Raw genomic sequence first — 142,665 nt, 5'->3', positions numbered from 1 at the left:
AAAGATGGAGATATTAATTCATCTCAGTGAGTATTTGGGTAACTTTTCATGCACTTTAAGTATATATTTAAGTGTATATAAGTGTGCTTTTATGTTGAAATGTCTCCTCTATGTGTGTGTGCAGCAATATTTCAGTGGATTTATCATCTCCGGATCGTTTTACCAGCATTCAAGAAGGCTTCAGTCCAACATCTGTAAGCTTTTTTTTTTTTTTTTTCTTTTCCTTTATTATTTCCTCTTTAAGCTGTTTTTGTTTAATACACCTGAAATCCCACGTCTTGTGACTGCCAGCGTCACCAAAGCGTGGGCCTTCTCTCTCCTTCACACAACCAGACAAACATGTGTCTCACTCATTCAAACCACGAAATGTTATCAGCCTGTTTCCTGGTTGTGGACAAAAAAGCTAGATATACGTCCTCATTTCCTGTAACTTGTTGAAGATGTTAGTGAAGGGGTTTAATGCGGAGGGGAGGAGGAGGATGAGGAGGAAGAAGAGTAGGGTGTATGAGTGCTTCTGGTAAAGGGAAATGGAGCAAGGTGCAGGTGGGGATTCCCCACCCTAAATATGTGAAGCAAGGGTGAACCAGACTCTAACAAAAAAATGTGCAGCTGACCAGAGAATGGTTTCAAACATGATATTAAAGAATCTGGTATTTGAGTTTTTGTGCATGCTAGAAAACAAAGTAGCAGGATATCAAGCCGGCAATACTTACTGTAGTAGAGACCGATTTCAGTTCCCATCAGCCTCTAATGTACGAACAAGCGTGAAAAACAAATTGCTGCTAGTGATGACATCACCTGTGGTTGTCAAAATGTAGGCTAACCATTGTGTCAGCAGCACTGTCACAGTTTGTTTATGAATTTGAACGCAGCAGTGTGTGAGAGAGAGGACTTTTTCTTTTTTTAGGACAGTTGACGGCAATTTTTGAAAGGGAAAAAATTTAGAGAAGTGGGGATATTTTTGGTATTTGATGACCCCCTTTTTTTTTTTTTTTTTTAAAGGGAACAAATTTATGGAAGGAGACATTATAGTAAATGAGGACATTAAAGGAAAGGGACGATGTTTTGCCAGTATGAGGACATTTTAAGGGAAGTGATATTTTTGAGAAGAGGTCAAAGTTCATTAAAATGAGGATCTTTCAATGAAAGTGATGAGATTATAAGAAATTGATGATATTTTGTGTAGTTGAGGCCAGAGAAGACGTTTAAGGAAGGAGGTCATGCGGTAACTTTTGGAGCAAGGCATGACCTTTAACTGAAAGGAGGACTTTTAAGGCTTTTAAGGAAAGTGGCAACATTTTGCAAAGGGGGGGTATTTAAGGGAAGAGAAGAGGTTTAAGGACGGTAAAGATGTTTTAAAATAGTCAGGACATTTTCAGTAATTCTGGACACTTTTGCAGAGTCAGGCCATTTTTGGGAATTAAGGACTTGTTCAGAAAGCGGTAACTTTTTGAAAAGTGAGGACTCTTTCTGAAACACTTTCTGATATTTCATTAAAATGAGAATCTTTTAAGGAAAGTGGCAACATTTTGCAAAGGGAGAGTATTTAAGGGACGAGAAGACATTTAAGGAAGGTGAAGACATTTTAAAAAGTCAGGACATTTTCAGTAATTTAGGAAAGTGAGTACATTTTTGGGAATTGAGGACAACTTTAGAAAAGCGGTAACTTTTTGAAAAGTGAGGACGCTTTGAGAAACACGAGGACATTTTTGAAAAGAGGTGATATTTCATCAAAATGAGGATCTTTTAAGGAAAGTGATGAGATTTTTAGAAAGTCAGGACATTTTCAGTAATTCTGGACACTTTTGCAGAGTCAGGCCATTTTTGGGAATTAAGGACTTCTTCAGAAAGCGGTAACTTATTGAAAAGTGAGGACTCTTTCTGAAACACTTTCTGATATTTCATTAAAATGAAGATCTTTTAAGGAAAAGTGGCAACATTTTGCAAAGGGAGGGTATTTAAGGGATGAGAAGACATTTAAGGAAGGTGAAGACATTTTTGGGAACAGAGGACATCTTTAGAAAATGGAAACTTTTGGAGCAAGACATGACCTTTAATTAAAATGAGGACTTTTAAAGCTTTTTAGGAAAGTGGCAACATTTTGCAAAGGGAGGGTATTTAAGGGAAGAGAAGAGGTTTAAGGAAGGTGAAGACATTTTAAAAAAGTCAGGACATTTTCAGTCATTTAGGACATTTTTAGGGAAGACAATGTGGCATGATAGATACTTAGATCTAATGTTTTATGCCAAATCCAGTCCTCACATGTATAGATATATAAACTTGTGCTTGTTTCTGCAGGAGCAACGTCTGCTGATCATCCTCAGTAACTGCCAGTATCTGGAGCGACGTACCTTCTTGAACCTGGCTCATTACTTTGAGAAACACGGCCTCACAGGAACCGAGAAGATCACACGGGTCAGTGAAGTGATCAGCGTCTCCGTCACACACTCATTCTTATTAAATCTGTTGCTCAGCTTTCAGATAACTGTCTGATATCTTCACATAAATAAATGAGTCCTCAGGTTTTTTTTTTTTATCTTGTTGCTCATACAATTGATGAGAAAAGGTTGCGATTAACAACAAAGCTAATGAGAGTTGGTAAAGATCCGGCCCTCTTCTGAGCAGAGATATGACTTATCTTTTTTTTTTTTAAGTAAAGGTCATCATTTTGGAAGCAGAGTCCTTTTCTCATCTTCACACAGACACAAAGACACACTCACACACATCTGCACACAATGACTAATGGCTGAATCACAAAGCAAAGCAAGAGTTTGGTTGACTTTCCAGTGAAAGAGCTCAACATCACTTTCTTTGAAAGACCAATTTAGACTTTAACTTCTACTCCCTCTTTAATAATTTGAAAGCGAGAGAGGAGTGTGTTTGTCTAGATTTTCATGTCTTCTAATAAACCGCTTTGAACAGGACTCTCTCATCGTGCAGACAAACAGACATACAGTTGTCTCCTCTTCCTCCTATCTCTGCAAAAAGTTAAGATAAGATAAGAGAGAACTTTATTAATCCTGAAGGAAAGTCTTTATGTTAGAGATCACACAAAAAATACAAGATAAGAATACAAACAATTAGTATTTAATGTAAAGTGTATAAGGAGTAAATACTAACACCAGTGTTTAATAGAATAAAACTATAAAAGTAAGATAAACTTTGTGAAATAAGTCAACTAAAATAGAAAAGTCATATTATTTTATATTAAAGTAATGTTACCTATCATATTATACATGATACTGAATTCATATGAAGTTATAATACAGCAAATTTGCAGCATTAAAACAGTGAAATGTTATAATGTGGATGTGCAGTTAAAGCCTCTCTCATGCTACAGATGTATGCAGGACTCAATAAAGCATTTAGTGACAGTCAGTGGAAATGAATCATAATGTAGTAAAATGATGATGTAAATAAATTCCTTATTAAAAGCTAGATGGATTAAAAACAAACAGAAACAATTCGTCAGTCACATTGAGTCAGATGATGTTTTTTTACATGTGCATTTGCAGTTTGGTCATGACTTCAGATGAATAGAAGAAAAAGAAGAAGAAGAAACTTTGTCAGTCACATCCACAAGTCCATTTCAATAAAATCAACATAAGACATGATAGAAAAAGAAAATAGTTAGAAGAGTTACTGAATCACCAAAGATGAATATAGTAGTATATAAACATACAGTATCTTCATATACACATGAAATAAGTGCTGAAATTATGCTCTGGTTGGTATATATGAATACATTCACAATATACTGAAATATATATATAAACTATTGGATGCACTGATGTGAATTTTTGTACAGACATTAATGATGCATGTTAACAGACTCGGCCTGTCTCATGGTCTCTGGCTGTTCCAGAGCCGAGGGGCCGCTACACAAAAGGTCCCTTTTTTGTTTTTTCAATGAGTGGGGCTCATGCTAACATGCTAACATGCTAACGTGGGAGGATCTGAGGAGTCTGTTGTTGTTGTAATGGGTGACAAGTTCTCTCAGATACACATGTGGGGGGCTCTGTGAGGCTGAATGTTGATGTCGGTGAGCTAAAATGATGATGCTAAGCTAAGTTTAGCATATTCTCCATCTCAGTATTTTATTGACTTCGGTTGATATTTGAGGTTGATTGCCATGAAATTAGCTGCTTACATTCTTGTCCTCCTTCAGATGAAATGTAATCACTTATCTCTCTTAACTTTCATCAAACACCATCAGGTCAAAAGTTCAATTTGACCAAAAAATACAAAACTACTAACATTCCCTTCAGCCTCATCTGTACTTTGTGTTTTGTGCTAATTAGCTAATATTATCCTGCTAAGACGCTAAACTAAGATGGAGAATATGCTAAACTTAGCTTAGCGTCTTCATTTAAGCTCACCGACATTAACATTCAGCCTCACAGAGCCCCCACATATGTATCTGAGAGAACTTGTTTCCCTTTACAACACCGACAGACTCCTCAGATCCTCCCACGTTAGCGCGCTAGCATGTTAGCATGAGCCCCACTCATGGAAAAAACTAAAAGTGTAGCGGCCCCTCGGCTCTGGAACAGCCTGCCAGAGACCATGAGACAGGCTGAGTCTGTTAAGATGCATCTAGAGACTCACTTTAAATGATCAGGCTTTTAAACTGTGTTTTATTTGTTATGTGATTTCTTTGGGTTTTAACTTTGTGCTTAAATTTAGTTCTATTTTATATTTTAGCTCCTTTTTTAAGCTTGCATGTGCACACACACGTCTACCTTTGTGAAGCACTTTGGTTGAGTTGAGTTTAGTTTAGTTTAGTTAGATCATTTTTAAATGCATGCAACTCAAATACAAATGTCCTTGTTTTCATCTCCTTTAGAAACAGTGACAACTTAAAAAAAGAGGTAGTTTCTGACTGAAAAGATGTCGGCTGAAGCATTATCTTCTAACACCGAGCCTTTTTAACCTTTTTACATTAGTCTTTTTAACAGATCTTTACATGCATAACATACACAACACATTTATAATGATATATAGAGAATGCACAGCCAATAATACACTGAAAATATGCACATGTATCTATATATATATATGCAGGTGAGTATGGACGCTGTACGGGAGCTGGACAGGAAACTATTTGAGGCCTACATTGAGAGGCGGGCCGATCCCATCGCTGGTTCTCTGGAGCCGGGAATCTACGCTGGATACTTTGACTGGAGAGACTGCCAAACACCTTCAGGTACTGTGAGCTGCAGCAGGGCCTCGCTGGAAGTCAGTAAAAAAGCTGTTAGCCTGCGTGTCATAGTGGTAAATAAACGCTTGTATGTGAGGCGGAGGCGACCTAGAGAGGGGAGGGGAGGCAGAGGGGGGGGAAACCACCCCGAAAAACCACTAACTGACCTCGGTAATATCAGAAAAATTGAGTTTCCTAACAGTCCTGTGGGATGAGAACTCAACATGTCTGGTGTCTTTGTGGTCCACGTGTGTGTCATGTGTAAAGTACGGCTTTGATGTCTTACTGTAAGCACCACTCAGATGATTTCAGGCGGCCCCCCTCGTGGCCTTTTGCGTTTTTAAACTGTGGGTGTGTAGCAATGCTCGTGTGTGTGTGTGTGTGTGCATGTGTGTGTGATTGTTTATGAGTTATGTTTGACTTTTCGCCCCAGGTGAAACTTATATGTGTATATGTGGTTTACCTTTAGCACAGGATGTGAAGCAACGTTTTCTATGTGTGTGTGTGTGCGTGCTCGTGTGTGTGTGTGTGTGTGTGTGTGTGTGTGTGTTAGAGAGCGCTCTGAGTGGATTTTCAGATGGGCAGCAGCTTATTACACAGTTTTTGAAAAAGGCGGCATGGATCGAAAGTTGGGCCTTGCTCTGGTTTGTTCCTGCCGGTCTGTGTTTGTGTGGTGAGGCCTGCATGTGAAAGAGGAACATTTTGGACACTAAACCACAGTTCTAGGATATGATACTTTCACTTGTTGCACTTTTTTCGTGTGCGACTGTGGGCGCTGAAAGGCATTAGAAATCCAGTTTCAGGTGCTCTCGGTCTGTTGTCTTCTCTCGCTCGTCGTTTCGCTTTTAAAGTTTACTAAATGTTATTTACTTCCAGGCAACATGGTGACTGTGCTCCGCTCACACAGCAGAGAGAGTGACACACACACACCAACCGATGATGATGATGATGATGATATGATTAGTTTGTGTTGGAAAGAAAGATGTCACACAGCTCAAGCCTATCTATCTATCATCCATTCTGTTGTTTATAGGAAACAATGTGTATTAATCAGCATTATTTTTTCCCCCTTTTGTTTTGTGTAAAGATGATTTTTGGGGTTTTTTGACTTTATTTAATAGTACTGTACATGGCATTAAGGCCAACAGGAAATAGAGAGAGAGAGACAGAGGGGGAGAGGGGGGAATAACCTGCAGCAAAGGTCCCCTGCCTTTATGTGGCTCCAGCATTGACATTTTAACACCATTGGCACATTTGTACCCATCATCCCGAAATTGATAAATGGATACATCTCGTCATTCAGGGCAGAATTACAATGATAATTAGGGCTGGGTGTCGGTACTTGATATCTTTTTAAAGTATCGACTGATATAAATCGATACCAAGTAGTATCGAAACAAACAATACCTGCAATCGAGACTTTTTGCACCTAGAGCTAGAAAATATGACTATATGCACGGAGCAAATCAACAGCAAGACTTTCAAAATGCAAATAATTTAGATGTGGAGGAGTGGCGGCATGTTATGCAATTTAATGCTTCTATCCACATGATGGGTGTCAGGTGTACTCAGGTGGGACCGGAGACAACTCAGGGCTTCTCGAGGCCTGGCGCACCTTTGCCACACATGTCCAAGAACTACTCCACACAACGCCATGTGATACCTCCAAGGCTGCCTGGGTCAAGGCAAGATGGAGGCACCAGTGGAAATCAGCAGAACCATTAAATTGAAATGTATTTATTTGGATAAACCCCTTGAGATAGTCTGAGATAGCGTCATCTCATTTTCGAGGGGGTCCATTAAGGCTCCTGGCCAGCACCTGCCCCCAAAAGCAGTGGACAACCCTCAACTGCCTGAGGACAGGTGCAGGACACTTTGGGCAGAAATGTAAAAAATGGGGAACACATTATATAACCAGCGGCTCCAAACACCGGCCACCGAATGCCGATCATGGTCTAATTCAGTGGTTGTCAAATGTTTTCACATCAAAGACGCCTAATTGACACAAATTACACCACGGACCAGGTGCTTTATTACAGAAAGTGTATGAAACCCATGTCCAATTAATGATGATTGGAATTACAACAATAAACAATAAATGAGTCCCGTTTTTGCTGGATACACCCTGGAACCCACCTAAAGAACCGCTGGGAGTCCCTGGACCCCACTTTGAGAATCATTGGTCTAATTGACCTGGACGAGGAAACACTGGACTGGCTCGCCTCTGTGGAGCTGAAGGTCTAAGGACAAACACCAGAAGAAGAAGGTTTTACTTTAAGGATACTTGGATTGGTGGTGGTGGTGATAGTGTAATCTTTTAAATGATACTCAGCTCTGATGAAAGAAAGGAAATAATCTGAAACAGACAATATAATAATAAAAGTCCATCCACACACTGCTGCTTCCAGTGCAGGTATTTATTTGGATATCAGCAGCGTGACGTTTCGAGCTCAGTGTTCTTCTTCAGACCTTTTTTTTTTTCCATTTTCTTGCCTGTTTTATTCACCTGTCTGGGTGTGAGCGTCCTCCACAAACCTTAAAGATATAAAACACTACAAATATGTTAGTTAAGACGACATTCAGACCTTCTAGCTTCATTGTTGATTTTCATTGTGCTTCTCTCTTATATCCTTCCTTTCTCTCCTCTATCCTTCCTCTCTCTCCTCTATCCTTCCTTTCTCTCCTCTATCCTTCCTCTCTCTCCTCTATCCTTCCTCTCTCTCCTCTATCCTTCCTTTCTCTCCTCTATCCTTCCTCTCTCTCCTCTATCCTTCCTTTCTCTCCTCTATCCTTCCTCTCTCTCCTCTATCCTTCCTCTCTCTCCTCTATCCTTCCTCTCTCTCCTCTCTACCCCACCCGGTGGAGGCAGATGTTCTCCCACTCTGAGTCTGGTTCTGAGGGTTCTTCCTGTTAAAAGGGAGTTTTTTCTCTCCACTGTTGCTCATGTGGGAATGTTGGGTCTCTTTAAAGTTAAAACCTGAAGAGTTCGGTTTAGAAGCTGCTCTATGTTTTAAAGTGCCTTGAGATAACTTTGTTGTGATTTGGTGCTATACAAATAAAGATTGATTGATTGACAATCATGAACACGAGTTGATTTTAACAATATTTTCTCAGTCGGTTGAGTATTTGCATGAAAAGATGATTGTAAATTGCACCGTTCATCTTTAAAATGCATGTTTTTACTCTTTTTAGCATCAAATCTCTCATATTAATGAATTAATAATGACAAATAAAGAAAGATTAAGTCATTTCTCGTGACCGCTTCTTCAGCACCAATGATGGGGAATCTGGAGAATCGTTTATTAACACGACAAAATTAAACTATTGTTGGTTAATTGATTTAAAGAAACAGTTGGTTAGCTATTGAAACAGAATATGACGATAGCAGTATGTCTATTATCTTATCACTTCATTACTAAGCACATCTCGAGTTAGAAATAAGCCCTGAACGCCTCTTTGTGCACGATACAGATTAAAAGTGCCAGACTCTCTCTTCCCTTTTATCAACTGGAAACTCGAGTGGGTTTTTATTTTCTCGTGTCTTTTTTTTAAATTTTTCTCATTCAAGTCACACTAACTCGTTTAGAGATCGATCGTAGACGACCGCAAAGCCGCTTCCCGCTGACTCTGCTTCTTTTTCACCAGGGAATCGAGCCTGCACCTTGGTTTACGGACTTTTGCGTAAAAAGTTGCACCTTTTTTAAACATCTATACTTTACACAAATTGGAGCCTTTTTGAGTCTTGAGTCGGGTTGGGAGGCACCGGGATGTTACGTCAATCTTTGGGCTGTAAAAGCTGTAAATCTTCTAATAGATCAGTCTGGTTTAATGAGCGCTCATCTGGAGTCAAAATGTTGTGTGTACTGTATTTAAATTACTCATATACTTAATTTACCCACTCAAAATACTCCAAAACCATTTATGAAGCTTTCAGTGGCCTCGTGGGAGAATATGACCTAAAGGTGCATGACGTAAGGAATGACAATCTGTTTTCTAGTTAGCTCTCTATCTCTTTCTCTCTCTCTCTCTGTTTCTCTGTCTCAGCATCTTTTCATCACGCTGTGTCTGTACTTTTGATTGGAGTCGTGTCTTCTTCTCCCTCAGGTGTCAGGAACTACCTAAAGGAAGCGCTGGTCAACATCATCACAGTTCACGCTGAGGTGAGACCAAACCAGCACACCCTCCTCCTACACACTGAGCACTGTCATCGAGCTGTGGATTTACAAGGTGTCTTCTTTTCTTTCTTTGTGTGTGTGTGTGTGTGTGTGTGTGTGTGTGTGTGTGTGTGTGTGTGTCTTTATCATCACCTCTCTCTCTCTCAGGTGTTTACAGTCTCTAAGGATCTGGTTCCTCGGGTTTTGTCTAAAATTGTCGAGTCAGTAGCGGACGAGATGTGCCGCCTTATGCAGTGCGTCTCCTCCTTCAGCAAAAACGGAGCCCTGCAGGTACACACACACACACACACACACACACACACACCGACACACAACATTCATATCACTCATAGTAAAAGATCTTGACTCATAAATGGACCCTCAGATTCATCGGGGATTTACCTGCCGTTTCTGATAACATATTTCAGTTCATGCTATCAACTGCTGACAGTTTGTGATGTGATATTATCGCCTCTTGTTGCCCTCCCCCCCTCCCCCTTTTTTTGTGTGTGTGTGTTCTTTGTTGACCCCTTCCTTTTCACACTTTCCTCAGGCACGACTTGAACTCTGTGCTCTGAGAGATGCCATAGCCACATACCTTAACGCTGAAAGCAAGTGAGTGCAGCACACACACACACACACATACACACATGCACATTTCACATGGTGTGGTGCCACAGATGGGAACTCGCATATTGTTGCCCCAGTGATTTATGGCCTTGAATGTCACAGACATAAATCTTAGCAGTCGCACATCCCTCATTACAATCCCTATTTATGTTACTTGGTGGGTTATAGAAAGGAAGTGAAAGTAATCTGGTTCTGCTGTGTGCATGCACTGCGGTGTTTGTGTGTGTGTGTGCTTGTGTGTGTGTGTGTGTTCATGTGGGTAGGTCAGTATGTGCATGCCTAGATACATACACACACACTTATTTTAAACAGTATTTTCTTGGTTGCTGCATTTAATAAAACGTGCTTTTTGTTTCCCAGTGCCAGCTTCAAACTGGCTTTAGACGCCTTGCCTCAGTTGCACAACGGAGCGGATAAGAAGTGAGTCTGATTCTGGCACATGTTGCTAATAAATACACCTTCTGCTTTAAAAATGAATTTCATATGGGTTTTTTTTTTTTTTTTTTTTTTGCCTACCAGGTTGCTGGAGGAGCAGCTGAATAAGTTTAAGAGCAGCATGCAGCTACAGCTCACCTGCTTCCAGCCTTCCTCTGTCCAGCCAGTGAAGAGATAAACTCCCCCCTTTTCTGCGCTGTCATACTTCCTTATCCGTCTACGAATCGACTCCTATCTTTTTCAGTTATCACTTTATTGTTTACTCATCGCTATATTCGGCGTCACTTTCAATTTCTGCTTCACTAAGGTTCAACATGCATGTCTGATCGTCTAATCTTGTAACACACTAAATGAGTCGATTTCATTGTTACTGTGCAGGGCAGTCCCATTCATTTTGGTTATGCTAATTCACACACGAGGCAATTGTTAAAACAGAGAGCATGCAAGTTTAGGTGGATTTGAGGACGCTGAAGGGTCACCATTGATTTTGTAAGACCATTACCAGTTACAAGCTACAATCTCCACTGTCTCTACTCACACTAAGCTATGTGTCTGGATCACGCCTTGTACTGTGCCATCTTAATCACTCAATAAAATAAGATTAATTACCCTTAAATTAAATATGATGTTTTCATTTGAGGTCAACTTTACTCGCTTGTTGCTTGTTTCCCAAGCTATCAAATGTACCACATTGCAAATTAGCCTCTTTTTTTTTTCTTTTTTTTAAAAAATACTCACATTTTTATTGAGATTTTGTACATTTAAACAGAGAGATATACATATTTGAATTATATATTTCCATTGCAGTCCCAGATTTGAACAAAAACATAACAGACATGGTTACCAGGCATCCATTATCAAAATACATAGTACTTCTGAATCAGTTAGCATCCATTTCTTCCACTTAGTCACAAAGATACTTTCCCTCATTGTCTCCATGGTGCAAATCTCTCTCATGATTTCTAGCCACTGAGTTATACTGGGTGGTTTAGTCTTGCACCAGTTTCTTATTATTGCCTTTTTGCATGTGATCAATAATATTTTGGTTAAATATCTATCTTTTTCCAGTACATAGTCATAGTCAAACTTCCAAGATACATAACTCTACATTCCCTATAGGTATTACATATCCCAGAATGTCTTTAATTATGTTATGAGCATTTCCCCAAAAACATAAATGTTGAGAACCAGTTTGTGCAAATTAGCTTTTTATTATTCCAAGGACTTTTAATTGATGTTGCCTTTATTATACTGAGCTTGACAATTTGGTATATGTCAACATTTTTTTGGCAAATTGCTTCAGTTGCTTCAAAGAAAAGTTGCCCCACCTTCAATAGCCTCTTCAAGGACGATCGTGTGCATGATTGTGTGCATGCAACAAAAAGGTGAAAACAGTATATCAGCATGAATGTCACGTTGACTCACTGGTGGCTGTTGTGGTTTTTGCGTTTTTAGAGTCAAAGTCCTTAAAACAAAAACCCCAGCAAACAGCACATGGTGGAGTGAGTTACCCACCCTAAAAACAAAGCACTCATTTATTGGCCTATATAACCTAACTGTCCACCCAATTTCACTGAACTTTAAGTAGCTTTTCAGATAAAAAGGTGGGGCCCAAACATCCTTTACACTTTTTTTTCCAAATGAATGAAGAAGTAATCAAGACCCTGAACTACTTCTGAACTGTACTTGTGTGTGCTGCGCCTCTGTATTCATAGTTACTTCTCAAATATGGTTTCCAAAACTCAACTGTCAGGTGTCCATATGAAAGTGAAAGAGGTTGCTGCAATCACTCCTCCTGTTCACACCCCTTTTCCACCGAGCTGGAGCCTGACTAAGCACCGGTTCTTTGCTTTTCCAGCCCGGAGCCTCAGAACGGGAGCCAGAGCAAGCACCAACTCTTTGCTGGGCTAAAGCAAGAAGCGATTACGTCAGCGGACTGGGGGCGGGGCTAACGTTTATTAGCAGACTAGCGGGATTAACGTTCATTAGCTGACTAGCGTGGCATTTACAGAGGGTTAAAGATTTGTTGATTAAAAGTACTATTTTTATCATTTTTTTGCCAGAGCTGTCGTCTTCTTCTGCTTTTCTTCTTCTTCTTCTTCTTCTTTTTCGGCAGGCTAGATGCCTTGCACCATGTTGCTGCCTCTCACTGGTGAATCATGGAAGTGCTTCAAAGGCACGCGCGGTGGAAAAGGGGTAACTGACTATTTTTCATTTTGTTTTGAATTTAATAGGTGTTTTATTTTATCAGCTTAACAATTTAATTTAAAGGTTGACTCTTTGCAAAAATGCACATGAATTTCAGAATATCTTAATATTTGGTATGAATGACAGCATGCATTCACACTACCAATACATGCTTGTGCTAAACCTGATGACCCACGTTAACCCAGCAGGATCTGACAATGTGCCAAAGACCTTCTGGGATGTCACGGCATGCCTGGCTTTCTCAGACCTCCAAGTGCCCCCATAAAAATTCAATGGGGTGGAGGTCATTGAATGTGACAGTGGAGGAGTCAGTCAGGACTCGTTGGTCTTCTTTTAGTCTTCATGTAGTTCTTGTAAAGCTTTGAGGTGTGTTTTAGGGGTGGGTTTTTTGGACACAACTAATCCAGTTTCTGTGAAGGAGTTTAGACTTCCCTTCACTGCCCCTCTTAGAAACCTGTAGCCTAGCCGTGATCTGACGCAGAGAAAGCCCCTCTCTGCAGTTTTTCTTTTGACACTTTCAGTTGTTTTTGACACCATCTTTCTCACCATCACGATGCTACTTAGTAAGCAATGATACGCAGGAAACTTGAGACAGATATATTTTTAACACTGAACACATGAACACTGGCTGGCAACGAGCCTCTGATAAGTAGATGAACGCTTCGATGGAAATGACACAACTCAAGGAAATCTGACCTTTTGTAGAAATGGTTGAAGTTGATCTGTGCTGCATATATGCTCACCTGGAAATAGTTCACAATCTTAAATATCTCTTCTTCATTTTGCATCTCATTGCTTCTTGTGTTTTTAAACATTTCTGAATCCTCAATTTTTCTGATTATTTCCAGGTTTAAGATTTTCAGTGTGGTCTCGGACTTGTGAACACCCCTTGTATATTTAGCTTAATCTTCTTGGTGGAAACAATTACACTGTTACTTAGATCTCTTGTAGTAATAAGAGTGTGACTTTTACTCGTTTGTTTATCACACGTTCTATATTGTGTCCACGTGTGAAACTCAAAGATACTAATGCAAGCTCTAACATTTCTCATAGTAGTAGCACTGGGACTTTTATTTCAGTACAGTTTGGTTATCACTATAAGTTCTATATTATTAAAGATACTATGAGTAGAATCGCAAGAGTATCATTGTTACTGTATTGGAATAAAAGTCATAGGTCCTAATTTACTAAGATCCCAAATAGTGGGTACTAAATAGCGTGCACAGTGAAATGGATTGAGTGAGTTTTGCAGATGATCTACTGGGAATAACTGTGTAAATGAAAACAGGAGCAACAGGTGCAGACAGCAGTATTTAAATGAGGGTTTTGTGTCTGAATGGAGAGTTTGGACGAGCAGAAAGCTGCAAGCGCAAAATGAAATGTGATCAGGTTCTAGTGGAAGAGGTTAACAAATATATTGAGTTATTAAAAAAACTAATATTACCAGAAAAAAAAACACATATGGGAGATTATTAGTGACGAAGTTAGAAAAACGAAAAATATTCCACTCCAAAATTATTAATACAGGTGGAAAAACTCCATCCTGTGCGTATTCTGTCATTGTGCCTCCGTCTCCTCGTCTCCATAGTAACAGCCGGTTAATACCTGCCCTTCAAACGTATTAGTTATAGACACAGTTTCCTTCAGGTTTGGTAAATCACAATGCGTGTGCTAAATAATAACATATTTGCATTTTCTCCTCCCTGTGTTTTACAGACTGGAGTAAAAATGCCTCATATTACATTCATTACGGTAAACTACTAATATTACATTCATTACGGTAAACGTACTAAATGGACAGCATTATCTTGCACATTTGCAAGATGCAAACCTCAGTGCGTTGCGTTAGTAGATCAACTTGCACATTTTTTGCAGGTGATGTCAAGTTTGCACACGCAGACCTTTAGTAAATCAGACCCATAGTCTTACCACAGTACAAGAGATCTAAATAAGAGATTAAGAGCATTAATGTGATTATTCCCACTAAGAAGATGCTGCATCATGGTTTGTTACTTGTCATCCACTGCTCTTATTGTTGATTGCATTCAGTAGTAGTAGTTGTAGTAGTATTTGTAGTAGTAGTATTGTAGTGTGATGTGTAACAACTACTCATTTAAATACAGTAAAGCAAAATTGACCTTTCGGGGGCGAAGGTGCAAAACAGAAATCTTAACCTGCACGTCACAATACACACAAATAAATGAATGAAGAGTCATGTGACAGACGTTTTCCTCGTTGTAATCATTCCTCCTGTTTATACTGACTATTGAAATATCTCCTTCAAATGTGCTTTCAATGTAAAGTGATGGAGGACTAAATCCAGTCATTTCCTGCAAAAATGCATTTAAAGGTTGATGTTAAGCTTCTATTGAGCTTCATCAGTGTGAGTTAGTCATATCAAGTAGATATCTGTTACATTTACAGTCTTTTTAGCATCAAATTCCCTCTTTGTGTTTCCTCTGTTGAGCTGTGGTGGAACTTTGGCACTAAAAATAAGCTTCATATTAGCTTCAGATCAACTTTTAAATAAAATTTTTTCACACAGAAGGAGCACTGTGGATTTTGTCCTCCATCCTTTACATTATAAGAGCATTATTTAGGGATATTCTCACGGTCAGTATGAACAGGAGGAATAATTACAGCAACATTTTGGTTCCTGACTGTTGCTTTTAAACTGATTTGAACCCGTCCTTTAAAATATCACACTGTTCTGATATCGGCACCACAAGGTTCAACATTAGGGTCTACTTATTTCAAGTGGAAATAAGTGTTGTTTTAACCCTTTAAATGTGAAAATGATTCTTTTTATTAACTTTGATGTTGCTAGTTATCTCATTGTATATCCATCAGGATTCATTTCCCCTATTAAGGCATAAAAACTGTATATATGTTTTAGGGCTGTCAGCGTTAACACGTTAATCGCGATTAGATTAATGCAATCCATAACGCATTCATTTTTTAAAATCGCATTTTAATTTTGCAAGCCTTTTTGTCCCTTCTACTCACCCGTAGACGGCTCCTCTAGCTGTAGCGCTATGCTTTGAAGTGGCCTCCTGCAGTAAACCTACCGCGCTGATGGAAAGTAAGAGAGCTACTGGACTTTTGAACGGCTTGTTTAACTTTAAAACACTTGGAGACAGTTCAGTTGACAAGTCAAAAGTAAAATGCAACCTGTGTCAAACGGAGTTTAACTACCACTGGAGTACGTGGAGTTTGAGTTAGCACCTCCACGCTAAACACCCAGGTGCAGCCAAGCCAGCCTCAGCTCCACCAAAGGACCATTTTGGAGTGTGGGAGTCGCAGCAGAGCCGTGATTGATTCCCAGTTAAGACACTCTGGTAAGAAATGCTTTACATTATGGGCTTAAAACTGCCTTGAAATGGAAAATAACAGGATTTTAAACATGCAATTCAAAACGCGATTAATCGTGATCAACTATGGAAATTATTTTGACAGCCCTAATATGTTTGTATCTCCTCGTGCACTTTGCCTGTTTAAGTGTTAAATCAGTTCAGAGCTAAAATGTGTTGGTGCTGTTTCCAACCCTTTGAATTTAGTGTGAAATAATCAGTTTGAGTGGTTTCCATAGAAGTCCTTTTCTAACTTATCTAGATGTGTCACACACAGTTCACCTTTTTTTTGCAGGCAGGCAGGCAGTTGGTTTGTGTGCTTTTTTTGCGGATTTAGCCATTCATCTCTGAAGCTCTAGCTCAGTCAGTTCACTCATGCCGTCTAGCCCGTCATGTCTAGCACTTTGGGAGGAGAGCTGAATGAGCGCAGGGCGTTTTTTTGCAGGGCGTGGAGGGCGTGGGCCGTTATTCAGAGCAGCAAACAGAGGTGGTTTTTAATTGTATCCTAGGGGATGACGGTGTCAACAGAAAGTGTGATTATGGTCGTGGGTGTAGGAACCTACAAACCGAGCTTTGTTACGGTTGTGGTAGGTCTCCTCACACAAGCAGAGGAGACAGACAGCGACACTCCCACAAGCTCACATGAGAAAGAGAGAGGGGGGAGAAGGGGGGGGGTTAACTGAGGCCAACGTGGACGTGCCGCTGTGTTTGTAGGAAGCGGTTTGACCCCCTTAAAAAGTTCAACCCCTGAGATGAAATCTGTCACATTTACACGCTGCCCCAGCAGTACGTGCCAGTTACAGTTAGTGACAGCTTTCTGTTTTGTCTACGCTCATGCATGCACCTCAGATTCTTTTTCTTCTTGTCTTGGTTTCCCATGTAGGGGAAAGCCATGCAGGGCAGGCAAGAGTTGTTTTGATTCTCTGTGTGCTAAACTTAGCTCTCTGTCCTCCCACGGATTCATTCACAAAATAGGTTCAAAGCCTCTAAAGCCTTATCCGTTCTCTGTTTACAGTAACAGAGGTGAGAAAGGGAGTTTTTGTTGTTTTTTTTTCTTTTCTTCTTCTTCTTCTTCTTTCATTATATTTGCCAGTACTCTGTTCCATTCAGGAGAGTAAAAATGACAAAACCTGCATACAATAAAAAAAAAACCAACAACAACATTATATAGACTTTGATGTGTGGGGTAATTTTTAAAAGGATGGAGAAATTTGACGCATCATAGAAATTGAATGTAAAATGAAATCACCTTGAATGTAGAGCAGAATAAGTGACGCTGTTTTCTGTAAAAAGAGGCTTTATGATTTCACCAAAAAAACACGTATTTGATAAGCTTGTCCTATTTTTTTTACTATGAGGCAAAAGTCATTGAAATAATGCATGTTACCAGTAACTTATGAATTTTTATGTGTAGGTATATTTTCTGTATAAATAGATACTGTATCAATTCTGAATGGTTAAACTTAGTCATAATTGAGCTGTCACACTATCAGACTTTCACTACACAATTATCGTGGCCCATAAGAACTCACAATAACGATATTATCGGTTATGTCTATTGGAAATTTGAAGAAAGGGAAAAAACGTTATCTGTCAAATCATGTTTAACTTTTGTCTGCTGTGCGTTTCGTTTCTTTTCTCTGTCAAAGTTCAGGTGTGAGGAGGTGAAGAGATGATGGAAACAAAGCAACGAGACGAACTCAGAAACAAAAGATCCACCAGGGAAATTAATTATTTACACCATGTATTCAAATTATGATGTCATTTTTTTTTTTTTTTTTTAACCTTTGTGTCGTCCTCCTGGGTCAAATTGACCCCGTCTGTTCCTTCTTTCCTTCCTTCTTTCCTTCTTTCCTTCCTTCCTTCCGTCTGTCCTCCCTCCCTCCTTCTCTTTCTTTCCTCCCTCCCTCCCTTCTACCTTCCTTCTTTCCTCCGTCCTTCCTTCCTTCCTCCCTCCCTCCTTCTTTCCTTCCCTCCCTCCTTACTTCCTTCCTTCTTTTCCCTCCCTCCTTCTCTCTTTCTTTCCTCTGTCCTTCTTTCCTTAATCCCTTCCTCTTTTCCTTTCTCCCTCCCTCCTATCTTCCTTCTTTCCTCTGTCCTTCTTTCCTTCCTTCCTCCCTTCCTCTTTTCCTTTCTCCCTCCCTCCTACCTCCCTTCCTTCATTCCTTCCTTCTTTCTTTCCCTCCCTCCCTCCTTCCTTCCTTCTTTCCTCCGTCCTTCCTTCCTCCCTTCTTTCCTCCCCTCCTTCCTTCCCTCCTTCCTTCCTCCCCTCCATTCCTTCCTTCCTTCTTCCTCCTTTCCTTCCTTGACTCGAGGACAACAGGAGGGTTAAATATCAGAGTTATTTTCATTACTGGTATATTGTGTATATAACGCCTCTATGTCATGTGTGACCTTTGCATTTCTTAGATGACTGAATGGAACAGATTTTCCACTTTTCAGAAATTTGCCAAAACATGTTTGTTCTTGAGGTGACAGGTGAGTTTTTCTACCACATGTTTTCATCTCATTCAGTAAATACAGGTTCTTTAACCTCCTGAGACCCTGCTGCGTTCCTCATAGGGGGGGATATTACATTTTTGGGGTTGGCTTAATTTAGTAACTTCACTTTACAACAGGTAATATGGTGTTTTTTAATCCATTGTTTTATTCAAGAAAGGTTGAATAATACAGGTTATGCATTTAGATACAGCGTCTTGTATTTTTACACCCACATAAATAAAAATAGTAATAAAAATAATAAATAATAAATAGGAGGGAAGAAAACCAGGGGAGGGGGGCAGTTCACACTCTATACAGGACTCTCATTAGTTGTTATACATATTTGACAGAACCTTCAGGGCCTTATCTTATGATAAATGGTAAATGGACTGTAGTTATATAGCGCTTTTCTAGTCTTTTTGATCACTCAAAGCACTTTTACACTACATGTCTCATTCAAATATTCACACACTGATGGCTTCAAATGGTGCCAACCTGCTCATCAGATGGAAACTAACCGTTCAGGTTATGCATTTAGATACAACATCTTGTTTTTTTTTACACCCACGTAAATAAAAATAGTAATAAGAAGAAGAAGAAATAAATAGGGGGGAAGACAACAGGGGGAGGGGGGCAGTTCATACTCTATACAGGGCTCACATTAGTTGCATCAGGGCCTTATCTTATGATAAATAGTAAATGGACTGTACTTATATAGCGCTTTTCTTGTCTTTTTGAGCATTTGTTAGGGACTATTTCCACTTTCCACCAGCAGATTAATCCACATTTAGTGCTCTAGTGAGTATTTCCAGCAGCAGGACGGAGTCAGAATAAACAATAGTGAGTGTGCTTTCATGTTAATTAAGCAATATGTCATTCAGTGTAACAATATAGCTCACTGATGTGTTTTTAATAGTATTTTAGACAATAATGATGATCCATGGGTTTTGGATACACACATAATAGGGGAGACTGGGGACAGTTGCAACAGGGGACAGTTGCAACAAGTCTTATTTCTCCAATCAGAAGCATGCTAGAGTGATGTTAGTTAGACCCTCTGCCCACCAAGAAGAGAGGCGGCCATATTGAGCATCTGGTCCTGCTTTTATCAAGAAAAGTTGTTTTGGAGGTATGAAAGTAGCTTTTTTCATGAGCTGTATTTCTGTCATACTGTCCTGACCTTTTGTATGAGTGAATCCAAACTTACCTAGTTTGAATCATTGTTTTGTTGAGTATTCAGTGGTTAGCATGCGTCAATGTCAGTGTGGCTAGCTAGCACATGATGTTCTGTCATGACTGATACCATAGCAACTGTCCCCATGGTAACTTGGCTAGTCATATCAAAACAGTATTTCTGAAGATTTTAAGTTCAAAATAGGCACAATTCGTGTATTTTATTGTGAAAACAGGATTTATTTGTTGTCCTATAGTGAATAAATCATCTAAAAGTATAAATTGTATTGTGTTTGTTTTCAGTATGCCAAGAGTGAGGAAGAGAGTCACTAACAGAGGGGTTCCCCTCAATATTTTGGAACAAGTCTCAGATATTGTAAGAGATGGGGGCAAATCAGTCAGGGCAGTAGCCAAGGCCTTCGACATATGCCACACCACATTATTCAGGTTCCACAAAAAAGACTTGTAAGCAGGACATCACATAAGATACTGCTTGCAGGGTACTGGACCAGCAAAAAAGTATTCTCAGAGGACCAAGCAAATTAAATATTGAGTTTTAATAGCTTCAGTAACATCTGCACATTGACACAAGGTAGGCCTATGATAAATATTAATAAATAAATAATAATGAATTAGTTAAATTGAATGTGTTTTTAATATGTTGCAACTGTCCCTGATCCGTGTTGCAACCGTCCCCATGTTTGGGGTCTATTCAAATCAATATTGTGATTGATATGTTATATGTAACCATCTTTAAATGGTTAATGGATAATTAGCAGACATGTGTAAGTTTAATATGTAAAGGTTTGGTGGGCGGAGTCCAAATAGTCTCTGAGTAACTGAGAGTAATGTAAAAAGTGTTGCAACTGTCCCCAGTCTCCCCTACTTGTTAGTAGATTTGATTTGTTGACAATAAAAAACTATATATAGAATAAAGCCAGATTTACCCTTTAATTTACATTTGTTAAATTTAATTTGCTGAAACTGTTTGATTGATGTAAGATTAATTGGCAACTATTTCAATAATCAGTGGTTTCAATCAACATCTGCATGCAACAAACATTCACTAGCTCCAGATGTTAATCTATGTGGATGTGCTGCTGCTCTGTGGTTTGTACTGTAATACATATTAATATCTTTGGGGTTTTCTGCAATTTGATGGCATCATTTTAAGTACTAAGGAAGCTGTAATAATAACTTTTCACTTTTTTTCTTATACTTCATGGATACAATGATTAATTTGTTTCTTAAAATCATAACCAACACATTAAGTTATGATTAAAAATGATGAATTGTTGCTCTGATGTGCTGTTTACAAAGTCCTGCAGCTGTGTGGGGTTTTATATTTCAATGTTCAAAAGGTATTGGTGGTGGTTTTCAGAGTAAATTGGATTGTTTTTCACAAGCAATCGTGACGACATCTTCCTTGTTGTTCTTGTAAATTATTTCGTAGCAGTGAGAAATGTTATTTGTGGGGTTTTGTGATTGTTTTCCATGGAAGTGGAAACAGACTCTAATCTGTGAGTTAGAAGCCAGGAAGGCCTTTCCTCCACACAGCACAGCGCGGAAAGCGTGGCCAACCTCTTCCTTTTTCTCCTCCCCTCGTGATGTCATCACATTGTTTGTGATAACGAAGTGTTTGATTAACCAGCCTCATCCTGCATCTGAACCACACTTCCTGTTCAGACACTCACTCGCACATACACACACACGCTCGCACACACAATACTAACTCTACCAGAAGAGCTCACACAGTTATGAAAAGAGGCCGTCACTTTTTTACACTTCAGCCATTTATTGTTTTTGGGGGTTTAGTTTTTTTTACAGAACAGTGCACTTCCACACACACATACACACAAAAATAAGCTTGTAACAGTCACTTCAACTCTTCTCAGATTTGACGTATGACACTTACTTACAGTTACATGATATATTTCTATGTGATACAAAAATTGAGTAGAAGAAGCTTATCGAAAAATCAAATCCCTGAGTTTTTCTCAAACATCCAGCCGGGCCCGAGACGTCTGTTCATTCATAATTTACTAAATGGTGATGATAGTGTCTCCTAGTAACAGAAAAGTCTAAATTATGTACAGTTAAAAAAAAAAAAGAAAAAAAATCTACATACAGTAAAAGAATAGTTCAACATTTTTGAGAAATAGCTTTTCTTTACTTTAGTTCAGATTAGATTGATACCAGCAGTTTGGTAATGTTCATGTACTCGAGTGCATTTCCCAAAATGTCAAATTATTCCTTTAAGGCACTAAAAATCACCTCACAGTTCTCGAGAGTACAATCAACCGAAGCTGTCAGTTTTGTTCACATAAGCTGAATGAAAAATAGTCCCTGTGCTCTGAAAATACAGTAAGAGAAAGAAAAAACAAAGAAAATAATACTGCAACTTTGGTTCTGGACACACACTCACACACACACACACACAATCATATAAAAACACACACACACACACACACACACACACACACACATTCATAGTTAACTGGCATTAAAGGTCCATTTGAGATGCATATCGGCGTCCGCTCTTCGTAGGCTCGTCGCGTGAAATTTGAAGTCCCGCGTTTTTAAACAGTCACTTGAACTCACTCCGATCCCTCCGATCACTCCTGCAGGCTGCTGCTGTGATGGTGCGTGATGGCTCTCTGGTAGTCCTCGGTGGTGTTTATGTGATCCGTGACTCCCGGGTGCTCGTAGCTGCGATAGTAGCCGCCTGTCTGCTGGGCGTAGTACAGGAGCTGCCTGGCAAACAGCGGCTCCACCTGCAAGAGACGAGGAAGAAGTTAGCGATAAGTTAGCGAAAAAAGGGCTCGAAACGGTCGCTGTTTGACACCAAAGCAGAAAAAAAAAAATCTATACTCATATTTGAAAAGTTGGATATAGGTTTCTAAAAGTATGACAAGTGCAAAATTAGGATTTGAAAGTGTTTTAAAAAAAGAACATTTGAAAGTCTGTAAGAATGGTTTCATGCACATAACGTTAGCAGTGTTTCGCTTGCTAGCTTTTTCCAGATCTTGCTCATTTTGTCATCATGTGACTTTAGATTTGGTCTAACTCAAGATTAATACTGACAACTGTGCAAACTCCATGTGTTGAGAAAAGCTAGTAAGTGAACTTTTGGAGTAACTAAAGTTTTCTGGGGTTTTTTTGACCTATAACGACATTTCCACGGTCAAGTGTCAAACCAGACTAGCAGAGACTCAACACTCTCATTTCAGTGATTCAAAAGATTTATTTGTGACATTAAAGCTTTGAAATTAGTGATTTCTGGAGCTGAACTATTGGTGGTTAACCAGCTTAAACACCAACAGTCTGGATCTTCACCTCCTGAATAGTTGCACACATCTCTGATTCTTCACATAGATTCAAATGTGTCTGATGGTGTGCTCGCTGGTGTCTGTTTCCCTGGTCTGTTAAACAACCGGGTCTATCAAACCGCCGAAGGGCATGATTAAGAATGTGGGTGTGGACTTCCTGTGCCACGACTAAAAAAAATGCTATGAAAATGGCCATAAAAAGATGCTCCTTGCAGCCACTGCGCCTCTCACGTTAGGATATAATAATAGTCGCTACCAACCAGAAACTGAGAACTTGAACATTATGTCAAACTGTAATGGAGTGAAAACTAAATGACAAATCAACCTGATAATTAATAGACTGTAACAGTAACAGTAAAGGCCTACAAATGCTGGTTAAGTCTCCATTTGGGTTGGGTTGTTTCTGTGTTGTTGCTATAGTAACCCTAGACCTGAGCCAGCAGATGTTTGATAGACTCAACCTGATGATCTGACTGAATTTTATGTTTTAAAACCTTGCAAACATTGTGACAATGAAGAAACTCGTACAGACTTAAGGAGAAATGACAGATTTCCCACTAGCATTACATTACAATGACTTCAAACACCTCATCATTCAGGCTTCGGGGCATTAAAAAGGTGAATGCCAGAGATCGAAGTTCTCAATAGAAGATATCTATATTGGATATTTCATTTGCAAACTTAATCCCCCAAAAGGACTGAATGATGAGATGTTATAGCATGTCTCTAAGGAGCTTTAGGATCAGATAGACCTGTTTATGATGCAGTATTTCACATCCAACGCTGTATATCTGTAAATATTCTTATGTGTGTGATGTGACGTTGAGTTGCACTTAATCCTGTTTGCATGGACTCTTAATTTGACAGATTGCACACGTCACCAGAGAGTCACCAGCCCACACCTCTGCACACAGGATGGGTAATGGTAATTGTTTAAAATAGCACATATAATCAATTGAAACACACATCATGCATCTGAGGTCATTGGATGTGTGAATATGTCCTATTAAAAAAAAAACAACAACTTTCAAATCCTATTTTTCACTTTTGAAACCATACCTCAAACTTTCCAGCTTTCGAACCTTCTTTTTGATTGTTTGAACTGTGATAGTTAGTTAATGTCAGACCCTCAAAGTCATTGTCATTGTGTTTCATGTTGAATCAGCAATCTGAATGTGCATGTATCTCATTGAGGACTCATGTGTTGATTGTGAGGAGATACTGAGGCAGACATAATCAAGCAGCAGTCAAACACATGTGAACAGCTAGAAGCTAATTGTCACCTGGACAGTGAGGGTCCTTCTTTGTCTCTGTGGGTCCAGACACTCATCTCCGAAATTCAGCAGGACCTGGAAATGAGGCAGTGGCCGACCGTGGAGCCCGTAACTCTGGATCTCTGATAACCAGGAAGGAGATAAGATCATGTTATTAATGTTTTTGATATCAGAAATACATCTGAACTGGCAGATTCAAATGAATTCATCAGAATTTCATTTGAAGAAGCGTGACCTTTGGGGGGTGATTCGAATGGAAAGTCCTGGTCACACCATGCATGCAAATACAATTAGGTGTCAGAGCTTTACACAGCTGGGGCTGTCTTAGCATGTGGGTGGGGATGATGTGGCTGTGTTGAAGTCATGTGACTCACCTCACCATGAAATGCTACTTTGAAAAGTTTGTTCATAAAAAGGCTTTTCTTTTTTTTTGGGGGGGGGGGGGGGGTTGTTTAATTTTGGTTTTGTTCTTATAAGTGCTTTACAGTAAATGAGGTGCAGTTGGAGTTTTCTCAGAGATAGTTTAACTGAAAGACAGTAAGTTGATTTTTGCAGAAGTAAAAACTGTCCGGTTGATTTACAGTAAACTAAGCCTTTCACTCTGTTTCAGTGTGACCCTGTTAACCCTAACCCTAACCCTAACCCACACCATTAGTCAGATCATCAGGTATTTGGTTGTCTGGCTCTGAATTTAACCGTAATGCTTTTTTTGGGTAACCAAGTGAAATTTGTCCATAACACCAAATATCAAACTGTTACTTACTATTTGATCAGATTTAAATAAGAATGGTAAATATTTAGGTGGTGAAGACACAGCTATCTTGACTCTTAGTGCTTTGAAGGGGTCAACTTCTAAAAATACTGGATCACACACTTCCTGTAACACAGCTTGGTCGCACCTTTCATTAGACACCCACTCTCTATGTCTTTCATATTTCACATACCTCCAGTTTGTAATGCTGGCTCTCTGTTATCAATTTCAAAATTCAGAGCATCCGAAATCCAAAATAACCCCAAATGACATCACTATGATTTCACCTGGGTTATCTTTTTCTTTCGGTTTTGCACAGACAGTATAGTGTTTGTTCTGTTTTTGGTTTTCTATAGCTGGCTTGTTGGCCTGTCCTCTCTGCATGCCAAGTTATTGAACTTATCCATTGTACTATTTTAATATTGGATGGGGGATATTTACAGAAACATGCTGTCAGACTTTTGCTAGCGCCCTACAAAGCTAAAGAAGAAATAGTATAAGTTTCCACCGATTGAAATGTTCTCATCATGACAAGTGAACTGAATCTGATGAGCAAAAATTGGTGGAGTGCCCCTTTAAAAATCTAAAATGTTGACGATTTTATTTAGATTCAATTCTTATATTTGGTAAGGCTGCTTGTATTTAGACATTTAACATATTATATTATGTTATAAGTATAGGAAGAAAAATGTTTGGTAGCTTTTCCGTTGATATCGTGCTGCACTTCACTGACAGAATCTATTGGCAACAGTCTTGATAATCTTTTAAGTCATTTATGGAGCAGAAATCTTCAACATTTGATGCTTGCCAGCTTTTAAAATGTGAAGATTTGCTATTTAACATGATTGCAAATACAATCTTTGGATGGTGCTGGTTGCTTCGGCAATCTGAAGACGCCACTTCGGACTAATTTTTCACTTTGATACTTTATAGATTAATAAATGAATCAAAAATCATCATTAGTTGCGGTTCTGTCCCTGCTGTCTCACCTGTGAGGTAGTCCTGTGTGTGGAGGAGTTTACAGGTGACCTCTCTGTCCAGCTTGTTGGGCTTCTCTCCGTACGCCGACAGTCCTGCCTGCCAGTACACTCGGCTCTGACACAGTCTGCGGGCGTAGAGTCCGTCTGGAGTCATCCACAAAAACACTCCCCTCTCCAGGTTGGTCGGAGGACTCGGTGGACAATCCTCCGCTCTCCTCTGAGCTGAGAGGCTGTCCACAGGCAGAGGCACTAGCTCCAGGCCTTCTGGGGAAAGGTAGTGCTTCTCCTCTGGGGAGCACGGAGTGAGGTGACACCCCTTCGGACTGGAGGTGGTAACCTCTCTCACCAGATTGCCCCGGAAAAATACAGACACATGCAGACGGAAATCTATGTGGAGGACAAAAAGACACAGGTACAGGTCATTAAATGTGTTTTTTTTTCCACTTTTTGATGATTTAATCTCTTTGAATTCTGTTTTTTAGTGTGGTGTGTCGTCTTTCACTCATCCTTGTACACGTCATATCCGTATAATTAAGGGTTAATTGTAATTTGCAGTGAAGTTACCTTTTATGTGAGTCACAAATAAGCCCCCACCTTTTTCTTTTCTCTTACATCCCACCTCTTCTCTTTCTCTGACTTCACACAGAATGAGCTGTCTGACATTTTGAACTCTTCAAAAAATTCTCATGCATGTGATACATGTGTATTTATAAGACTCGTGCTGTCAGCATTTTGTCTCTCTCTCCTCCACCATCTGATCAATCTCTGTATCGGGCTTTCCATCTTTGCCTCCTCAAACCAACTCTCATTTTTAAATCTGTGGCTCCAACTCTTGTTTCAAAGTTTCCACTCCATCTCATCAACCATGCCTGTGTTTTTATTATATCCTGAACAAATACTTCACCCAACGAAGGTCATGTCATTGGAGATATATTTATAGATTTTTGTAAAGCCTTTGAGGTAATGATGCTCCCCTCATATCTATACGATAAGTCCCAAGTAGTTGAAATCAGTCATGTAAAATCCCCCCCTTATAACTTGTAAAATGGGAGTTCCACAAGGCAGCATGTTGGGACCTTAACACTTTCTTCTGTATATCAATGACCTTTCCTATAGCTATGTGATTACTCTAATTGACGCTTATATGCAGACGATACTGTAATGTATATTTCTGATTTAAAACCTGACGTCAACATCTCAAAACTCCCCTCCGATCACTATTTAGATGACTGGTTGAACTCTAACTCAATTGTAAATGTCAAGAAAACATAATGTAAGTATTCGTTGATTCATATCTTACTTATCCACTAAAGAGAACATATCTCAGCTGTATTGTTTCAGATACATCCTATTGTCTCCCAATGTTGTCCCTCACAACAAAGTAAATTATTGAACCAAGACCAAGTCTACACAATAGAGCCTGTAAGATCCTTTCTTCACTTTCTAATGCCTTGACTCAGACCTACACAAATAATCCATCCATTAAATTTTACTTTCCGATACAGAACAATAGCTATAATTGTCTCTTATATGCAGATGATACTGTAATGTATATTTCTGTATATTTTAAAACCCTCGGCATCTCAAAACTCCCCTCCGATCACTATTTAGATGACTGGTTGAACTCTAAATCAATGTTAAATGTCAAGAAGTGTAAGTTTTTGTAGATTCATATCTTACTTATCCACTAAATTGTTTCCGATACATCCTATTGCCTCCCAATGTTGTCCCTCACAACAAAGTAAATTATTGAACCAAGACCAAGGCTGCACAATAGAGCATGTAAGATCCTTTCTTCACTTTCTAATGCCCTAACTCAGACCTACACAAATAATCCATCCATTAAATTTAACTTTCCGATACAGAACAATAGCTATAATAGTCTCTTATATGCAGATGATACTGTAATGTATATTTCTGAAACTCCCCTCCGATCTCCACTATTTAGATGACTGGTTGAACTCTAAATCAATTATAAATGTCAAGAAAACATAATGTAAGTACACTAAATTGTTTCAGATACATCCTACTGTTGTCCCTCACAACAAAGCGTAAGATCCATGGGAAACTTCCCCCTTGTACTCATCACTGCACTTCACTTTCTAATGTCCTGACTGTTCAAAAACAACGCAAATAATCCATCCATTAAATTTTACTTTCCGATACAGAACAATAACTCAAACCTCCAACACTTACTGCTCTACTTCCAAGACACAACACTTCACCAGATCAAGTTCACGTGCATTTATTCAAATACCGAGCTCCCATATTACATTAGAGCAATAACCTCTATTACACACTTCAAACAGGCCTATAAACACTATCTGATGGAAGGACGCACCTGCAAACACTGATCCAGCTCACGTAAACCATCACACCTCCTCAACCACTGAAGTCCTCCTCTTTTAATGTCTGTGTATCTTTATATGTGATGTTGTTGTTTTTTAAATGATGCAGAACAGGAAGCTACTGTAAACCAGTCAGGCTAGTTTAAATGTGAGATGTAGTGCACTCACATTAGTCTTCTGATCATTCAGTGTACTTACTACGAGACATATTCACTCATTCACACATATATTCATAAGCTGATGGCAGTTTGGGGTTCAGTTTTTTTTGGCCATGGTCATCGTTGACATGTGGACTAGATTATAGGAGCCGGGGATCGAAATCGCTGATCTTTCGATAAGTGGAACGACCGGCTCTACTGCCTGAGACACAGCCGATCATAATGTAACATATTTTAACATCTGTACTGTTACTTTTATTCTCTTGCTGTCTAATAATAACAATAATAATAATAAAATGAAAAATGTTAAGACTCCTACCACATCTGGCCTCTAACACCTTTCTCTACCCGATTCATGTCTCTCAGAAAAGCCAAAAAATGATCTTAGAAAAGTTTTTAAAGATATTTTTTCAACTTTAATGACAGCCGATCTATTAGAGCAGAGTTATCCAAAGTCCACTCTGCAATATTGCATTGATAAGCCTTTTCAAAGACGTCTAAATGTATATAGGCAAACATTTGACTGCATAGTTTTAAAGTTATGTCTTCATCTTTGCAACAATATGTTTGCATATGACCATAAGATATTGATACTCCCATTAGTTTATACATTATGTAAAGATGTATTCACTGCTTGATCTTAATTTCTGACATTATAGACTAAATGTGGACAAACTGAAATCCCATTTAATATGTAGTTAAGGATATCACCGAGACCCAGAGGCCCCCCCCCCCCCCTCCTTTGGATTTTATTGCGTGCGAAAAAGGAGGAAAAAGAAAAGTGAACTGAAAGTGTTAGTCTACCTGAAAGTGGCTCCGCTGATCTGATGCCGGCGTCCAGTGTAAAAGGCGAAGACTGACTATCAGCAGGACCGTAAGAGTAAATTGAGGCTCTGAGCTGATACCCTGCACACACACACACACACACACACACACACACACATAAAACCTCAATACAAGCAGAGAAAACAAACTGTGTGTGCAATGCTAAAAAACTGCCATGGATGCTCCTGCTTATATATGAATATGAGTACTGTACCATTCTCCATAGCTGGCCCCTGCCACGGCAAGCTGCGAGGGGGACAGGGACACTGAGAGAAGGTCAGCTCCGGCAGGGTGGTCTGCTCCGTAGCAAAGTCTCTCCAGTTGCATTCAGCTGGATTCAGGTACGGAGGCATCTACACACGGAGATAAAAACAGTTTAGCCAACTATACATTTCTTTACATGAGATATGCTGCCTTCAAGCTTCCGTGATGTTAATAATATGACCTCCTGTTAAGGCTAAAGCTGACATAAAGTCATAAAAACTTAAGACTTATTGTTTTTAAAGCTTTGTTTTTTATGACCTGGAGCGACTGAGGGTGTTTTTTGACAACAGAGGGAGCTCCACAGCAGGATTAAACAGTATAATGGTGCATTGTTAACTCTCTAAAAATGTAGCTGTTATGTGCCAGAAACATGAATTAGTAATAAAGCTATCTTTTAAAACTCCTATTATATTAACAGCATTACAGATAAGCCACTCTGCTCTTAGTTAGGATTTTAATGACATGAAGAAGACAAAAATGAATTTAGTATAGTTGACATAGTACTATAATAATATTCCTGTTCATATTTACTTGTAAAGGTAATAAATATGTATAACTGGGCTGATAAATGACCGAAAATATGTAAAAACAACAAATAGGCCTGAGTTTTTATCCAGTAAAAAGATCTGACATTGATTGCTATCGCCTTCTCATGAATTCAGATTTGCTGCTTTTGTTTGTGGTGTGTGATAGAAAATGGAATATTTTGTGGTTTGGGGTTGTTGGTTTGACAAAACAAGTGATTTGATGATGTCACCTTGAGCTTTAAGAGAGTGTGATTTTCCATTATTTTTACATTTCATAAACCAAATAAATAAATCATAAATAATATGAAAGCTAAAATTGAGTGAAAATGTAGAAAATGCACATCATCATTATTTGAATGTCTGATATTGTCTATAAAAAAGTTAAATGCATGTGTTTTTAATATCGGCTGCTGACATGATTTTCACATTTTCTTACACTTAAATCAGTAATCAGTTTTTTAAAAAGTAGCATTAGTTAAACTTTGTGATGCAGCTTATGAATCTGTGACTCTCCACACAAGATCATTCATGCATGCAGTGTGCTCTCTCATCCACTGTTTCTGCTGCACATCCAACCTCTCTCTCTCTCTCTCTCTCTCTCTCTCTCTCTCTCTCTCTCTCTCTCTGTCTCCTCCCACCTCACTCACTCATTTTAATATACGAAAATCACCTGAGTTTGCAGGGCAGGGTAGGTCGCGTGCCCCCCATAGCTCATCGGACTCAGAGGACTGTCTTCCTGTCTGGGTCCTGAGTGGAAAAGACAGACAAGATAACATTAAAAAAATCCAGCAAGCCTGAATGAACGACCTCTGATAAGTTGCAGCATCTAAAACAGGACAAAAAACTCCACATGTCTGAGCTTTATCAATCACACAAATGTAGTTTCAGAAAAAGTCCAACTCTAAAAATAAAAGTAAAAATCATAAAAAGAAGCTAATATTTGACTTTGAGGTGAGACTGACTTTTCTTGGCTCCCTCGGGGATGATGCGGTAGACTTTGTAAGGGTCTGAGATGTCAAGCTGGCTCCTCTCCACCAGTTCCTCAAAGTCATTGCTCTTGTTGAGGGCGCAGCGGAGACGTGTCTTCCAGGTCGGCGGGTCTGGCTTGTCGATCCCCTCCCGAAACTTGCCTTTAAACAGCGCCCAGGCCTGCACATGCAAACAAGGTCACCCACGTACAACTTTAAAAACCTTAAGTGTAGTTTTTGACAGGATGAGAACAAACAATGCTGCAAACTGGACTCAAGCTCTTATTGCAAAAGCTTGAAGAAATGACTTTTTTTGTTGTTGCATCCTCTCAAGAATAATTAATCAGCATCAATCATCTTTTTTTTTTTTAAGAAAATGTCTCTTGGAGAAAAACAGCTTCCTGCATCTCAAATTTAAAGATTTTCAAGTTGTTGGTCTTTTATGACACAGGGTTTATGATTGTTGCTCGTGAAGTTTTAAGAAGTCATAATTGGCTCTGTGACTGTCAAGAAAGGGTTAAAAACAAGGAGTAACGCGTTTGTCACGTGAATCCATCAATAGGCTGATAATTGTCATTTTCAGGCTTACTATATATGCAACATTATACCATGAAATAAATATGAAACCCCAGTGGTACTAAATGTGTTATTAATGAGTTATTAATCTTACTTTTCAAGGATGTTTATTGTAACACTTTAACATCTTAAATATGTGTTTTTGTGTCACTTTGTGCGCTCTTTTCATTCTGACAGATGTTGTACTCTGGATGGATGAAGGATGCGGTTGGAGGGTCTCGTACCTTGAAAAGCGCGGCATCCTCATCCCGGTTGTAGTCCTGTTTCCCGGCGTGTTTCCATGGTATCCTGAAGATGGTTTTCTCATCGTTTTCCCACACCAGACCGGGATATTTCCCGCAGTCCACCTGCTCGATCAGCCACTGCCTCAGCTTCCCGTTACCGCTGCTCCCGGAGCCACCGTAATCCACGTCGGGGTTCATCTCTGCCCAAACAGACGCACGCAACAAGTCCACGATTAGATCCTGCAATGCAAAGCCATGTGCTCATGCATGGGTGTTTTAGAAAGTACTGCAAAAGTTAAGAACAAAAAAAAAAAAAAAAAAAAAAGGAAAGAAAGAAAGAAAGAAAAAGAGATGATGAGTCTATCCAAGTATGTAAAACTCACTGAAGGTTAAACCACTTGATATATATTTCTCTCCCACGCAGAAAAAAAAGAAGCTGTGCCTTTTAATCGGAGTGGTCTTACCTGTGAAACTCGAAACCCGTCAAGTTTTGAAATCAATCAGTCTCAGTCAGAAAGCCCTCATCATTACAGCGCGCCCGCTTAAATTCAGCAGCCTATAGAGAGACTGAGGAGGGCGGAGACAAAGTGAGAGAGAGAGAGAGAGAGAGAGAGAGAGAGAGAGAGAGAGAGACGGGGATGCTGAGAGGAGGAGGACGCACCTGCTGGCTGCTGCCTGCGAAGCTTATCTGCGCACACACAGCAGCAGATCTCCAGTAAGACACCGAGCGAGGGGGAAACCCTGCCGGCGTCAGTCACAAATGTGTCACACACCCGCACACGTGGAAAATCATGGGACGGAGTCGAAAACAATTCTTTGAAACGATTAAAGCTTTACGAAAAATAACTATATAGTGGTCTTACAGTAGAAGTGATGAACAAAAAAAAAACATCCCATTTGGAAGATTGTAACAGACAATTAAACAAGAACTGCCCCTCTAACAGAAAACAGATAAGATTATTATCTGTGTCATACCTGCAGATGCACTTCTTATAATAACCATGTTCTAGAGAAACAAACACTAAATTGGATTATCTAGAGTTCAAATCAAGTCTTTTTTTTTTTTTTTTGGCAGTGGTAAGTATTCAGTGAAATTATATCACACCACCACATTAACAGTATGTGACAGCTTTAGTTATTTTACATTAATAAGTTGCCTTTTATATATATAATCAGCTCATAAATGATGTGATGTAGTGTTATAGATTTCAAGAGAAAACACCAAACAACATTACTGCTGCTTACACATCAATGCATCATCAATAATAACAATAATTGTCAAATAGTAGTAAAATATCATTAAATTATGAATGGATGCTTCTACATATTAAACATCACTTTATTTTACTTCTTATAGCACAAACTGCAGTGAGAGCAGATAAACTGTACATTCAGGCAAGATAACAAGCTTATATTTTACTAAATATAATGATAATATTGTATTTTATATAAGTACTTTTGAGGCAGAAACACATCTCAAAAACAAGGATAAAGAAACAATATCAAGCAGAGAACTGTAATAAGAACCATTAATACAATATTTGTTAACAATAAACCTAAAATATTAAGAATAAACAATTTAATAGGAATAATTAGCAAAGAATAAAACATTTGCAATAAGTCAGATACTTGTTCATCTCCATTTTCTTCTATATTTGACTTACATACAGTATATATTGTACTTTCTTCTCCACTACATTTATCTGATAGCTTTACTAACTTTACTGATTACAGTGTTTATATGATCAGATTATAAAATATGATTATAGATTAAACTTCCTTATAGTGTATAAAGTAGATATGATCATCTCCACCCCAACAAATAACAATATAAAAAGACGGACATTAATGCATCAGTATTAACAATATAATTATAGTTATAGTATTCATAATGAGTACTTTTTTTTTAAAGTATATTTTTTTGGGCTTTTTGCCTTTTATGTACAGGTTAGTAGAGATAGACAGAAAACAGGAGGCAGAGAGGGGGGAATGACATGCAGAATAGGACCGCTCGGTGCAGGATTCGAACCGAGGACTGTAGCCTCAACACATGGGGCGGGTGCTCTACCCACTGAGCTATGCTCAACCCTTACTTTTACTACTTTAAGTAAATTTCACTAAAGACAAGATTGTTTTCTTGTTCTGTTTAAAGGCCATAAATGACTAAAACTATCTAAAAATGAAAACATAATTTCATATATAGCAGAAATGTGTTATCTGCTTTTCTATATCTTGTTATTATAGTCACGACCTTTCAGATTTAATTTGTGACCCCTTCCCGACCCCCCATGCCATGTTGTGACCCAGTTCTCTAAACAGAAACAGTAATATTCACTTACACATCTTCTGTCAAATAACATTTTATTAAGCAAAAATGCAACTTTGCTGAATCAGAAACATAAAGGTGTGACTCATCTAATCTAACAAGCTGTTTCCTTGAAACTGAATGAAAAGTACTTAGCATACATAATCATGTAATATTCTTTGGACCATGCACAAAAAAAAAAAAAAAAAAAATCAACCTTTTTTTTTTTTTTTTTAAACTTTTCAATAACATATAATGCAAATAAACAAAGACAAACTGCTTCAAATAGTGCTTTACTGGAACATACTGTATCTTTTCACAGAAAGTAATACTCATATTTCAAGTAGAAGACACAGCATAACATAACTGACGGGGGGGGAGTGCACACTGCTAAATGTGTGTTCACACTGTGTACTATGTGTACATAGTTTCTTGTGGTCATGCTTGACTGCCCTTGCATGTTGTTTTGGCAGTTATGGGCAAGGACATGTCATTTTTGAAGGGGACTGATAGACTTGATATTTAAAAAAAGTCCCCGATAGTTAAGCTATTCAGAGCTAGGGGAGATTCTGGTGGGAGGGGGATCGATAACTTTTTGTCAGGATTGATAATGAAAGGCAGAAATCCTCTTTTATCATGCAGCTGCTGATCTTAGTGAGTGTAACAGTCCGAGCAGCAGCAGCAGGAACAGCAGCAGCAGCCCCTCCCACAGTTCATCTTGTGCTGACGTAAGAAGAAGAAGAAGAAGTTAGCGAGACTTTGCTCAGGTGCCGCTTGCAGCTCGAGACGGTGTGATGCTGGTTGCCAAGGCGCTGCCGTTGCCGTTGGCATTGGATTTGCGAGTCAAAAGAGCTCCGACTTCCTCATCGTCACTGAATGAGGTACTCCCGTACCGGTCCTTCCACCAGGTCCGATACTGGAGGAGAGAGGAGAGTGTAAAAGTGAAAAAACTGTGGGAGAGTAAAGAGAGAGAGAGAGAGAGAGACAGAGAGAGAGAGAGAGAGAGAGACAGAGAGAGAGAGAGAAAGAGGGAGAGAAAGAGAGTGAGAGAGAGAGAGGCAGAGAGAGAGACAGAGAGAGAGAGAGACAGAGAGAGAGAGAGAGAGAGAGAGAGAAGAGAGAGAGAGAGAGAGAGAGAGAGAGAGAGAGAAAGAGGGAGAGAAAGAGAGTGAGAGAGAGAGAGGCAGAGAGAGAGACAGAGAGAGAGAGAGAGACAGGGACAGGAGGACATCTCATGTTAGATTTCAGTCCTGGTTGATATGGCGACGCCTGGCAGCAGCAAGTGCATTTTAATGGGTCAGCATCCTTCAAGCTGTTTGTCACATTGTCAAAACAGTGTCTGAAACCTCTTCCCGCAACCTCCAGTCATCTAAAATGGGACATCTACGTAGGACGATTACTGTAATGATCTCAAACTATAAAAAAATCTCACTTCACACGAAACATTTAGCCAGGTGTGTCAGTCTCACGTACTTTACAAACGAACCCGTGGTGGTGGTGATTATTGCATGTCGTCGCCCTTTATGACATGTCAGTTATTCACTCCGCCTTAAGAGTGCAACCATTCAGAACAGCTGTAAACATTTTTTGCCTTCAGACGTGGTCTAACAACACGTAATGTCTCAATCATATCCGTCTTTTAGTTCTATGGGAACCAGACTTCTGTTTAAAATGTTTTTACTTCTACGGACCACTAAGGACAGAAATGCAACTAGTGTTTATCTGTTGGATACCCAAAAAATCTGTCATTGTGTTTGAGTTAAAAAAAAAGGCTTTAAACGAGCTAGTTTGTGTGACAGAGTAGATAAAAGGGTTCATACTTGTCACAAATGTATTTAAAGGCTCTATATGTAACTTATTTCTCTTTTTTTATTACCATTGGGTATTAACGTCACTTAAAATTTTTTATATAATCCGACTTTTTTTTTTTGGTTGTGCAGCTAATGGGACAGCGAGGTGCCACCATCAACCACAACACATTTCACAATAAAAACCAAACAAAACACGCCCACTACCCGAGTACACACAAAGTTAAAACATTATTTCTTCAACAAAGGAGCAGAAAACAAGCTCCAACAATGTTTGATTTCACAGCACGCACTTCGGTTAAAGCAAACTGAACCTTTAACAATGTCGTAAAAATGTCCAATACATTTATACTGAGTGAGCTCATGATCTTCCACATGCACTGGCTTTCCATAAAAAAAACAGGCTTCACTAGTATTAATAAAAGCTTCTATACATATAGTTAATTATTCAATGGAAATACACTAAATGGCAAACAAAAGCACAACTGCAAACCAATACACAACCTTCACCGTCATATCTATAATGCCTTTATCCACTCCCACTCCTCCCGCAAAAAGGAAATTTATTGATATATATTTACGTCTTATCAACTGCACATCTGCTCCAGGTCATAAATACAAAGGCTAACTGTGAGATTGACTGAGAGATGTCTCCAATAATGAGATTTGGTGTAATTAAAATCATCTTACAGTGAATTCAATGGAAATACACTAAATGACAAAAGCCTTGTTGAACCACACACATGGGTTAAAGTTACCTTCACTGTCATATTTATAATAATAACAATAGAGATAAAGGTTAGGGGATGATTGTAGTTACAGTTTTTAAACAACTGTCCTCACTCACAGTCAGAAATAGGAGATGAACAGCAGTCTACTGTTGGGTTAATGCCTTTATCCACTCCGACTCCTCCCGCAAAAAGGACATTTATTGATATATATGTACGTCTTCTAAACTGCACATCTGCTCCAGCTCATAAATACAATGGCTGTGTGATTTTTGGCTGACTGACATTATAATCTGTCTCCAATAATGGGCTTTGGAGTAATTAAAATCATCCGGATTTTTCACTTACAGTGAATTCAATGGAAATACACTAAATGGCCAAAAAAAAGCCTTGTTGAACCACACACATGGGTTAAAGTTACCTTCACCGTCATATCTATAATAATAACAATAGGGTTAAAGGTTAGGGGATGATTGTAGTTACAGTTTTCAAACAACTGTCCTCACTCACAGTTAGAAATAGGAAATGAACAGCAGTCTCTTGTGGCAAAGTCTACTGTTGGGTTAATGCCTTTATCTACTACAACTCCTCCCGAAAAAGGAAATGTATTGATATGTACGTCTTCTCAACTACACATCTGCTCCAGCTCATAAATACAATGGTTAACTGTGAGATTTTTTGGCTGACTGACATTACAACTGTCCTCATTCACAGTTAGAAATAGGAGATGAACAGCAGTCTCTTGTGGTCTACTGTTGGATTAATGCCTTTATCTACTCCAACTCCTTCCGCAAAAAGGACATTTATCAACTGCACATCTGCTCCAGCTCATAAATACAATGGCTGTGTGATTTTTGGGTGACTGACATTACAATCCATCACCAAAAAATGGGGTTTAGTATAATTAAAATCATCCAAATTATAACTTTCAGTGAAATCAGCGTTTTTATGTGTCACTCACTTCTGTCACCTCTGTGTTTTCAAACTCCTCCAGCTGCCGCAGGAAGCCCAGGTTAGGCCCCGCACACGGTCTGGCTGCCCTCACCGCCGCCAGAGACTCCACCCAGCCGCGGCCCGTTACCGTCATGATGTAGGCCACCACTAAGGTAACGCTGCGGGACACTCCCGCCACACTGAGACCACACACACACACACACACAGAGAGCTTCGGTTGGAGTAAATCATCACATATTTTGATTATTTAGTGTTTTCCCGCCTTAAAGTTGTGGTTATCTGGAGCCCACCTGGGGTCAGTTGAGTCATGAAATGTGCAAATCTGTATTCTCAGTTTAGAGATCTGATTTACAAGCTGTGCCTGATGTGTAGGCTAACTGGCATCCGGCTTTATTTTGGAAACATCACACCCACTAAAACCAAATTAAACCCTTCCTGATATCTGGTCCCTCCCATCCATCCTGTTTCACTTTGAAGTACATCCCGTTAACTAAAATGCCATGTCATTGTGACTGTAAATTTTAATTTGATGTAGTTTATGTCCGTGTGTATATATTTGTGTGTACACTTGTGTTTGTGGATTTGTAATTCGAGATTCGAGGCACTGATTTACAGATTTACAGATTTACACATAGATATCTTTTTTTCTCTCAGTGGTGCTCTCTAGTTATGTTGTGTATGTATGTAGTGTTTGATATAAGGAATAGATAACGGGTGACATGAAACAGAAACCCATATTTTTGTCAGACACTGAGACATGTCCTGACTCGTTGTTTGTGGATAATGAAAAAATCACCTATACAAACAAAAACTTTCTTACTTTCTCCCTTACTTTTCTCACCCACAAAACAAATGAAACCAGACAGATACAGTACCAGTTTACTTTCGTACACTTAAATTAAATATGAGAGAAGAGATGGAGAAGTATGTGATAAATAGTATAGTGGGTAAAAAAACACAAACAATATGAAAATGTTTAATGTTAAATAATTAAAAAAAATAAAAGCTCAGTATCGTTTTAACATGACTTTAAAATAAAATACTTAAATAGGAACAAATCAAACAACAGGATCTTTGGGGTTTACTCACCAGTGGACGAGGCAGCCTTCCCCTTTCAGCCTGGACTCATGTATGAACATGATGCTGTCCCTAAAGTACTGCATGCTGGCAAAAATGATAAATACTGAATTAAAATGTTGAGGCCATATTTCACAATATCTGGTATTTTATTTTTAAAACAATATTCCTCAGACATCATAGGACAACCAAATGATCTTATGCATCTATTCAAATTCACCCGACTCAGTTTCATATGATGCAATAATTTATATTTACTGCATCATATTAAAATAAATCAGGTGAATTTGAACAGAATGTATTTGATTAAATATTAGTTGGTGAACTTTTCTAACCAGAAGGCATAATACATTTTAAGATGTATTTTGTATTTGTACATTTCTCTGCATGAATGCACTGAATGAGGTTACATTTGTATGAAATTTAAAAAAGTATGTTCATAAAATATCAAAGAAGTTAATTTTATGCAAACTTTTTTTCCCCATAAACTGTGAAAATTACAATAGGACTCTAATTTGACCTTTTCTTTCTTATTTTTCCTCTTCTTTATTGGCCATATTGCAGTGTATTGTATATACAGTATATTTTTATATCATATCTAAAGATACTCACAGGTTTTGCTTTGAGTGGTCAGAAGCAGATATACAAAGGTATGTCTTGTCCTATAAAGAAGGTAGGGAATAATTTAGACTCAAACAACACCATACAATATATTCTCTACATAAGAAGACAATGAATTCATATTAACAACAGTGAATAAACTGCCGCGAGGGTCTTTATCCTCCCAGGTCATCAGTTTGAACACCGGGTCGTACACACTTCCTGTTTTTTGGGTGTATGGGACGGCCCCTGAAACCTTGCCCCTCTGACCCTATTGCTTAGCACTGGAGTGCTTAGGTCATGACATAACGACATGTGCCTGTGTGTGTGTGTGTGGGTGTATATGTGTGTGTGTGTTTTGCACTGTGCACCTGGCAGCTGATGGTACATACATGGCCCCAGAAACCACCTTGTCCCGTAATGACTGCACTGCTGCGAAAGCCCCTGAGCCCTCTGGGACACACTGAGCTCTGGAAGCGCTCCAGACAGGTCAGCCTGCACATGCAAACCTCAGAGCTGCTGTACTATACATGCACGCACTCACTTAAACACACATATTATAGATAGATTGAGTCACATTATGCAAACAAATACTGAGAAAGACCTCATGTATCTTTGCACCATCACTCTCAAAACTGATCATGTGCCTGTGACTAAGCGATTTTTATAAAATCAAACCCACACTGACAAAAAATCAATAAACAGTCAAACCATTTGCACGCAATATATAGATTGCATAAAGGCATTTTTTTTACCTTATTTAATTTTGCAGTATGTTAAGTGATACCATATATAGTATTAATTGCACATCTGATCTTAGAGACTTTTTTTTTTGTGCAAATTTATACCTTCCTCTGTCAGGAACCATCAGGCTGTCTTCCAAGAAATCAATCACTCAGCGGGTTGACTGTTAGGTATGCAAATACACCATCCCATCTGGCTATTCGGGCTACGCCAGTAAAACAGACCTGAGTCATCATTATGCAATTGAACTCAAAAAAGCCGCGTCATGCCTACAATGAGAACCAACGATGCTGCGATCAAGTTTAAGAATTGTACAGCAGCAGATATAAATGAGTGAAGCTCTGAGAGAAGGTCTGGAGGCTCAGACATAATTTCAAGCCCAAAACCTTTTGGTGGTTGACCAGTTTGAGTAGTGATACTGTAATACAAGTTGCTGTTTCTCTTCAGTGTAATGAAACATACTAGCATGGACGGAGAAAGTGTACAGAAATCTCTGAGAACTTTTCAAGTTCGCTTTCAACAAGAAAAGATGAAAGTTGTGAAAGCGGACATTGTCAAACGATGTCAAACGAATTCAAGATTTTCAAAGGCAAGTCAAATGCGGACGAAGAGAGGAAAATATTACAATGTGATGTGTTTGCTGGGCTGAAATAAAATGACAGTGAACAAAATCAAAATTTAAATGCATATGATAAATTATTGGATGTGTAGAAGTACAAAAAGTGTGCAACATTTAGCTAATTGCTGTTTCATAATGCTACTGAGAGGATAGCATCACAGGAAACTTTTTAATTAATTCACTTTTATATTATATTTCAGTTGTGAGGAAGGTATATTCATACATCTGTTACCAAATGGAAATCAGTGAGAGCAAATTTCAACTTTCAGCCTACCAAGTTCTCACGGGAGAAGCTCTTTCTCACCTCCTGACACTCAGTCTCTCACGTACACTCAAACACACACACACACACACACACACCCAAGAAAAACGCCTTTCCCGCTCTTTCATACACAAATCGCCACGTCTAAATGCAGCGAAGAAAAAAGCAAGAAACCTTTTATAATGCAGTTCCACTTTCAAGACTTTATGGACTTCAAGCTGTTGAGCTAAAAGCATCATGTGTGAAAAAATATCCTACAGCAGGTTGGCTTGCATCTGCATCACAGCTGCAGCACAGACACATCAACTGAAAAGAACATACAAATTTAGTTCTGATATTGGCAGGGATCATGTAACGCAATATTGAAGCATCACAGTCAATTAGAAAAAAAAACTGCTTATTAAGTCAAACCTGGTGAATTTCCAGGTCTTGTGACTGATACAAGAACAAAAGGACTTTCCATGCAAAATTGAAAATAAGAACTTCTGACTTTCACATCTATTGAAGTTGTCCATTTCAACATCCTTTGATAAACTTATGATATTTTCTTTTAATGCTATTCTCTTCCTCTTTATCCTTTCAAGGAACAACTACAATGAGCTCATATAATAAACCCTTCAGAGCTAAAAGACAACCAATTAAACACAATACCTCAAGAGATACCAAGGTTATACAGTGATGAATATTAGAGTTGAAATTGTCTGATTAATGGTTTAAATCATATTTCAAGCATCAAAAATATTGCCTAGAATGTGAGGATAATCTGTTTTTTCTTGTTTTATATCATAGTAAACTACTTTGTTTGATTTTTGGACTATTGTGGGGAAAAAAGTGAAAAACAATTAATCTTGGGGGCTCTCTTTTTCCGACTAGATAATTGATCAATTAATTGGAAAATCTAACAACAGATTAGTCAATTGAGAAAAATAATTGTTAGTTGCAGCTTTGATGAAGATATTAGGTCAGGAAAAGGCAGTGAAGAACTTCAGGTCTACTCTCAACCTGTCATACTTTCAGAATGACTACTAAAGCAAATCGGGACATTGAGAAGAAGAAAAAAACACTGTTGAGTTCATAGGTGACTTTTTGGCTGAACTGGTGTCAGGGTCAGGGTCAGGGGGTCGTGCACACTGCTAAGACACACGGAGACAAAGACGTTTCACCTCCAAGATGGGTGCAGCTGTGTCATGGATGGACAGGATGTGGGTGATGTTGTGTTGCGCCAGCAGCTCTTTGTCTTGAGCATCTGTGGATCGCAAAGACAAACCAAGAGATTGCAAATACTCCCTTCGTCCAATCACAAATCACCCCATGTAGGATCTAACCTAAATAAAGCATTTTCTACCCAACAACAACCACCCTCCCCAAATGTCTCCAGAGCAAATGTGGCCAGATAGATTAAAAGTTTTGGTCTTGTTTTGAACTGAAAGAAAAACCGGAAAACCAGTGTTTCTAAAACAGTGCAACAGCTTGGACCAAAAGCAAGAAACAGTAATTGTTTTAATCAAATTTGTTCTTTAAAAGGAAGCCAAATGTTTCTACCTTGGACAGATGTGTGCTTTGAGTATATTTTCTCATGCTTTGCAAGTTTGCAGGATGCTCATGAAGTCACTTGCTATAGCCAGATGAGCACTGGACCCTCCTATTAGCCAAATCAAGTAAAAACAAATCTAGTTTTACACATCAGGAGAATTCATATTAACTGAGAAACAGAAATAACAAAATAAAAAGGAAAATTGATAACTATTAAAACACTTAATGTAAATGTTTTGATATTTGCAGATGATGATGATGATGCAGATATTTACCACACACATGTGAGGTATCATTGTCTCATTTAACTCTGAACATAAATGTCTAAATTAACAGTAGTAGTAGCATTAATTAACTTTTAAAGCTAACAACTGACTTGTGAGGTATCATTGTCTCATTTAACTAGCATTACTGAACTTTTCCTTTAAAGCTAACAATGAACTGACTTTCTACTGAGAACTAACACTGTCCTACGTAGCCATAGTCACTACACATTTGGTCAAAAATGATTTAAGACCAGAATCTGACATTTTAGCATCATTTTTACTGAAAGCCACAGCGTAAAACCATGTATTGTAAAATAGAGCTAAGGCCAAATCCCAATAACTCCACTGTCACACAACTCAATTGAGAGCTGGACAAACCTTTTAGTTTGAGGTCTAGCTAGCATGCAGATATCCATGGCTTGCCAGTTAGCAATAGCTAAAACTAAAAGTACATTTATTTCATGATAGTTCCCTAGCTGTATGTATTTGTAACTGAAAAAAGCACATTTTGATGAACTGTCTTAGTTTCTTCAGTAAGACAGAGGCTAAATCCAGGAAAGCAGAATGATAAACTCCTACTAAAGCTAATATAACTAGCATATTAACAACTACTATCTCAACTTTTAACCCAAGTGTATTTCATGTAATTGGTGTTGGTAAGCTAGTTTTAATTCATATATTTTAAACTATCATTTTTTAAACTTATGATATTTCAATATAAATGTTGGTATTATACAGACTCAGGGAGAGACAATTAGTTCCTATGATCAATAATGAAAATGTTATCCTCATAGACGGATGAGGATAACATTCACTTAAGTGAAGAATATCTGTCTGAGTATAGATTCTACAGAGTGAAACTTTCTTTTCTTGTCTTCTTGTTCGCAGTTTGAGATGTAGAATATGCGGAGCAAAATGGCTTTGCATAGATCAAAGGCCTTGGTGAACATGAAAGATGTCACATTTCCTACTTGATAGTGGTTCCTTGAACATGTCATATTTTCTACAAGTGATCAATATTTTTAACTCATTTCCTGTGAAGTCACAATTTCATATGTGCACAAATATTTAAAACCGCATCAACTGAATTATTGCATTTGCTGTTTTGTGGAAAGATGTGGAATACAGCACACATCAGGGACACCCCCATGTTGCGGGGCATCCCCTCCCACACTCACCCTCATCTACTCAGAGCAGCCCATAAAAATAATTTGTTTCCTCCAGCTGCCGACAGAGCTACACAGAGGCACAAGCACACTGAAATATTTCGTTTTACATCAAAATAGACTGTTTCAATCATTGTCCTCTACACTGTGACCTCTCCACTCTATAGAAACTGAACTCAGTGTAGCATCTCACCACATGCCCCTTCATAGGAGGAACTGAAACACGCACTACTACTTAATCCTGACAATAAATCAATTCTTTACTCATATGTGAAGAGGCAGGATATAACTTACCTTTGAGATTTCCCAGATAAAGATCAGGCAGGATCTAAAGGAAGACAAAAAATTAAGAGTTAAACAGAGCATGCAGAAGTTGTGAAAGCAAAACAAGAATGTGCAAGTATGACAGGTAAATTAAGGTTTCAAATGTTTTTATGCTTTAAAGTGTAGACATTTAAACCCATCATGCATGATGATGTACCTTGTTTATGCCATTACCCATGATTGCCAAAAGACAAAAAAAATATCAAATTTAGGACAAATTTAGGAACAAAATCAGAGGTTTTTTTTCAGATAATATAATCCGGTGCTCCAGCAGTGTCGAGCCCCTTCAACAACAAGATACAACAACAAGTCTCTCTTGATGACTTCTTAATGTGACCCAGGAGATCATAAAGCCACCAAACGTGTCCACAGCTCATGCCCCATGTGCCACTTGATTGAGAATATGTTGCCTGGGATGACGTAATGCGATCTTAGCAGTTGAACACTCTGCTTCAATATTTATATTTAGACCTGGAGTGGGTCATGAGACCGTAGACAGGCACATACCAACCAGACAAAGATGGTTGAGGGCCAGAGGGCAGAGGAGACAGTGGTTAAACTCTGGCTAACTCTCTGCTGAGGTAATATATGCCATACAAGGAGCACAGCAGGTTTAAAATACAGGCCACTTGGAGTAAGGTTGTCTTAGACCCAAGAATTCCCCTATTTTGCTTAAATTATGACTGGACTCAACATCAGTCATTGCATTTCCAGTAAATTCTTTTATATCTTCGACACTTTGTTCTGGGGGTTTCAAGATATTTTGATGTCTGTCCCAATTTTTGTGCTAATCTACATGGTAGATATCCAGATATTAGAATAAACAGCTCATGGTGCGAAAGGGAGAGTCAGGGAATCACCGAAGTCAATGGGATTATTCATCTGAGGACAGTGAATGTTTGTACCAAATTACATGTCAATCAAACCAATAGTTGCCAAGTTATGTCACTCCAAATTAAAAATGTCAACCTTGTGGTGGCACTAAAGGAAAAATCAGGGGATAATCAAAGTCAGTAGGATTCATCTGAAGACCATGAATGTTTGTGCCACATGTCATGGCAATCAACCCTAAAATTGCCATGTTATTGCCACTCCATCAGTTTGAGACTCACTGACTTGTCCTCAATTTACAAGAACTGTTTATAAATTGTTGTCTTAGGTCTTACTTCCTCCATTCAGTTAAAATTTTGTGACAGTTCTCAATGGACATCCACTGGAATCTACATAAGTCAATACATTTCCAGTAAATTCTGCTGCATCTTCTGCACATCGCTCTGAGGTGATTGAGATATTTTTAGCCTGGCTTTGTCGTCTTGTCTTGTGTTCCTGTGTGTGGTTCAGAGTGTGGCACGGCTCAGACGTGCTGACAGGCAGACAAGAGTGGAGGCGTTTACAAAAAGCTGCCTGCCTGCCTGCCTCAGGGAACTAGGTCTGAACAACTCGCAGCAGTGGGTCAAAGCCATTGATAAACAGACACATTAGAAACCGGGGCCTTTTTGAATAGATGATGCATAAAAAAACACCTTTGTCAGAGCGCGCCGCTGTGTAGGAGTGAGTCCGTGTTTGTAGGAGGAGTGGGTGGGGGCTGCGCATTGATAGTAAAGGATGTCAGATGTTAATGATTGAATCAGTCTCGAAATAATCCTTGGCTTCGGTCTACTGCTGAAAAAACTATACCACATTGTAAAGTCCCTGTATTCTAGGGTCGAAACTAACGATTATTTTCATCTCTTCTAGTAACAAAATAGTCATCCGATTAATTCCCGTAACCCAAAATGATCCTATTTAACAATTTTATCAATGAGAGAAACGTGGCCAAGATTCACATTTGAGAAGCTAGATTAAAGGACCAGTGTGTAGGACTTAGTGGCATCTAGCGGTGAAGTGGCAGACTTCGCCTCCTCCTCCCCTTCCACGCATGTAGATGAACCTACTGTACTGCCGCAGAAGGCCCTATCTAGAGTCAGTGTTTGGTTTATCTGTTCTGGGCTATTGTAAAAACATTGTGGTGCATCACGGCGGGCTTAGAGGAAGTGGGCTCATTTCCTATGCAGATATAATGGTTTCATTCTGAGGTAACAGGTACATGACGATTGATTATACACTAATTAAAACATACTCATGAATATTATACTCCATTTCTGCCGATCAGTCTATTCTACTAGATGCCACTAACATCTACATCCTGCACCTTTGATAAAAATGATGGTTTTAGCCATTTGAGTTGTAAAAATGTCGATGTCAATCTTGGGGTACATCCACCACTTTGGTCCTGTAATATCTCAAGAATTATAAGATGGGTAGTCATGGGATGGGAAATTTTGTACAGACATTAATGGCCTCCAGATGATGAATCCTTGTGGGTTTTGGTGAACCCCTGACTTTTTCTTTAGCACCACCTCGAGATTAGCATTTTCAGTTTTAGTGAAATTATATTCAATTCAGAGAGACGAAGTAAATCCTCACATTTAAGAGAATGTTTTTGGGTGTTTTAGGTCGAAAAATGATTTTAACGACTAATTCATCGACTCATCGACTAATGGATTAATCAACTAATGTTTCACCTCTGCTGTATTCCCCTAATGGTAGAGGAATATTATAGTGATGTACCATAAAACCATGAAGTCAGTAAGATTTCAGCAGAGATGACATGGAGAGAGCAAACATACTGGTGATATTATTTTCACAGGTTACATCATTTCCTATAATTGATAAGGAAGAAACTGATAAATAACTTTGTTTATGGGATTTGTGGTGGAAAGGGTTGTGTTGATTTGGTACAAATAACATGGAAACTGGAGAGTTTCCAGTAGGTAATTTTTAAAAGACTGCCAGTGGAAATTAGCTGGAAAACTAAATCTGGGCTAAAGCATCTTTTCTCTTTGTTTGAGATGAATGTATTTTGTACATGGTCCCTTCTATAAAAATCGTAATTAAACTAAAGTAGCCTAATACATTCACTTTTATTAATTCCTAGTATAACCTTAAAAGACTTGTCGTCAATATGCAGAAGGGCAACTGCATAAATGTGAAATTCGTCACCATAAGCGACCAATGCGAGTCAATATAGGATCTGTTTTTCATATTAACTGAGAAGTTGGGGATTTTGGAGAAGCTCTTTCATGGAAATTCTTCTGGAAATCAAGAACTATAGGCTACTGGCAAAAACCGAACTCAACTAAAATGCGGTTTCAGTTATTCCGTCATTATGAAAGTATGAAAAAACATGTGAAACTGTATAACAGCCTAAGCGTTATATAGAAATATTCAGCAATATGACTAACAGTGTATTAACTTTTAAATTTATGTTGCATTTGGGTTCCTTTGCGTACTTTCGCTTTAAATGTCAATGTCAATAACGTGGAAAGTGCCAAACAGATACGAGTTTCCCACAATCCCTGAAAAGAAAAAAAAAAATGCATTAGAAGATTACATGTTGACCAGCCTCACAGAGACTTTGTACAATCTTTAAACCACCTGGACCTGGACGAGCTGCAGCTGAGCATTGCTGCGTCTCTCTGCACCTCTCGAGCATGGCGCTGTTCTTACTCGGAAGACGTTTCTTAAAGTGCAGAGCTGCCATCAAGAGAGCCATGACAGCCTCACACACGTACTGGTAACTGCTTTCACTGTACATTTCCTTTTTATATACACGTTTCTGAAGAGCTGGACTTTAACCCTAACCACGGACCGCTGCAGTGTGAAAGCAGGAAATGTCTGCTCTGGCTTTTTTCCTTTTTTTTTTTGCAGCATGTTTGCCCTTCTTGCAGTCTTGCAGGATTTCTCTGAACGCTTATTTGATTAACGGCCACTAGATGGCGTAGTGTCTACAGACAGTGTACTAAACAGCAGTATACACCAAATAATATTGCAGAAATTAGAATTTGGAGGGAAAAACCCCACAAGTCTCACTTTATCACTGTTTTGGTAAATATATGCTGGTATTTTATATCATTATTAGGAAAAGGGGTAGCTGCTGTTAGTATGTATGGTAATAGATTAATATCAGGAATAGCAAATTTGCATAAATATAATTCCCCCGAACATTTCAACTGTGACTGGTGAAAAAATATTTTTTTAAGACTCAGCCAAAACACAGTCTTATCAACTGTCAACTGCCTTATCATTGCTGAATTAACAACTTTTGCTCTCTGCAAGACAGTGAAAATGTGTCAAAAAACTTCCTACAAGACTGTCAAAATCTAACAGGATCTTATCTTGCAGAACATTATGAAGATATGCACAGCACCTACATAAAACCTCAAAACCTTGCCTTACAAAAATAATTTTGGTTCAGGTTAGAGGCCCTTCTATTAGATATAAAGATAAAATACTGTTACATTTACAGTAAACCCAAGAAAAACTGCTTGAACAACCACGTACAGTAAAAATTAAAAGAATAGCCTGAAAATGGACTATAGGGACCATAGTGTTCAACCTGCATCACCCTCCCTGATCATTTTATTCGTTGTCATGTCTGAACGGCTGGTTGTTGGGAGTGATTGTTTTGTGTGATTATGCGACTGCCAAATGAAAACTAATATTTTTCACTATAGAGAGCTTTTCTCTTCCTTTACACCACTATGACCTACCTGTCTGTTCCCCTGCAGCTCTTCAGTGACCTCCGGCAGGAAGAACGTTAATGGAGTGGATCTGTATTACGAGCAGACAGGCAGAGGGAAACACCCTGTGCTGTTGCTTCCTGGAGCTCTGGGTAAATACAACATAACACCATCTTAATGCATGTTGGGGATCTTGTAATCTTGCTAAAGCCATTTTTGTCTTTTTTTACAACAGGAAGCACTCGGACGGATTTTGGGCCTCAGCTGAAGTCTCTGAATAAGGAACGTTTCACTGTGGTGGGCTGGGATCCCCGTGGTTATGGACGATCACGACCCCCAGATAGAGACTTCCCCTCCGACTTCTTTGAAAGAGATGCAAAGGACGGAGTGGATCTCATGAAGGTTTGATCCATCTGTTTAACAGTTGATGATGATGATAATTATTACCAATCTGAACTGTTTTTGACCAGTTTATTTTATTATGAGAAGAGTTGGAGCAAAGTCACCTCTGTATGTTCATCATTTGCTGCAGATAGTACATACCTAACATTCATGCACAGAATAAAATAGCTAAATAAGTCAGAAAATTGACTAGGAAAATGTGTCTTTCTTCTCTCAACTATAATCCAATTACTGAATACCAGCTGCCTCCACAGACTGCAGTAATTAAAACTATAGGCCAGAACACTTTGCTAGCTACTGTTAAAGACTATTTTTAATTTCCTTGGCAGGCATTGGGTTTTGGCAAGTTCTCTCTGCTGGGATGGAGTGATGGAGGAATCACCGCTCTGATTGCAGCAGGGAGGAACCCCGACCTAATCAGCAAGATGGTCGTATGGGGATCCAATGCCTTTGTTTCCCAGCATGACCTCAACCTTTACGATGGTATGTGTGGGATTTTTTTTCTCCATCTTTTCAGACATTGTCGATATAGTGTCGATCAAGTTATGGGAATGAACTAGGTATCTGCGTAATCATTATTTCACTGTTATACTAAAAATACCCAACAGTACAAAATGATGCTGTCACAGACATTTTGTAGCATGCTCAAGGCCATCGTGGCAAGAAACGCTTCATATTTTGGCAGCACACTTAAGCCATGGCTGCATTAAAGCTCTGGTAAAACTTCCAAGACTCAAGGCCATCATTGACATCATGTGTGAGAGAACGGTCAGGGTCACGGCAAATAAGCTCCACCTTAGTTGAAACTTGGATGAGTATAAAAGGATGCAAGTTGCAGATTGGACCAGTTCTGGTTTACTTGTGTTATGCACAGCAAATCAATGATTGCATTTGCACTGAGTCAGACAGACTTTAATTGAAAATACATGTTGAGAGGAACTCTAACTTTTTTCTGCAAAGGTATTTTGACTCTAATCTTCATTGTTGTACCTTACCACCAACATAGTCATCCTTTTTTTTTTGCACGCATAATATAATCTCTGTTATCTGCCTGTTGTGTTGTGTTTGTAAATGTCTCTATGGTAACACGTAGCGGTCCGAGATGTGTCCAAGTGGAGTTCCAGGATGAGGCAGCCCATGGAGGAGGTGTATGGAGCAGAAGTCTTTGCTAAAACTTGGGAGGCCTGGGTGGATGGAATCGCACAATATGCCCACAGACCAGAAGGTGATAACTTCATGTTTGCCGACAGAGTCATTACACAAGTCAAGTAGGGCAACCTGAAACTGAACAACATCAGAAATGATAAAATCAAGAGATCGAAGGATTTTTTGTTATTACTCTGCGTTTCGGAAGGCAATGGTAAATGGTGAAGGTATATGGTTGTGGACTGACACAGGTATGCTGATATGTTTTGAACAAATTGAAATAAGTATGAGACACTCCATGTTTTCTAACAAATTAAGTAATTTTAATAGCATTTAATTTGCATTGGTTAGGGAGTATCTGCATTGAGCTTCTGCCCCTGATCACCTGTCCGACACTGGTCATCCATGGAGAGAAAGACCCAATGGTGCCCAGCTTCCACCCACAGTACCTCCTTAAACACATCAAAGGATCACGGTGAGACCACCCAACAATATAATGATACGAAATTCAGTTTAAAAGAGATATTGTATGCTGTAATACCTCTTTTCCTTTCCACATATAGATTACACCTGATGCCAGAGGGGAAACACAACCTCCACCTGAGGTTTGCTGATGAATTCAACAAACTGGTGGAAGACTTTCTGGATGATTGACTGATTAATTAACTCAGCAGAAGAAGAACTACAGTGACTAAAAGGTCATTGCAAATATTTACATTAGGATACAAAACTACATTAATTATTCCTCTTCTACTCTGTTTTGAAAGAGCTCATAATTAAAACATAAATTGTTAAAAACTGAATATTTTTACACTAAATTTTGAATGTTAATATTTTCTGATTACATTTGTATGAGGCCAGAAGTAGGTGACTTATTGTTTCCTATATTATGTGATTCAGTAGTATTAGTTGTAACTTTGGCTACTGACCGTCACAAGGCTGTGGATTAGATATTATAAGATGACATGTCCGTTACATCAGCTGCTAACTTTGTCCATCACAATGATTGCATTAAGATAAAGACTTAACAAAGCAGTGGCATTAGCTGCTAACGTTGGTGATCACATATATTCCAAAATAAACATTTACATCAAGACTGGCTGCTACTTTTAACCACAGGACAGTTCAATCAATTAGATGAAATATCATTAATATTCATAATTTACCTTTAAACTTTGAATATGATTGACTATTTTAAATTAAATGATAATATTTGAGCTGCACTCCCCACTAGCTTTGGTGATCAGTGTCTATAGCAATAGCTGCTAACACATGACAATCATTAAGAGAAAATATATAATAGTTTCTAATATGAATATAATAATATACTATTAGCTGCTCAAGTTAAGCAACCACAAAGCAAAGGTACAGCTAAAATGTATTAAGTCATTAATATTAGCTGCTAATTTCTAAGATAAACTTGTATTAAGTAGATTATTTGCATATATTTGGCCCTCATAATGCTAATATTTATATTAAAGAAAAGGAACACTATGACCTTCACAAGGCTGATAAACTTTGATAAAAATCTCTAATTTCATTAGATGCATAATGTTACAACCACAAGTCTGACTTCTGTACTTTACAAAATGTCAGATAGCTGATAAGTAAAAGCATACTTATGTTTTTCGTCCGCTGATGTGACTGAACTGATACCTGAACAACTGATATGGATCACAAATGTGTTGCAAAATCTGACTGTTTATTTTTTTTGGTTGTGAGATTGACTCATGGAGATGTTATTTTTGTGACACTGAAAACTTCAAGTGTCATTTGTAGCACTATACTAATCTTATATTTGAGTTTCATTTAGTCATTTTAGTAGCATGATCTAATAGCCTCAGTTCATAAATTCAGGTTAAGGTATATCTAATTAATTAATGACTAAGGAATATTTATCAAGTGGGGAAAACTTCATTTAACCAGTGAGGCCATTTGACAGTTTGAATTGTCAGTTTATTAAGAATTTATTTATATAGCACAATTTTAACAAAGACAAGGTTTTCCAAAGTGCTGCACAACAAGATAAAACACAATAAATAGTCAATAGAAGCACAATAAAAAATATAAAGTACAAAATAGAAAGATAAAAGCAAAAATCTATAAAAATAAAATACACTGCCTGCACAAGATAAAACACAATAAATAAGAGATAACACAACAGAAGCACAATAAAAAAGATAAAGTACACACTAGAAAGATAAAAGCAAAAATGTAAAAATAAAATACACTGCAATCAATCAATCAATCTTTATTTGTATAGCGTCAAATCACAACAGAGTTATCTCAAGGCTCTTTACACATAGAGCAGCTTCTAAACCGAACTCTTCAGGTTTTAACTTTAAAGAGACCCAACATTCCCACATGAGCAACAGTGGCGAGAAAAAACTCCCTTTTAACAGGAAGACACCTCAGAACCAGACTCAGAGTGGGAGAACATCTGCCTCGACCGGTTGGGGTAGAGAGGAGAGAAAGGAAGGATAGAGGAGAGAGAGGAAGGATAGAGGAGAGAGAAGCACAATGAAAATCAACAATGAAGCTAGAAGGTCCGGGACTGGAATCTGTCATCCGGACGTCTACAGGCCCAGATTACCTGTGAGACCAGAAAGCACAGACAACTCTGGGGAAGAAGTTTAGCTTATTGAATGCATTAATAGAACATGAATGTTAATGGATATAGATGGATGGATAGAGAGAGAGAGAGGGAGGAGGAGAGAAAGGAGCCCAGTGCATCATGGGAGTCAATCAACACCCTACATGGTGTCAAAAGCCAAAGAAAAGAGGTTGGTTTTAATCTTTGTGTCGTCCTCTCGGGTCAAATTGACCCTGTCTGTTTTGACTGTTCCTTCCTTCCTCCCTCCCTCCCTCCTTCCTTCCTCCTTCCTTCCTACCTTCTTTCCTTCCTTCCCTCCCTCCCTCCTTCCTTTCCTTCCTCCCTCCTTCCTTCCTTTCCTTCCTCCCTTCATTCTGTCCTTCTTTCCTTCCTCCCTTCCTTCTGTCCTTCTTTCCTCCCTCCCTCCTTCCTACCTTCTTTCCTTGCTTCCCTCCTTCCTTCCTTCTTCTTTCCTTCCTTCCTTCCCTCCCTCACTCCTTCCCCCTCCTTCCTTCTTTCCTTCCTCCCTCCTTCCTTCCTCCCTCCTTTCCTTCCTTCCTTGACTCGAGGACAACAGGAGGGTTAGAGTTTTAAAATTAGACAGTGAGCAAACTTGAAGGCTTATTAGAAAGCAAGAAACTCATGAGCATTTATTACTTGCTACCAAATAACAAAGGATGAACACCTGCGAATTGGGAATTTTCACAATATTTGTCTTATGAGCTATTACACATTATTATTAATCACTAATAAAGCAATTACTTACAACTTATAACCTTTTTTTTTATTAGTGTCTCAACTTGTTAAAAATAACACTCAGCATTGTGTTGTTTACGTCCTGATCTATTGCTCTGGTGCTGCACATCGGAGCCATCGGTGATCGATTACTTTGGGCTGCCATTTTCGTTTTAACCCGGAAGTTGCAGCTTGTGTTTACAGCTACAGCTAGCAGAGCACGTTGCTAGTTGAAAACTGTAAAGTAAAAGAAATAGAGTTAAAAAAAAATTTAAAATATGACCGAAACACAAAATGGAGCAGAGTTTGACGCCATTACGGTGCACAACTTCTCGGAGAAGATAATGGAGCAGACTGTGCATTTCCATGTGATGAAGCTGAGTGGAGGGTTTTTCCTCTGGGTGGGCTCCTCTCCAGTCCTGTCCAACTTAGCTGTTTCAATGAGCTGCAAATATGTAAGTATTAAAACACATATTAGATGCATTTTTTAAAAAGTAGCTAGAGTTTTTGTCTGAAATGTGTGGAGCAGTTTGTCGACTGGTGCAGGGAGGGAGGGAGGGGCTAATTGGGGGTAGTTTTCATTTTAAACCAGGTGATGAGATATTATGTAGAGATTTTAAAGCATCCAAGTCTGTCTTAAAACAAAAGTGGGTTTTTCGTACTTAATTATTGATGCTTTTCTATTTTACTGTCCACTTGCTGCACATTTCCCCATTGTGGGACTAATAAAGGAATTGAATTGAATTGTTTTTATTGTCATTGCATTAAAGACAATTCAATTCAATTCTATATAACTTATCTTATCATTCCTCCTGTTCATACTGTAAAAATATCTCCTTCAATTACACCTTTTAATATAAGTGTATTTAAACGCACACAGTCATTTGGTGCAAAATTGCATTTAAAAAGTTGATGCACAATACAGACTAATAATGAATGAATGAAGAGGTAATTAAGTCATTGAACTCATACTAAACTACACTTGTATGTGTAGTATCTCTTACATATGGTTGCAAAACATGTAAGGTTAAAAGATGGGTTCATATCATCATTCAAAAAGATACTGATTTTACTCCACTACTCTTATTTTTTTTTTATTGCATTTAGTAGTAGTGGTTGTTATAGTAGTAGTATTGTAGTGTGATGTGTAAGATCTACTCATTTAAATACAGTAAAGCAAAATTGACCTTTCGGGGGCGAAGGTGCAAAAAAGAAATCTTAACCTGCACGTCACAATACACACAAATAAATAAATGAATGAAGAGTCATGTGTCCATATGAGCAGTAATCTCTGTAATCATTCCTCCTGTTCATACTGACTATTAAAACATCTTCAAATGTGCTTTCAATGTAAAGTGATGGAGGACAAAATCCACAGTGTGTCCACACAGTCATTTAAAAGTAGATGATCAGCTTCTATAGAGCTTCAGCAGTGTGAGTTAGTCATATCAAGTGATATCTGACACATTTACAGTCTTTTTAGCATCAAATTCCCTCTTAGTGTTTCCTGTTGAGCTGTGGTGGAAGTATAGTAACAAAAAGACTTTGGTACTAAAAACACTGTAAGGTTGAAACATAGAAGACTTGATTTGACTCATTTGGATGACTGAAGCTTCATATTAGCTGCCGATCAACTTTTAAATACAATTAAATGCACAGAAAGAAGACTGTCTTCTAATGGTCAATATGAACAGGAGGTAAGAAACTGTTCATTTTGGTTCCTATTGTTTAAAGACAAACTTGAACCTGTCTGTTAAAACATCACAATATTCTGATATGAGCACCACAGGCCAGGTTCAAATTTGGGGTCCAAAGATAAGTATTTTAATTAAATTACAGATCTTTAGTACAAGCAGAAACAGCTACCATAATGTTAGCGGAGAGGAGCAGTGAACGAACAAGAGCAGCTGGCCAACACACACTGCAACACTTGCGCTCAGAGCAGATGATCACATAAAGAAATCCATCACCAGTTGATGTCAGCTCATCCCAAAAATAGAAAAAAAAACAGTTGCTAACGGAGCATTCAGAGCAACCTGAGCTTGTTGTTCACAGGGATTACTTCTACATACATACATACATACAGTCACAGGCAACTTCATTAGGTTGACACTTCTGCAACGTGATTCAATCCAATACAACAGCTTTAAATTATACGTTTATGAAGTTTATACATTTTCAATTTCCGTTGACATTGTCTCCTCCAGAGTAGACTACCCTTCACTTCACTGGCTCCCTGTCCCACTCAGAGTTGAGTACAAGGTCTCCCTCCTCACCCACCAGTGCATTCACGGACATGCCCCCCTATGCCTTAAAGAACTCCTCACCTCCCAGACCTCCTCACTCACCCTTCGCTCTAAAAACATTAACACCCTCCAAGCCACCAGAGCCAAGCTCCACACTATCTCTTTAAAAGAGATCTAAAAACTTATCTCTTTACTAAAGCATTTTGCTAAGTGTCTTTTATGTGTTGTCTTTTAACCTTTTCTTTTTCTTTTTTCTTTTTTCTTTTATTTTCTGGATTGAATTAGATTGCACAGATTTATCTAATGAATAGACCAGTAGCTGCAGATAACTCATATCTGACATCGTAACATTATATATATATGTGACTGAAATAAGGAAAAGCTGAAGTCGCCTTTTAAAAAGAGAGAGGCATCATCATGTTATCATGAAGCTCTGTTGTGTAGCATGAGCCTGTGTCATAATCTTATTTTAAGGTCTCAGCACAGGGTCACTGCATGGTCATTGGATTCCTAGAAAGATCTGCTGGCCAGAGCACAGAACTACAAACCACTGAGGTTACTCAACTATTCTCCAATGGGAGTCACTGGGAGAAAAGATGGTCACAATATGAGATTAAATGTCCTCAGTTTAAAAGGTTTGGAATAGAACTGGGCTAACAAATGCACATTAACCCTCCTGTTGCCCTCGAGTCAAGGAAAGGAAAGAAGGAAGGAAAGGAGGGAGGAAGGAAGAAGGAAGGAAAGGAAAGAAGGAAGGAAGGGAGGACAGGAAAGAAGGAAGAAGGAAGGAAAGAAGGGAGGAAAGGAGGGAGGAAGGGAGGTAGGAAAGAAGAACAGAGGAAAGAAAGGGAGGAAGGAATAAGGAAGGAAAGGAGGGAAGGAAGGAAAGGAAAGAAGGAAGGGAGGAAAGGAGGGAGGTAGGAAAGAAGGACAGAGGAAAGAAAGGGAGGAAGGAATAAGGAAGGAAAGGACGGAGGGAAGGAAGGAAAGGAGGGAGGGAAGGATAGAAGGAAAGAAGGACAGAGGAAAGAAAGGGAGGAAGGAATAAGGAAGGAAAGAAGGGAAGGAAGGAAAGGAGGAAGGAAGGGAGGAAAGGAAAGAAGGAAGGAAGGAGGGAAGAAAGGAGGATGGAGGAAGTACAGACGGAAGGAAGGAAGGGAGGAAAGAAGAATAAGGCGGTTTAAGATTGTTCACTTGCTTTCAAAAAGACTAACTGCTCTTCTTCTGGTTCATTTTCTCTCTGCAGGACTCGATGCCATTATCTACATTAGTCATGGGGGACCCATCCAACACTGCTCCAAACTCTTTGGCACAGCGATTAGGTAACACTCGATGACTTTTCATGAGTTCTTGTCTCTTACTGTTTCTCCTAAGTAGCAAGGCACAGATAATGTTCAGATGGCATGCTACAGTTTCAAGAGGTTTTTTTTATTTTTTTTATAGCAGCATCATTCATAAGGCAGGGGTGTCAAACTCATTTTCATTCAAGGGTCACATACAGACCAATTTGATCTCATGTGGGCCGGATCATTAAAAAGATGGAAGGAAAGAAGGAAGAAAGAAAGGAAGGAAATAAGAAGGGAAGGAAGGAAAGACAGGCAAAAGGAAGGAGGGAAGAAAGGTAGGAAGGACAGATGGAAGAAAGGGAGGAAGGACAGAAGGAAGAAAGGGAAGAAGGACAGCTGGAAGGAAGGACAGAAGGAAGAAAGGGAGGAAGGACAGATGGGAGGAAGGACAGAAGGAAGAAAGGGAAGAAGGACAGATGGAAGGGAGGGATGAAGAAGGACAGGAAGGGAAGAAGGAAGGATGGAAGGGAGGGATGAAGAAGGGAGGAAGAAGGAAAGAAGGATGGAAGGAAAGGAGGGAGGAAAAAATAAGGAAGGAAGGGAGGAAGAAGCTAGGAAAGAAAGAAGGAACAGTCAAAACAGACGGGTCAATTTGACCCGGAAGGACGACAGGAAGGTTAAATCCCCAAAATCACTCGAATTCCAATAATTGTCCAAAGCCTGGTTATATTTCAGGTTGTATCTACATTTCAAGCAGCAGCAGCTATAGCTTTGATTCATTTCAGGACAATATAAAAGTGAGCTTGCAGAGACTTGAAACTGCTTTGAGTGTCATTGAGTGACTTTATGATTGATGTGAAGAGTCAGCATTGTGTAACCTTTTATATGACGGACAATGTTTGACAAAACTAAAAGTGATAACGATGTTCTCAGGTGTCAAACAAGTTTCACGTCTCCACAAGTTGATTTATGTACCTCATAAAAAGTAATTGAAAGTAGAAGCTGCCAGAAAAGGTGTGAGAAAAATCAAGAAAGCTTTGCAACACTTTGAAAAATGGCTGAAATATTGTCAGAGTTTGCTTATAAAGAGGCTAAAACATGCAAACACACCTCTCTGAGCTCCTTCACCCCCCCCCACGCTCCTGCTCGGTGCCTCAGGTCAGCTGATCTGCTGCTCCTGGAGGTACCGAGGTCAAAGCGGAAGCTCAGAGGGGATAGAGCTTTTTCTGTTGCTGCTCCTAAATTATGGAACGAGCTTCCTTTTAAATATTCGACAAGCCTCCTTACTCTCCATTTTTAAAACTTGTCTTAAAACCCATTTTTATTCCTTGGCTTTCAACCGTGCATGAGACTCTGCTCCTGTTTTAGTGTTTTATGGTTTTAGTTATTGTTTTAAAGTGCTATATAAATAAAGTTGAAGTTGAAGTTGAAGTTGAAGAGAATGAACACTTTTCTTGCAGATTCATGACTGTTAAGACAAATTTCATGGCAGCCAATGTTTGACAAAACTGAAAGTGATAACGATGTTCTCAGGTTTCAAACAAGATTCAAGTCTCCACAAGTTGATTTATGTACCTCCATAAAAAGTAATTGAAAGTAGTGTGAGAAAAATCAAGAAAGCTTTGCAACACTTTGAAAAATGGCTGAAATATTGTCAGGGTTGCAATAAAGAGGCTAAAACTTGCAGAGAATGAGCACTTTTCTTGCAGATTCATGACTGTTAAGACTAATTTCATGGTAAATTTAGTGTTATCAGTACAGAATAGCAAATCCATTTTCAGTAATACCCAAACTGAAAGTGAAATAATTGTCTTGTTTCTGTCTTATTTTGCAGCAAAGAAGACCAAAAAGCAAGTATTTGTGAGTTACAGTCTTCCAATGACAGACTCCAGTCACACTCTCCTTGTGGAAAACAGGATCAAGAAGGAGCTCGAGCTTCACCCTGAACATTTCTGAACACATCTGATCCCTTTTTATTGAGCTTCTTCTTTTGTATGTAACTGAGGACACACCAAGGATGGAGAAAAATATAGCAAGGTCTTCTTCTTTGTTCTTTGGACTCTTACTGAAACCATGAATCATAAATCCAAACACAATAACCACAAAGGGTCACATCAAGTGTTCTTTTATTGACATAATAAATTAAGTGGTTTATTATCAAAACATGTAGGCCTATGGCTTTTTGTACAAATGCATCATATTAAAAAAATAACACTTAGAAAACAGCATTAGTGGTTGAGTTTTGTTCTTTTTTTTTTTTTTTTTTTTGTTCTTCCTTCTCAAGTGTTTAACTGTTGAAAACATACAAACTAGCAAAACCATACAGGGTGTTCAAAATACGTGCTGCGTACTAAATATAATGTAAAAAATGGAGGATGTTTTGGATCAGTGGATTTGGGTATATTATGACAAAAATGATTTTATGGCATGGTTTATCTATTTAATGTGCTTATATCCTATGAATGTAAGGTTGACGGTCCAAACATTATATCATTGAATGGCACATGAACACATACCTTACGTTTTTATGCAGTCCTAAGGGACACTTACATACTAAAGTGTATAAATGTACACTAATCACAACTAGGCCAGGTCTATGCAGGCTGCGCTGCTCTATTCTAATTTCACAAATGTTTATTTCAAAAACTGTAAAATATTGTGCTTTCTGGCTAGAGTTACACATCCTAGGAGCAGGATTACAACATTACCACAGTACAGAGAACAAGGAGTGAGAGTTGGGAGTGGAGTATTTGCTAGTTAAGGAGGTATTTCAAGCAACAAAATATTTGCCCTTGGCAGCATGACAAAATAAATACTGGTTTTTCTTAAATTACATTGTATTCTTCTCTGTTTCGTTAAAAGAACAGAGCCACCGTGATAAAGCCATTGAAATGCTGAGACGCATCATAAGACATACAGTAGTATACCATCAGGTCACAAATGTCCGTTCAACTCTCAGATTTGTTTAGCATTACCCAAAGTCTCTACAGGCTACACACGCCGTCCCCGCCGAGGTCTCCGGCTGTTCCGTCACATCAGACAACCATCATACACCCACGCCAACAGCAGTAATGCTTACTTTAAAAATCAGTGTCTACACTGACCTCACCTCTGAGGATAAAGTGCCACATTGGACTTCTCGTAGAGGGACCACAAATAAGAAAAAAACATGTAAATCCATTTGTGCCCTTTCATGCAAAAGAGTGGTAGTGGTCTAGCCAATCCCTGGATCTCCAATGCATTGGCTGAAAATCACAAACACTTGATTGTGTCTCTGACATTTAGTGCAAAAGAACTTACAATAATTTTAAGATGCAGTGAAATCCTCTCTCAACGAGTCGAAACTACAAACGAAAAACTTACCGAGCACACTTCATCGAAAGCTAGTCTGCTCTGCTTTGCCTCTTTACTTGCCTGCGTCTGCTTCTTGGATCACTAGTGGAGGAGCGGACGGCAGCGCAAGAAAATCACCAACATCACTGAAGACTTTCATATTATGTAACACACACTGACTTCAGATAAATGCAGTCCAGTACAATATTTTTGGCAACTCCTGAATGAATCATAGTCACTACAAACTACACAAATTTACTATCATCACCATTTCAACCTCACCATAACAAGAGTTCATCTGGTGTATCCAAATAATTCTTTTTTTCCCTTAAAAGTGTTTTTTTCCATTACAAGTTCATTGACTTCTCATTCACATTAATGCTGGAGCAACTAATAGCACAGTAGTAGACTGCTATAATGCTCATACTCCATTGGCTATGGCACAGTTGCCAATCACCTCCCCACCAGTCGCCAGGGAGTATGAGGCAGGTACCGCTGCCAGAGCGGTGGCTGCTGCCACTGTTGCTCCCCCGGTGGCTGAGAGGTGTAGTGGTGTGTCGTGGACACGAGAGTAGTCCCTGTCAGTCTTGGCAAGAAGAAGATGCTGCTCTCCAGGATGGAGCAGGGTCTGACGGGTGAAGGTCTCTCCGTCAGCCAGGCTCTCCGGCAGCGGCTGGCCCCGGGGCTCAGGCAGCAGCAGCAGGCAGATGATGCACAGCAGGGTGCAGCAGGCGAAGATCACATGATGCAAGAAGTAGCCCTTCTGGTTGTGGAGCTCCATGATTGGTGCAGTGAGCATACCGAAGCCGGCACTCGCCAGGACCAGACCCAGACCTCCACCCCTGCACAAAGAGAGAGAAAGATGGAGCACAGCGGATCCATTATTAAGTCAGTCTGACATGAATTAAACTAACAACAGCAGTAGTACTATTTAACCACACGATGGCGCCAGAGGGCAACTTGAGAACTTGAGCTGTGATGCAAAATTTAAAAGTGTATTATATACTACAGCTCCATCAAACAGTTGTCATTATCAATTAATATTGTGATTACAATCTTGACTAATCTTTTAGTCTAGAAAAGTGTTGTTTTTAACTCCATAGAGCCAGAGCTGACATAAATAGCTTGATTAGCTTAACCAACAATATAAAACCTGAATATATTTTTATAAATATATAAGACAAATAAAAGCCACAAATTTTCTAATTTCAGAAGCCGTAACTAGCAAATCCATGGCATTCTGCTTCATCAGCACCTGTATAGACTGTATATGTGTGACAAAAAGTAAGTCAGGAGGCTCCTATAAGTGTCTCAATGTGTGGTTATGATCACCAAGGCTCACCTGATGACCGTCGGAGTGATTTCAGCACAGAAGAATATGCTGAGGGTGCTGACTGCGTGAGACGAGAACATGCCGATGATGGAGAAGGCCACCGAGAACTTCCTGTTCAGAGAGTCTCGCAGAACTATCGAAGAAGATGACAAGAACATGTAAGTAACCAAATAACATCCTTTAGTTTGTATCTAATCTGAAAAATACCCAAAGACATCGTAGAGGTAGCTGTACCTATGTCATGGCGAAGGCTGTACTTCCCAATTACTGGATTCCATTAGTGAGCATTGGAGAAGAAAAGAGAAGAAAAACATGACATCAGTAAGAACAACAGGCTGCTCAGTGCTGACACGAACAGGCAGAACAGCCTTCAGGAGAACTCTGAAGGGTTCTCCAGTGAAGCCTGAAATAATGACCACAAACTGCAGATGTAGGTCAAAAACAGGGAAATGAGAGAAGGCTCCTATTAGTCTGAGAGTTGAACTACTGTCTGTGCTGCTCTAATGACACAGAGAACAGTGCACAATGTCTGAAAGTACAACTCAGTTTGCAGATTAATTTCAGTTTCCTGTTTTATACATCCAAGATAGTATTACACAACTTTTTTTTCCCTTTCTTTAATCCGTTGATTTTCTCCACTGAACCTTTGTTAAACCTCTCCTCCAACAGCAGTTGTCCAATTATAGCTTAACAACCCTAACTGACTTGGCATGAGAGGTCTGTCAGAAAGCACAAGAAGAAGAAGTGCAAGGAATGAATTTAACAAAGTTTGTCTGCATGTAAGCTGCTAACGTTACCATGCCTCGCTAAGTAGCTTGTTATCTTCAGTAGCAATCAAACATTATACAGTACATACACACTATTCGGAAATATTAGCAAATGCTTTCAGGGGATCTATTATGCTCATATCCAGTTCTGTATTTTCCATCTGACACTCAACTAGAGTAGATTTGCATGATTCCCAATTCAAAAAACCTCCTTACTTATGTTATACTGGCTTTTTTTGCAGCCTCTCAGTTCAGGAGAAGGAATAGTACAAGCAGAAACAGCCATAGTGATGAAGATGTTTGATGAAGAGCTACAGATGACCAAGCACACCTCCAACAGGTAAACTACTTATTTTACTTTCCTCATGCTGTGTAATGGAAAAACACTCACTGCATGCCAGCTCGAGTCGAGTCATGGCTCGGCAAAATGCCATAATGGTAACAGAGGGGAGCAGATGACTATATAAAGAAATCTGTCACTAGCTGACATCATCTTGGGCTGAAGGTAGAAAAAAAAGTTGGAAACTGAAGGTTCAGAGTTGTTTAAAGGCGGTGCTTTTTGTCACAGGGATGACTTTTTACTCATGTTTAATTAATTATTTGACACTTTTCCCATGTTTAATATTAACATCAGACATTTTCAACATTGTATATATGACTGGAAATAAGAAAAAGCATAATCGGTCCCCTTTAAATCATTATTTTCACATTATTGTAGCTTAGTTAAGTGTCTTTTTCTTTGAAGTTAGCAATAAATAACATCTAATATCAGGCCCATTTCCTTATAATGCCACATTATTATACTAGCAGCATCTAGCTTTACACTGCAAAACAAGAATGATTACTGCTCTTTTATTTCCACGACTTCTACATAGGTCAGCAGCTGAGGAAGATGCTGACTTTTCATCTGCAACTTGCCTCAGTTTTTTTTTTTTTTTTGCATCAGTACTGCATTACTGACTAAGCATAATATCATATTTGTAGCTATCCAGTACATATCTTCATAGGGTTTTCATTTTCTAACGAGTCAGCCAAAAACATCAAAAAGGTGGCTTGAGATTTATTTTCTAACCAACTCACAGAATTAATGTTTATTATCTGGCCGCTACCAGCTGATGACATCTACCAGAAGCCTTGAGACAAGATCAAGAAGGGCTGACTAAAAAAGGAGAAGCCTGTTTTTTGTTTTGCGTCAGTCTGACATCAAAGACCACAAATTATGACTAATTTTAATTGATGAATCATGGACTTTATCACTGTAAACTGAGCTACAATCCAAAAGTTTGACAGGTGTATCAGTAAGATTTAAGACTTATCAAACAGTTCACTGTCTAATTTACTTCTCGGTGATTACTCACAGTTGAGCAAACCCAGCTGTAGCAGAGACGCCAGGGCCGTTATGATCATGAAGGTGAGCAGCCCTCCGCGCCGACCCATCAACCCCACCATGGGGCAAAGAGCTAAGCAGGTTGCCACGGCGATCCCAGCCATAGTGTAATAGTCAGCGTGGCACAAAGCGGTGGGCTGGGCCTCGGGGTCCATCATACTGCGGGCGAAGCAGTGGTGGATCCCATAACCTGTCAGCCTGCACAAAGACACATAAACAATAACAATAAGGACATTTATGTGGCGACTGAGACATGCATCTGCCACAAGGGGGGGACGAGAGACGAGCCTCATGTTCAATTCATGTTCTCTCAACACAACGGATGTCTGCTTTGATTAGCAAAGAAACCGTACAAGCCACAGACAAAGACTCAAACACACTTACGAGTTGACACACAGCACCACAATGTTTTTCCACAGGTTCCTGGTGCTCATCATCTTGACAATACACGTCCTCTGGGGCTTCTTGTGCAGCTCCTGCTCCAGCTCTGGTAGGAAACATGAAACGCACACCTTTAAGACCTTTCCTTGCAGAAGGTAATGAGAGACCGGGCTGCTAAGGGAGCTTTAACTCAGAGAAGCTAATGTGTTGCAGGGCCTTTAGATAGATATAGGACTTCACTTTCTAGACCCACTCTCATCATCTATCTGTCTGCTTGGCCACTGGGACAGGCTGAAACAATGAATCAAACACTAATCAGGGGAGGAAGAGATGGCAGAGAGTGGAGAGGTGTAAGTGAAGAAAATCACCTGCATGGCAATTCTTTAAGGACTGGGACGATAACTGGACATTTAATCATCAGCTATTGCTATAATTAATTCATCCTGTAAGTCATTTATCAAGGAAAAGGGCTAAAAATGTCAAGTGTGAGGATTAACTTATCATTGTTAATAGACTATCTTTGGGTTTTGGAGTGTTTATTGGAAGAAACATGATGTATGAAGACATCAAAATAAGTGACAGATTAAGGGCCCAGGACAGACGTCTGACTTTATTGATCTTCCAGTGAGAAATTACTTATGATCTTTCTATAAGGGCACATGTGTGTATGTGTGGTTGCAGACGCATTTCATCATATGAACAGCTGGGAGATGCCGCTTGAAAAGTCAAACATGTTTGCACACATCAAAAAGGCACGACCTCGAGTCTTGTCGAGTATGTGAGTTCCTATCTGTGTGTTTGTTGCGTGTTCATTTCATCACGTAGCAAGAAGCAGCCACAACATATGAAGAATTAAAATAATTTTGCATAATGAAGTGAATAAAGCAACAGAAAGTGTAACATTTGTAGCTCACAATGGATTCGGGTTTGTTGTCGCTGTGGGAAATATTTCTCACCTGCAAGAACTCCACTGGGCTCGGTTGTCATGTCAACCTGGTTCTTTTTGGCTATGTGCAGCATCATGGCTTTGGACCGCCTGTAGTGCTGGGTGGCCAGCAACCAGCGCAACGACTCGGGAAAAATCCTGCACAGAGAGAGAGAGAGAGAGAGAGAGAGAGAGAGAGAGAGAGACAGAGAGAGACAGAGAGAGAGAGATGGGAAGGACATGGAGAGAGCACACAAAGGATGAGAACAGAATTTGTTGTGAAAGCAAGAAGAAGAAACGGACAGAAAGAATGGGGGAAAGAAGAAAAGACAATAAGAGAAAGAGAGTATTGTTTGTTAGCCGAAGCATAATGTGTAGCGCAGTGTGTACTGTACAAGCCATCGCCTGGCTCAATGCAAGAAGAATCCGCACCCCTCCCACCACCACCTCACTCCATCACCCCTCCTGCAGTGGGTTTCCTCAGAGGGCGGGACTCACCAAACGTAGGGCAGCATCAGAACGAAGGGGCTGATTATGACAATCTGCAGGACCTGCCAGTCATCCCGGTCCGGCCAACTGCGGCACAGTGCGGCCACCCCTGGCATCAGTAGCTGCCCGCCCACCATCAAAAAGCTGGCCACCATGGTCATGGAGAAACGCCAGCCTGGCAAACAAAGCTCGATCCCTAAAATAAAGACACAGAGAGGAGCAGAAAGAGAAAGGAACACTTAATTTAACAGTAAAATAGACTCTTGTGGTGTTGGTGCAGCCAGCGGAGACACCGTAAATAATGCATAAGCTTGTATGTATGTGCATATGTTTGTGGATGTGACTGCCATCATAAACTCAGCAGCAGCCTTAATGGCCTGCGAGGGTGTGATATGTGCTTGGTAAATGGTGGAGCCAGTATTGAATTTCCTGTCCAAATTATTGTGGACTCCTATTACTATCCTTCCCCCTTGAGAACGCACTAGTTTAACACCAGGCCTCTTTATAAACTTAAGATGAACAACACGTCCAACCTCTTAAGAGGGTTCAGCTGCTCTGTGAGTGTTTTGCTGTAAATTCCCACCACCCACACACTCCACCCCTGACTGGGTTCCCATCCCCTCCCCTACTGCCTGTAAGATGGTACAGTCCAGATGGCTTGGCCCATATGGCAAGGTCTTTTTGAAGGTGACCATTGTGGGTGGATGAGGATGAGAAAGAGGAGGAGGAGGAGGAGGGAGGAGGGAGGGAGGGAGGGAGGGAGGGAGGGAGGGAGGGAAAGGGTGTACTTGCAAACCTGGACTCATGTACTGTTACTTCTTATTGTGGAAATGAGAGAGTGAAGAGGAGAGAGAGAGAGAGAGAGAGAGAGAGAGAGAGAGAGAGAGAGAGAGAGGGAAAGTAGGGAGAGAGGGGTAGAATACCAATTACTTTTCCCTCTGAAGGACATGGAAAAGTCCCTCCATTCATCAGTGGAATCACCGAACGAATGATAATAAAGACTAGAAAGGGAGAGAGAGAGAGAGATAGAGAGAGAGAGACAGAGAGAAACACGAGGAGGAAAGGAAGAGGGAATGAGAGAAAAACAGAGATTTACAGCAAGATGAGAGAGAAAGAGTAGGAAATGATTTAGTTAGAGCGTGAGACAGTGAGGCTGAGGAGAAAAACATTAAAGGTATTACTGGAGACTGTCTTCTCTGCAGTCTCAGATGTTCAGTTTTTTTAGAGTTAATCCCCCACAAACCTTTCCTAAAGGAGCCAAAACAGATGAAGGAAATTACATTGACCCCATAATCCTGAACTTGCCTGTCTGTCTCTCTCTGTAGCTTCACTACGAGATTCAAAGGAGAAAAAGAGAGTTTGTCTGTCTGTCTGTTTGTCATCCAGAAGTAAAAGAAAAGAGATACCACATTGGAAAAATACTCCAGTGAAAGTAGCATTATATAAAGGATGAGTCAGGTTTATATTACAGTTTCCCGCCATTATTTTTTTTATCAGTTATGGTAGCATCGCTTGGATATGGAAGTCCAACAAGAAACATGAAACAGTGGTTTGTTTACAGGTTTTAACAGTTTAGATTATAGAAAGCATTTAATGTGGAGGCTAAATCAAAGTTAGCACACCCAAAATCTCTGTAGTAATCCCTATTAACCCTCCTGTTGTCCTCAGGTCAAGGAAGGAAGGGAGGAAGGAAGGGAGGAAGGAAGGAAGGGAGGAAGGAAGGAAGGAAGGAAGGAAGGAAGGAAGGAAGAAAAGGAGTAAGGAGGGAGGAAGGAAGGAAGGAAGTGAGGAAAGAAGTATGGAAGGAGGGGAAGAACAAAGGAACAATTAAAGAAAGAGGAAGGAAGGAAGGAAGGAAAGAAGGAACCGTCAAAAGAGATGGGGTCAATTTGACCTGTGAGGACGACAGGAGGGTTAACCTTCATGTCGTCCTCCCGGGTCAAATTGACCCGTCTGTTTTGACTGTTCCTTCTTTCCTTCCTGCCTTCCTCCCTTCCATCTGTCCATCCTCTCTCCTTCCTTACTTCTTTCCTCCATCCTTCCTTCATCCCTTCCTTCTTTCCTCTGTCCTTCTTTCCTTCCTTCCTCCCTCCCTCCTACCTTCCTTCCTTACTTACTTCTTTCCTCCATCCTTCCTTCCTCCCTTCCTTCCTTCCTTTCCTCCCTTCCTTCCTTCCTTCCTTCCTTCCTCCATCCCCCTTTCTTCCTTCTGTCGTTCCTTCCTCTCTCTCTCCTTCCTTCCTTCCTCCCTGCCTTCTTTCCTTTACTCCCTTCCTTCCTTCTTTCCTTTACTCCCTTCCTTCCCTCCTTCCTCCCTCCCTCCCTCCTTTTCTTCCTTCTTCCTCCCTTCCTTCCTTGACTCGAACACAACACAAAGCTGCACTTATCAGTATTTCCTTAAAAACGATGGATCAAATGACTGAGTCTAATGGGAAAGGGGTCGCTTGACTAAACCCCCAGAGAATGAATACAGATCTCAGCAGTTCTTCTCTTTTAGCTCACTGTAGTGGTTTTCCAGTCCGTAAAGCTTTCCAACCCTGTCTCAGCTGTTTCGAGCTGCTGTTTCCAGCCAAAAAAAGGCTCAGATAAATTGTCCGTTCATTACCTTCCCAGCACCAAACAACAGACTGACAACGTTAGCAACTAGCTGGTGAACACAGTGGAGCAACATAGTAAGGTTTAACTATCCTTTGTGGACCCAGCATCAAATTTCTGCTTTTAATCCATTTTGAGAGAATATATTAGAGGATTATGGTAAAAATGTCTAAGTGGTGTAACCATAAAAACTTTGTACCAAATAATTCAACTTGCTTAAAAACAGTAAATAGTCAATAAAACACCATATCAACTAGTTTGGCATGATCTTACATCCATCCTTCCTTCCGTCCTTCCTTCCTTCCTAACACCATATCAACTAGTTTGGCATGATCTTACATTATAACTTTTATATTAAATAAAGCTAATGGAATACTATTGTTCTAAATGTTACATTTAATCTGGGTAACCATGGAGATCAGGACACATTTACATTTATTTAAATTAACCCTCTTGTTGTCCTCGAATCAAGGAAGGAAGGGAGAAAAAAGGAAGGAAAGGAGGGAGGGACCGAAAGAAGGACGGAAGGAAGGAGGGAGGGAGGAAAGGAAGGAAGGGAGGAAGGTAGGAAGGTAGGAAGGAAGGAAGGAAGGAAGGAAGGAAGGAAGGAAGGAGGGAAGGACAGAAGGAAGGAAGGAAGGAAGAAAGGAAAGAAGGAAGGAAGGAAGGAAGGATCAGTATCAGTATAAGTCCACTTAAATACACTGTAGGTGGATCAAATATTTAATATTTATCATTCTTTTGTGGTTACACCATTTGACATTTTCAGGAGCATTCAGTCTTACTTTTGGTTAAAAATGGTGCAGATGTCATTTCAACTGATATAAAACCAACAAACCTTTAACAAACCTGATGCTGCTTTTAAAACTATTTTTGAAGATATTTTTGAATTGCTCATCTTGCCAACCTTTATTTGTCACTGACCCATGTGAAAACTGAAACACTATAATAATAATATGTAACAATAGGTGGAGAAGAAAGTGATGATATAAGATGTATGTGGCGTATGTTGCATAAAACTGCAGAGGACTTATGTAAATGTGCTCTTTCCTCTGCTGCTGTCACTCTGTGTCTGCTCTAACAAATAACACAGCGTTCTACCTCTGTGGTACCTCTGTCCACAAAAGTCAATATGGATGGATCAGACTGAGCAGGACACACACTCTCACACAGGCACACAAACTGACACACACACACATACACATACACACACACACACACACACACACACACACACACACACACACAGGCTACAGAAATCAACTGTACCTTGGCAAAGGCAATGCATCCCTAAATCAACCTCGAAAAACAAAAACCACTCCCCAACTCTCTGGGGAGGTGTGTGTGATCCTGCCGACTCTACTGGGATAACAGCACACACAAACACACACACACACACACACACACACACACACACACACACACACACACACAGAGACACACACACACACACACACACACACACACAAACATGCTGGCAAGGACCTTTTGTTCCAGCTGAGTGGGAGAATGGTTCTCCTTGTGCTGATTATCTCACTCCACCCCCCCCCCCCTTCCCCTCTCTGTCCGACCCCCCCACCACAGGCTGATCCTACCGCATCCCTCAACCCCCCCCCACCCCCTCCCTCTCTCTCTCCCCCCCTCCTGCCCACTCTCCCCTCTTGCTCATCCGGACTGAAGTGGCTCTCTCACCCTCTGTAAAGCCCCCATCCCCCACCTCTACCCACCCTCCTCCTTTACCCCCCCTCTCTCTCCCTCTCCCTCCCTCCTTTCCTCCCTCCTTTCACCAAGCAGCAGCTTCTCCACTGTCTTTACATCTGAAAAGTGAACAGTTGCAGAAACAAAAAGCTAAGAATGGAAGAAAGGGAGACTTAAAAACAAAGAGAGGACAACAAAAAGCAGCTGATCTAATGACCATACTGAGCTTTGATGACAAATGGCTGACAGCACCACCATTCACACACTCTCTCTGTTGTCTGCTGCTCCCTTGCTAACCTTGCCTGGGGCATGAGAGCAGAGTAGGGAGACAATTGGCTTTCTAACAGCATGAGTGGAGAGTCAAAACCACCGTCTGTGTTGGTGTGTATGATGTAGATGGATAGAGAGAGAGCTAGCAGATTTCAGAGATGGCAGAAGTCCTCACAGATAAGACTCTGGTAAAAGTAGAAGGACTGATTCAACTCCTTTGCTAAAGAAAAAGTAAGAAAGTACAGGCCCTGAAATGCACTTTAGTACAAAAGTAAAAAAATCACTGGTGCCACATTTCAGACAGAACATATATATAAATATATAATATGTATCATATAAATATTAGGGCTGCCTGTCAGCGTTAATGTGATGAGATTAAGGGCCGAGCATAATGCGCTAATTTTTTTTAAATTGTGTTAATCGCTCCTCACTAAATGTACTTAACCTTCCTGTCGTCCTCCCGGGTCACATTAACCCTGTCTGTTTTGACTGTTCCTTCCTTCCTCCCTCCTTCTCTCTTTCTTTCCTTCCTCTCTCTTTCCTCCCTTCCTTCTTTCCTTCCTCCCTCCCCCTTTCTTCCTTCCTTCTGTCCTTCCTTCCTTTCCTTCCTCCCCTCCTTCCTTCTTTCCTCCCTTCCATCCTTCTTTCCTCCCCTCCCTCCTTCCTTCCTTCCTCCCTTCCTTCCTCCCTTCCTTTCCTTCCTCCCCTCCTTCCTTCTTTCCTCCCTTCCATCCTTCCTTTCCTTCCTCCCCTCCTTCCTTCTTCCCTCCCTCCTTCCTTCCTTCCTCCCTTCCAATTCATTACCACCAATTATGATGATTAAGTAATCCATTATGTAATTTATAGATACAAAATACCCCCAAAATACCTTGTTCCAGACTCTAAAATATGAGGATATGCTGCTTTTTCTGCTTTATATCACAGCGCCTGACCTTAATAATCCTTGTCGCAGCTGTAGGTGGATGACTTGTTAGAAAAGCAGTGATGGGAAATGGACAGAATAAAAGGTTTGACAAGGGCACAGCGTGACAGTACGTTTTCCGCAGCTGAGTCAGCAGTTGTCATCCCCCCATAGCTCATAGCACACACACATACACACACACACACACACGGATGCTCACACACACACACACACACACACACACACACACACACACACACACACACACACACACACACACACACACACACATAAACTGCATGTCTCTGTCTTTACCTAACAGTCTCTAAGGAGCAGAGGAAGAGAGGAATAGGCAAAGATGTTAACCTCTGTCTCACTGTTGGAGAAGCGACTGCAGCCCTAATCCCTTTGGGTCCATGCCAACCTCATGATTAAAGAGATGCTCCAATAAATAAATAAATAAACATATCTCTATCTTTTGAGGGCCAGATACTCAACCCCCCCCCCCCCCCCCCCCCCTGTAGGTTTAAGAGGTGGCTTTGAAAAGTTTGTAGTTTGCAACAGCAGCTGTAGTCAGCTGGGATTCACAGCATGTGCAGGACAATGGATTCCAATGTTGACCCAGTTTCATAACACACAAAAAAAAAAAAAAAAAAAACAGAGAGGAGGACGTAGAGAAGGAAAGGAGGTAGAGAAGGAAAGGAGGAGGTAGAGAAGGAGGTAGAGAAGTAAAGGGGATAGGTAGAGAAGGAGAGAAGGACGTAGAGAAGGAAAGGATGAGATAGAGAAGGAGAGAAGGACGTAGAGAAGGAGAGTAGGACTTAGAGAAGGAGAGAAGGATGTAGAGAAGGAGGTAGAGAAGGAGAGAAGGAGGTAGTGATGTAAAGAAGGAGGGAGAGAAGGAGAGAAGGAGGTAGAGAAGGAGAGAAGAAGGTAGAGAAGGAGAGAAGGAGGTAGTGAAGTAAAGAAGGAGGGAGAGAAGGAGGTAGAGAAGGAGGTAGAGAAGTAAAGGAGGTAGAGAAGGAAACAAGGTAGAGAAGGAAAGGAGGTAGAGAAGGAGACAAGGACATATCCTTCCCTCCTTCCTTCCTTCTTCCTCCTTTCCATCCGTCCTTCCTTTCCATCCTTCCTTCCTTCTTCCTCCCTTCCTTCCTTGACTCGAGGACAACAGAAGGGTTAAAGAAGCTTTAAGACTGACTCTGTTTCTAAACTACAACTCAGCTTCTGTCACTTTATCGTACCTCAGAGCTCCGACGCTCCACAGGAAGTAACATAATGATTTTTTTGGTGAAACAGCATTTGTTGGGGATATCCTGAGCCTCCCGACAGTGGGGACATAATAATGCTGCAGGTGTGGTTTGAAATGTTTTTTATGGATGTTCTGATGGAGGTTTTATTGCTGCTGCAAGCTGACTCTGGGCTGCAATTAAAATCTAGAGTAACGGCTGTGAACTCAAGCTGACTGCAGTCACGCTGTCCTCAATTAAGAAGCACGTTATAAACTTTACAAAACCGCCTTTAGCTGAGAAGATTGATTAAAAAAGTTCATCATTCAGCACTTTAACCTTCCTGTCGTCCTCTCGGGTCAAATTGACCCCGTCTGTTATGACTGTTCCTTCTTTCCTCCCTTCCTTCCGTCTGTCCTTACTTCCTTCCTCCCTACTTCTAACTTTCTTTACTCCCTTCCTTCTTTCCTTCCTCCCTCCCACCTTCCTTCCTTCTTTCCTTCCTTCCTTCCTCCCACCTTCCTTCCTTCCTCCCTCCCTCCTACCTTCCTTCCTTTCCTTCCTCTCTTCCTTCCTTCTATCCTTCCTCTCTCCTAACTTCCTTCTTTCCTTTCCTCCTTTCTTTCCTTCCTTCCTCCCTTCCTCTTTTCCTTTCTCCCTTTCTCCCTCCATCCCTCCATCCTTCCTTCTTTCCTCCCTCCCTCCTACCTTCCTTCCTTTCCTTCCTTCTTTCCTCCCTCCCTTCTACCTTCCTTCCTTTCCTTCCTCCCTACCTTCCTTCTTTCCTTCCTTCCTCCCTCCCTCCTTTCCTTCCTTCTTCCTCCTTTCCTTCCTTGACTCGAGGACAACAGGAGGGTTAAATCTTAAAAAATACTTGTATAAACACTAAGAGAACACTAAGCATTGTCCGCTGGGTAATGGACGGCTTTAATGCTTACATGCTGAGATGATAATGTCCTGAAATGAAAAGAAAAACAATATAAAAACCATCCATCCTTACAGCTCCCACAGGATGGCCCTGAGGAAGGTGCTAAATTACAAACTACTAAACCTGTGCAGAAGTGCTGCAACAACTAAATATGCACACACACACACACACACACACACACAGACACACACACTAACATTAACACATTTACATTAGCAGAACAAACTAAAGCTTCTGCTGGCAGCTCCAGTGGAGTTTATTATGCGTGCTGCAGCAAGATAACAGAACGATGAGAGATTTCAAAATGAGCCTCGAGAAAATGAGCAAGTCAGTATGTGAGTGCTGTTAGTAATAAAATAGTAGTGAGAGAGAGAGAGAAAGAGAGGGGGAGAAAGAGGGGGATGAATTGGGCATAGGAGAGTCGAGGGAAGCGTGGAGTGAAAATTGAAAGGGCCAGAGAGGAGCTGCTGCTGCTGCTGCTGCATTCAGAAATAGAAATTCAGCGTTGCTTTTACAGTAGCAGAGGGTGAAAGGAAGGAGGGGAAAAGAAAAGGCAGCACAGACAGTGAATCATACACAAGTATCCAGATGGAGCACCGCAACCACAATCACATACGTGCACATATACTGTATAATCATCCATAATACAGCACATGCATGTTTTTGTGTTTCTCATTGATATTCACTTCCTGCTGCTGCATATTTAGCACTCAACTGCCAAACAGATGTAACGGTAATTATTTCTCTGTTGTGTTTCAGCATCTTTTTTCTTCTTGTTTTTATTTCTTGAAATGATGCATGACTTTGGGATTAAAGTGCTGACCTTCAACCTTAATTTAACCTTCCTGTTGTCCTCAGGTCAAGGAAGGACAGAAGGAAGGACAGAAGGAAGGACAGGAGGAAGGAGGAAAAGAGGAAGTAAGGAGAGAAGGAAGGGAGGAAGGAAGGAGGGAAGGAAAGGAGTTAGGAGGGAGGGAGAGAGGGAGGAAGGAAGGAAGGAAGGAAGGACGAAAAGATGAACGAATTTAGGAGAGAAGGAAGGGAGGAAGAAAGGAAGGAAGGAAAGAAGGAAAGGAGTAAGGAACAGTCAAAAGAGATGGGGTCAATTTGACCCGGGAGGACGACACAAGGGTTAAAGATGTTTACAATGTCATTATGATGTCATTTTTACACACAGTACCCCAATTATTTTTCACAATGCAACAAGATAAGGCAACCATGACAACCAAACAGTGTTTAGGAGGTCAAACTGACCACATTAGTCACATGACCACAATCCATCTGATCATATGTTTCACCTGCTGAAGGCAAAAAAAAAATAAATAAATAAATCCTAAAACAAGCATGAGAGTGAAGCTGGCTGCAGTCTAGGTCTGGCAGAGCGTCACCAGGGAAAATACTTCACACATTTACTGCAACACTAAATATTTAAGATCTCCTCCAGACATCTTTTGAAGACATAAAAAAATACTCTGCTAAAAAGCTATAAATTGTGTCTGACATGTTGTTGTTTTTTTCCTCACAAAAAATATTCAGTTAAAAAAATCTGTAACATGACCTCCTTCTCCGTCATGGAAAAATCCATCTTCACATCTATGAATATGCAAATATATGTGCACATGGCATTATTCTGCACAGTGACTCTCCAACATCCAACTGAATAAATAAAAACACATTTTTTCACTAGAGGAATACCAATTAGACACAAATTAGGCCTTTAATTTGTGGTTTTGGCCATCACTTCTGCTGGTAATGATAACATTGTATAGTAATTATTGAGAAATGGAGTGACGTTCAAGAACACGAGGTCCAGAGAAACACACTGGCAGACACACAATCACAATCAGGCAGGTTGTAAACAAGCAGAACCGCTGAGTTTAGAGATACAACCAAAAGTGAGCACATCAAAACTCTTGGTAATAATCCCTCATTGCAATTAGAGTATGTCCTCCTTCCTTCCTTCCTTCCTTCCTTCCTTCCTTCCTTCCTTCCTTCCTCCCTTCCATCCCTCCATCCTTCCATCTTACTTCCCTCCTTTCCTTCCTTCTTCCTCTCTCCTTTTCTCCCTTCCTTTTTTCCTTCCTTCCTCCTTTCTCCCTTCCTTCCTTCCTCCCTCCTTTCCTTCCTTCTTCCTCCTTTCTCCCTTCCTTCCTCCTTTCCTTCTTTCTTCCTCCCTTCCATCCTTCCTTTCTCCCTTCCTTCCTCCTTTCTCCTTTCCTTCCTCCTTTCTCCCTTCCACCCATCCTTCCTCCTACCTTCCTTCCTCCTTTCCTTCCTCCTTTCTCCCTTCCACCCATCCTTCCTCCTACCTTCCTTCCTCCTTTCCTTCCTTCTTTCTCCCTTCCATCCACCCTTCCTTCCTCCTGCCTTCCTTTCTCCTTTCCTTCCTTCTTTCTGTCCTCCATCATTCCTTCCTTCCTCCTTTCTCCCTTCCACCCTTCCTTCCTCCTGCCTTCCTTCCTCCTTGCTTTCCTTCTTCCTCCCTTCCATCCTTCCTTCCTTCTTCCTGCCTTCCTTCCTCCTTTCCTTCCTTCTTTCTCCCTTCCATCCTTCCTTCCTCCTTTCTCCCTTCATTCCTTCTTTCTCCCTTCCATCCTTCCTTCCTTTCTCCCTTCCTCCCTCCCTTTCTTCCTTCCTTGACTCGAGGACAACAGAAGGGTTAATCTGCTTGTCTCTAGTGTTGATATCTATTTCCACAGAACTCAGAAATCAACGTACTACAGTATTATCATCGCCTGCAGGAATTAAAGCCAAATCTATATAAATAAAATTTGTGATAAACTTGAATTTCCCTCTAGAGCTTCTTTTTTTGCCCATTTATACATTTGGCTTCCTAATTTGAGTGACTGAATATAAAAAGGGCCACACTTCCTACACTCTTCATCTGTCATGTATGTGAGCAACCTCAAATTAAAGCTAAAAAATCAGAGCTTCGATCGCAGAGACGACACAAGCAAACTAATATATCACAGTCCAAAAACGAATCAGCTGCACTGAGTTTATTGGCAAAAACAAAGTACAGTAAAGGCTAATTTAATATTTAGTGTCCACTCTCCATCTGCGTTGTTTTAGTTTGGGATAATAAAGTTGCAGCTCATGGTGTTTTTTTGCTATTGAGCCTTTGAGGATGTGTTTATAGGAAACTTCAAATGTCTTCCTGATGCACCGTGTGCTGTTATTCTACATGTTTTTTCACTGTTAATGGGATGGAAGCGTCTATTATCTGCCATCACAGTGAGAGTTCACTTCAAAGAGAGTCATACTGTGGCAGCGAGCCGACTGTTCCACCTACTGTATGCATCCACACCTCTCTCACACACACACTCCACACAAACACCACACAAACACCACACACACACACACACTCCACACAAACACCACACAAACACCACACACACACACACACACATAAACACACCACACTTCACACACACAGTCTCCACACAAACACCACATACAAACACCTTTTCTGTTGCACTTCAAAGTGCATGCGTGCAATCTGTTCTCTCACACAGAAAGCAAAAACTCAACACAACACACACACACACACACACACACACACACACACACACACACACAGTTATTTATCCCGATCACTGTCAACGCTTAACACACAAACAAGTGAAATATAGAAAAATTGCTTCCCATTTTTGTGTGTCTGGCAAACTGAGTGACAGTAATATGAAAAGGGGGGAAATGAAGAGTTGAACAAAGAGTCCCTTCTGCCAGCTGGACTTGAATCTCTGCCCACACACACCAGGGCTTCAGGACAGACACCAAACAATCTGCCTCCAAAATAAATCATCTCAAAACAACAAGGACATTTATCAAATATTGGAATAAAACCACCGAGTCACAACAGAGTAAATATGAATCCTATTTGAGCCCCTAAACAGAAGAGGCAGAGTGCTTCAAGATTGTAACTGAGGAAGATGTTGACAATGTACAGATTGAGTGGACACAGACACAGCATGGACCATTGAAACAGGCCCCACTGTGCTCACTTTGTCATAAAAGAGAAATGAAGACAGGATCAGAGAGAGAGAGATAGAGGGAGAGAGTGAGAGAGGGAGAGAGAGGGGGGGTAAGAGAGAGAGAGATACAGGGAGAGAGAGAGAGAGGGAGCGTGAGAGAGAGAGGGAGAGAGAGGGAGAGTGAGAGAGAGAGGTAGAGTGAGAGTGAGAGAGGGAGGGAGAGAGAGAGAGGGAGAGTGAGAGCAAGAGAGGGAGAGAGAGAGAGATACAGGGAGAGAGAGAGAGAGTAAGAGAGAGAGAGGGGGTGAGAGGGAAAGAGAGAGGGAGAGAGACAGAGAGAGAGAGTGAGAGAGAGAGGGAGGGAGAAAGAGAGAGGGGGAGAGAGAGGGAGAGTGAGAGAAAGAGAGAGTTCCTTTGAAAAAAAAATCATATGTATTCTGAGTTCATCCATCTCTCTTATCCTCGGAAACTGCTCCGTCTATGGAAGGAGAAAAGCCAGCGAGAGGTATTAGCTGCAAAAATCTGTCAACTGTTGTCATCGAGTTAGAGAAACAAGCTCTAGTAGTAAATGTTTCTGAGTGATGACAGCTATAAAAGTATTACAGCTGTACATTTTATTTCCTTTGCATATATTATAAACAACTTTTCTCATGAGGCTCATGAGCTGATTTGAAAGTTATTGTTATTTAACTCTCCTGTTGTCCTCGAGTCAAGGAAGGAAGAAGGGAGGAAGGAAAGGACGAAGAAGGAAGGAAAGTAGGAAGGAAGGGAGGAACAAGGAAGGAAACGAGGGAGGAAGTAAGAAGGAAGGAAGGAAGGAAGGAAGGAAAGAAATGAGAGAGCAAGGGAGGAAGGAAGGAAGGGAGGAAGAAGGAAGGAAAGAATGGAGGAAGGAAGAAAGGGAGGAAGAAGGAAGGAAGGAAGAAGGAAAGGAGGGGGGAAATGAAGGAAGGAAAGGAGGGGGGAAATGAAAGAAGGAAAGGAGGGAGGAAGAAGGAAGGAAGGAGGGAAGGAAAGGAACGAAGGAAGGAAAGGAAGGACGGAGGAAAGAAGGAAGGGAAGGAAGGAAGGAAGGAAGAGGGAAGGAAGGAAGGAAGGAACAGTCAAAACAGACGGGGTCAATTTGACCCGGGAGGACGACAGGAAGGTTAATGCATTTTATTACACTGTTGTTTGATATCAGCGTTAATAATATTCTGCACTGCTTTTGCAATATAGCTTTCTGATCTGTTATGCCGATTACACACACACACACACACACACACACACACACACACACACACGCCCAGACATGCCTTTCTCTCTCGGCTGACCTGAGATTTAAATACAGATCATACAGGCGTTAAACAACAGCGTAGCGCCTGGGTAAACAGACATGAATGCCTCGTGTCTTTCAGGGTAATTAGATGCTAATAGAACGGGGGCTTTTGACACACACACAAAAAACCAACTCCGCAGTCTTACACAGTCATTTTCAGGTGGCTAACATAATTTATTCTGTTTAGTCAGAATTCAAATTAAACTCATTATTAGTAGTCAGAGTGTTTTTGTCAGCTTGGTAGAAGCTTTTTATATAGTCTTTATCGCCATGGTAACAGCTCTAGAGATGCTAATGACTTTCTGTTTGTTTGGTTGGTCCACTAATTTGGTCCAGACTCAAATATCTTAACAAAGATTGGATGGACTCCAGAGTATGAATCCTATTGATGTGTTACTTTTCTTTGAGCGCCTTCATGAGGTTGACATTTTTGGTTTTGAATGTAAACTCTTGCCAATCATAGGATCATGAATTTTTATATAGTGTTCAGAGGATATCTAATGACTTTGATGATCCCCTGAATTTTCATTTATAACCACGATTATAAGATATAGTCAAGATTTTAACTTTGGCACTTAAAACTAAACTATTATAAAGACATTAATGGTTCCCAGATGATAAATCTTGACTTTGGTGATCACCTAATTTTTTTTCTATTGCTTCCACAAGTTTAACATTTGCCTTTTTAAGTGAAATGTCTCAAAAAAAACCACCAACATAGTCTTCAAATTTGGTTCCAACATTCATGCTCGGAGGATGAATTTGGTGATCCCTTAATTTTACCTCCAGCAACATCATATCATCAAATGTCTTTGTTTTAATGAGCAAATACCTGCAAAACTAATGGCATTCCTATCACTTGTATTTTGCATCAAGTGCTAATTAGTCAGTTTTATCATGCTAACACCCTAAACTAAGCTTAACATCATGTTAGCATGCTGGCGTTAACATTTGGCTCAAAGCAGCCTCACAGAGCCTCTAGCATGGTTGTTGACTATAACAGCACATTTTCTTTTACTATTTTGGTCATTTTTTAATTTATTAATGCAAATATGCTCATTATTTTGCCATTTGCTCTTTTCATTATCTACTAGGCTACACATATTGTTATTTATAATGAGGGAAGCATTAATTATTATCTTCCTCAAACTCACTCACTATGAGACTAAATATCACTCGACTGTTACGTTCACATCTCTCTGACGAGTTAAAGGGCAGACACCACAAACTATGACTATTATCTGTGGTCCAATTCACATGCATGGAGATCCGGTCATCACATTTGGAGGTGATCCTGGTCCCTATACTTAACTAACGTCCTCAGCAGAAGTACATGCTAATTCAAACACCATCAATATCATATTTAGTGCAAAGCAACAAGAAGAAGCCACAGCAGAAGGCTAAATGGATTCTCATGGACTCACTGTCTGATTTCCATTTGGCCCAAAGCGTTTTGACTTTGCCCACACACCAAGGTCTTTGCTAACTTCTTTTCATTTCCTGCAGACTAGGCACAGGAAGTAGCATTTCTCCTTCCTACCAATTAAAAACAGCAACATATTTTGATGAAACATGAAATGATTTACATGTTAATTTGCATATAAAGCAGGAAATTGAGATCTAACTGTAAGTCTCTCAAGATGAACGTTCCTCCCTCCTTCCCTTCCTTCCTCCTTTCTCCCTTCCTTCCGCTTTTCTTTCCTTCCTTCCTTCCTTCCCTCCATCCTTCCATCTTTCTTCCCTCCTTTCCTTCCTTCTTCCTCCCTTCCTTCCTCCTTTCTCCCTTCCTTCCGCTTTTCCTTCCTTCCTTCCTTCCTTCTTCCTCCCTTCCATCCGTCCTTCCTTCTTTCTTCCCTCATTTCCTTCCTTCTTCCTCCCTTCCTTCCTCCTTTCTCCCTTCCTTCCGCTTTTCCTTCCTTCCTTCCCTTCCTTCTTCCTCCCTTTCATCCGTCCTTCCTTCTTCCCTCCTCCCTTCCTTCTTCCTACCTTCCATCCTTCCTCCATCCTTTCTTTCCTTCTTCCTCTCTCCCTTTCTCCCTTCCTTCCTCCTTTCTCCCTTCCTTCCTTCCTTCCTTCCTTCCGTCCTTTCTTTCCTTCTTCCTCTCTCCCTTTCTCCCTTCCTTCCTTCCTTTCTCCCTTCCTTCCTCCTTTCTCCCTGAACGTGGAGAAGCATTTTAATACAAAGTGTGAGCCGATGTACTTTGAGCTGAGCTGTCCACTTGTGATCTAATCATCCGAGATGCATGTTAATGTCAGCTGTGGTGTGATGTGATTTGTTTGCATTTAGTAAACAAAATAGATTGGATCCCACTCAGAAGTCTCTCAGCAGTCAGCAGAGACATCCATTTTGTTTGTTTGTTTTTAGAAGCAGTTCAGCAGAGATTTATCAGGAACCCCCCGCTGTGAGGGACTAAACCCGCCCCACCACCCAGGCTCAAAGTCTGCCCTGCACTACAGGCATAATGTATGACTAATCTCTCGCTAGCCTGAAAGAGAAAAGAGGCCTAAAAGAGGGTGAGAAAGAGAGGGAGAGAGAGGGGGACAGCAGCAAGAAAGGAAGGAGGAGGAAGGGGGGGTTGTACTGTGGGATAAAGACATTCCCAAGAGAAATGAAAACGCCAGCAGCTATAATGTGTCATTTTGAACACGTTGTCCTGAGGCTCTTTTAAGGAGCCCCACAAGAAGTGAAGAGGAAAATATTTAAAATGGGGAAGAAAAACAAATCAACCTCTGCGGCACCACAGGCTTTAAGAATAAACTGTATAATGTTCAAATGTTTAAATATTTGGATAATTAGAAGCACCCACTACATATTAGTGCCATAAAAACAATGAAAGTACTACATTTGGCCTACTTTTAAACTGTAATGGCTAATAATACAAACATGAACTACACATTATACAAATTTAAGGACAGTGTGAGGTGAGCTCTGCTTTACCCGAACCCAACAACCTCTGACAAAGTATTTGGTGTCATGGCGATTAATCAATTAGTCAGTCAACAGGCAAAAATTTAAATATACTCTCTGTTAATTAAATATCTGCTCCTTTTTTAGGCTGATGTCACTTCTAGCCGTGAGAAATTATCAACATTTTTCACGTTTTTTTGACATTTTATAAATTAATTGATTATTAATAGAATCATTAGTCGCAGCTCTGTAATTTATCAACGAATGTCTCTCTTTATCTCTTTGCTTGCACAGTGGGACGTGCATTAGCCTGGCGAGCTAACAGTGAGTCACGGATGACACAAAGGAGTCAGCTGAAGAGGCAGCTGGATCGTATCAGCCTCAGGGTCTTGAAGGCCTGAATGCGGACCTACAGCACCTCTCTAACCTTGATCTGAGCCAAGAGACGGCTTCAGTGCTGCAGAAGACGACATGCCTGGTTTCAGCATCTAACAAATATTCTCCATCTGACCTCAAGGTTGGAGTTGAAGACACCATCATCTTCCTGCTTCACTCTCACCTGGACAAAGCAGGTAGGACTGTGGCAATAACAACCTTTGATTTCTCCTAAAATAGTTCAGCCTAGATTTCTGCTTGAGAACCTCCAAAAGATGCAGGTAGACGCCTCCGCAACCTCTTGGATTATTGACTACCTGAGGGACAGACCACAGTTTGTGTGGCTGAGGGGATGCATGTCTGAGCAGCTGGTTAAAAAAAAACAGAAGCACTGCAGGAAAGTGGACTCTACTCAACCCTAACCCTAACTTTTTACTTTATCCTGTATATCTCAGACTTCTAACACAACTCGAGTCATCTGCAGACATTTTCAGATATCTCTGCAGCTGTGGTGTGTATCAGAGACTGGTGGACTGCTTTGTGGCTTGGTGTGGGAACAACAACCTCCTTTAAAATGTGACCAAGATAAAGGAGATGGTTGTGGATTTTTAGGTAGACCAGGACTACACTAAACACTATTTCCTTCCTGTGAGCAGAAGTGAAGTTGGTGGAGGGTTACAGATACCTGAGCATTCACTTTGACAACTGACCAGACTGGAAATAAAACACTAATGGCACTTTTCCACTACACAGTTCCAGCACTACTCGACTCGGCTCGACTCGACACGGTTCCAGGAACGACTTTTTCCATTACAAAGAAGTACCTACTCAACGTGGGCGGGGTCGTCATAGCACGGCTCCACGAAACTGCCGTGACTTCGTTTTATACGCGACGCAAACACATAACCAATGGAGGACATGGAGGCAGTGGTGTACTTGCTGCTGTATGTGGCTTTCTGTCACACACAAAGCAAGAAAACTGAGCCGTATGGCTGTAACACTGTTGCCGGTATTTAAAAATGGCGGGTTTGATTCTTGTGTGGGACGGCTCATGACTCTTCCAGCGACAACTCTTCTGACCAATCAGTGGCCGGCAGCCTGTTGACGTCACATTTAGTATCGGCTCGGCTCGCTTGGAACCTCAGCAGAGCAGGTACTAAAAAAGTACCAGGTACCAGGTACTATCCCTAGTGGAAACGCAAAAAAAACCGAGGCGAGTCGAGTCGTGCTGGAACTATGTAGTGGAAAAGCGCCATAAGGCAATCTACGGGAAGAAACAGAGGCGACTGTACTTCTCGAGGAAGCATAGGTCCTCCAATGTGTGCAATTTTCGTGCAGAAGAATCAGAACCAGCAACTCTGACAAACTGAACAAACTAATAATAAAGGAGTCATTAGACCTGGTTGTGGAGAGAAGGACTTTTGCACAAGTTGCTCATCGTAATGGAAAACACTACACCAGCCTTACACAGCAGTCTGGTCAGATAACAGAGTGTCCTTCAGCTCCACTGTGATACAGACTGTTACAGCAGGTCATACCCGCCTACTACAATAGCAGACTCCTCCATGAGTGGCAATGCATTATGGGTTATTTACATTTAATTTGCACAGTAATAGCAATATCTTACCTTAAAGCAGAGGTGTCAAACTCATTTTCATTCAAGGGCCACATACAGACCAATTTGATCTCATGTGGGCCGGATCATTAAAAAGATGGAGGGAAAGAAGGAAGAAAGGAAGGAAGGAAAGACAGGCAAAAGGAAGGAGGGAAGAAAGGTAGGAAAGACAGATGAAAGGAAGGAAGTAAGGGAGGACAGAAGGAAGAAATGAAGGAAGGACAGAAGGGAGGATGGAAAGAATGATGGTAGGAAGGACAGATGGAAGGAAGGAAGGAAGAAAGGAAAAAAGGAAGAGAGGGAGGAAGGAAGGGGGGAGGAAGGAAAGAAAGGAGCGAGGGAAGAAAGAAGGAAGGACGGAAGGACAGATGGAAGGAACGAAGAGAGGAAAAAAGGAAGGGAGGAAGGAAAAGAACACAGGAAGGAAAGTGGGCCGGATTGCTCCCCTCAGCGGGCCGGTTCTGGCCCACGGGCCGCATGTTTGACACCCCTGCCTTAAAGTTTTTAATTCTATTTGTATTCTACTTTCTTATTCTACTTTCTTGTCTATCTATCAATCCGTCCATATTCAGTAGTTTAAGCTCGGGTCTGTGGTTGGGTTCAGGTCCCAATAGATGTGAGTGCAGTCTGCAGTGTTTGGGTCTCAATTTAAGCAGAAGGTCACGTCTGACATTTTCGTTGCGTTGCATTTTTAATATTTAAAAGAACTCGACGACAAGCACTTTTCAAAATGTCACAGCTGTAGACATCACTATGACTGCGTTATCTCTTATACCGCTGCAGATTAAGTGGGGTAGCTATTTTCCGGTTTGAAAATGGCTCACCGACAAACACTTTAATATATTATAAAAATGAAACAAAAATGATTCTGTTAAGGATAGATTAGATAAAGTCAAGGATGTTGACTTTGGTGCTCTCACAGTCCACAACTCTTTAAAAAGATGGAGACTGGCATTCTACGTCTAACCAAAGAAGCACGAGAAACTATGAAAAGAAAAGAAAAAAATGCACTGAAAAGGTAAAAAGAAGGATTCCTGTTGCATCTATTCTGGTTTAACCCTCCTGTCGTCCTCCCGGGTCAAATAGACCCCATCTTTTTTTGACTGTTCCTTCCGTCCTTCCTTCCTTCCTTCCTTCCTTCCTTCCATCCTTCCTTCCTCCCTCCTTTCCTTCCTTCCTCCCTCTTTCTTTAATCTTTCCTTTGTTCTTCCCCTCCTTCCCTCTTTCTTTGCCCCCTCCTCCTTCCATACTTCTTTCCTCATTTCCTTCCATCATTCCTTGCTTGCTTCCTCCTTTCCTTTCCTCTCTTCCTTCTCTCCTTACTTCCTCTTTTCCTACCTCCCTCCCTCCCTCCTGTCCTTCCTTCCTTCCTCCTTCCTCCTTCCTCCTTTCCTACCTCCCTCCCTCCCTCCCGTCCTTCCTTCCTTACTTCATTCCTCCCTCCCTCCTTCCTCCTTTCCTTCCTTCCTTCCTTCCTTGACCTGAGAACAACAAAAGGGTTAAGAGACATTGCAAAAGTAAAGTCTGTCTCTTCTAATGCTCCGTTCTCATAATGTATGTAAAAACAGAGTGAGTGAGATTGAAGAAACAGGAAGTAGAGGGAAAGCAGTAGAAAAAAAAGCTAGACATGCATTTACTTACTGAGCACATAGAGGGAGAGAGCGAGGCCCGCCAAGCAGAAACCCTCAAAGAAGCGCAAGGTGCTGAACATGGTGACGTTTACAGAGAAGGCAACACTCAGACCAAACACCAGCATGAACAACACCGAGAGAATCAACACCGGGTGTCGACCAAACCTTTAAAAAACCGAGAGAAGAAGAAAAATGAAAGATGTGGCAAAGTGTTAAAGAAAACAGAAGAGAACAGAAGCTTTTAATGTGTAGTTGAATAACAAGAGATCATCCCAGTCATTGTTTCTTCCAGACTCTGTGAACTTCCTGGTTTGAAGGGGGTCAGTGGGTCAGTGGGTCAGGTCAGAGCTGAGGCCTCACTGGCCGCCACATTTCTTTGCATTGTTTCCATAGTAACTGATCCCAAATACAATGTGCTGATTTTTTTTCCCACGAGCAGCTCAGACCGCAGACGTGACAACAATGTACTGAGAGGACAACAGCGCTAAATGTAAAGTAAAGGGTCAGTTCACCCAATTACAAAAGGACATTCATCTTATTTTCTGCCAGCTGTGCAGAGTTTTAACTCTATTTATCCATTTAGTCCAATTATCTGTCTCCATTTCTGCTTCCAACCCACTTGAATGGGGAATGCATTGAAACCTGACATTGAAAGAACAAAGGCTTCAACAGCAACATGTCTTTATTAAAATTATCTCCTATAGTTACTCTGGATAGATCATAGACTTCACCGTCAACACTTTTCCTTAGAGCTACTTAGAGTCTACTTAAGAAATAGTTGACAATGAAGTCTGTGGATTAGCCAGAGGAATCGCTCCATTAATGGTAATATCGCTCGGACAGTTGGTCTGGTTAGCGACCGATATATGTCAGGATTTTCATGAAATTTAGTTACATATTCAAGGTTCCCCAGAGGATGAATTGTAATAACTTTTAGGCTTCTCTAATTCCAGTGGTTTGGCTTATGGTAAAACACCAGCAATACTAATATTTCCATCAGTCCCAGTCATTGTGTTTAGTGCCAATTATCAAATATTAGCACACAAACATTAGCATCAAACATCAGCATATCAGCCCAAGAAGTTTAGTTTAGTTTATTTGGATCCCCATTAGCTGTTACCCAGGCAACAGCTTCTCTTCCTGGGGTCCAAGTGTTTGTCAGATAGTCAAAGCTCTTTAGGTCTTATATCTATCCAACATCTCTATTTTGGGAGGTCCAGCCTGTCAACTTTTGTAACTTTCCCACACCAATCATTGAAAGATTACACCCACTTGACACTGTGAAAGCTCAGGTACATGGTGCAACACTATAATATATAAAAGCCTTAAAAATGTACTCTGTGTTCCTCTCCGAGAGTTTTTTTCTTGAACATAACTCAACACTTAGTGTGCTGATGTTTCGCTTTTAGGTCAAAGCACTTCTGGGCCTAAATACCGCATTCACGTCCTGTGGGATTGATGGGAAATATGGGAAAGATTCTCATGTTTACAACTTGCGAGTGTACATATCGGACACTTCAGGACAGTTGATTACAGAGCTGGATGAGTAATGGATAAAAATGATGTGCGCTAACAGCATAACACTAAAATAAATCTACTTTGCGGACTTTGGCTGATCCCTGTTTGCTACATCTTCAAGTATGTTTGTATTGTAAAGTGACTAATTGGACATATCAGCGCTTTCAGAATAAGAGTCTCTCCAGTCGTAATTATGACTTGGATGTTGGCGAGAACACAATTTAAAAGTTGGGATCTTCTAAATATGATAGCTCTGTATGACATGAACACAACATACAGTAAATACAGCCTCGTAGAGCTGCTTGTGTGGCTGTACGTTCTTATTTTGTTTAACCCTCCTGTTGTCCTTGAATCAAGGAAGGAAGGGAGGAAGAAGGAAGGAAAGGAAGGGAGAAGGAAGAAAAGAGGAAGAAGGAAAGAAGGAAGGAAAGGAGGGAGGAGAGAGGAAGAAGGAAGGAAGTAAAGGAGGGAGGAGGGAGGAAGGAGGAAAGAAAGGAGGAAGGAAGGAAGGAAGAAGGAAGGAAGGGAGGAGGAAGGAAGTAAAGGAGGGAGGAGGAGAGGAAGAAGGAAAGGAGGGAGGAAGAAGGAAGGAAATGGAGGGAGGAAGGAAGGGAGGAAAGGAAGGAATGAAGGACGGAGGAAAGAAAGGAAAATAAGGAAGGGAGGAAAGAGAGAAGGAGGGAGGGAGGAAGGACAGATGGAAGGAAGGAAGGAAGGAAGGAAAGAGAGAGGAAGGAAAGAAAGAGAGAAGGAGGGAGGGAAGAAGGACAGAAGGAAGGAAGGGAGGGAGGAAGGAAGGAAGGAAGGAAGGAAGGAACAGTCAAAACAGACGGGGTCAATTTGACCCGGGAGGACGACAGGAAGGATGCATTTTAAACGTTTCAAGCCACATAAACAAAATGCCGTTCACCTCCATTGAATTGTGTTGAAGCAGAAATCTCAAAGACTGATGAAAACTTGACTACATGGATAAATATCACAAATAATTTATAGAAAACAAGTTTTTTGGAATTTTTTTTTTACATTATTTGGATGAAACAACCCTTTATATGGCTATGTAATGCAAAGCTGTATGAGACACAAAACAGAAATGAGGGGCGGCAGCATACCAGTCAGCCATGACACCCATCACTAGGTAGCCAAATATGGAGCCCACCAGCAAAGAGAACTTGGCAATGTGAACTTTCCAGGCCGAGTCACACACCAGGTTCCACTGAAACACGGACAAAGACAGAGAGAGAAGAAGAAGCATTAGTCAACTTTACAGAGAAAACCACCCACAACAAAGATGAAAGGGAATTAAACATCAGCTGCTGATTTATTTTATTTATTTTATTCTGAAATCTGCACAGAGACAAAAAAAAAACAAAAAACGTGGGCATCTCCCATCAGAAGTCTGACTCACTGTTTTGATAATTCATGAAGGCTGACGAGTGTGCAAACATGCTACGAACGCTTCTGAAATATTCAAATCAGATGGGCATTTTGAGAAAAGAATAAAAAATAAAAGAAGAAGAGGAAATTCAAGCGTGAGAGCAGCATGTGTGTGTGCATGTGGGCGCGTGTCTATAATAACAGAAATCAATAGTTTTGCACTCTTTCCTTTAAGCCCACGGGTCAGTGAACACACCGCTGCAGCTCTCAGCATCTGAAACTCAGCCAAGGACACATGTGAAAGCACGATGTGTACTCTATATTTATTGCACGACCGTGAAAGTATCTACAAGAGCCCTGCAGTGAATATAGCGTCAGTGTTTAGCAACGATTTACAGAACATCCCACTGAGCCCCCCCGACCGTGCAGAGGAGCAAAGAGGGAGAACATAAGGGGATGATTATTGGTTATGACTGATGATTTTGGTTGTTAAATGGCTTTGTGGTGTTTAAGGAACATATTCGGCATGGGTTTATTATTTACAGGCTGTTAGCATCGGCTTTTAGCATTAGCTATGAAAACAGACATCACACTGTTTCTATAGTTACAGTTTGTTTTTGTTTTTTTAATCCATTAAATTTGATTAGTCATGAAAATTGGGTATTTTGCACTAGTGCAAGGCAGGAGTAACCTGTTAGGTGGTCTCCAGGGGGGAAACAATTACCCTTATTAACCATCCGATCCTCCACTCTATGAGCAAAACAAAAATTTAGTCTATGCTGGAATAGATCTTCTATACTAGTCCGACATTTGCTGTTAGATTTGTGGACTGAGTGAGTGTTTAACCCTTTCATGCATAGAGATCACTACAGTGGAAAGCTACTCAAAAGCAGTTTATTATATATATGTATGTATGGATCGATTTTGATGGATTTTGATACATAGTTTCACTTCAGCCATCACAGTAGACACTAATACATCATCTGCAGTAACTTTGCTGGTTGCTGGTTATTATGATGTCATGTCATGTAGTTTGATGAAAAAAGGTTAAATAAACTAATTAGGAAACAAGTCCTGACTGAGGATATCATAATCAATGCATGAAAGGGTTAAATAACTATTTTGACAGTCTTTTTATTGTTGATATCCTTTTTTTTAACGCAAAAATGCCAAAAATGTGATCGATCCAAGCTCTCAGATGTGAGAATATGCTGCTTTTAGACTGTTGGTCAGACAAATAACACATATCCTGACATCACATTGTGCTCCATGCAGCATATTGTGATGGACAACGAGTCAAATTCATATTATTTTCGACACTGGTGTGCTCCTAACTTTGTGGCAACAGTGTGGCAACGTCCTGTCCTGTTTTAACTTGACAGTGCCCCCCCCCCAAAGCCAGGTCCAGTTGGGTGTTAAAGAACTTGACTAGTCTGCACAGAGTCCTGACCTCAACCCCTTCAACACCTTAGAGATGAACTGGAACACGGACTGCATGTAATGAACTGTCTTGCTGATTGTGCTGAGGTTAAATGGGAGCAAATATATCATAGAAATGCTTCACAGAGAGGAGTGAAGGTTGCAGCATATTAACTTCTATTGTTGTATATGTAGAAAGAGATGCCTAGGAATCTAATATAGGTGTAATACAGGGGTGCCACATTGAGCCCAATTTGATCTGATGTGGGCCAGATCATTAAAAAGATGGAAGGAAGGAAGGAAGGAAGGAAGGAAGGAAGGAAGGAAGGAAGGAAGGAAGGAAGGAAAGAAGAGAAGTCAAGAAGGATGGAATTAAGGAAGCAAGGAAGGAAAAGAAGACAGGAAGAAAAAATGGAAGAAAGGGAAGAAAGACAGGTGGATGGAAAAAAAGAGTTAGGAAGGAAGTAGGAAAAGAAGACAGGATGCAAATATGGAAGGAAGGAAGTAAGGAAGGACAGATGGAACAAAAGAAGGAGAGAAGACAGGAACAAAAGATGGAAGGAAGTAAGGAAAAGAAGACAGGACGGAAATATGGAAGGAAGGAAGACATGAAGGAAAGTGGGCCGGATTGGACCCCTTGGCGGGCCAATTCTGACCCACGGGCCGCATGTTTGACACCCCTGGTGTAATAGACCTTCTTTTCCTTAGACCTTAGACTCTTTTCACAGGGATTCAAGATCAAGTCAGTTAGTAGATATTGTGGTTTAGCAGCCTACAGTATATAGTGCATCTCCACAGTTACATCTTCAGTTAAATTAGCACCAACCAGTAGACACACACTAAGCACAGGGCTTTTAAGGACCCTATAGCCTCTGGGCCCTGGGGAAGTTCTCCCAGTTGGTAATCTAGCCTTGCAAACTAGAGTTTAGTCTGATGTAACACATCACAGTGGAGCACAGTTCACTGATCATTTCACTGCACTGTGCTGACCATTCATTTGAATATTTCAGATGCAGTTTGACATTCGTGTCACCTCTGCTGTTTTTTTTATCAGTGTTGAAAATGTCTCAGTTTGTATTGTGATATTGATTTCGACCATATCTTACAGCCCACACACACACACACACACACACACTCACACACACACTGATAAGATACAAGGACATAACATAAACATGCCCCTGCTGCAGTTCAACTATAACACACACACACACACACACAGACAGATACACACAGACAGATACACACATGCACACACACATTGATAAGATACAAGCACATAACATAAACAATGCTCCTGCTGCAGTTCAACTACACACACACACACACACACACACACACACAGATACGCACAGACGCACACACACACACACACACACACACACACACACACACACACACTCACTGATAAGATACAAGCACATAACATAAACAATGCTCCTGCTGCAGTTCAACTACACACACACACACACACACACACACACACACACACACACACACACACTCAGTTCTCAGTCAGCTGTGTTAGCTCCTTCAGATTCTGCTTTTGGTCTAAAAACTGAGACTACTGGCAGTGATGATGAAGACACAGGATGGTGAGGATGATGATGGTGATGAAGGTGAACAGAGGGGTTTTTTTTCCCTCTCAAAGAGATGTACTCTGGGCCTATCTGGAGCTCACTCGTTACCTTGGTAACCACATTCTGACTAAGTCCCGTCTGCAGCTCCAGCCTCCACTCCTTGCAGGCGCACAGCATAAAACCGCTGCCGTCGCCGTATCCCTCCCCGGTGCCATTGCCTTTGCCTTGGAGTGCGTGACCCCCACCGGTGACGGTCACCGGCGGGGATCCCACGGTCCAGTTACTATCATTCGCCAATGGCTGTACGCACGTGCCATTGGGTTGCGCCAAGAGGAAATAATCCGAAAACTGACTAAAGCCGATGAACAATGCCGGTATCCAGGTCAGGACCACGAGCTGCTTCTGATGTTTCCCGAAACCCCCCAGAGACGGCAGAACCGAGCCGTCGATGTGAGGTAGAAGCCGGGGTACTGGGTGCTCCAGCGGGGTGAAGCCGTTCTCGGGCGGGTGGTCCTGCGCCTCCGTCCGGCCGGCTGCCATCACGGCCCGGCCCCAAAGAGAGCAGCTGGGCGCAACAGCGGGTGAAGCAAAGCCCCCACTCTGCTGCCGTCCGTGCGCTCTGCGTTAAGCCCTTTGACACAAAGAAAAGCCCACAGCGCAGATAAATCCTGTATGTAGCCAACAAAAGATATAAGCCAAAATAGGGGGTCTCCAGTCCGTGCGGGCGCACCGAATCACCGAACGATCAGCCTCATGGTGAGGGGGCTCCAAGCGACCAGGGGATGTCCGAATAGAGAGGCAGTGTCAGGAGGAGAGGGCAGCGGGGAAGCTCCCGGAGAGGAGTGGACTCGGACAGGCAGGCATGCTCACCGGCATGAGCTCCCACAGCGGGATCCATCCATGTGAAACTGAGCCGGGCCAGGCCTGCAGGTTTTTGGTATAGAAGTGGAAATATGGAGCTACATCCAGACTGGGATCATCTAAACATCTGCTGGTCCTTCATCCAGGAGCTCTACAGGTCTCATACCTGTCCAAACGGTGACCTCCTGGTCCTGGAGGTGCGCATCACTTAGTTACTCATGTGCAGAATATCCGCGCCTCCTCTCATCGCCGGTCCACTTGGAGAGGGTCCGTTGAGTTGGGGGGACAATGTGGAATGTGCTGCTTGGTTTCTCGCCGTCTAGTCAATGGGACACGGTGCCAAAGCAGGGCTTGGAGCAGAGATGGAGAGAGGGAGAGAGGAGGAGGGGGTGGGGACAAACCCCGCCCTCCCCCGGTCGCGCTATGCGCTGTGATTGGAGAGCCTTCAAAGGGCGACTGCACCACTGACGGGCATCTGCAGGCAACAATGATCTCCTTTGTGCAGCCTCTGCCCTCTCCTCTCAATGTAAAGCTTGTTAGAATTACTCAATCACTCACGTTTCCCATCGATTGGAGATAATTTATGATGTGACGATCAAGTGGAGAGGTTACTCCTGGGTTTTTTGGGGGGGTGGAGGGGGGTTCGCTCGTCTCATGGAGGCTGTTTTGCGTCATATGATGTTTTTTTTTCATGAGCGTCATATAAATAGGCAGTATTAGTTACTGGTTTGAGGAGACAATAGAAGGATGTCAGGGTTTTTGGATGATGTGCAGCCAGTTAGCCGCGCGGGGGCGTCAAATGATCACAGTACACGCGCCCTTGCATCAGTTAATTAAACCTTCAGCATTTAAACAAGACACACACACAAAAAAGAAAGAATAATAACCCACTCTGCTGGATTATTACTGCGAGGCAAGGCAGTCATATTCTAATGTATGAGAAGGGATAGCATCATTACGGGTGTTGATGCGCCCGCAGCTGCTCCCAAATGGCTGAGTGTGAGCGACCTTGAGATTCAAGTGAGTGACAGATTTTCCCCTGACGCTGAAGAAGCCTGCAGCCGAGATAATGTGTATGTGTGTGTGTGTGTGTGTGTGTGGGCTGTCATAGGCTACTTTTGGGGACAAATATCATCCTTTCGGCACAGCTTGTCCAATGAAAGATATCCTGACTGCACTATAGAGACTTCTTAATCTTAAGTGTGTGAAGGAGGGATATCACAGCTCCTTCCTCTCCCTGCAGCTGTCAGACTGTACAATCAGCACTGCTCCCAGTAAACCTCAACCCCCCCCCCCCCCCCCCCCCCCCCCCCCCCCCCCAACCTGGACAATTGGACACACTGCACTTTATAGATAGATAGACATTAGCCTTTATTGTCCCAAGGGGAACTTCGTTTAATGTCAAATACTCTGCTATATTAGTATTTCCTGTATAAGGTTAATGCTTATAATTTCAATTGTGTGCAATATTAATATTTATTTCACTTTAATCTGTCACCTCTGGTATATTACCTGTCAATACCAATATTACTCTTTTAAATAATGTCACGATTATATTTATTACATATTTTTTACTATTATTGTTCTTTATCTCTATATTACACTGCTGCTGTAACAATGCACATTTCCCCATTGTGGGACTTATAAAGGAATATCGTATCTTATCTTATCGTATCTTATCTTATCTTATCTTATCTTATCTTATCGTATCTTATCATATCATATCATATCATATCATATATCATATCTTATCTTATCTTATCTTATCTTATTGGAGACAAAAACTTGTAAAAAAGCTGATTTTGGATCAGTGGTAAAGGTTAGGGTTAGAATAAGTCTCCAGGAAATGAATGTAAGTCTATGTAATGTCCCCAAAAGTGACCATGGTGTGATTTGTGTGTGTGTGTGTGTGTGTGTGTGTATGTGTATGTGTAGGTGTGTGTGTGTGTGATACATTCTTGTGTGTATTAACCTCATGGCAAACAGTTTAGTCCTGATGCCTCTGAATGACATGGAGCTGGTATTCAGGGTGCTGCTGACAGTGTAACATAGAGGTGACAACTTGTGCTCAGCTCCTGCTCATATCTCACCCACTTCTTCATCCTAACCCTCCTCCCTCCTCCCTCCTCCCTCCTCCTCTTCCCTCCTCCTCCTTCTCCATTTTGAAAGTTATTAAGTCTCCGAGGGGTAGAAAGGAGGAGGAGGAGGAGGAGGAGGAGGAGGAGGAGGAGGAGGAGGCTGAGAATAAGCTGAGGAGGCTGTGCGTGTGTGTCATCTGTTACAGTCTGCCAACCACACCCATATTATAGCACATACCAGAGCTGGCTCAGGCATTCCCGTCGCCCAGAACAGAATGTGACCCCCCCTCCCCCCCCGAAAAAAACACCAACACACCCCATACCAAAAAAAACATTAAAAAAAAGAAGTGAATTAAAATATATGTCAGCAATCCTTTAAATAATTTATGGCACTCATCATACTATGTTCACGTCAACATGATTTATTGATGATCAGTTGCTCCATACTGCCATTTAAAAGATAACATATAGATTTTATTGTCCCTTTAGGATTAGGAGGTCTGTTTTGACTGTTCCTTCCTTCCTTCCTTCCTTCCTTCCTTCCTTCCTTCCTTCCTTCCTCCCTCCTTCTCTCCTTCTTTCCTTCCTCTCTCTTTCCTCCCTTCCTTATTTCCTTCCTCTCTTTCCTCCCTTCCTTCCTCCCTCCCTCCTTCTCTTTCTTTCCCTATCCCGCCCCCTACCTCCCTTCCTTCCTATTTCCTCTGTCCTTCCTCTCCTACCTCCCTTCCTTCTTTTCTTTCCTTTCCTTTCCTTTCCTCCCTTCCTTCCTTCCTTTCTTCCTTAATTCTTTCTCCCTTCCTTCCTCCCTCCCCCTTTCCTTCCTTCTTCTCCCTTCCTTCCTTCTTTTCCTTCCTTTCCTCCCTTCCTTCCTTTCCTTCCTTCCTTCCTTCCTTTCTCCGTCCTTCTGTCTGTCCTTCCTCCCTCCCTCCCTCCCTCCTTCTCATCCTTCTTTCCTTCCTCCTGGAGAAGATGCACAGATGTACTACAGGCTGTTAAACTGTAGTTCATTAATAAATGATTCATAGTTCCCTCTAAAACCACAATGATCATTTTTATGTTCAGATTATATTCAAATGAGACATAACATGAGCTTTCCTAAATATTGAACCTATTCCTCTGTTCTTAAATGACCATATTATTGTTATTTCATGTTGTTTGAGGCCCATTTGTTTACAAAAATACGCATTTTACATTGCTGCATAGTTTTTATACATGTATATGCAATAGTTTTTACTCTTAATATGTATAAATGCATATATTGTCACTCTTATCTATTATATATTTATTAGAGCTGCAGCGATCAGTTGATTAGTCAACTGTCAGAAAGTTAAACTGAAACTAACTGGATCACTTTTTCATGCACATATATCAAACATTTTCTTGTTACAGCTTCTCATGAATGATGATTTGCTGCTTTTATTTGTCATAATTGATAGTGAATTGAATATCGTAAGCTTTTAGGCTGTTAGTCAGACAAAACAAGCAGGCTGAGCAACTATTCACTATTTTTTTTAACATTTCATGGACTGGTTAATTGATAATAAAAAATAATCATTAGCTGCAGCCGACAATATTTATCATATACTCTGAGATTAGTATTACTTTGTCTTCATCTGCTTTTATATTTGCAAAACACTTTGTAAACTTGTTTTAAGTGCATACAGAATATAGAAATTATCTTCCACACACAGGAGACTTTATTTGTAATGCTGCATAGTTCTGTAATGATAATTATAATGTAGAAGGAGAACATGCTGTTCACTTTGTTGGACTTACAAGTTTCACGTCTCTGCGTCACACACAGCTATGTAACATACACCTGACATGATTTGTAGTAAGTGGACTCACATATTAACCCTTGTGTCGTCCTCCAGGGTCAAATTGACCCCTCCTACCCTCATTCTTTGCTCCGTCCTCCTTCCATCCTTCCTTGCTTCCTTCCTTCCTCCCTTCTTACTCCTTTCTTTCCTTCCTTCCTTCTCTCCTAAATTCCTTCCTCTTTTTGTTCTTACTCCCTTTCTTCCTTCCTTCCTTCCTCTCTCCCTCCTTACTCCTTTCTTTCCTTCCTTCCTTCCTTCCTCCCTCCCTTCCCTCCTTACTTCGTTCCTCTTTTCCTCCTTACTTCTTTCTTCTGTCCTTCCTTGACCTGAGGACAACAGGAATGTTAAAACACACTGCTCTAGTCCGCCAGTTGTCCGTTACATCAGAGACAATCTCCGCTGTCAGACCACAAGTGAAAGAATTCCTCTGTATACGCTGAGTTGGAGCAGCAGCATTTGTTTTCCATGCGACCAGTGACCCAGATTGGTTCAGGTGTCATGTGACAAGTAGCTAACTGACAGCCCCTCCCTCCCCATTCACCGCCTTCTACTCCCTCCACCCACCTACCCCTCCCTGGCTCTGTCTCCATACCCCCAGGAGACATATCCATGTCACCCTGCCGCACAGGTACACTACTGTCACAGGATCAGTGATATGGCTGCCTGCTCCTCTCTCCAGCCAGAACCACAAGAAGCAGACAAAAGCTCAATATTCACAGCAGCTCGGTGTCTCTGGATGTAAAGTTTATTGTAAATGATGCATAATAAGAGTAAATATGGGCGATCCGGGCGGCCATGTTGTGACTGAGCTCCTCTCGGTTCTCACAGTTTTCCCAGCACAGTCACCTCTTTCACATTTGGTGCAAAGTCCCTAAGGCGCTGCATGAGTCTGATCTTTGTCTTATTCTCTCTCTCTCTCTCTCTCTCCCTCTCTCTCTCTCTCTCTCTCTCACCCCCCCCCCCCCCCCCCCCCACACACACACACATATATACCTGCACAGGTGCAAAACACAAGCTCAAGAGCTCTTCATGTAATTCTCCTCGCCCTCTATTTTCTTTTTTAGTTCAACCTTCATTCGGAGTCTTTAATTAAAAAAGAAATACTGCTGTCAAAGCCTCTTAAATAAAAGTCCTAACTCGTCCCTTTATATCAGTGTGTGTGTGTGTGTGTGTGTGTGTGTGTGTGTGTGTGTGTGTGTGTGTGTGGTGTTCTTGTTGCTACGTAGCCAACTCCACCCTAACCTTCACTGCAGACTCAGTATTAGTACATTCAAAGTGTGTGCAAATAATATGTGTGTATACAAAACAAACCACATTATGTACAGCTTCAATAAGAGAGAGAGAGAGAGAGAGAGAGAGAGAGAGAGAGAGAGAGAGAGAGAGAGAGAGAGACAGAGAGACAGAGAGACAGAGAGACAGAGAGACAGACAGAGAGAGAGAGAGAGAGAGAGAGAGAGAGAGAAGGAGTGATACTGATGGAGTCTTTTAGTGCTTCTCTCAGTTTGTGTTGGCACAGATACTGTATATTGTAGATATGTCATTTCTGGCTGTAAGGGCTTTATTGTTCCACATGCACTTTATTGCATTTGGTAAGTGATAGCATTGTTTGTTATTGCTGTAAAGGCCACCACTACCACTAAAGCTGGCAATTTTCTATATATATAAGTATTGAGTGTGTGTGTGTGTCTGTGTCTGTGTGTGTGTGTGTGTGTGTGTTTGTGTGTGTGTGTGTGTGTGTGTGTGTGTGTGTGTGTGTGTGTGTGTGTGTGTCCAAAGCCTCACATATCTTCCTCCTCTCTGCCGTAGACCTTTGCTGTTGTCCAAAAACAAGTGCGCTTCGCCGCTGCACTGAGTGACATGTTCCTTCATCACAAAGAGTTTCCTTCCTTCCTTCCTTCCTTCCTTCCTTCCTGCCTTCCTTCCTTCCTTCCTTCCTTCTGTTTGTCCTTCCTCCCTCCCTCCTTCTCTCCTTCTTTCCTTCCTCCTTTTCTTTCTTTCCCGCCCCCTACCTCCCTTCCTTCCTTCTTTCCTCTGTCCTTCCTCTCCTACCTCCCTTCCTTCTCTCCCTTCCTTCCTTCCTTCTTTCTTTCTCCTTTCCTTCCTTCTTTTCTTTCCTTTCCTCCCTTCCCTCCTCCCTCCCTTCCTTCCTTAATTCTTTCCCCCTTCCTTCCTTCCTCCCTCCTCTCCTTCCTTCTTCCTCCCTTCCTTCCTTCTTCCTCCCATCCTTGACACGAGGACAACAGGAGGGTTAAATATTTAGCTGGCAATTTTCTATATATATATATAAGTATTGAGCGTGTGTGTGTGTATATGTGTGTGTGTCCAAAGCTTCACATATCTTCCTCCTCTCTGCCGTAGACCTTTGCTGTTGTCCAAAAACAATTAAAAACACATCAGTGAGCTTCGCCGCTGCACTGAGTGACATGTTCCTTCATCACAAAGAGTTTCCTTCCTTCCTTCCTTCCTTCCTTCCTTCCTTCCTTCCTTCTGTTTGTCCTTCCTCCCTCCCTCCTTCTCTCCTTCTTTCCTTCCTCCTTCTCTTTCTTTCCCGCCCCCTACCTCCCTTCCTTCCTTCTTTCCTCTGTCCTTCCTCTCCTACCTCCCTTCCTTCTCTCCCTTCCTTCCTTCCTTCTTTCTTTCTCCTTTCCTTCCTTCTTTTCTTTCCTTTCCTCCCTTCCCTCCTCCCTCCCTTCCTTCCTTAATTCTTTCCCCCTTCCCTCCTCCCTCCCTTCCTTCCTTAATTCTTTCCCCCTTCCTTCCATCCTCCCTCCTCTCCTTCCTTCTTCCTCCCTTCCATCCTTCTTCCTCCCTTCCTTCCTTCTTCCTCCCATCCTTGACACGAGGACAACAGGAGGGTTAAATATTTAGCTGGCAATTTTCTATATATATATAAGTATTGAGCGTGTGTGTGTGTATATGTGTGTGTGTGTCTAAAGCCTCACATATCTTCCTCCTCTCTGCCGTAGACCTTTGCTGTTGTCCAAAAACAATTAAAAACACATCAGTGAGCTTCGCCGCTGCACTGAGTGACATGTTCCTTCATCACAAAGAGGTTTGAGCCATTTAGAAAGTACACTTTAGATACATTATCAGGCTTTGGATACTCTCACACACACATTCATAATGCTTTTAGATACATCAGCTCATTCATTCGGCTCTGCACAAAAGATTTGTTTGTTGCCATATCCTTTATAGCAACACCTGTGCTATTATATAATCTTATGGTGCCATTTTGAGGCCTTTATTATTTCAGTTTAATGCAAACTAAATGAATCCTTGCTGGTGTTGCACTCGACCACCAAGATCAATCTTTGCTAAACATTACCTGCTGATTTATATCATATTTTATAATAATGAATATTTTCCCATATCTAGAAGCATAATTACATCCATCTTCTTTCTGCTGCTGCTTTCTACAGGTGTGGTCATGGGTGTTAACCTGACTTGCCTTTTGCCTGGAGGGTGTCGAGCTGAAGACGCCGCGCCCCTGCATGAATGCAAAACCAGCTCTGGGTTGTTGTTGTCTTCCATCAACACTGCAGTATAATAAGCTTGACAGATTTGTGATGCTTATCGGTTTTTTGTCTTAATCCGACATCTTCAGCGCGGGAGTCACACTCATGACACACCCTATTAGATTCCAGTATTCATTCATTTGCTGATTTTCAGATCAAATTATGTTTATTTAAGTTTGGTTATAACTTGTAACTTATAACTCCCTTATATTGGAGTGGCTCCATCTCAGCCTGAGGTCGAACCGCACGACATGATGAAATGCAATCATTAAAAAATGGGGTTATAACTTAGCCGAATTTGGATGAGGTTTATATTGGAGTGGCTCCATTTCAGTCTGAGGTCGGACCTCACGACATGATGAAAGGCAATCATAAAATTTAATGGTTTTCATGTTCCTGATTTCCTCTGATTTTAATCATAAGAGCAATACAAACAGCCACACCCTCCACCTCTTAATCCTTTCACTTAATGGTTGAAAACTTTCCCTTCTACACACACACACACACACACACACACACACACACACACACACACACACACACACACCTGGCGAGGATCTGAGAAGGTGAGACAGTTTCTCAGACGATGAAAAAAACAAAACAATTAAACGCTTTTTGTCTTTCAGAGTGACAAAGTGAGAAGAGATGAGCTGTCTGTACACGCAGGGATGCCGTCTGAGTCAGCACAGCACTGAGACAGTATCTGTGTGTGTGTGTGTGTGTGTGTGTGTGTGTGTTGGAAAAGGGGTTTTCATTTGATAGTAAGATTAATATACAGGTGTGTTCATGGGTGTGGAGCCTGGAGTTCCTCAGATCACAGGGCGTTTTAAAGGTTATAACGGCTTAAGAAGGAGGAGTGAAGATTTGAATACTTTGAAAAATGTCCTCTAGGTTGTTTTTTTTTGCATCAAAGGCAAAACCTTACCTTCACTGACTCCAAAAAATGCTAATCAAGTCATGATAAATTACTGTATAACTGCATGAATCTCTCATAAGGACCTCACAAGGTATAAATTTCTGGTATTTGACAAGAAATAAAACACAAGTTTGAAGAGAAAGTACATTTTTTTTGTGTGCCAGATGTCTGTCTCTTCATGAGCTTGTTGTAACACTTCACCTCATTTTTCTTTAAAACCCTCGGGGGGGGGGGGGGGGGGGGGCACACAGCCTTGCAGGATTGTGAGAGATAGAAGATATAGAAGCAAAAGAAGAAGTGCTTTATTGATCTCTGTGGTGAAATTAATCCTCTGCATTAGACCCAATCCTAAACACACACACACACACACACACACACACACACTAGAAACAGTAGGCAGCCGCAGTGCAGCACCCAGGGACCAATTTCAGTTCTTTACTAACCATAAGGAGGGAGGACACTGAAATACTGAAACCCCACGCTAACACAGGGAGGACATGCAAACTCCACAGGCTCCGTCTCACACTAGCAACAGCATATGCACACAGCTACAAGAAAGAATTTGAAAAATCTGAAACTAATGGAGTAAAGGAGGAGAAGTTTCTTTTTGAAGCTGCATTTACAACATTTTTTTGACGACAAGGGGTATTAACAGGTCACAAAAAGGTGAAAACAGACTGCCTCACAGAGCAACTTCAGTGTGTGTCTGTGTGCACTTGATGACTTTACTTTTGTTTTTTTTAAACATCTGTTTATTACATTTTGTTAGTTTTACAGAGAACAATACAGAACAAGAAGGCACATATAGGTCATTATAATAGCAATAATAATGATGATCAAACAGAAATACAGTAGATAAAAATAAATATACAATTAACTGAAAACAATAAAATGAAATTAAATGAATAAATAAAATTAACAAACAAAAAGAAATTGCAAAAGTAAAAATTAAAAAAACAAAACAAAACACATAAATAAAAATAAAAACAAACACACTCAAAACTAAATAAGTACAATAAAATAATATTAATAATAAAAATAATAATAATACAAATAAATAAATAAATAATAATACATTAAAAATAAATAAGTAGAATAAAATAATATTAATAATAAAAATAATAATAATACAAAAAAATAAATAAATAATACATTAAAAATAAATAAGTAGAATAAAATAATATTAATAATACAAATAATAATACAAATAAATAAATAAATAATACATTAAAATAAATAAGTAGAATAAAATAATATTAATAATAAAAATAATAATACAAATAAATAAATAAATAATACATTAAAATAAATAATAATGCATTAAAATAAATAAGTAGAATAAAATAATATTCATAATAAAAAATAATAATAATATAAATAAATAAATAAATAATAATACGTTAAAAATAAATAAGTAGAATGAAATAATATTAATGATAAAAATAATAATAATACAAAAAATAAATAAATAAATAATAATACATTAAAAATAAATAAATAAATCCTCAGATCAACTCTTCATTCCAGCCGAAGACCTTCCATATTTTCCAAAACTTATCAATCTAGTTCTTTGAGGTATAGCTTATCTTTTCTAAAGCAAAATAAAAAGACATTCCTGACAGCTCACTGTGAAGGAACACAAGGTTTTTCATTTTTTCCATAAGCAGGCTATACTGTACATCTTTTGAGTATTGAGTATGGATTTTTCATTTTTAGAAGTCGTTGACTTTACTTTTAGTGCTGTTTCGATTTCAACCAACTCATGAGCAAAATATCTGCACTTCTTTAGCTGATAAGTCTTCCATTGTCCTCACCAGTAAGCCTCTAACATTGTTCACCGTTCAGGGTTGGGCCTGCAGTGTACATTGAGTTTGACAGAGTTTGACTGATGCTACTGGAAACAGGACTGATGAGCAATGAGGCAGAACAGTTTAACATGCAGCCAAAACCAAAACTATAACCAAAAAGTGATAAGAGTCCTTGTTAGTATATAAAATAAATGATAAGTAGAGCTTTAAACACATAAATGGCTAAAGGTACACTGATAAAAGCTCTGTCATCATAAGCTATCACCTTTTCTTCAAATGATAGACCGGCAGTTTTTTTTATAGCTTTTTTCTTTTTTTATTAGCATTGCAATGTGTGGGCAGCATCTTAAAATACATGTGGGGGCAAGTTCATGCTGCGATTTGAAGGCGAAAAATTAGAGAGAGAGAGAGAGAGAGAGAGAGAGGGAGAGAGGGGGGGGGGCAAAACGGGTTTTAACATGATCTTTTTAAAGAGTTTGCAATCTTTCTGCAGTGTTATGCTTCCAGTCCAGATGAGATAAAGATGAGCGAGTGATTCCAAATAACAGAAAGTTAGAAGTAGATGAGATGATATGACAGATAAGATAAGAGATTCAGAGGAAATTCATTCTCTTTCTCTATTTTTACAACATTTTATTGCTGCTTCTAATACAAATCCTTGACCTTTAAAATGCTCATGTTACATAATATTCTCATTTCCTACACCTGAGCCTTGCAGATGAGCTTCAGCACACACACACACACACACACACACACACACACACACACACACATACACACAGATATGCTTCACTCACTGTGATATGTCAGGCGATTATAGGAAAGCCATTAAAGTGTGTGTGCAAGCCTTATCCTGTCTCTAGTAATCACAAATGAAAGGAGATGAGGAGGGTGGGAACATTTGGACTACGCCTCTGATACACACCCTTACATTTTTTTAATCCAATCAGCCTAAGGGCAAAAAAAACAGAAACACAGAAAGTCACTGATACATTTTTATACTTTTTACATAGTTTTTTTTTTGTCCAGATGGTTAAATTTCTTCTTTTCATATTTTCTCTGGAGGCAAAGATAGAAAACATGCTGGTGCTGACTCAGGAGTTCAAGTTCAATACTTTTCATCTTCATTTTAAATGTCACCAGACTTCTCAGAGCTCAGAGCTGCACATTAGGAAACAAAGTGCAGAGGACTTGACCTGGAATGCTGTTTTGGCAAAAGGTGTGTGTGTGTGTGTGTGTGTGTGTGTGTGTGTGTGTGTGTGTGTGTGTGTGTGTGTGTGTGTTGTCTATGTGAGTTTATGTGCAGGCAAAGGCGTGTTTTTGAATTCCTTTTGACGGTGGGACTTTTTTTTTTTTTTTCATCTGAGAGAAATGTCAGTGCAGTTTATCACCTTTATGAATCACTCACAGTTAGAGCACACACACACACACACACACACACACACACACACACACACACACACACACACACATATGCACCAAGTGTAGAGCATCTGCCGAGTTCATCGTCATATCCCAAAAATACGATGGGTAAAAATTCTTCTGCACCCCGTCACCAACACCGAGTGTGCAATTATGTTTGAGCTAATGGAGAAAAAAAACCATGCTTGTAATAAATCATAAATCACAAGCTGCAAACAAGCACTCCACAATCTATCGGCTCCCACTTCCCTCTCTCTCTCTCTCTCTCTTGCATGCATGCTCATAACTCCTGAAACCACACACACACACACACACACACACACACACACACACACACACACACACACACGCTACATTCCTCAATAACCGCTGGGTTTATTGGATGACATGGAGGTGCAGGGAGGCTGTCCATGAGCTGCAGGTTCTATGGGACACGGATTGAACCAAAATTGCATTAATAATTCATATTTGTCTGTTTGAGTCTTAAGATGACAGAAAATGCTCCGTTAATGTGAATATTTTAATCGTCTTAAGACAGAGGTGTCAAGCTCATTTTCATTCAAGGGCCACAAACAGCCCAATTTGATCTCATGTGGGCTGGACCATTAAAAAGATGGAAGGAAGGAGGGAAGGAAGGAAGGAAGGGAGGAAGGAAAAGAAGGAAGGCAAAAAGGAAGGAAGGACAAATGTAAATAAGGTGAGATGGAAAGATAAGGAGAAGGAAGAAAGGACAGGTGGAAGGAAGGAAAGAATAAAAGTGAGGAAGGAAGAAAGAAAAGGTTGGAAAAAGAAGACAGGGAGGAAAGATGAAAGGGAGAAAGGAAAGAAGGAAGGAAAGATGAAAGGGAGAAAGGAATGAAGGAAGGAAAGATGGAAGGAAGGGAGGAAGGAAGAGAGGAAAGGAAATAAGGAAGGGAGAAAGGAAAGGAAGCAAGGGATGTAGGAGAGGGAGGACAGAGGAAAGAAGGAAGGAAGGAAGGCAGGTGCAGGAAAGAAAGGGAGAAGTAGGGAGGGAGGGAGGAAGGAAGGGAGAAAGAAGGAAGGAAGAAAAGATGGAAGGAAGGAAGGAAGGACAGATGGAAGAAAAGAAGGAAAAAAAGACAGGAAGGAAAGTGGGCCGAATTAGACCCCTCGTTGGGCCGGTTCTGGCCCATGGGCCGCTTGTTTGACACCCCTGTCTTAAGACATCTGGAGCATTAAGGCTTCCATGCTATTAGTTGTAGTAGTATCCCTATTTCATGTAAGGCAGGGGTGTCAAACATGAGGCCCGTGGGCCAGAACCGGCCCGCGAAGAGGTCCAATCCGGCCCAGTTTCCTTCTTCCTCTTTTCCTTCCTTCTGTCTGTCCTTCCTCCCTGTATTCTCTTCATTCCTTCCTTCCATCTTTCCTTCTTCCCTTCATTCATTCATTCCTTCCTTCCTTCCTTCCATCTGTCCTTTCTCACTTCCTTCCTCCCTTCTTCCTCCTTTCCTTCCTTCTTCCTTCCTTCTTCCTCCCTCCTTTCCTTCCTTCCTTCCTCCTTTCCTTCCTCCTTCCTCCCTCCTCCCTCCTTTACTTCCTTCCATCTGTCCTTTCTCCCTTTCTTCCTTCCTTCCTTCCATCTTTTCTTCCTTCCTTTCATCCTTCCTGTATTCTCTTCCTTCTCCTCCTTCTTTTCCTTCCATCCCTCCTTCCTTTCTTCCTTTTAGTGATCCGGCCCACATGAGATCAAATCGGGCTGCATGTGGCCCTTGAATGAAAATGAGTTTGACTCCCCTGATGTAAGGGCTACATTGGGGTGTATGTAAGTATGGGGTCATGTGGTCTTCTGCTAGTGGCTACATCTGGGCCATGTGATCATGTGTCTTACAAGCTAGTGTGATGTTTAGGCTGCGGACCGATCACGTGTCATTTAAACAGTCCATCAGTGCAGAGGAGAGCAAATAATGGCCTCCAGTAACCTTTTGAACTGTTGTGGTTGTACATTGACAGAATGGAGTACTGGACTTTTATCGTTGGATAACAAACAACTGGATTCTGTATACAGATGTTAATGCAGATGTTGGTTCAATCTGAGTTCCATAAGGTTCTGAGTTCAAGCTCTAAACAAACATCTTTTTAACCTTCCTCCAAATTGACCCCGTCTGTTTTGACTGTTCCTTCTTTCCTCCCTTCCTTCCTTCAGTCTGTCCTCCCTCCCTCCTTCTCTCTTTCTTTCCTCCCCCTACCTTCTGTCCTCCCTCCTTCCTTCCTGCCAGCCTGCCTTCCTTCCTTCCTTCCTTCCTTCCTTCAGTCTGTCCACCCTCCTTCTGTCTTTCTTTCCTCCCCCTACCTTCCTCCTTCCTTCCTTCTTTCCTCCTTTCCTTCCTTCCTCCCTCCTTTCTTTCCTTCTTCCGTCCTTCCTCCCTCCTTTCCTTCCTTATTCCTTTCTCCCTCCTTTTCTTCCTTCCCTCTTTCCCTCCTTTCCTTCTTCCTTCCTTCCTTCTTTCCTTCCTTCTTTCTTTCCTTCCTTCCTTCTTCCTTCCTTCCTTCCTACCTCCTTTCCTTCCTTTCCTTCTTCCTTACTTCCTTCTTTCCTTCCTTCCTTCTTTCTTTCCTTCCTTCCTTCTTTCTTTCCTTCCTTCCTTCTTCCTTCCTTCCTCCCTCCTTTCCTTCCTTCCTCCTCCCTCCCTTCCTTCCTTGACTCGAGGACAACAGGAGGGTTAATATTATTATCATTTATACTATTATTAGTAGTTTTTATAAAATAAGAAGAATATACAAGCCTATAAGTGGGCGTCTTTTGCAAAGGCATGATCAGTCCTGCCAACTGGAAACACAATTGCCTGTATTCTGTTTGCTTTTCTTCCTTTTCTCACTTTTCTTCCTTGTGTAAAGAGTTTCTTCTCTTTCAAATATTTCCGCTGCTTTCTTTATTCGACACTCTTTTGAAAATAATGTTTTGATCTTATGAGAACATCCTCGGGGGAATAAAGGTTGAACAAATAACTAAGACTAAGAATCTATAACCATAGCAGCTCCATGAGGCCTTTACTTAAGCACAGCGGTAGTTTGAGCTACTTTGAACATACTGATGTTTAACAGGTACAATGTTTACCATGTTTATTATCTTAGTTTAGCATGCTAACATTTGCTAATTGGTACTGAACACAGCTGACTGCTTGCATAGCTGAGGCTGATAGGAATGCCATTACTTTTGCAGGTATTTATCATAAACCAAAGTATAGCGCTACATATAAATATGAAGCCAGTTGATCTCCAACATGATGAATGTCTGTGCTATATGCCAATCCATTCAATAGTTCACCAGCCAGATTCACTAAAAATGACAAATGTGAACCTCATATTGGCGCTAGAGGAAAAATCAAGACCAGGAATCATCAAAGTCAGTAGGGTTAATCCTCTTGGGACCATGAATGCCTGCAGAGAAATTTCATGTCAATCCATCTAGTTCAGGGGTGTCAAACATGCGGCCCGTGGGCCTGATACGGCCCGCTGAGGGGTGCGATCCGGCCCACTTGCCATCCTGTAATCTTTTCCTTCCTTCCATCTGTCCTTCCTAACTTCCTTTTTTCCTTTCTTCATTCATTCGTTCCTTCCTTTCTTCCTTCTGTCCTTCCTTCCATCTGTCCTTCCTCCCTACCTTCCTTTTTTCCTTTCTTCGTTCCTTCCTCCCTCCCTTCCTTCTGTCTGTCCTTCCTTCTTTTCTTCCTTCCGACTGTCTGTCTGTCTGTCCTTCACTGTCTGTCCTTCCTACCTTTCTTCCTCCTTCCGTTTGCCTGTCTTTCCTTCCTCCCTTCTTTCCCTCCATCTTTTTAATGATCTGGCCCACATGAGTCTGTACTGTATGTGGCCGTCGAACGAAAATGAGTTTGACACCTCTGATCTAGTTGATATAATGTAGATCAACCAGGATCCAGTGATTCCTTCCCTAAAGCTACTCTGCTAAAAAAAGAAACACAGCTACATAGTTCTGTTTACACAGTACAAATACAAATTTACATCTGCTTAGAAAAAAAAAAGGAGGAAGTTTTTGAATTTGTGTGGGTCTATTTCATACTTCTCTGTCGTCTTTGATGAGAAGTCTATGGCAGCTTCACACTTGACAACCTGACAATTTCTGAGCATTGTGCGTGTGAAATTTTCCACTGCCGGATTATTTAAACCCTCACAAGAACGCAGAACTGCCTGCAGACAAACGAGGAACACAACAAACAATGAAGACAAAAATGATAACACTGTGAGCACATTGTGATCTCCATTACAATAATACTGCACAGGTGCTCAAACTATTTATTAATAAACTTGCACTCCTGTTGCATTCACCACATGTTGCATATCTTGCCTTCATCAGGGCGGCAGCGACTGTGACGAAGCACCAACTTGATTAAAACAAGATAACCAGAAATATTTGGTGAATACAGTATCCTGACCTACTGTACAGAGGAGTTGTGTAACATGCTTTCATTTTGGATGAACTCCCATCGATGTGCAATAAGTTTCATTATTTTAGCATCATAAATTATATAAATAATAGCAGCACTTGGAGTTTTGTAAGAAAAATAAAAGTTTGAGTGGCTTCCAGTAAGCAGACACTGTAAAAAAAACACATCTGTGAACACTACTATAGTAAATGTAACAAAATCGGTGAAACATGTCTAAATAAAGCATGAATGAAGAAGTCTGGGCTGCTTGCACTTGTTTATTTTGACTTGATTTATCTTAATTAGATTTTAAGCGTCTTCAGAAAGTGATAATAAGATGAAACCAGAGCTAATGTCTTTCAAGAACTGCAGCTAAACTCGTTTTTCCTGTGAGTCTCACTCCTTGGCTGCAGGCTAGTAGCGTGTGGGTTTACTGTGAGTAGACGAGACAGATAGAGAGCAGAGGAGTTGGGTGTGTAAAGGACCTTTAGGTAAAATGAGTCAAATTCAACTCGTCAGTTATTTCAAGTTGAAACTCCACTGAATGCATCGCCTGCCTTTACAGCAGCTTGACTTGAACTTGTTGACCCTCGAAGTCTTCAGTGAGGGAGAAGTCTGCTTAATATTGACAAAAATAACAAATACATGTGTTTGTGCATTTTTAAAATACTAAAGAAACTTTATTTTAGTGGATCAAAATATAATTTGGATACATTTGCAAATAAACTTGCATATCAGGGCAATTCAGAAAATGTCCTGACTTTATAAAATGACAAAACTTGTTCCAGAAATGTCCACACTTCTTTTGAAAGCATCATATTGTGTCCTCATTATCCCTAATACCCAAAAATGTCCTCACTTTTCAACATTTTGTTTGCATTGTTTTCCAAATATTAGTTCTCACTTTCCAAAAAGGATCTCCACTTTTCCCTAAATGTCCCTTTAATGTTCTCTTTTCCAACTATTTTTCACTTTCTAAAACTTCCATAGCTTTACTAAATATCCTGAGTTTGCAGACATGTCTACACTTCACCCCTTTAACTTTTCATGTCCTCACAACAGTGTCCCCATTGGTGTTAAACTTACTTAACAAGTCCCCACAAAGGCTTAAATTCAGAACACGAAAACACACACACACACACACACACACACACACACACACACACACACACACACACACACACACACACACACACACACACACTACCTCCCCAGCTGAGTTTGAATAGGAGTGGCACTGAAGAGAAAAGCGTTTTTTTGGCTCAGCAGGTTGGAGAGGGGTGTGGTCACCAGCCTCCAAAAACTATCCTGTGCTGCAGTTTGTTTGCAGTCTGCACCAGAGGGACCAGAGGGACCAGCGGGGGACCCGGATCGGACCACCTGCTTGATGCGCCTCTCCTCTGCTCGCTTTTCCCCGGAGTTTCCACCCGGTAGCTTCCTCCTTATAGTCGCTTTGGGTTAGGGGTTTCTTTCTGGTCAAAATGAGCCAGTACGGGTCCCAGAGTGCCCTGAACATGGGCCGCAGGATGGGATCCAGAGGCGACTTGACTGGCGGTGGGAACTATCAGTACGCACGGAGCGAGGTAATGCACGGAGGAGGTAATGGATACGAACCCTACACGGACGGATACAACACCTACACCTTTTCAAAGTCGTCTTTGCCAGGCGGGATGGTCCAGACCATGAGCATGGGAGGCGGAATGGGAGGCGGAATGAGGTAGACATTTATTTATTTATTTCTTGGTTCATTACACAACAGTTTTAAAATTCTCTCTCACACTCTCCTGACTGCCACCTGTTGCCTGTCTCTGCGCACCAGGAAGCATTTTGTTGGCCTCTCTGCAGGGAGTACGCATGTCAGTCTAAAAAAACTGCTTTCTATTAATTATTGATAACGACAGCTGGTTTTTATTTCAGCCATGCAAACCCCAAACCCAAAAGAAGCTCTGGTATTTGCAGCCTTAACCCTAAAACCCCAAATTACCAAAAATGCATGATCATATTTGCAGGGATCTTAAAGTCTTATGTGCATACTTTGTAATATTTACAACAAGTATTTGCAAAGAGTTTGGCATGTTTGGTTTCATCATTCAGGTTGTTTGTGGAAGGAGTAACAAAGTAAACTGATAGTATCCTGTGATAATAAAACAAGGCTGCAGTGTAATAAATGTCTTATACTGTCCCCATAATGCACCGGGGCTTCTGTGTTTCTTCATGTTCTTTGCACAGCAGCTAGTTTCTCTCTATGGGGAGGAACACTCACTTTAGATTTATAGCTCACATTGAAATGCTAAGTTCCCTGCAGCAGCTCAACACTGACTCTTTATTCCAGAGTCCTGTTTGTCCACAGTATCACCCACAGAGGAAATATGTCACTGTGGTAACTGTGGGACAAGGAGAGAGAGAGAGAGAGAGAGAGAGAGAGAGAGAGAGAGAGAGAGAGAGAGAGAGAGAGAGAGTGAGAGTTTGGCCAACTTCATTACAAGATGTTTGACACCAGGTTGTTGCAGCGTAGTTGAAGTTGCAGAGTGATTCAGAAGAAAGTCATGCAATTATTAAACTGTGCAGCTAGAGCCATGAGTCACCTGGATAATATGACATGATGTAGCATGTAGTGGATTTTTTTTTTTTTTAATTATCTGCTTGTTTGTCTGCTGATAAATAACAAGAAATTATAAAACAGAGAGGACAGTTTGGATTTATGTAGTTTGGGAAAGGTGTCTTGGTCGTATAGTTGGTCCTCCTAGATGTTAAAAAAAATATTGGTTGATGTATTATTATTAGATTTATTCTTTTAATGCTCAAAATCTAAATTGGTATCGTCCAGTATTGGCTTTTTTCTGACTTCCATACGTCCATAAAATGTACATTTGAAGCATTAATTCATCAGTCAGCTCTTAATTAACATGTGAACTATAAATGTAATGTAATGTCTGACCTACTTATCAATAATAATAATAATAATAATAATAAATACTACTCATTTACAGAGAAAGTGGAGTAGACGATAGAGTTCATCAGTAGCTAAGTTAAGTTTTAATAATTCATTTGAGAATGAACTGAGCTCAGACATGAACTCAACCTCCTCTCGTCTCTCTTTTCAATATAAGATGATGATTATGTCACATGTTAACTTTGCTCAGCCCTCACACCACTATAAGACACCACAAATTACTGTCATATAAACCACATGGCATACATCATCCAAAATTATATGACACTTTCCCCTCCCAGAAAAACCACACACCAGTTAAATAACTTACAAAATGCAAATTCCTACAAATAAAGTTTATGTAATTATAACTTAACAAAAGCAAGACCAGACAATGTGAAGATATCAAAACAGCAATTATTCTTATTTTTGATCATATGTCGCTTTTTGTTATAGATAGTTATCAGATAAAGTAGGACAGACTTAATTAAATGAACTGTTTCATCCAGTATTCACTATTATTAGTGTAGAGAAAAAAGGAAATGCATGAGAAGCTCAAATTAGAGACTTTTTCTTGCATTTTGGCTTAAAAAAGTGACTAAAACCACCATTTGATTATCCAAATAGTTACTTATAAAAACTCTTACGATAGATTAATTGACTCATTACTGCAGCTCTAGTCAGCAGCAGCCCTAAAAATGTGACAAGATCAGTTTAAGGGGTCACGAGATGATTAACAGTGTAAGAGAACATGAGTCAGCTGTGGAGAATTATATTATATCTTCTGACTTTTATCAAATATTTTCCCATTTTTTGCAAAAATCCTGGTCAGTTTCACTTCGTCAGGGCACTAAAAGCATTCAAATGACACAATCTGAGAAGGGAAAATCAATCTGGTGAAACTGCTTCCAGCTTTTTTGACATGTGCAATGTGTCGGAAGTAAACATGGCTTCATCTTACAGGATTACATAACGCTCATTCATGCAGGTGTTAACACTCAAAGCTGTTTTTTCTGATAATGCAGCTGTGAATGTTCATTGTATGCTTGATGATGATGAGTTTACTCTGCTGCCCTCTGCAGCGGCTCCAACCTCAGTGGCATCAACCAGAAGGCCATGATCCTGCAGGGCCAGTGCCAGGAATACCTGAAGAAAGCCGAGTACGCCCTTCAGTCTGTGAGTCAGAGTTTACCTTGTCATACTACTTTTTTTGGCTCTTGCACATTAAAAGCATGTATGGTTAATTCTGGAGGTTTTTATAGCAAAAGAAGAAGAACTAATGCAATAAAAAAGAAAGACAGAAGTGTTGTTTGGTGGTAAAAATGAGCAACTGATACCCCTTTTTCACCGAGCTGGTGCTGGTTCGGAGCCAGAGCCTGACTAAGCACCGGTTATTTGCTTTTCCACCGCCAAAGCTCCAGCCCCGAGCCTCTGAACGGGAGCCAGAGCAAGCACCAAATCTTTGCTGGTCTAAAGCAAGAACCGATGACAGCAACGGACTGGGGGCGGGGCTAACGTTTATTAGCCGGCTAGCGGGGTTAACGTTTATTACCCATAGACTGTATAAAAGAAAGTATAAGTTACTAATAATAAGTTACTTCCGCATTGGCCTCATTTCAGAGGACCGGAACTCCCCGCCTGTTATTAGCCGGCTAGCGGGGTTAACGTTTATTAACAGACTAGCGGGGCTAATGTTTATTAGCCGGCTAGCGGGGTTAACGTTTATTAACAGACTAGCGGGGTTAACGTTCATTAGCTGCCTAGCGTGGCATTTACAGAGGGTTAACGATTTGTTGATTAAAAGTACCTAACCCTTTTATCATTTTTTGCCAGAGCTGTCGTCGTCTTCTTCTTCTTCTTCTTCTTTGTTTAAGGCAGGCTAGATGCCTTGTGGCGCGCTGGCCACGTTATACAGTGACGTAATCGCGTGGCTCTTTGCCGGTGGAAAAGCAACAGGTTCGTAAGAGGTGCTTGGATTAGCACCAACTGAGCACTGGCTCTAGCACTAACTCCCAACCAGCACTGGCTCCAGCTCGGGGGGGAAAAGGGGTATGATTATGAATGTGTGTGTTCAGACATGAAATAGAAACCAAGCTTATTATGAAGGTATTTGGTTTATTTATCTGTTCCTGAAAGCAAACCTACCCTCCACTGATCATAATGAAACCATTAAATAACCTGCTGATAGATTTATATGGTTGATCAGAGTTAAGTATAACACAACCTTCGTGTTCTGCAACTTCTCGTCTGTTTCTTGCCTCTGAGTGTGAAACCCGGCAGTGTCTTCTTGAATGACATGGTGTGTGTGATTTAATTGGCATCTCAGTCGCTTCCTCATAATTGGGTGTGTCAGTGCAAATCAAATTCAGTGTCGAAAGATTTCAAAATGTGACTGGTTGTATCACATCCATCCTCCACACAAAATGTCAGTCACTTTATACTCTTTACTTTATTTGGTTAAACTTCTTCCAGTTGGTAGATTTACTTTGATCTTACTTAACCCTTGTGTTGTCCTCCCAGGTCAAATTGACCCCGTCTTATTCTTCTTTCCTCCCTTCCTTACTTCCTCCATCCCCCTTTCTTCCCTCCCTTTTCCTTCTCTCCTTTCCTTCCTTCTTCCTTCTTTCCTTTCCTCCCTTCCTTCCTTCCTCCCTCCTTTCCTTCCTTCCTCCCTTCCTTTTTTCCTCACTCCCTCCTTCTCTCTTTCTTTCCTCTGTCCTTCTTTCCTTTCCTCTCTTCTTCCTTCCCTCCTTCCTTTCTTCCTCCCTCCTTTCCTTCCTTCTTCCTTCCTCCCTTCCTCCCTCCTTTCCTTCTTTCCTTTCCTTTCGTCCCTCCCTCCCTCCCTCCTTTCCTTCCTTGCTCCCTCCCTTCCTTCCTTCCTTGACTCGAGGACAACAGGAGGGTTAATAAAATCAGTTTGGTAAATGTGGCCGACAGTCTGCAGTTAACCCTCAAATACTTTCATTTTACATTTGAAAGCAGTAAATACATCCTAAATACTTTTTACTTTTAGCCTGAAACTCCTTAAAACATTTTAATGCAGCTGATAGATATTTGTTTTAGAGTTTTTGACCCATATTTATTCAAAAATTCAAAAAAATACTGTTGCATTTTTCACATTTAATATAGTTAATGTTTTTTCCTCCATAAATGAGAAGTGTAAATACTGAATAATAAACTCTCTCATCTCTCTGAAAGCTTCATTAAGGATTAATCTCACTAATTATCTGTGAATCAGCGTCTGTAATTTTCATTTCACTGGGTCTTAAAATGTTGAGATTTAGAAGGTAGCATCTTTATTGGTGGAAAATCTGTGTCTTCCGTATAAGATAAGATAAGATAAGATAAGATGTTCCTTTATTAGTCCCACGATGAGGAAATTTGCATTATCGTGGGACTAATAAAGGAATATCTTATCTGATCTTATTCCGATGACACTTCCACAGATTTTCCACCAATAAAGATGAAATGAAAATGACTTTTAATCCTGTGTCCTTTTTATTAATTGCTTATTTATCTCTTATTATATGCCAAACATGTTATAAAATCAGTATTTTTACATTATCACGTCTTTTCCTGTTAAGATAGTCTCAAATATTTCCTCGTAATGTGCTCAGAGTTCACCCAATTGAATGTGACTTTGTTTATGTAGCCGGCAGGACTGGACGTATAAAACTGCACGTCATTATTTATGAGTCAGAGAACTATGAACAAAGACAGGAAGAGAGTTGTGTTTTGATAGGGATAGGAGGAGAAGGAGAAATGAAGAGTGGAGAGAGAGAAAGGAGAGGAGAGAGAAGCACAACATTGGACATTTAAACAACTAAATATTTCTGGATGTGTGTATATTTATATTTCTCTCTCTGCACATCAGTTTATATGCAGCTCTCTATCTACACTGAAGATCTGATGATAAACAATCTGCATGTCTTCATCCAGTCAGAAATATATTACAGAAGCACTTATTTTTCATCTTAATCAATTTAATGACATGTTAGTAGAATATAAACCCAGTAGAGCTCTGAGATCTACTGACTCAGGTCAGATAGTTGAGCCCAGAATTCAAAGTTCAAACTAAACATGGTGAAGCAGCTTTTACACAACTGGAACAAACTACCAGCAGAACTGAAATCATTTTTAAATCCAGGTTAAAAAACATTTCTCTTCTCCTGTGCTTATGACTGAGCTCTTTTAACCCTCCTGTTATCCTCAAGTCAAGGAAGGAAGGAAGGAAGGAAGAAAAGGAGGGAGAGAGGAAAGGAAGGAAGGAAGGGAGGAAGGAAAGGAAGGTAGGACGGAGGAAAGAAGGGAGGAAGGAAAGGAAGGAAGGACAGAGGAAGGAAGGAAGGAAGGAAGGAAAGAAGGGAAGGAAGGAAGAAAAGGAGGGAGGAAAGGAAAGAAGGAAGGGAGGAAGGAAAGGAAGGAAGGACAGAGGAAGGAAGGAAGGAAAGAAGGAAGGAAGAAAGGAAGAAAAGGAGGGAGGAATGGAAAGAAGGAAGGGAGGAAGAAAAGGAAGGAAGGACAGAGGAAAGAAGGAAGGTAGGAGGGAGGAAGGAAGGACAGAAGGACGGAAGGAAGGAAGGAAGAAAAGGAGGGGGAAAGGAAGGACGGAAGGGAGGAAGGAAGGAAAGGAAGGGAGGAAGGAAGGAAGGAACAGTCAAAACAAACAGGGTCAATTTGACCCGGGAGGACGACAGGAAGGTTAAAGCACTTTACATTTTAATCTTTCATTTGCACTCTATGTCCTTTTAATGATTTTAAAGCTAATCATTATTTTATGCTGCAATCTTATATTTAATACTATGTTTTAATGTTTCTCAAATTACATGTTTTTCTGTTTTATGTAAAGCACATTGAGTTGCCATTGTGTATGAAATGTGCTATATAAATAAAACTGCCTTGCCTTAACACACAGCAGATATGAAACTATTTCTCTGCCAGGTTTCACATAACTATAATAATATTATTGAACTTGGTCATAGTCAGTTACAGGATTGTTATTTAATAAAAGGGAGTTAAGCACAGATATGACAGATTTTGATATTATCATGTGGAGGTAAGGTCAGTTTCACCTCGTTATATCAGTTTCTTCCTGTGCAGCTTTATGAATGTTGTGTTTTTTGATATTTAAGGGCGGTTCCCAGGGCGACGCAGAGCGCTACATGGCGATGGCCAAAGAGACCATCGAGCAGCTGAAGGGCTGTGCGATGGACCTGAGACAGATGGGACAGCCGAATGAGAACGTAGTCAGAACGTGAGGAAGACTTTTTCTTATTTCTGTAACCCTCAATGATGTAAATAGACGTCCTATAAAACCAAAAGTCCCTTCTGTCTTCCTGATCTGTAGTTTGGAGATATGTAAAGACCAGCTGAAGGGCGTCCACATGGCCATCAGCGGCACCATGACGAGGAGGAGGAGCACCAGAGGGTCCGGAGGCTGGGAGGAAGTGGGAAGGAACTTCCACGATGGCATGGCCTGGATCGCACAGCACAAAGTAAGTACACACACACACACATGCACACACACGCACACACACACACACACACACACACACACACACACACACACACACACACACACACACACACACACACACACACACACACACACACATGTAAGTAAGTACAAATGTAGTTGTTGCATGTTTAAGCTATGAGCCAAATGTATTTATATAGCAACAAGGCTAAATTCATAGTGCTTTACATAAAACATAAAATGCATCAATACAGCATATAAAACAACAACATGACACAAAATAAAAAGTGTTTAATTGGAAATAAAATGAAGCTAAAATAGAATAAAACAAATAAAAACAGGAAAATATAAAGTTACAGTGCAGAGTGTAAGATGTTAACCCTAATATTTGGACTTCAGTAATTGAATAAAAAATCAGTAAAATACAGAAAAGTCTTCAGCTGTGAATTAAAAGAACTGAAAGTTGGAGCAGACATGCAGCCTTCTTCCAGACATGTGGAGAATAAAAACATAAAGAAAGTTCATCCTGCTCTAAGAAAGGCTGTAAAGTTACGATGAACCGGTACCTATTTATAAGAATGAACGTTACAATTAAGAACATAATTTATTCAAAATGTATCTGTGCTTCTTTAACCCTCCTGTTGTCCTTGAGTTAAGGAAGGAAGGAAGGAAGGAAGGGAGGAAGAAGGAAGGAAGAATGGAAGGGAGGAAGAAAGAAGGAAAGGAGGAAGGAAGGAAGGGAGGATGGAAGAAAGGAAGGAAAGGAGGAAGGAAGGAAGGGAGGAAAAAGGAAGGAAGTATGGATGGAAGGAAGGAAGGAAGAAAGGAAAGGAGAGAAGGAGGAAAGAAAAGGAAGAGAGGAAGGTAGGAGGGAAGGATGAAGGAAAGAAGGACAGAGGAAAGAAGGAAGGAAGGAAGGAAGGACAAAAGGAAAGGAGGGAGGGAGGGAGGGAGGGAGGAAAGAAAAGAAGGAAGAGAGGAAGGTAGGAGGGAAGGAGGAAGGAAAGAAGGACAGAGGAAAGAAGGAAGGAAGGAAGGAAGGAAGGAAGAAAGGAAAGCAGGGAGGGAGGAAAAAAAAGAAGGAAGAGAGGAAGGTAGGAGGAAAGAAGGACAGAGGAAGGAAGGAAAGAAGGAAGGAAGGAAGGAAGGAAGGAAGGAAGGAAGGAAGGAACAGTTAAAACAGACAGGGTCAATTTGACCCGGGAGGACGACAGGAAGGTCTTTGTTTCATGTTGTGTTTATTTAATCTTTCTACTGCTGCCTAATGAATTGGCCGTTGGCGACAGTAAAGTTATTGAATCTTGACTCTTGTTATCTGAGTTATTAAAATTTAATGATGCTGTTGATGGTTTGTTTATGTTGGCCGCGTCTTATTAAACAGAGATAGACTGTGAGTTATGACAAGTAGAGGAGGAAGTCTGGAGCATCACACTCATCAGCCAGAGTCTGTCGATGAACCTCGAGACTCACTTTGATTCTACGGATTTTAATTGTGTTAAATCTGATTTCACCGGGTTTTAACGTGCACATTTCTCCATTGTGGGACTAATAAAGGAATATCTTATCTTATCTTACTTCTATTTTAATCTTGCTCTATTTTTTACAACCATCTATTAAAGATCTGTTTGCCAAGTTAATAGTAATGAGGAGTTTTTAATTTAATAGGTAGTTTGCATTTTGGTTACAGATCATTGCGGTTTCCTAGCTGCCAACTTTCTTTCTTTCAACATTTTCTTTGATTTTCTGATACTTTACATTCAAGTTGTTCTTATATTCCTAATTTTGGCTTTCATCCTGCAGGAAATGTAACCCCAGATGTCTGTGAATGTAGCTCCTTGCATCAAATAGGCCTAGTTTTCTTTTACAGCCACCGTTCGAGTCTGCAGGGGGTTTGTTTGATACTCAAAGGCTCGATTTTGGGGGGAACAGTCGGTATGAAGTAAACACTGTCATTGAACTGACTGACAGATCACATTAAACCCAGAATACTGAATCATAATCTGCAGACTAACAACTCAAACATGGTGCAGGAGTTTTGGACATGAAAGCATTCCCCTGCTGTGTGCTGTCAGAGATACTCGGGGTTCGGATAGTTATGCTTTTGGTAATCATGTCTGACATTAACAACAAGGAAAAGAAGAAGTAATTCACATACTTCTGAAAAAGCACTGCTGAGAAATAGAAATTAAAATTTTCTTTGATGCTCAGGCCAATTTTCTTGGCTGGTTTCCAATACACTACTTTATAAATTCACCCCCAAAAAAAAGAAAATCCTGATCTAACGTGTTTCTTTGGCGCCACCTGCTGGTAGAATTAAGCACCTATAACAGGGGAGTCAAACTCATCTTCATTCAAGGGCCACATAGAGACCAATTTGATCTCATGTGGGATCATTAAAGAGATGGAGGGAGGGAAGAGAGGAAAGATGGACAAAAGGAAGGAGGGAAGAAAAGTAGGAAGGACAGACAGAAAGAAGGAAGGACGGACAGAAGAAAGGGCGGAAGGTAGGAAGAAAGGAAGGAAGGAAATAAGAAGGGAAGGAAGGAAAGACGGACAAAAGAAAGTAGGGAAGAAAAGTAGGAAGGACAGACAGAAGAAAGGGCGGAAGGAAGGAAAGAAGAAAGGGAGGGAGGAAGGAAGGAAATAAGAAGGGAAGGAAGGAAAGACGGACAAAAGTAAGTAGGGAAGAAAAGTAGGAAGGACAGACAGAAGAGTGGAAGGAAGGAAGGAAGGAAGGAAGGAAGAAATGGAGGAAGGAATGAAGAAAGTACAGATGGAAGGAAGGAAAAGAACACAGGAAGGAAAGTGGGCTGGATTGCACCCCTCAGCGGGCCGGTTCTGGCCCACGGGCCGCATGTTTGACACCTCTGGTATAGATTGTGGGTCAGATGTACAAATATTCATCTGTTTTTATCTCCACCAACATATTCAGTGTGTGTTTCTCTTCTGTATCGCTGTGTGATGATTGAATGACTTTTTTTTTCTTTTTCATGTTTCAGCGTCTGATTGAAACTGCTTCCTGGGGAGAAGATTCTGCCGCCATCGAGCAGCAGCTCATCAGCCACCAGAAGTTTCACAGCTCCATCCAGAGGAGCGCCGAGGTGGATCGAGCCCGGGACGAACTGGTGGGTTCAACTCACCTAAAATACCTAAAATAAAGATTGGACTGAGAAAAATAACTCCGACATTGGCAGCAAAGCTTTAAATTTGTATTATCTCTTTTACTAGTTGCATTTTACTTGATTTTATGAATTTTTTTATTCTATTTTTTTAACTACTTTTTACTATGTACTATTTTTATATGTACTATTTTTATTGCTATTTTTATTCTTATATTCCATCTTATTATTACATTAATGTTTTTATTTCTTTCCTCCTTCCTTTAAATACTGTATTATTCTCCTTTTATGTGAAGCACCTGGCACATGTAATTTATTTTGTTGTAAAGCAATTTGAGCTGCCTTTATTGTATGAAAGGTGCTATACAGATACAGTTATTATTATTATTATTATTATTGTTATTATTATTATTATCATCATTATTATAATTAAATCTGCCCAAAGACACCAGTGACTGCAGTTTTAACCCATTTGTGCAGCTCTTTTACCAAACTCCATTCAAACTATTCTACATGCTCCAGAAAGATGCTCTGTAAGCAAATAATTGCAGTTTTCCTTCTCATATACACACCGATAGTAGCTGGTACATGAAAGGAAAACAGTGAAAAAAATTGGAAATATTAAAAAATACAACTTAAAAACAAGAAAAATAGAAATAGAGCAAGAAAACAAAAAGTTAGTCTAAAATATGAGAGTGCAGTTTTAAAAATAATGATTTGCTTTAAATGCAAATGGAAGATAAAAAATGTAAACTGCTTTAAAAAGAGCTCAATCATAAGCACATATTCAAATTTAGGGCTGATATACAAGGTTTGATTGTCTTCCCGCAGATTAAAAGAGGAGAGAAAGGAAATCTTCATGCTCTGGACCAAGAGTGGGACAGTCTGCAGGTGAGAGGACGAGAAGAATTCAAGTTGTGTGCTTTCAGGTAAATCCGTGGAGCTCGTTGTTTGAACTTTCTTCCTTCTTCTTCTTCTTTCCAGCAAATGTCGTTCAATCGGTCGCAGCAGCTGAGAGAGCTCGATCAGATCATTCAGGATATATCCAAAGAGATCATATGGGTGAACGACAGAGAGGAGGAGGAGCTGATGTTCGACTGGGGAGACAAAAACATCAACCAGTACATCCCACAGAAGCAGGAGAGCTACTCGGTCAGTAAAAATCAACAGGAAGCAAAAAAAAAGAAAAAGAGAGAGAGAATTGGGTTCGCTTTGATCCCCTGTATAGAAATCCATGTTTAATTTCAATTTCTAAGAGTCTATTAACATTCTTGGCAATCCTGTGTGAACCTAAATTACACCAACGCCTCTTTTTAAAAAAAAAAAAAGAAGTTAATCTGCATCTCATAAGGGAGCAATCATCTGTGGTAGATTAGGTTTTTGGCAGCTGCAGTCAGTCATCCACTTAAAGCGAAGCCACACAGTGTTCCTCCAGCTGCATCCTCGTGTGATTACTAAACCTCTCCTTATATAACAGAAACTGATGAGCGCCCTGGAGGGTAAAGAGAAAGACTTGAATAAGCTGAAAAACAAAGTGGATTCCCTCCTGAAGAACAAACACCCGGCCTCGGACAAGATTGAGGTGCGGACTGATTCCTTTTCATTATGTGTGTCTTCTCCCAGGAAGCTGTAGTTATCCAGGAGCTTTGGTGTTTTATAACGTCTCATTTTGACATGTTTTTTTTTTTTTTTTCTTTTTCAGGCATACATGGACACTCTGCAGACTCAGTGGAGTTGGCTTCTTCAAATCACCAAGTGCATTGACGTGCATCTGAAGGAGAACGCAGCATACTGTCAGGTAACACTAACTCATGTTTACCGTTGCTGCTGTTTTAAAGCGATGGTTCGACGTAATTTCAACCTAGTGTCATATGCACCATGAGGTCTATCTAATCAGCGCCTCAGCCCTTTATTTTCATTTGGTCGGAAAATAGTGGAGTTACTTCTACAGTAGTACAAATAGGGTCTTTACTCATAAATCGATGCATTGGAAAGTTTGTAAGTACACCAGGAGTTTATTAAAATAAACACTTACCTGATGGCTTTTACTCTGTGGCTACTGCTAAAGCTGTTAACATTGTCAAAATAGCCACAGAGTCTAAATATATTATATATCATCTAAAATATATTACAAGACAAAAAACATGCTTTCTTACATGCTTTGGTAAGACAAGCTCCAGGAGGGAGTTACACAAATGTTCTCACCAGTAGCTCCGGTGTTCTCGTGAATTTGGCACCAACCGCTCCTTTGATCCCACCTGGAGGTCCTCCAAAGATATTTCAGAGACCTTGACTCACCTATAATCTTAACTGGCTTAGGGAGTCCTTTGCCTCTGGTGTAGGTTTTACTCACAGGGCTCTGCAAACGCCTTCACTCTTTTTCAGCCACAGCTACTTGTGAGACCCCTCCTGTATTGAACGCACGTACTTCATTAACAGTGTGTGTGTTTTTTCCAATAGTTCTTCAAGGACGCCAATGAGACGTACAGTTCCCTGCAGAAGGAACATGAGACGATCCGTAAGACGTTCACCTGCGACAAGGACACATCACTGGAGAACCTACTGGAGCTCCTCAAGGGACTGGAGGTACGACAGCTTCAAGCGTCCCAAAGAACAAACCAATTAGTCAACAGATTTGTCGCCATGGGTGTTTTTATGCAAAATGAGCTTTTAGTAATGTTTGAGTTCACACCACAGGCTGTATAAAAGAAATGGACGTAACATCCATGACGTCACCCATTGGTTTGTGGACTGCTGCTCGGAAGCCAATAGTTTTGAATCTAGGCAGCGCCATCTTGAAAATTTCAGGTGCATGCTGGGAAAAATAAAAACACGGAGTCTACTCATATGGGCATGGGGTGGGGCCATGGGCGGAGCGGGGAGGTTGCTATGGTTGCGAGGGCTGAATCTCGAGGACATTGGTCAATCAACCTGTCAATCAGGACGTAGCCACGCCCTAATGCATACCCTGCTTTATCGTCAAATATAAAATCAGGGAGGCCAAAATGTCCCAAATGAACATACTACTGCATTGAAGAAGGCTTTAAACTAGCGATTGAGACCATAAACACATTTTGAAAACGTTTACTGAGGTTAGAAATCAAGTGAGAAGTTGGTGAATTCTCCATTGACTTGTATAGAGACGGTCGCCCCCTGGTGGCCTTTTGATAGAATGCAGTTTTAAGTTACTTCCACATTGGCCTCATTTCAGAGGACCAGAACTCCCCGCCTGCAAGCGCCCCATAAAACAAACCAATTAGTCAACAGATTTGTCACCATGGGTGTTGTTATGCAAAAATGAGCTCTTAGTAATGTTTGAGTTCACACAAGAAAGTTTTTGGTCTTTAACAAGCAGGAATTTTTTGACAGATCATTCTGCGTGACTGCTTTCATCTTCAGTGAAGCAGGAACACAGGAGGAAAGAATTGAACACATCCACTCAATTACACAGAGAAATCTCAACACTATTTTAAAGTTTATAGTCGAGGACAATCTATTAAAATAAAGGAGAGAGCTCCCATCGAAAGCTCTTAAAATATAGAACAGGGGTGTCAAACATGCGGCCCGTGGGCCAGAACCGGCCCGCCAAGGGGTGCAATCCGGCCCACTTTCCTTCCTGTGTTCTTTTCCTTCCTTCCATCTGTCCTTCCTACTTCCTTTTATCCTTTCTTTGTTCCTTCCTTCCTTCCTTTCTTCCTTCCATCTGTCCTTCCTCCCTTTCTTCCTTCCATCTATCCTTCCTCCCTTTCTTCCTTCTGTCCTTCCTCCCATCTGTCCTTCCTCCCTTTCTTCCTTCTGTCCTTCCTCCCATCTGCCCTTCCTCCCTTTCTTCCTTCTGTCCTTCCTCCCATCTGTCCTTCTTCCCTTTCTTCCTTCTGTCCTTCCTTCCATCTGTCCTTCCTCCCATCTGTCCTTCCTACCTTTCTTCCTTCCTTCCTTTTGCCTCCCTTTCCTTCCTTCCCTTCTTATTTCCTTCCTTTCTTCCTTCTTTCCCTCCATCTTTTTAATGATCCGGCCCACATTAGATCAAATTGGTTTGTATGTGGCCCTTGAATGAAAATGAGTTTGACACCTCTGATATAGAACAACTTTTTTTATGATAGCAGCGACTTTAATGAGCTTAAGCTGTTTTATTCTGTTGAGTTATATTGATTTAAAGTGTCTATCTAGTATTTTATTCTTTCTCATTTTGATGATTTTCTTATTGGACTTTCTTCTTTAATAAGGTAAACTTTCATGTTATTATTTTTATTGATCTTTTAACCAATTGTTTTTTTGTTTTTTTTTTAATATCCAGAGAGAGAAAGAGAAGATTATGGACAACAAGAGGCAGGTTCAGCATCTGGTCATCAAGTCTAAGAGCATCGTGAGGCTGAGACCCAGAAACCCCGAAGAGAAGAGCAGCAGCCAGGTCATCGTCAAGGCTTTGTGTGACTTCAAACAAGACCAGGTCAGTTTCCTGATGATCATATCAGTCTCTTACATGCTTGTTTGGAGACATTTAAATATGCACAGTGTGTTAATATATAAGGGTTAGTGATGTGTCTTTGTGTCCATGTGGTTTAGTTTAAATTTAAAGGGTTGAAATGTGAAAATAAACGTATGAATAACTTGCACACATTCTTTTTTTGTGGATCCAGCATCAAATTTCTGCTTTTATTTCATTTTGAGAGAATATATTAGAGGATTATGGCAAAAATGTCTAAGTGGTGTAACCAAAAAAACGTTGTACCAAATAATTCAACTTGCTTAAAAACAGTAAATTATTTCTCATGTAGTTTAATTGATAAATTCATTTTCTTGGGCTCAACAGAAAGTGATCTGTAAGGACAACGAGGCCATCCTGAAAGACAACAGTCAGCGCAGCAAATGGCACATTACTGGCCCGGGAGGACTGGACATGTTGGTTCCGTCTGTGTGTCTGATTGTACCACCTCCCAATCCACTCAGCATCAGTATGGCCAGCAAGTAAGACGCACTAATTGTTGGGTTTTTTTGTCCTGACATACGAGTCAATTTATTTGTAGTTCTTGGAGGAATCAGAAAACCAGGTCTCTTTGATGAAAAGTCATATTTTCTCTGTTTGGTCTGAAGGAACGATCAGTACTACGAGGCGATCCTGTCCATCTGGAATCAGCTGTACATCAACGTGAAGAGTCTCATCGCCTGGCAGTACTGTCTCATGGACATCAAACAGATCAACTCCCTCACCATAACGATGGTAAGTTATGAATAAACTCTTTTGAAGTCGGCCTCTGTCGTCTCACAGGGATAACGAGGCGGTGCAGACAACATGCAATATGTGATTCATCTGAAGTAAGAACAGGAAATCAGACCTGGACGTAACAAAGCTGTCATTGTTCATCCACAACAATATAATAGATTCACCCTGTTAAGTCTGAGAAATCAACCCTGTCATGATCCTACATTTAGATTTTATTTCATTTGTTTATTTAAAGGTGTTCAACACACACACACACACATATATATAGCACTTATACCTTATACCTTTCCTCCCTTCCTTCCTTCCTTCCTTCCTTCTTTCCTTCCTTACTCCTTTCCTTCTTTACATCCTTCCTCTTTTCCTCCTTCCTTCTTTCCTTCCTTCTCTTTTGCTCCTTACTACTTTCGTTCCTTCCTTCCTTCCTTCCTTCCTTCCTTCGTTCCTTCCTCTTTTCCTCCCTCCCTCCTTACTCCTTTCCTTCCTTCCTTCCTTCCTTCTCTCCTTACATCCTTCCTCTTTTCCTCCTTCCCTCTTTCCTTCCTTCTCTCCTTACTTCCTTCCTCTTTTCCTCCTTACTACTTTCGTTCGTTCCTTCCTTCGTTCCTTCCTTCCTTCCTTCCTTCCTTCCTCCCTCCTTACTCCTTTCCACCCTTCCTCCCTTCCTTCCTTCCATCCTTCCTTCCTCCATTCCTCATCAGCTGTAGCGTCATTACAGTTTATATTTCCCTCCACAAAAACAGGAGAATTCATATTTAAATGTGACTGTAACCAAAGCGAGCATTAATTAACCAAAACTTTACCAAAGCAATGTGTTTAAATGTGGTTTAGACCTAAGTCTTACATTGTGTGTGTCTGTCTGTGTGTGTGTGTGTGTGTGTGTGTGTGTGTGTGTGTTCAGCTCGCCCGAATGCGTCCCGAGGAGTACCGTCAAATCATCAAGAGCCTGGAGACTCACTACGAGGAGTTCAAACTGAGCAGCCACGGCTCCCAGATGTTTGTTGACGATGACAAGAGGGGCATCGAGAACAAGTTCACCGAAGCCCAGACGCACTACGACAACCTGGTGGTGCAGCTGCCTGTTTACAGTCAGTATTATAAAAAATGTCTCGTACACTTCCTGTGATTCTTGAATGATTTAGCAGAATTTATCTTCTTACAGGCCAAATGTAGAACGTTTTATGACTTAATTTGCATCACTGGTACTTTTAACCCTCCTGTTGTCCTCGAGTCAAGGAAGGAAGGGAGGAAGGGAGGAAGGAAGGAAGGAGGAAGGAGGGAATACAGAAGGAGGAAGGAAGGAAGGAAGGAAGAAAGGAAGGAAGGAAGGAAGGAAGGAAAGAAGGACGGAGGGAGGAAGGAAGGACAGAAGGAAGGAAGAAAGGGGGATGGAGGAAGGGAAGATGGAAGGGAGGAAAGGGAGAGGAAGGGAAAAAAAGAGAAGGAGGGATGAAGGACAGAAGGAAGGAAGGAAGGAAGGAAGGAAAGGAGGAATGCAGCAAAATCAATGTCTGTATGCTTTAGAGTCGACATGTAAAAGAATTAGTTGATTTCTTCTTCAAATGATCAAAGCATGACCTTGTGGCTTCCTCACAGTTGCACAACAAGAACAACTACAACAAGAAGAACGACGGAGAGCAGAGACGAAAGTGAAGAAAGAGGTGGTGAAAGTGACCAAGACGGAGCCTGTGGTGAAGAAGAAGAAGGTGGTGGTGGTGTCTTCCTCCCGGAGTCTGTCAGAACTGCACGCGCTCAGATTGAGGCTGGAGGCTGCCGAGGGTTCGCTGAGTCAGCATGTTCACATCTGCTTTGGAGAAGACGGGTTTCACGATTGTGGCGTTAAGATTACACAACTAGAGGTAGACACACAAACTCAGAAATACAAGCAGACTAATGGCTTTAAATTAATACATTACAACAACTGGACCTGTGCATGTATGTTTTTTTTTGTAGGCCGTGCATCGTGATGTAGACTCGATACGCCAGGAGTACTTGCGTCTGAAGGAGCGGATTTTAAAGGAGCTGGAGGGAATGACCGATTCGGATAAAGCCCAGTTCCTCCGCAGTGAGGTCGCAGTCATCGACCAACGACTCGCCAGCCTGGAGAGCGGCTCATCAGCTTACCTGCAGAGGTAAACCTACATTAACAAACTCAAAACTCAAGCTTTGTTCATTCAGGAAGTCACAGATAACTTGTTTAACTCATATAAAACAATACACACACACACACACACACACACACACACACACACACACACACACACACGCACACGCACACACACACACACATACACACACACTATTACTATTTAACTAATCACAAGTATTATTAACCCTCCTGTTGTCCTCGAGTCAAGGAAGTAAGGGAGGAAGAAGAAAGGAAAGGAGGGAGGATGAAGGAAGGAAGGAAGTGAGGGAAGAAGGAGGGATGGAAGGGAGGAAGAAGGAAGGAAGGAAGGGAGGAAGGAAGGTAGGAGGGAGGGCAGGAAGAAACGTAGGAGGGAGGGAAGAAGGAAAGAAGGAAGGTAATGGGGAGGAAAGGAAGGAGGGACAGAAGGAAAGAATAAAGGGGGAAGGACAGACGGAAGGAAGGAAGGAAGGAAGGAATAAAGGGGGAAGGACAGAGGGAAGGCAGGAAGGAGGGAGGGAGGAAAGAGAGAGAAGGAGGGAGGAAGGAAGGAAGGATATAAGGAAGGTAATGGGGAGGAAAGAAAGCGAGAGGGAGGAAGGAAGGACAGAAGGAAGGAATAAAGGAGGAAGGACAGACGGAAGGAAGGAAGGAAGGAAGGAAGGAAGGAGGGAGGGAGGAAGGAAAGAGAGAGAAGGTGGGAGGGAGGAAGGAAAGAGAGAGAAGGTGGGAGGAAGGAAGGAAGGAAAGAAATAAGGAAGGTAATGGGGAGGAAAGAAAGTGAGAGGGAGGAAGGAAGTTGTTATAACTTTGTTCTACTATCATGTCATTAATTTTCTGTTTATAGCTCAGCCTTCAGTTATGGGTGCCCACAAGTGTGTTATAATGAAATAAGCTTCATATTAACTGTTAAAAATGCTGAACAGGAAGTAGTATCAAAAGCCTTCGATAGATCAGATCTTAGGAGTGTAGTACAGTGGGTTATCATCACATTATTAACCACCATAGAGGCACAGAGTAGCTTTCATTTGTAAGATCTTAGACAGACAAGACAGCTTAGATACGGACGGATAGTTATTTAGGTCCCTCGCTTACATGCAGTGGAACAACTCCAGCTGATTTATATGAGGGAGTTTTAGCAGAAGTTGAATTTAAAAAGTGTTCTGTAAGTCATTCTGTAATATCAGGAGCACTGCAGATTTCCTTTCCTTATATTATACTTCTGAACATATCATTGATCTTTGAGTGAAATGTGATACTATGACTTATCCTCTGCTCTCTCACAAACCAAATTATAAAAGAAGTTACTCTTGACAGGCAGCTCTAGCACATCATTTAAAAAAAAAGAATGTATTGAACTTCATCGCTGACTGTGAAGCTAACTTTTATTTAATCTCATCTCTCTCTCTCTCTCTCTCTCTCTCTCTCTCTCTCTCTCTCTGTCTCTCGCTCTCTCTCTCCCTGTCTCTCTTTCTTTCTCTCTTTCTCTCTCTCTTTATCTCTCGCTCTCTCTGTCTATCTCTGTCTCTCTCTCTCTTTCTCTCTTTCTCTCTTTATCTCTCGCTCTCTCTGTCTCTTTCTCTCTCTCTCTGTCTCTCTTTCGCTCTCTTTATCTCTCTCTCTTTCTCTCTCTCTCTCTCTCTCTCTCTCTCTCTCTCTCTCTCTCTCTCTCTCTCTCTCTCTCTCCTTTATCAGACTGCGAGCTCTGAGGGACCTGCTGCAGAGCGTGGCGCAGGCTGAAGACATAGTGAAAGTTCACGAGGCGAGACTCACAGAGAAGGAGACCACTTCTCTGTCGCCAAGTGAAGTGGAAGAGTACATGTTGACTCTGAAGGTAGTTTATGAGCGATATTATGTATATACTCCTAAACTTTGTCCAAAAATCAATACTTTTTTGCATGAACATGTATTGCATGTAAGTCAAACATAATCTCTTGGGGATACTGACCCTTTGGCAAACTGCAGCTGGAACAGAATAACAGAGCATATTTGTGCATGGCTCACCGATCACCCATCAGGTTGAATTAGAGAAGCTGGTGTGAGAAGACCAGGGAGTTATTTTCTGTGGCTTTTTAAAGGCTACTCCATGAATTTAGCATTGCACTCCTATGATGGACAGTTTATCAAACTCGATACAGCAGAAATAGAGATAATTATATTTTTTACACCACACATCCTTTGTCCTTATTCTTGTTATGAGAGATAATGTTTCCTCAAGCTCATTAATTTTCTTTTTTTTTTATATATATATGCTTTATTCTAGGAAGTGTATAATATGGCATACAGAGCTTAAACAGAACTTAAACATGTAGTACTTCCATTTTTTTCTCCTTTTTAGTAGATTGCTCTTATCACACATAAACAAACCAAACAAATACAAACAAAACCCCTACTCCCAGCCACCCACCCACCCAGGTAGCCATTCATTTTCAAACCTGTAGTCTTCGGACTTGAGGCAATTTATCAGACTTTGTGCTGCAGCCCTCTGACTTCACACAACCTTTCTCACATATGCAGTAGTACTCCCAAACACCTGTGAACAGACTGACAGACTTGATGTCAATATCACTTCTGACTGATGTTTTCCTGCATGTCGTGTGTTCACATGTAGAATATTAAGGCAGAGTTGGATCAGAAGAGGCATTTCCTGACCTCCATGGAGTCAGAGCTCTCTAAGGCGACCCACTGGAACAGTCAGGTGGGAGGATCTTTCCACAGATGTGACATGATGCTGTGCCGTTGCACGGAGCAGGTGAGCCTGCTGTCAGACCGCTGGAGACGAATCGATGGACAGATTGACACCAGGTATGTCTCTTTTATTGCATGTAGTGGTCTGCCTAATAATGAAGTGCTCATCTATATGATTATTATGTCGTCCATAATCATTTTTGATATTTTAAAATGTATTTGTTGTTTGAGTCATTCATCAAGTAAGAGGAGCAGATGATACTCTTTAAATCTCTATTGAGTATTTACTATAGGCTTATTTAGTTAGTTATCATTTTCTCTTCTGTTGTATTATATTTGTACATTACTAGATACATTTTTCTTTTGTTTTTTATGTGTCACAATGTCCTTATACCTCCTTTAGGGGTCAAAAAGAAAAAGTGAAAAAGTAAAAAGCTGGCACTAGCTTGTGTTCTGCTTCTGGGAATTGGAATGGGATTTTTTTCACTGTTTCCTGACAATTTATAGATTAGAATAGATTAAACAGGCAACTTATTAATTGAAAAAATAATAGAGACTACGACCCACGTCCCTAGACACAGGACAACTCATTTACACCAGCCTGCCATCAAATCAAGTCTTTTTTATAACAAGAAAATCCCACTCTCAGGCTTTTTCTCAGTATCTCACAATCAGCAACAGTCATCAATGTGTCTCTTGAGAAAGGTACAGAAGTTATGGGTGCTCTCTGTTCTTTCTCCTGCTCTTGCTCAGACTCCAGGATTTGCAGTTGTATCTGCCTCAGCTGCAGCACTACAAGCAAACCAGTTCCTCCCTCATCGAATGGATTGATGTCACACGGAAGAAGCAGGACACCCTGCAGGCCTCCAAAATACACAGCGTCGAGGCTCTGAAAGACCACATAAATACCCAGAAGGTCTCCTGCTCAGCCTCTGTTACTATTAATCAACCTCTTGAGAGTCTATGCCCATTTGTGTTAAGTCATGAGAGACCTGACATCTTTATATTCTTCTCCTCAAGGCACTGAACTCAGAAATCAAAGCGAAGAAGGAGACATTAGAGAGAGTGCTGCGGGACAATGTGGCCTGTGTGAACTCCATCAAGGTAAGGAGGCCTAAATATATCTAGACTTCAAATGCATCAAACAAATGCATTTAACTTTATTTTCTCACACCTGTCTCAATGTTTCTTTACAGGAGTATGAAACGGACCTTGCCTCATACGCCTCTGGTTTAGAGACTTTGCTCAACATCCCCATCAAGAGGACAATGCTGAGATCGCCATCGATGGATCTTAATGAGGAGGTAATTTAACCCAAGTGGATAACTTTTTTTTCATTTTCAATGCCTGAAGATAAAAGGAAGGGGTTAAATAGTGGGGCAATTAAATTATTCTTAAGTGAATCTGTGAATTTAAGTGATTAACCCTTACTGTGTTTTTTACTCCTAGGCTATTCAAATCCAGACCCGTTACATGGAGCTGCTTACCCTGTCTGGTAACTACCACAAATTCCTGGGAGAGCTGCTCAAAAACATGGAGGAGCTTAAGGTACTGAATATGTATTTTGTAGATTATAGATAAATATTTGTGGATGTATAACTAGAAAACAATTTTGTACCATATCTGTTTTATACAGTGTAATATTTCACTGCTCTGTTTACAGCTTGTTGTGCTGCCACCAAGTGGCCAAAAATTAGTAATGCAAGTTGGGTGTTTGGTAATTCCATGATGATGAATTTGATGGTGAAGTGCAATGCCTTTTTAAAACTACCTTTGCATTCATCTTCACTGTATCTTGCTTTCAGATACGAAACACCCGGATTGAGCTGTTAGAGGAAGAACTTCGCGAGTTGAGGGAAAATATGCAAGAGTGCAATACCAAGAACAAATCACTGGAAGACGACATTTCCCGCTACCTGCTGCAGCTGTCCCAGTCAAAGGAGCAGCTGCTGTCAGTGGAGGAAGTGAAGAGAAGCACGGTCCTGCAGTGCACTGCCACCAAGGACAGCCTGGACACCACTCAGAGCCAGCTGTCAGACCTCAGCGATCAGATGACAAACATCAACTACTTGCTTGAGGAAGAAAGGAGGAAGAAGAGGCTGGCAGAAGAACGCTATCTTCAGCAGCAGGAGGAGTACGAATCAACGCTGAAGAAGAGGCAGTCAGAGCTCGAGACTGTTAGCTGGTCCAAGATAGAGCTGGAGAAGAGTTTGTCAACTAAGGAATACGAGCTTGAACTGCTACGTCGGCAGCTGGCTGAGGAAGCAGAGAAGATCAAGGAGCTGCAGAGGGAGATGTCAAAGGTAAGGAGCCAATGCAGTGCGGAGGTCAATAACTTAAAGCTCAGCTATGAATCCCAGATCCATGTCACTCGTGTGGACATCCAGAAGCTGGCAACCCAGAAGGAGGAGGATACAGCTGAGCTCCAGCTCCAGTGTGACAGGGTGGAGGCAGAGAGGAGGGATCTGGAGGAGGAGCTCAGGAGGCTCAGGATGTCATTCAACCAAACAGAGGAACAAAGGAAGAGAGCAGAGGGAGAAACTCACAGTCAGCAGTTGGTTATCACAGAGGAAGCACGCAGGAGGAGAGAACTGGAAAGTCAGGTGGAGTTGTTGATAAGGCAGAGAGATGAGGAAAGTAGCCAGTACAGGGAGGAGCTGGGTGAGCTCATGAAGACCCTGCGGGAGAAGAATGAAGAGCTGGCCTACATCACACACAGTTTAGATGAGGAGACCCGCAGGAGGAAAACCACAGAGGAAGGCCAGGGTGTGCTTGAGCAGAGTGTGTCCCAACTGCAGGTAAAGCTGACTAATTCATCAGTAGCTGTGACCCAGCTGAAGGAGTGTGAGGAGGAGCTTCAAAAGGTGCGTTTCGAGCTGGAGAGACAGATCAAGGAGCGAAGCAGAGTAGAACAGAACATGAACAGGGTACAGGGACGCCTCAAGGACCTTCAAGGTGTGAGAGATGGTCTGGAGAGCCAACTGGAGATCCTGAGGAAAGCCAACCAAGAGGAGGTGGCTAGAAAAAGGCAGCTAGAAACAGAACTGGAAAGCACCACTATGACCATGAAGGAGTACAGCAACACCATTGCTACGCTACGCCAGAGCCAAGAACAAACCAGCATGTCAGAAAAGAGAGGTGAAGGAGAACGTCTCAGGTTGCAGGAGGAGCTGGAGAGGAGCTTGAAACAAAACAAGACATCTTCAGAGCACATAACAAAACTGAATGCTGAGCTGAAAACCCTGCAGCAACAACTCCTCCAGGAGCAGACACGAGTCAAAGAGGCAAATCTCAGAAACGAGGGTCTTTACAAAACTATAGAAGAGAAGAGTAAGACACTGAACGAGAACTCTGTTGAGCTTAAAAGGCTGAAGGAGATGATAGAAACCCAGACCAAAGAGAGGCTGAAGCTGGAGGAGGAGCTAAGGGCAGCACGACATGATAAAGAGGAGATCTTGAAATCCAAAATGGGAAGTGATGACGATCTGTACTCTCAAATCACAGCACTGGAGCTACAGCTGCAGGCCAGTGAGCGTCACAATGTAGACTACCGCAACCTGGTCTCCGAACTCTCCTTGGAAAGTGAGAAACTCAAGCTGGAGACTGAGAAAATAAGAAAGCAAGCCATCGAGGTACATGGAAGAAAAATGTCTCCTGGACTGTTCTCATCTTTTCAAATCAGAGTCCTACCTTGGAACAATCAAATAGTTTCGACTGTCTATAGCCAACTCTTTGCCTGCCCTCTAGATCCCTTATAGTTACTTCCAACTTGGTAACTTCGATTTAAACACATACATCTGTATGTGTCTAAATGAACTTGCATGTCAATTACTTGCATGCAAGTATAATCTATTCTGCGCCTCTCTGCTTGCCGACCTCCCTGACCTAGTGTCTCCCTGCTCACTGTGCAAAAATGTACAGCCCGCATGCTTTTTTGCCTTTGCTTCTTTTGCCCAAAACTATCAACACCGTCAATGACGTCACTGCCGCCGGTCTTCTGGTCTTATACAATTTGATTATTGTTCATCATCATATTGTTGTCATATGTTGCACCTTTGCATCTTAATAGCTTGTAAGATGCAATCTGCAAATGTGTAAAAACAGCACCCTAACCCTAACAATTAAAAAAAAATGTCCACTCAAAAACATCCAAAATTTCTTGAAAGAGAAAATTCTTGCTTTTTGAGATCAAGTCAATCAAGATTGGCACCCATCTGTTTACATTATCTACTGTATCTGTGCTGTTTTTCACATTTGCAGAATGTAGTCTACTATGATTTAAAAGAAGTAGTTTAGTGTAGGGTAGTAGTGTTAATAGTAGTTGTAGTTGCTAGTTTTGGGGAGGTTGATTTAATGAAAACTTAGGTGTATTTGAAATTTCTTATCAGTATTAATGATACTTCCCCATTTTGCAAGACATTGTCTTAATTTTCCTGTTTTCTTATAGAATTAGAAATTTGCATATCAGACTGCTAACTCAACAAAGCAGCGCACACACTTGCTGTTTAGGTCTTTTGACCCACACTTGGGCAAAAAGGCTATCTTTTCTAAAAAGCATAATACAATTGACTTAAATTAGGTAGATTACATTAATGCATTTTTATTATCATAACTAATAGCTTTTTGTCTGTTCAATTATAGTATATTTCACACACACTGTGAACACACACACACACACACACATTGAAAAAGTTGACTTTTTCAAATTTAAATTATACAAATGGAGGTAACAAATAGGCTCAAGCTAAATCAGCAAGAAAAGAAACTGTCAACTTGTGATGTCATATTTATTGCTCCTAATAAAGTTGTGAGCCAAATGTTGGACCTCCTTTCAGTATTTTTGCTTTTGCTATTAGAAGGATCAAAAATAGCAAGTATGTGTGCTGTCCTCCTTGCTAGAATCATAGTTTACCATTAAGAATAACTAGTAGCAGTGCAAATTTACTGGTGTTGAGGTGTAGTTGTTTGTTTTATAACAATGTCTGATAGTGGTTTCAATTGTATTTCAATTTTGACTTGTTCTATCCCATTATGATTGATTATATACTGTGATGTAAAATGCTGAGACAAATGATGGTTCTTAATATACTGTAGACTAGATGTTTTTAAATTGACTAAACTTTTCCTCTCTCTCTTCTCTCCTCTATTTTTCTGCAGACTACAGCTTCCATGCAGTCCATTCAGTCCCAGTACAATGAGATTGTGAATGAAAGAGATACTCTGTTGCTGAAACTGAAGTCGTTAGAAAAGGACAGAGATCGCCTCAAAATGCTAGAGGAGGAACTCAGTCGTATCAAACTATCTTTAGAGTCTGAAGTTTGCAACAAGCAACATATACAGGATGAGAATGAGAAGGTGAAGAAAGATTTATGTTACTGGAAGGACCAGCATGATTGTAAGCAAACACTGGTTATACAGTATGAAACAGACAAGGATCGTCTGGAGAGGGAACGGAACTCGTTGAAAAGTGAGATAGAGAGGTTGATGAGGGAACTAAAGGAGCTTGAGGAGACATATCGAAGTAAATTGACACTCCTCCAGAAAGAACTAGTTGAGCTGAATGTTGTCAGACAAACCATCGAGGATGAGTTGAAGAAAGCTAAAGAGCCCCCACCCTTGGTTTTTGATGGCGTCCGCAAGCCAGTCACAGCAACCCAGTTGCATGACTGTGGTGTTTTGGAGGAGCCAACATTCAGCCAGCTTTTGAAGGGGCATAAGACTGTCTCTGAGGTGTCTGGTGACAAAAAGGTCAATCTAAAAGGGACGGGCCCAATAGCTGGTGTGATAATTGAAAGTACAATGGGTCCACAGTCTGTTACTAGTCCCATATGTAAAATGACCTTCACTGAAGCTAAGAATCAGAATCTCCTGCCATCAGATAGCGTTGACCTGCTCCTGGATGCACAGGCTGCCACAGGCCACATCATTGACCCCAGAACTAATCAGAAGTTGACAGTTGAAGAGGCACGTTATCAAGGTGTAATTGATGAAGAGGATCGAGAGAGGTTGTTGGCAGCAGAGGCTGCAGCTCTTGGATATAGTGATCCCAGCTCAGGCAAACCCCTTTCAGTATTTCAGGCCATGAAGAAAAGAATGATTGACAGGAACACAACACTGCGCCTGCTACAAGCACAGGAGTCTGTGGGGGGCATTCTAGACCCTATTCTTAGTGTGTTCCTTCCCAAAGACACAGCCATTGAACGTAATCTAATTGATGAAGACATATATCGTGCTCTCAATCAGAGGCCTGAGCTCTATCTGGACCCAGAAAGTGAGGATGGTGTAACCTATATGTCGTTGAAGAGGAGATGCAAAGTAGATCCACACACAGGCCTTCTACTTCTTCCTGTACCAGAAAAGCTAGACCCCTCCAAACTCATCTTTGATGGTGTTCGGAAACCTGTCACAGCCAAGCAGTTGCTTGATTGTGGTGTCCTGGACAAACCAACATTTAAAGACCTAGAGAAGGGAAAGAAAACTGTCCCAGAGGTATCTGTAGACAAAAACATCAGTCTGAAGGGGACTGGGCCCATTGCTGGTGTTTTAGTTGGGAATCGTATCAAAATGTCTTTGTCAGAAGCAAAAAAACTGAATCTTCTGCCCCTAGAAAGTGCAGATTTGCTGCTGGATGCCCAGGCAGCGACTGGCCATATCATTGACCCCAGCACCAATCAGAAACTGATAGTAGAGGAGGCATGTGCCAGAGGAGTGGTGGATATGAGTGATCGAGATAGATTATTAGCAGCAGAAGCTGCTGCAGTGGGCTACCGGGATCTGAGCACAGCAAGGCCTCTGTCAGTATTTGAGGCCATCAATAAAGGACTAATTGACAAGAACACTGGGCTTCGCCTGCTGCAGGCCCAGGAGTGTGTCGGAGGCATTCTAGATCCAAACCTCAGCGTGTTCCTCCCTAAAGACACTGCTATCAAGCGCAGTCTTCTGGATGAAAACCTCTATCGTACTCTAAACCAGACCCCTGCGTGTTACCTTGATCCAGAAACTGAGCGTGATGTCAGCTATGGGGCTTTGAAGAAAAGATGCAAGGCAGAGCCTCACACAGGTCTGCTACTTTTGCCAATCACTGAGAGGAAAGACCCTTCCAAATTGTTGTTTGATGGTGTCCGTAAGCCAGTCTCAGCACAGCAGCTGTTTGAGTGTGGAATACTTGACAAGCCTACATTTAACCAGCTACTAAAGGGGGAGAAAACTGTCCCAGAGGTGTCATTGGACAAAAAGATCTTTCTGAAGGGGACAGGATCAATTGCTGGTATAGTTGCTGGACTTTCAGGGAAAATGTCTTTCTCAGAAGCCAAGAAACAGATGTGCATGCCCATAGACAGTGCAAATTTGCTGTTGGATGCTCAGGCAGCAACTGGCCATATCATCGACCCACGCACCAATCAGAAGCTGACAGTAGAGGAGGCATGTGCCAGTGGAGTGGTGGATATGAGTGATCGAGATAGATTATTAGCAGCAGAAGCTGCTGCAGTGGGCTACCGGGATCTGAGCACAGCAAAGCCTCTGTCAGTATTTGAGGCCATCAATAAGGGACTAATTGACAGGAAGACTGGGCTACGCCTGCTGCAGGCCCAGGAGTGTGCAGGGGGCATTCTAGATCCCAACCTCAGTGTGTTCCTCCCTAAAGACACTGCTATCAAGCGCAACCTGCTGGATGAAGACCTCTGTCATGCTCTAAACCAGATCCCTGCATGTTACCTTGACCCAGATACTCAGCGTGATGTCAGCTATGGGGCTTTGAAGAATAGCTGCAAAACAGAATCTCACACAGGTATGAAGCTTTTGTCCATCACTGAGAGGAAAGACCCTTCCAAATTGATGTTTGATGGTGTCCGTAAGTCAGTCTCAGCACAGCAGTTGCTTGATTGTGGGATCCTAGACAAACCAACATTTAACCAACTAATAAAGGGTGAGAAAACTGTCCCAGAGGTGTCAGTGGATAAAAGGGTTTTCTTGAAGGGAACCGGGTCAATTGCAGGGATTGCAGCTGGACCTTTGAAGAAAATGTCCTTTACAGAGGCAAAGAAACAAAACATTATATCTTCTGACAGTGCTGACATGCTACTGGATGCTCAGGCAGCCACAGGTCACATTATTGACCCAAGAACTAATCAGAAACTGACAGTAAAGGAAGCATGTGCAAGAGGAGTAGTGGATAAAAAGGATGAATCAAAGTTGTTTGCAGCTGAGTTTGCTGCTATGGGTTACCAAGACCCAACAACTTCTAACCTCCTGTCAGCTGGTCAGGCCATGAAGAAGGGACTAATTGACAAGGAAACTGCTTTAAGAATACTTCAAGCTCAAGAGTCCGCAGGGGGTATTTTGGATCCTACTCTCAGTGTATTCCTACCCAAAGACATAGCTGTGGATCGGGATCTCATTGATATGGACCTATACCAGGCCCTGAATCAGAGTCCTGTGGTCTATCTTGACCCAATCACCCAACAAACAACTAGCTATGTGGCTCTGAAGAAAAAATGTAAAGCAGATCCAAGCACAGGCCTTTTGCTTCTCCCTGAACCAGAAAAACCAATAACTGTCCAGGGGCTCAGGGACCAGGTGTTAGTCCAAGATCTGGTAGATGCAAACCTGCTGGAACGGTCTGATATGGACCGACTGAGGGAGGGCAGATTGACAAGCCATGATATTGAAGATCGCCTGCATTCCTACCTGAGAGGTTCCACCTGCATAGCAGGAGTTTATGATGAAGCCAGTAATAAGGTGATATCCATCTATCAGGCCATGAAAGACGGACTGTTGCGACCTGGGACCACTCTGGAACTGCTTGAAGCCCAAGCTGCTTCAGGTTTTCTAGTTGATCCTGTCAACAATCTGTACCTGACTGTAGGTGATGCCTATAAGAAAAGACTGTTCGGGCCAGAGTTCAAGGACAAACTGCTATCAGCAGAGAAGGCTGTGACTGGTTACAATATGCCTGGTACAGACAACATTATCTCCCTCTTCCAGGCCATAGAGAAAGGTTTAGTGGAGAAAGGTCATGGCATCCGTCTGCTAGAGGCCCAGATTGCCAGCGGTGGTATAATTGATCCTGCACATAGCCACCGTATTGATGTAAATGTAGCCTACAAGAGAGGTTACTTTGATGAGAAAATGAACAAGATCCTGGCTGATCCGAGTGATGATACTAAGGGCTTCTTTGACCCTAACACACAGGAAAATCTAACCTATCTGGACCTAAAGAAACGCTGTATCACAAATAAGGATGGCCTTATCCTTTTGCCGATCATAGACAAGAAAAAGCAAGAGTCGACTTCCAAGAACACCCTGAGAAAGAGAAGAGTGGTAATTGTGGACCCAGAGACTAACAAAGAGATGACAATACGTGAAGCCTATGACAAAGGGTACATCGACTACGACACCTTCCTGGAGCTGTCCGAGCAGGAGTGTGAGTGGGAAGAGACCACTATCACTGCTCCAGATGGATCTAAGCGGTTTGTTATCACTGACAAGAAGACTGGGAGGCAGTATGACATTTCTGAGCTGCTTGAAAAGCGAGTAATTGATCAGGCAGTTTTTGACCGGTACCGTTCGCATGCCATCACCCTTACTCAGTTTGCAGATATCATCACCAGTAAGACCAAACATGCATCATCATCACCAACTTCAAGATCAGCAGCCTCAGGTGCATCTTCAAGTACAACTTCTGTGACATCGTCATCAACTTCAAGATCAGCAGCCACAGGTGCATCTTCAGGTACATCATCTATGACATCGTCATCTACTTCAAGATCAGCAGCCTCAGGCGCATCTTCAGGTACATCATCTTCAACTTTAAGAACATCATCGTCATCATCAGTCATGTCAAGGCCTTTGTCACCTACTCTTTCTAAGATGACTACAACAAGAACTACTGTTACAGAGCGAACCACTTCACTCAGCAGTGTAGGTGAAGAGTTTCCTGATAACCTTAAGCAAATATCCAGTGTTTCTATCTCTCTCGCCTCTCCCTTTGAAACAATTGGTGACCAAGAACCTGTGGGTGCCATGTTTGACACAGACACTTTAGAAAAGATAACCATCACGGAGGCTCTAGATCGTGGTCTTGTGGATACCATCACTGCCCAAAGACTGCTGGAGGCCCAGGCCTGCACTGGAGGAATTGTCAATCCCACAACTGGCCGTAAGCTGAGCATCCAAGAGGCCGCCCGTATGGGTATAATATATGACGACATGGCCACTAAACTCAAGGCTGCCCAGAAAGCTTACATTGGCTTTGAGGATGTAAAAACCAAGAAGAAAATGTCAGCTGCGGAGGCTGTGAAGGAGATGTGGCTTCCATATGAGGCAGGCCAGAGGTTCATGGAGTTCCAGGTTGTAACAGGGGGGCTTTATGACCCAGAAATGGGCTGCAGAAGAACCATAGAAGATGCTTTAAAAATGGGCTGGTTGGATGAGAGAGCAGCCCAGAAGCTCCATGATGTCAGACACCACGCAAAGAACCTAACATGCCCCAAGAGCAAGCTAAAGATCTCTTACAAGGAGGCTCTTGACAATTGCATGGTGGAGGAAAGCACCGGGGTAAGAATGCTACAGGCGTCGTCTATGTCTTCCAAAGGCATCAGCAGTCCCTACAATGTCTCCTCTGCTCCTGGATCCACCACGGGCTCAAGGAGTGGCTCACGACGAAGCTCCCGCAGAAGCAGTGTGGACTTGGGCTCCCCCACCTCCTTATTAACCAGTCGCTACAGTCACAGCAGCCTCACCACCTTCTCCTCCAGATCCTTGAAATAAACCAAAAACAAAACATTAAAAAAAGTCCTGCACATTGTTTATGAATCAGAATTGGTTGGGGTATTGTATTGTAAAAGGAGAATAATGCAAAGGTTAATGTTTTAAATTCTTAAACTTTTTTGCATAGTTTTAGATTTTTAGCTTTGTTTGTCTAATCTTTAAGCCTTTAAAATGCTATAGTTTAAAGGATCATGAGAATGAACACATCAAAGATATTTTTGTGACAATGAACTTAAGTATTAATGGCAGCCATCTTAAGGTATTTGGATTGAAAGTAAAGTGTAATTAATATAATTGTTACTCCTAGAATAGGCCTAGAAATTATTGCCATATTGTTTGTTTGCATACACATATTTCAAATTTTCCAAAAGCTCATTTTGAAGCTTTACTTCGGTAGCATAATGGTGTTATGTTTGCATTTATTTTACAGCTAAAACAGCCTAAGTGCCTATTTTGTGTGGGGAGAGGTGCAAGCTTGGATTGCCTATACTAGCATAACTATAATTTTGTACTGCATTTGTTTATCATGGGTGTTTTGCTTCCAGTTTTGTAAGTTTCTCAATAACTCAAAATAAAAGGCTAACATTTTGCTCATATTAATTCATGACTGTTCACTTATTCATGGTCACACTATCAGACACACTCAAAACACTTTAAATTGATACTAGATAAGGGGATATTCATTATTTTGTGTCATAGTTTTAGCAGCTCAACCCTTGTTGTTACAATACTATGAAATGGGACTGATGAACATTTAGTCTAAAAGGCGTAAAGCACACTCACATTTAAGGACACTGGGGGGAAAGTAATATCAGATTGGTCAAGTTATAAATGGTCAAATCAACTGTTAAAGACAAGTAATAGTAATAATAAAAAATCATTTGTTTGACAAAAATACCTACATTGATGACGTCACTGTATTTATTTTCTTATTGATGTTATATTGTTTACAATTTGCTCGACATCCAATAATTATTCATTTTTTTCAATGAGTCTTCAGACCTTGAGGACAAGTATTGGAGCAGATTCAAATTAAAGAGTTAAAACATGTTAATTATTACTGTAAAAGCACCTTCCTCAGTAAACAGACATCTTTATGAATAGTTGGTATTATCAAATGTCTTCATATAAAAAGCCAGAAGTTTAAAAACAAACAAAGAAGCTGGCCAACTGTTTAAGCCCCGCCCATACATATCAAACCCCGCCCATATTCCACATCTATAAATATTCCCCAAGTTGCTCCTCCCCTTTCCATCTTCCCTCCCGGCTAAAAGTTAAGAGAGAAGATGAAGAGACGTTGGAAAGTAATGTCGGTGAGTGAATTGACGTTGCTACAATAAAAGCAATAAACGAAAAACTTTGTTCACATCTCATGGTGCTTTTGTTGCTGTATATTGTTGTTGTATAAGTTTAGGCTATTTTGGTAGGTTAATGGTCAACATTTAGCTTGTGTAGTAACATTATCCTACGGGAAGTTAGCGTTGTTGTGGAACCGTTAAGGCTTTTTTTTAAAAATAAAGCTTTATTGATTCAATAAGCATCATTTACAGAAACCACAGTAGTAATATGAAAATAGGGAAGCAAACAGATATACAACACCAGGGGTTACAAACAAAACATAAATATGAAATAAAAATGGTGTACACAATATAAAATATATATATATATTAAAATTAGAACAATACATTCAATTTGGACCACAGCTTTTCTATTGCAAGAGGTAGATAATGTTTTTAATGTAGGACTGCCTCCTTTTTAAAGGTACAAAAGGAAGGTTTCGTTTTTAACACTTTATATTCATGAATATGATACTTGGCCAGGAATATGATGAGATTGCATAGAAAAAAAATAGTCTCCTATAACGCAGACCACGAGGGCTGTGATTAGTTTAATTGGTAGCAAAAAATATACAGTAATAGATAATAAATAGAACATTGTGTGACAATCATGTGCATTATAATAAAACACTGCAGAAACTCAAAATAAATGTCATTACACTTAAAATAAGTCTCATCACCAAAAAAGTAACTTGTTTTTAAACAACTCTAATTTAGCTGTGTGTGTGTGTGTGTGTGTGTGTGTGTGTGTGTGTGTGTGTGTGTGTGTGTGTGTGCGTGCGTGCGTGTGCGTGCGTGTGCGTGCGCCATATAAAGTTTTGCTTGTGATTTAGCTCCAGGTGATAAATTACTGAGCTCTGCTTTGGTTTGAATATTGTTAATGGTTAAAGAATAAAATAATAAAATTACATTTTGCATAATATGGTAGGCTATCTTTAATAAACAATGACTTGATAAACCATATGTAGTGTGTCATACATTCTTTCATCCCTTTCAGCTCCTACAAACCTCCTAA

General features: G+C 40.8%; 7 protein-coding genes across 7 annotated transcripts in view; 4 read left to right on the top strand and 3 right to left on the bottom strand.

Annotated features, from left to right (window-relative positions):
• exoc2 (exocyst complex component 2) overlaps positions 1–11,053 on the top strand; it is a 63,367-nt gene extending 52,314 nt beyond the window's left edge. The window contains exons 27-35 of the mRNA XM_053323046.1: positions 1–26; positions 125–194; positions 2,299–2,415; positions 5,065–5,206; positions 9,305–9,360; positions 9,523–9,645; positions 9,908–9,969; positions 10,345–10,404; positions 10,504–11,053. The exon at positions 1–26 is cut by the window's left edge and continues 36 nt beyond it. Coding sequence (XP_053179021.1) covers positions 1–26; positions 125–194; positions 2,299–2,415; positions 5,065–5,206; positions 9,305–9,360; positions 9,523–9,645; positions 9,908–9,969; positions 10,345–10,404; positions 10,504–10,597 — 750 coding nt within the window. The 3' untranslated portion in view covers positions 10,598–11,053. The remainder of the gene's footprint in view (positions 27–124; positions 195–2,298; positions 2,416–5,064; positions 5,207–9,304; positions 9,361–9,522; positions 9,646–9,907; positions 9,970–10,344; positions 10,405–10,503) is intronic.
• A 10,418-nt stretch (positions 11,054–21,471) lies between these two features.
• On the bottom strand, positions 21,472–32,063 carry irf4l (interferon regulatory factor 4 like). Its single transcript, XM_053321994.1, has 8 exons — positions 31,856–32,063; positions 31,050–31,236; positions 30,758–30,834; positions 29,511–29,649; positions 29,276–29,377; positions 25,975–26,352; positions 24,244–24,356; positions 21,472–22,405 (listed from the first exon to the last, which is right to left on the bottom strand). Exons 1-8 carry the CDS (start codon positions 32,051–32,053, stop codon positions 22,247–22,249), a joined length of 1,353 nt encoding a protein of 450 aa, XP_053177969.1. The 5' UTR covers positions 32,054–32,063; the 3' UTR covers positions 21,472–22,246.
• Positions 32,064–34,136: 2,073 nt separating this feature from the next.
• Positions 34,137–44,419, bottom strand: LOC128362304 (dual specificity protein phosphatase 22-B-like). The gene is made up of 7 exons (XM_053323045.1): positions 44,399–44,419; positions 44,212–44,245; positions 42,116–42,198; positions 39,340–39,389; positions 38,740–38,814; positions 37,658–37,829; positions 34,137–35,076 (listed from the first exon to the last, which is right to left on the bottom strand). The coding sequence occupies exons 1-7, from the start codon at positions 44,417–44,419 to the stop codon at positions 34,924–34,926; spliced, it is 588 nt and encodes a 195-aa protein (XP_053179020.1). The 3' UTR covers positions 34,137–34,923.
• A 3,223-nt stretch (positions 44,420–47,642) lies between these two features.
• On the top strand, positions 47,643–51,447 carry bphl (biphenyl hydrolase like). The gene is made up of 7 exons (XM_053322000.1): positions 47,643–47,857; positions 48,852–48,955; positions 49,039–49,205; positions 49,535–49,688; positions 50,299–50,430; positions 50,703–50,826; positions 50,915–51,447. The coding sequence occupies exons 1-7, from the start codon at positions 47,775–47,777 to the stop codon at positions 51,003–51,005; spliced, it is 855 nt and encodes a 284-aa protein (XP_053177975.1). The 5' UTR covers positions 47,643–47,774; the 3' UTR covers positions 51,006–51,447.
• Positions 51,448–53,865: 2,418 nt separating this feature from the next.
• Positions 53,866–59,476, top strand: psmg4 (proteasome (prosome, macropain) assembly chaperone 4). Its single transcript, XM_053322003.1, has 3 exons — positions 53,866–54,134; positions 57,172–57,247; positions 59,046–59,476. Exons 1-3 carry the CDS (start codon positions 53,958–53,960, stop codon positions 59,165–59,167), a joined length of 375 nt encoding a protein of 124 aa, XP_053177978.1. The 5' UTR covers positions 53,866–53,957; the 3' UTR covers positions 59,168–59,476.
• A 1,489-nt stretch (positions 59,477–60,965) lies between these two features.
• Positions 60,966–91,696, bottom strand: LOC128361503 (solute carrier family 22 member 23). Its single transcript, XM_053321992.1, has 10 exons — positions 91,265–91,696; positions 87,893–87,996; positions 85,276–85,430; positions 65,836–66,022; positions 65,369–65,496; positions 64,416–64,518; positions 64,003–64,229; positions 62,112–62,144; positions 61,887–62,010; positions 60,966–61,386 (listed from the first exon to the last, which is right to left on the bottom strand). The coding sequence occupies exons 1-10, from the start codon at positions 91,694–91,696 to the stop codon at positions 60,966–60,968; spliced, it is 1,914 nt and encodes a 637-aa protein (XP_053177967.1).
• Positions 91,697–109,460: 17,764 nt separating this feature from the next.
• LOC128362303 (desmoplakin-B) lies at positions 109,461–140,907 on the top strand. The gene is made up of 24 exons (XM_053323044.1): positions 109,461–109,696; positions 111,994–112,087; positions 116,044–116,165; positions 116,259–116,406; positions 119,387–119,512; positions 120,338–120,397; positions 120,491–120,658; positions 120,984–121,088; positions 121,209–121,304; positions 121,967–122,092; positions 123,804–123,956; positions 124,320–124,474; positions 124,601–124,727; positions 125,629–125,815; positions 126,324–126,586; positions 126,681–126,859; positions 128,551–128,689; positions 129,467–129,660; positions 130,297–130,459; positions 130,564–130,647; positions 130,740–130,847; positions 130,993–131,091; positions 131,349–133,175; positions 134,701–140,907. Exons 1-24 carry the CDS (start codon positions 109,461–109,463, stop codon positions 140,311–140,313), a joined length of 10,572 nt encoding a protein of 3,523 aa, XP_053179019.1. The 3' UTR covers positions 140,314–140,907.
• The last annotated feature ends 1,758 nt before the right edge of the window (positions 140,908–142,665 follow it).

This window comes from Scomber japonicus, chromosome 7, assembly GCF_027409825.1.
Source record: "Scomber japonicus isolate fScoJap1 chromosome 7, fScoJap1.pri, whole genome shotgun sequence".
Lineage (NCBI taxonomy): Eukaryota > Metazoa > Chordata > Actinopteri > Scombriformes > Scombridae > Scomber > Scomber japonicus.
Note: the sequence above shows the minus strand (reverse complement) of the source record. Positions and strands in the feature narration are given on the sequence as shown.

What these genes read in the sequence shown, in the direction of transcription:
- LOC128361503 (XM_053321992.1), bottom strand. Translation starts at nt 91,696, where the DNA reads ATGGCAGCCGGCCGGACGGAGGCGCAGGACCACCCGCCCGAGAACGGC. An exon ending in TCTCTCCCTCTATGTGCTCA is followed by an intron (nt 66,023 to 85,275) that starts GTAAGTAAATGC and finishes TCTTTATTTTAG; the next exon opens with GGATCGAGCTTTGTTTGCCA. An exon ending in GCCCAGTGGAGTTCTTGCAG is followed by an intron (nt 64,519 to 65,368) that starts GTGAGAAATATT and finishes GTTTCCTACCAG; the next exon opens with AGCTGGAGCAGGAGCTGCAC.
- LOC128362303 (XM_053323044.1), top strand. Translation starts at nt 109,461, where the DNA reads ATGAGCCAGTACGGGTCCCAGAGTGCCCTGAACATGGGCCGCAGGATG. An exon ending in CGATGGATCTTAATGAGGAG is followed by an intron (nt 130,848 to 130,992) that starts GTAATTTAACCC and finishes TTTTACTCCTAG; the next exon opens with GCTATTCAAATCCAGACCCG. An exon ending in AAAACATGGAGGAGCTTAAG is followed by an intron (nt 131,092 to 131,348) that starts GTACTGAATATG and finishes TCTTGCTTTCAG; the next exon opens with ATACGAAACACCCGGATTGA.
- irf4l (XM_053321994.1), bottom strand. Translation starts at nt 32,053, where the DNA reads ATGAACCCCGACGTGGATTACGGTGGCTCCGGGAGCAGCGGTAACGGG. An exon ending in ACCCTGCCCTGCAAACTCAG is followed by an intron (nt 29,650 to 30,757) that starts GTGATTTTCGTA and finishes CTCCGTGTGTAG; the next exon opens with ATGCCTCCGTACCTGAATCC. An exon ending in CACACAGGACTACCTCACAG is followed by an intron (nt 24,357 to 25,974) that starts GTGAGACAGCAG and finishes CCTGGTTATCAG; the next exon opens with AGATCCAGAGTTACGGGCTC.
- LOC128362304 (XM_053323045.1), bottom strand. Translation starts at nt 44,419, where the DNA reads ATGGGTAATGGCATAAACAAG. An exon ending in TGGGTAATGGCATAAACAAG is followed by an intron (nt 44,246 to 44,398) that starts GTACATCATCAT and finishes GTCTTCCTTTAG; the next exon opens with ATCCTGCCTGATCTTTATCT. An exon ending in AAAACACAGAGGTGACAGAA is followed by an intron (nt 35,077 to 37,657) that starts GTGAGTGACACA and finishes TCTCTCCTCCAG; the next exon opens with TATCGGACCTGGTGGAAGGA.
- psmg4 (XM_053322003.1), top strand. Translation starts at nt 53,958, where the DNA reads ATGACCGAAACACAAAATGGAGCAGAGTTTGACGCCATTACGGTGCAC. An exon ending in TTTCAATGAGCTGCAAATAT is followed by an intron (nt 54,135 to 57,171) that starts GTAAGTATTAAA and finishes TTCTCTCTGCAG; the next exon opens with GACTCGATGCCATTATCTAC. An exon ending in CTCTTTGGCACAGCGATTAG is followed by an intron (nt 57,248 to 59,045) that starts GTAACACTCGAT and finishes CTTATTTTGCAG; the next exon opens with CAAAGAAGACCAAAAAGCAA.
- bphl (XM_053322000.1), top strand. Translation starts at nt 47,775, where the DNA reads ATGGCGCTGTTCTTACTCGGAAGACGTTTCTTAAAGTGCAGAGCTGCC. An exon ending in ACGGAGTGGATCTCATGAAG is followed by an intron (nt 49,206 to 49,534) that starts GTTTGATCCATC and finishes TTTCCTTGGCAG; the next exon opens with GCATTGGGTTTTGGCAAGTT. An exon ending in ATATGCCCACAGACCAGAAG is followed by an intron (nt 50,431 to 50,702) that starts GTGATAACTTCA and finishes TGCATTGGTTAG; the next exon opens with GGAGTATCTGCATTGAGCTT.